This window comes from Sminthopsis crassicaudata, chromosome 2, assembly GCF_048593235.1.
Source record: "Sminthopsis crassicaudata isolate SCR6 chromosome 2, ASM4859323v1, whole genome shotgun sequence".
Classification (NCBI taxonomy): domain Eukaryota; kingdom Metazoa; phylum Chordata; class Mammalia; order Dasyuromorphia; family Dasyuridae; genus Sminthopsis; species Sminthopsis crassicaudata.
In genome coordinates, this window is record NC_133618.1 from 365,177,253 (window position 1) to 365,313,655 (window position 136,403).

At 39.1% G+C, this 136,403-nt stretch overlaps 1 protein-coding gene and 1 pseudogene across 6 annotated transcripts; both read right to left on the minus strand.

The window, feature by feature from the left end:
* Positions 1-12,775: 12,775 nt before the first annotated feature.
* INF2 (inverted formin 2) lies at positions 12,776-97,077 on the minus strand. Of its 6 annotated transcripts, none has more exons than XM_074291046.1 (23): positions 96,942-97,073; positions 58,932-59,331; positions 55,301-55,416; positions 54,564-54,723; positions 53,750-53,783; positions 48,063-48,204; positions 46,207-46,348; positions 38,987-39,697; positions 33,585-33,730; positions 33,267-33,328; positions 31,638-31,740; positions 31,119-31,204; positions 27,978-28,078; positions 26,491-26,561; positions 26,290-26,397; positions 24,701-24,771; positions 23,725-23,845; positions 22,264-22,428; positions 20,403-20,505; positions 19,899-20,060; positions 16,162-16,701; positions 15,005-15,064; positions 13,385-14,092 (listed from the first exon to the last, which is right to left on the minus strand). In XM_074291046.1, the coding sequence occupies exons 2-22, from the start codon at positions 59,320-59,322 to the stop codon at positions 15,006-15,008; spliced, it is 3,594 nt and encodes a 1,197-aa protein (XP_074147147.1). In that variant the 5' UTR covers positions 59,323-59,331; positions 96,942-97,073; the 3' UTR covers positions 13,385-14,092; position 15,005. The 6 variants fall into 6 exon arrangements, with proteins under 6 accessions (XP_074147148.1, XP_074147149.1, XP_074147147.1 ...); XM_074291045.1 differs by having other exon boundaries at positions 15,005-15,061; positions 16,162-16,704; XM_074291044.1 differs by having other exon boundaries at positions 16,162-16,704.
* A 22,977-nt stretch (positions 97,078-120,054) lies between these two features.
* On the minus strand, positions 120,055-122,324 carry LOC141556626 (mRNA export factor GLE1 pseudogene; annotated as a pseudogene).
* Positions 122,325-136,403: the final 14,079 nt, after the last annotated feature.

The following is a 136,403-nucleotide window of genomic DNA, read 5'->3' on the forward strand; positions in this document are numbered from 1 at the left end:
TTTTGAGTATAGGAGTAATGTGGGAACAGAACATTAAGAATATAAATCAAGTAACATGTAGATTATTAATTGGAGAGAGTGAGACTGGAGGCTAGAACACCAATTAGAAAATTGTTAACAATCTTAGTGAGAGACTGAAGGAGGATCTATACTGGGGTGGCTACAATGAGAGGAAGGGAAGGGAGAGATGTATAAAATAATGATGTGAAGGAAGAATCCAGAGAATTTGCTTATTGATTGTGTGTACGGGTGAGGGAGGAGGAAACAAAGATAATTCTAGCTTGGATGCTGGAGAGGATTGTAGTGCCTTCCAAAAGAAGAGTTGGGAGAAAAGGCAGTTTTGGAGAAGGAAGAAGATTAGTTTTTGACTTTTTGAATTTGATGCCAATGGGAGTCTGAGGTGGTCATAAAGAAGTGGGACTGGAGATAATGATTTGGGAATTGAGATCACCAAGGGAGAGAGTATAGAGACAAAAAAAAAAAAGACTAAGGACAGAACCTGGAAAGACAGCAAAAACAAGAGAAAGAAGTTGAGTCAACTCAAACTGGTTCAGGAAAAATGGTTATTAAATTTTCAGAGTGAACATTTATACCTCAAAAATTGGCAAATGCTACAAATTAGGGTTTGATTTAGTGTTTAATGGATTGTCTAGATTTAAAAAAAATTACCAAAAAAAAAAAAATCTGAGATTATCTAACAAAGCAATGTAGAAAATTCAGATTAAATTTTAAAATGTATTTTACATGTATATATTTTTGCAGAGCAAATTGTTAAGCCTTTACCTGCACACACCTGAGGAGAACAATGAATGTGCAGCTACATTGTAAGCCAAGAAATAGTGCTGATGGTGAAAGCTCATATCTGTATAGCATTTTAATGTTTACAAAGTACTTTACCTCTCAATAATCCTATGAAAGGGATAATGGAAGGATTATCCATATTTTACAAATGAGGAGACTAAAAAGAGGAAGGGATTCACTCAGGATCACATTAAGTGCCTTCAAGCCACAGTTGCTGACTCTTAGTTAAGTGCTTTTTATATACAACCAAGTGGTCCAGCTCCTTTATGCCTTCCTTCAGTTCATAAGATGACAAACTCCCAGATTCACAGCTGAACAACTGGCTACTCCAACCCCTTCTTTTACAGGTTAGGAAACTGAGGCCCATAGAACTCAGAGTTGTAAGTAGCAGAGCCAATGTTTGAACCTAGTTGCTATGGTTTTCAAATCTAGCTCTCTTTCTCATAGCATATGGGCCTCCTAAATTTTAAGAGCTAATTGCAACCTTTAATTCAATTCAACAATGGGTAAAGCTAAGTATTATGCTAAGAACTAGGAATTTTAAAAATAGAGATGATCTGGGGAGTACCCTGATCAACCTGATTAACTTATAAGGTGGTGAACTTTTATTTGGGACCTGGATTTTCTCCCATGAATTGGGGATGAATCAGTTGGACTGTTTGAGTCAGAGCTATTGCTATATGCAAGCCCTATATAAAGGATCTTCCATTGAAGAGTTGGCAATTTTCCCCCTTTTTGGAAAGTTTAGGAGAAAGCTGAGAGTAGATTTTGGTCTTAAAGACTCTCCCTTCTCACCTACTGAGATGAGGCTCTCTCAACACAAGAGATGGTGGCAACTGTGGTAATGTTAAGTTCCTAGAGAGTTTTGGGATCCAGCCTTCAGGAATGAAAACAGAAGATTCCTAAGCAGCACTAGCATTTTGTGGAAAGGATAATGCACATGGCCCTGCAGCTGGGAAAGCAACAGGGGGTTGAGCCATGATGACACAAGGAAGTAAAGGATCTAAACTTTACCCTCCCATAACTCCTGTAAGTCACCCAGACTGTGTAGATCCCAGGGGAAGTACTTTTAATAGCAACCCTGGCTTTGTCTTCCTTTAGGAAGGAACCCTTCCTTCTTTTAGGGAGGCGATCAAATCTTAGGATACCATAACTAGAAATCTATGCACTTGTAAGAGTTGTGGGGTTGCCTCTCTACCAACATCAAGTTCTTCATTCAAGGAGTTTCCAAACCACTGGGGAGTGTTCAAAGTCTGAAAGACTATATAAGGTTCAAGGTGAGAAGTCAGGGGAAAGACAGGACTTAACAGACATAGAAGAGAATTATACCGATTGTTTATGGGCTGCTGTGAGTCCTAATTGTGACATTCCTGATTACACTGATCCTTTTTTATACATTTCTGGAGATCAAGACATGATCTAGATGTGTATGTGTGTGCATATTACATATATATACATGCATTATACACACTTTACATAATATATATCTGTGTATATAAAAATACACATTATACGTATACATATATATATAATATATATATACATACCGAGTATATATGTATGCATATGTGTATATGTACTTGGAAATTTCTTGGAGATTGTAGATGCCAAAGAGTGATTTGGGGGAAAACTCCTAATATTTAACCAAATTTATGAAAATGCAGAGTTTAGAATATCTGGGTCACTGGGCTACACTATTACAGGCAGAAGAAGTCCCTACCCTTAAGGACCTTATATTTTGTTGGGACATACAATCTGTACATGGATATGTAAATGGAAATTAATTTGAGAAAGGAAAAAACACGAGGCAGCTAGGTGGCACAGTGGATAAAGCACCAGCCTGAAGTCAGGAAGACCTGAGTTCAAATCTGGTCTTCGACATTTAACACTTCCTAGCTGTGTGACCCTGGGCAAGTCACTTAACCCCAAATACCTCAGCAAAAAAAAAAAAAAAAAGGGAAGAAACAGAAAGAAAAAAAGAAAGAAAAAGAAAGAAAGAAAGAAAGAAAGAAAGAAAGAAAGAAAGAAAGAAAGAAAGAAAGAAAGAAAGAAAGAAAGAAAGAAAGAAAGAAAGAAAGAAAGAAAGAAAGAAAGAAAGAAAGAAAGAAAGAAAGAAAGAAAGGAAGGAGAAAACATTAGCACCTGAACTGAACCTTGAACAAAACTAGAAATTCTTGTAGAGGTGAAGAGAAAGTAAAGTACAGCATGGAGGATACTGTAAAAGAGTGGAGGCAGGAGATAGAATGCTGAGTTGAGAAACCAATAAACATATTTAGCTAGAATATAGATTACATACAAGGGAATAATATAAAATGAGTCTGAAAGATCATTGGGATTATAAAAGGCTCTAAAAAAAAGTTTTGTTTTTAATTCTAGAGGCAATAGGGAGCTACTGAAGGTTTCTGAGCAGAGAAGTGTGCTCAAACACACATATATATGCATACATATATACATGATATATAAGTATTAGTAATGTATATATAATATGCATAGATGTATATAAGATGTGTATAATACACATGACATACACACATACATATACACATACATGTTATATATACATGTATTATACACACACACACACACACATCCCAATTTTATTGTTTTTAGCATTCTTTTTTATTGGGAGGGAATTAGGATTAAGTGACTTGCCCAGGATCACACAGTTAATAAATGTCTAAGACTACATTTGAACGCAGATCCTCCTGACTCCAAAATTCTATCTACTATACCACCTAGTGGCTCCTTGGCAGTCATTTTCATAGAGATGATAATTGAACCTTAGGAAACTAGTGAGATCCACAAGAAAGTACAAAGATAGAAGGAGAGAGGACTCAGATAGGGACACTAAGATTTATGGGTCAAAAGAGAGACAGCAAAGGAAGTTGAAGAGGAGCCATATAAGTAGAAAAAGAACCAAGAGAGAATAAAATCATGGAAACAGGGGAAGAGAGAATATATAGGGAGACAGAGTAATCAGCAGTGTTCAAAGCTGCAGAGAGCTCACTTGATTAAATTCAATTAAATATTAACGAAGCATTTAGTAGGTGCAATGCCAAAAATTAAATAAGTACACATAAAATACAATCTCTACCTTTAAGGAACTTAATATCTAATAGTGACCATATGACATAAACAAATATGTATAATTAAAAGTAGAAAGGGCAAAAGGAAAGACCCAAAGATCTCTAGGAAAATTGGAAGGAGAAATCATTTTCAACTGGGAGGATCAGGAAAAATTTCATGAAGGAGTTAACAACTGAGATGGGTCTTGGTAGGAAAGAGGGATTTTAGTAGACAGAGATGCAAACAGTATGTTCTAAGCATGAGGCAAAGGCATTTAAGAAAGTAACAGTAGGCAGCTTATAGTATAGTGGATAGAGAGCATTGACTCTGCTGTCATGAAGATCTGAGTTCAGATTCTGCCTCAGACATTTGACATTTATTAGCTGTGTGACCCTGACAAGACCCTATGTTTTTAAGCTTAAAAGTAATGTATTGGTTAGAAATGTCTTCATGTTGAGTCTATCTGATCCCTTGAAACTTCCACCTACTATCCCTAATCCTGTTTTCTGGAGCCAAGCAGCTCCAAGCAGGACAAATCTAATCCCCCTCTCTTACAGGATAATGCTATAAATACTTGAAGAGAACACAATCTATCTTCTTCTTTCTCTCCTTTTCCTGTCATTCACCAATGACCAAGTGTTCTTTTTCCCTGCAGTACATCTCTAGTTCCTTCAATTAATTCTTCTATATTTTAATAATCATAATAGTAAAAATAATAACTAGGATTTATATAGCACTTTAATGTTTGCAGAGTGCTTTGTAATGATTTCATTTAATCCTCAAAACAATGCTATAAGGTAGGTGCTATTATTACTCCCAGTTGATTGAGAAGGAAACTGAGGCTAAGAGCTTGTGATTTCCCCAAGTCAGTAGGTATCCAAGAGGTAAAATTTGAGCTCTGATCTTCGTAAGTTCAAGTGCAAAGCTCTAACCATTCTGCCACCTGGTTTCTGTCTCTTTACTCACCTAGATGACTTTCTGCAGATATCCTTTTATTTGATGATATTCTTTCTAAAAAGGGCTCTATGGAGCCTAGGTGGTGCAGTGGATAGAGCACTGGCCCTAGAATCAGGACCCAAATTCAAATATAGTCTCAGATATTTACTGCAAGACATTTAATGCAGATGACCTCCAAAAGTAAATGTAGTCCCGTAACTGAACTCAAGATTTCATATGGCTTATCAAGGCTACGTCTAGAACTGGAAACAATGATAAAATGATTCTAGGAGACAATGAGAGCCATAGGTCATCAGTTAAGCCATTAACTTCATCACAGATATTTCCTTGGTCACAAGAGGGACTGTCTCTTTGCATTTGCATAAGACTGAGAAACTTAAAAATTGATCCTGTATAATTTTCTTATTGGTCCTATTTATAATTAATCAATTTTGTCCCATAACTGCTTAAGTTATGGCTATTTATATCTGAACTTGTTTCAGAAATTCAACTGGCCTGTAACAAATTGAAAGGAGTAGATATTGATTTAACATTTTATATTCAATTCTGTTATTTCTATTCTGCATTTTATATGTTATTCCACTCTGTAAGTGATGCCATTTTATAAATATATTATATATTCCATGTAACAAACTTAATCCTTTTTTTGCTCTCTAATTAAAATAGCTTCCAAGTTCAAAAACTCAATCTCCCTCTCTGAGGTTGGATGTATAAGCTGTAACTCTCCCATGAACACTGCTAATTAAAGAGAATTTCTCCTGGGAAACGTTATCTTAAGACATACCTGAAAATCAAAGCTGTCAAGAGAAGTTTGTTGATATAACTTTAGTCTGTGAGAAGTTGAGTGATGTCTGCGTGCCATCCTAAGACTAGAAGAAGTTGACCTTGTCCCACCCTAAGTCCTAGGCCTTTTAAATTTCAAGGGGCTTTATCTCAAGCTCAGAGGCTTCTGAGACTGGTCTTCCTGTCCAGTATCCCTGACCTCAAGATGCAGCTGCACCCCACAAATTCACAAAGTAGCCCTTAGACAGAGAGAGGTGAGCCTGATTTCTCACATGTGCTTGTGCCCTCTCTTTAATGTAACCATAATTTCCTAAATACATGATATTACCAATCCTATAACCAATGATGTTATTTTTTGCTCTGTTCTTGGTTTTAATGCTTTATCAAAGTGTGACACCTCCAATTTGGGTTTTTTTGGCTATTTGAGGGGTCAAGAGATCTACTTTTTTGATGGGAGTGCTGTCATTAATAAAATATAACTTGCTCAGAGAAAGCCTCCCTTGATTTACCCTTTTGTTAAATTCCAACTGAAACTAGGCATTCTTCATATCTTTAAAGTACTTCTTTTTATATCTATCTTTCAGATTCCCTTCCTTCTGAGCTCCACTCAGGTAGTATTTTCTATGTGAAGCCTTCTCTTGACCATAGACATGCTCCTATGCAAGTATTCTTTTCCTCTTCACTTCAAATGTTTCTAGAGTTCATTGTTTAATCTTTCTTTTACCCCTTTGACTTCCTACCTTGTAAAAAATATATAGATACAGATATATAAAACATATGATATCTATATACAAATATTTATACATATATATGATATACATCTATTTATCCCATTGTTTTGTGTGTGTGTGTGTGTGTGTGTGTGTGTGTGTGTGTGCGCGCGCGCGCGCGCGCTTAGGCAATTGGAGTTAAGTGACTTGCCCAGGGTCACACAGCTAAGGAAGTGTTAAGAGTCTGAGGTCACATTTGAACCCAGGTCCTTGTGACTTCAGGGCTGGTGCTCTATTCACTGAACCACTTAGCTGCCCCTAGTTATCCTATTATTGATACTCTTTCCCTACAGAATATAAAGTAGAATGTAAACTCAGGATTTATTTTCTCTCTGTGTTTCTCTGTCTCTGTCTCTCCCTCTCTCTTATTTAATGATAATTTCTAAGCAGATGTCAAAGATATATATATATATATGTATATACAAATATATTATATATAATATACACACACACACATATATGTATGTATGTATCCAGTTCCTACTCTACCTGAGCTCCATTCTCCCATCACTAACTGTCCACATTCTACAGTCTCTCTGTTCTTTGCCCACAGCATCCCATCTCTGACCATCTCCTATATTTAGAATGGATTTCCTCCTCATCTCTCCTTTAATTAAGACCTCACTTCAAGATAGCACTCAAACATTATCTCCTCTGTATTTATATATGAGGAAACTGAGGCATTTTGAGAAGTATAGGATATGAGAAGTATAGAGCATTTTGGGAGATAAGAGCTCAGAGAGACAGATAACATCAGGGAAATCATGGATTGTTAGGATATATGAAGTATTAGGGAAGATAAGGATATTAGAAGAAGTACAGGAAGGGGAGCACAAGGTATGAAGGATTCATCTGTCATTAAAGAAAAGTGTTTGTCAATTTAGCATGAGGTAAAGTGCAAGGTGTTAGGGAAACACGGAATATTATAGGAGGAATTCACAAAACATGACAGGAAATAGGAGAAATCATAAGAGACAAAGAATAATCTACCAAAAATGGGTGATTAGGGACATTAGCATGTGGCATTAGGGAAGGTGTAGAAAATTATGGCAAACTTGGATTACTAGAGGAAACATAAAGCATCATGGGTGGAACATAATAATAGTGGTAAAAATCATCAGATCATAGATTCAGGGTTAAAGTCTTCTAGTCTAATCCCTCTTGTTCTACAGCTAAAGAAATTGAGGTTAAGGAATTAGATGACAGATTGAATTCACCTCTCTACATCTGGGGCTTTTTCTTCAATGCTGCCCAAAAGGCACCAGGAAAGATCTGGATCAGTAAGGGAGACATGGGGTGCTTGTGGAGACACAAGGTATTAGGGGAGACAGTGTATTAGGGGAGCCCATAGGATGTTAGAGGAGCAGAGAGTATGAGGGGAAACAGAGGAAAAATAGGATATAAGTTCCTCAAGGACACCTGATCCTTATATTTTTGTTTCATGATCCCCAGCATCTAGAACAAAATTTTTGCATACAGTAGATTTTTAACAAGCATTTGTTGCCTACATAAATTAGGGAAAGCCTAAGAAGTTTGGGGAAGCAGAAGATAATAGAAGAGGCATGGGGTAATTGGGGAAACAAAAGAATGGGGGACCATAATTAAATTTAATTCTACAAATATTTATTAAGCTTTTATTATGTATAAGACACTGTGCTAAATCTTGAGGATATAAAGGCAAACAATCCTGTCCTCAAGAAAATTATATTCGCCTGGGGGATACAACATTTACACAGGTAAATAATTTGAGGAGGAAGGGAACACTCATGGGGGAAGGATGGTATTCAGGGTTTACTAGAGAAAGTGGGACCTCAGTGGAATTGGATGGAATTCTTTCAGGCTAAGGTGAAAGGGATAGAGTGGAGAGGGGAGAATACATTCTAAGGATAAAAAAATGAAAAAAGTATGGATGTATGTGATGTATGTGATGGAGGGAAATGCCAAATGAGCCAGAAAAAGAAGGGAGGAGTCCGATTGTGGGGGTGTGGGTGTTACCTGAAAAATTCTTATTTTATTTTAGGGGCAATGAGGAACCACAGAAATTTTTAACAAGGAATTTTTTTAAAAATTTAACAAAAATTTTAAAATATAGTCTCTTGTATGCTTTATTTAGGAAGATCATTTTGGCCGTTATATGGAGGATAGATTTAGGAAGGGGGAAAGTTAGAAATTGGGAAATCAATTATAATAGACTAGGTAATAGAGGGCTGAAATGGGGTTGACCTAAGGGAAGAGAACTGGATGGACATAGCTACTTTTGGACATGGGGATCATGGAAGCAGGAAGAGTCAAGGATGACTCTGAGATGGCAAACCTGGGTAATTGGAAGGACTGGGGTGCCCTCAACAGAAATCAGGAAAATTGGGTCTGAAGGATGCTGAATTTGTGTTGGGGTACCTCGCAGATGCAGGCAAAGCTGGACTAGAGTTCTAAACTAGGGGATAGTTTTGGATGAGACACATGGACTAGAGAGATAATTGGAACTGGAAACAGATGAGCTCATCAAGGAGAAGAGTTTAAAGGGACAAAAGATGATTAGGGCAGAATATTTTTCTTGGATCTTTGCAAGTATTTCTCCTCTTTTATATCCAAAACCACAAGGCCCATAGATATTAAATGACTTGTCCAAGATCATACAGATAATACATAAATATATGTATCTGATATATATATATATAGATACACACACACACACACACACACACACACACACACACACACACACACACACATATATATATGTACATATATATAATACAATATATATCTCAGAGGCAGGCTTTGGATCCAGGTCTCTGGGTCTGACATTCTACCTACTATTACCCAAGGCAATGTAGAAGACAAAAGGCTGGGTGGAGTCAAGATGTCATAGGTAGCCTAGAACATCAGTGGAGGCTCAAAGTACTTAAAGAGGCAGGTGTGTGTATGTGGAGGGAGGGAGGATGGAAGTTAGAGGAGTTAAGAGTGGCCCAGACATGAGGAACATACAGGGTATAACAGAAAGCACAATGTCAGGGAGAAGTAATAGAGTTTTGTAGGAAGCTCAGGTAAGCAGGTAAGGAAGAAAGTCCTAAGGAGGCTTAGAGCGTGGTTCACTAGAAGGACTGCCATGGGAAGCAGAGGGCTATAGGAACCAGGAGACAGTTGATGAAGCAGTTAATATTATAGGAGGCACAAGTTGTAGGGTAGCAACACGTGCTAGGAAAGACAATGTGTTCTAGGAGGTACAAAGGGTTTGTGGAGACATCAGAGAATGACATGATAATGACTTAGTGCCAGTGCAGACCATCAGCAAAGTCACAAACAAGACTTTATTTAAACACAAAAAGCTAGAAATAAAAAGAGGAGCTACAGGGACCCAAAAACAGAATTCAGAACAGGCAAATGCATAAATAAACCTTGTAGCTCAAATCTGGGGCCAAAAGGACCCTGTGCTAGGCCATCAGGCCCAATCCTCTGCTTCAGGCAGACTTAGGGCACCCCAGCATGGTCTCAAATAGCTGCCAGGCTGAGCCAATGAGGAGGAAGGAGCTTTTCTAAAAATGGCCAAGCCAGGCCCAGCAGCTGGGGCTCAGGCTGTCACATGCAGGTCTAGAATTAGAATCACCCTCCTCTCTCCAGCAGACCCAAATCTGAGCAGAAGTGAAGGCAACATTGGGGATACATGAACCTGCCTCTATAGGTAGCCTTAATCCCAAAAAAGAATTTGAAGATGTTAATAAAATTCTCAACTCCCCTTTTGCCATTTTCAACACAGGTGACTGCAAACCTAACTTCCTTTTCCTGTTTCCTCAAATGTAAAATGAGGGGAGAGCAAAACGGGAGTAAAAAGGGACCAGATGGTCCTGTCTAGTTCTATGTAAGGGTACAGATAGCACACAGCGCTCATAGGGAGCAGTGAATACTAGAAAGAGCCTTGATTTTAAATGTCAGAGACCTAAGTCCCCAGATGCTATTTCTGTAACTGTGACTTTAGGCAAATTAGTTTCCCCTCTCTGGGTCTCTGATTACTCATCTGTAGATTGGAGGTAATTTCCATTTCCTCCCTTAGAAAACTGTAGAAGAAAGTACTTGATAAGCTACAAAGCACTATAGAAAAGGGAACCTCAATCCTTCCCCCCCATTTGCCATTGTAGCATTGGGTATCTTTTCCAATCATCTGCTAAGATAATTTTGACTTAAATTTACTGTGTGGCTAGAACATCCTGTCTCTGGGCCTAAGTTTTTTCATTCCCTTATTTCTAAGATCCTATTTAGTTCTGACACTGAGTTTATGAAGACACAATTAGAAAGTTCTCTCATGGAACACTACAGAGTAACAAGATTGTGTGATAATCAACTGGAATGTACTTGTCTTTTTTTAACAATGAGGTGATTCAGACCAATTCCAATAGACTTGGGATGGAAAGTGTCAGCCACATCCAGAGAGAGAACTATGGAAACTGAATGTGGATCAAAGCATAGTATTCCCTCCCCCTTTGTTGGTGAGCTTTGATGTAGAGGGATGAAACTCTGAAAAGATGTACTTGAATCTGAGACCTCAGAGCCCTTAAGGCTAATTACCATGTGAAATAATGATTCTATATTCATATATATTTAGATGAGATGGTGATGTTGATGTGGGTTAAGACTCCTTTCTAATTCCCAACCCCCATGGGAGATATCGGGCCCTCCCAGCCCCCATTCTAATGATCTGCTCAGGTTTCCCAATCCTCACCCCAAGCACAAACAGTTCCTTATCTAAAAAACCATTGAATTCTATTCAGATTCTAACCCTGGCTAAAATCCAGCCAGGAGCCCCTTCAGATAAAAAGGGAACCCTGGAGTCCACTCTTTGCAGGAGTCCTGAACATGGCATTCTTACACTGCCATGTCAAGGGTTCCTGCCTACCCGTGCCAGCCCTGGCACCTACCTTTTAATCTTACCTCCAAGCCCCACAATAAACCTCTTTTATCAATCTAGGTTTTCGGGTCTGTAAATTCCTTTGCAGAGGACTCTTGCACCACTACTAGACCTCATTTAACTCCCTAACCTTGCACTGAATCCAAAGGGGTTGCAGGGGAGCTCTGTTTGACTCTCTGTACCCCAAACCTGCCACTAGACCTCAGTTAAACCTAATTTCACTTAGATACCCCTTACCTAATTCTCATCAATGTGATATGATGTGATGGCTCTCCTCACCACTGGTGCTTGCTGAATGTGTGGTGAGGGATCCTAGGCAAGGATCCAAGTGTAAGTTAAGAGGGATGAGTTCTTTTTTTACAGGACTCTCTCTGTGTGAGGGACTTCCAGAGTGAGAAGTCTCTCCAGGGATGCAAGTCTCTATTTGGTCTGCTTCTTAAACTGTGTTTTCTTATCCTGTATGGGGTGTCTCATAACTGAATGTAGGGATTGCAGAAATTATGACTGATCAGCAAGCATTTGATCAGTATACTTATTTTATATATCTACATGCCTGAGGCCACATAAGATTTTCTTCTTCAAAAAGGGATCAGGAGTCGAAAAAATTTAAGCAGCACCATACATACCCACACCCACCCAGGGTCATACAGCCATGTTCCGGCCCTGCCAGGTCTTCCTGGATCCAAAGTCGGCTCTCCATGGGCTTTGCCACAATGCCAAAGAGACAGAAAGACAACCAACACCCAAAGGAGAGACGAAGAAAAGCATGAATTTTAAGTGGAAAAGGACAACTAGGTCCTTGCCTGTGCTTTCAAAAAAACCCCAAACCCCAAAACCAAAACCAAAAAACAACAGGTCTGGCTAGACACACTTTGATATCTCTAAAAAATCAGAACTTAGCATTAGAAGGAAGTTCTGAAACACAAACCAGCAAAGAATAGTGGATAGCTGTTACATGGTCCTGGGCAAATCCATTTTTATTGGGGTTGGGGAGGAGCATCAGCTTCAGTGCCTAACCCATGCAGTGCAGCTGTTTGGGGGAGGAGACAGCTGGGCTTATTCAAGGCGGTGGGTTACCTGGAACTCCACAGTGATAACCGATCTGCCCCTATCCCCGCACTAGTTAGGCCTCTGTGATGAGAACTTCCTTAGGTGAGAAGGATCACTCCCCGGTCTTCAGGGGAAGGGGAATATGCCTATTACTTTCACTAACACCTCCCCTCCGGGTAATCCTCAGACATCCCCATAGAAGCAGGATATGAAAGGGAGTTAGACTTTTCTCTTGGAGGAAGAAAAGGTGTATGACAGGGATTTTTAAGCCATCAGCCTCCACAGTCAAGGCCATGAGAATACACGCCTCCCCCTTCCTCACTATCTGCAGGTGTCCCTGCACCAGGGGCGGATGATGTGCTGCTAGGAAAGGGAGGTGTCCAAGGAGGCCAGACGGACAGGCTTACTTTGCCTTAGTGAGATTTGACACTTATTCCAATGAATAAAGGAAACTGTAAACATTTTATTTCTTAAAACAATTTTGGAAGATTGTGTGGCCAGCCTGGTTTCTCAGACTCTGTTTCCCCTGCCGGCCTCTTCCCCAATCCAACAGACTCATCCCCATATATACTGGAGGCTTTCCTGTGGTTGGCCTCTATCCACCCCTAATTAACTAAGAAGCCAGTTCTTTTGAGTTAAAAAAAAAAAAAAAAAAAAAAAAAGAAGTTTGCTTTTCAGTCTCAGCTGTGCTGATGGGGAGAGATGAAAGCCTTAGTTCTGACGGATTAGGTGGAATTCAGCAAGACTGGAGAGCAGCTGCTCTGCTCTCTAATTCCATCTCCTTACCCCTTCAGCCTCCCCACCTCACCCCATTGTCTTTTAATCATACAGTTAAAAAGAACAACGGCCATCAGACTTGGGTGGCACCCAGGTTGGTCAATGATCCAAGATGATGAAGGGAATCAACTCCCCATCAAAACCCACCTCTCATTTAGCATAGTCTTCCACAAGTCAAATGCTCTCAGAGCTCAATTTCCTCATCTGACAAATGGGAATAATACTTCACTAAACCCCTCACAAGGCTGTTGTGAAAAGTGCTCTGTAAACTGTAATGCACTATAAACAAGGGACTTGTGTTATTTTTATTCCAAAGGAATGACTATTTACAAAGTGATACATGCCAGGGGGTAAAAGCTAGGATAGTTAACCAGGAAGATCAGAAATGATAACTTTTTTAACTGCCCCATTGCCGATGCACCCGGAAACTCACTGGAAGCTCATCACCATCAAATATCAACAGCAGTCATCCCATCAATCCCCAAAGCCTTTGTCCCCAGGTACTTAAAAAAAAGAGCTATTGGGAGCGACGGGGAAGGATGAGGCTTTGGTCTGGGGGTGTGGGTAGGCTTGCTAGTTTAATTGAGCAGTAGGTCTGGGACTGGGCCAAACAAGGAGAAGGCTAGAGCACTCCTCTCTCGCTGCTATCCAAATGGGAAAGAAGTTGCCAGGAGTCATCCTGGGGATGCAAGACAAGCTCTATCCACTGCCTTCTATCCCAAGCCTGGATGCCACTGTTCAGCAAGCTCGGCAGACGCCACTGCAGGGTCCCATTGATGTAAGGCACTGAGTTCTAGGGGCTCTAGTTCCCAGTCCAGAACTCCGAAGGAATAGGAGTATCTGTCCCTGAAATTCTCCCTGTGCTCTCCCATCTCTTTCCCTTTGTGGTAAAAGTGTCCTCAGTCCCAGGATGCAGTAGAGTGCATGATGAAGTCAGCCTCTGTCCCCAACCTTCCTTATTTGGCTGTGGTCTTGGGCCTGATACCTGTAGAGAAGGAGAAAGAATAAAGAGTTTTGTTAAGAGGGACCCTTCTCTTCTTTCCATCCTCATCATGCTGCCCATTTCCTAGAAGGGGCACAGCACAGCCTGCAGTGGGGAAAGACCCCCTTGTTAGTGGGGAAGTTAGCCGAGGAGACAGGTACACAAGGACGCTGCAATTCTGACTCTGCTTTAGCCTGAACAAATGGCTTCACAATTTTTCAGCAAAAATCTGAGTGTAATTTCATTCAGTCTTAGATCATTTTGCTTCCTATTCTTAGAATGATAGGAAAAGAACTTAGAGATCACCCAGTCCTGCTTCCATATTTCAGTGAGGAGACTTTCCCGATGGCACAGCTAGTATCAGAGTTGAGATTCAAACCCAGATATTTAGTAGACAGTGGAAAAGACCACTGGGATTGGATTTTAGAGGATCTAGATTAAAATCTTAGCCTTGCCACTTACTGGTTCTGTGACCCTAAGCAAAGCATGACCCCTAAGGACCTTACTTTCCACTTAGTGAATCCATTCAATAAAGCTTAGCAGTGATAGGCCAGGACAGAAAGAACTAGCCTTCTGGTAGACCTGGAGTTGCATTTGAATCAGTGCAGGAGAGGAACAGCAGAAGAGAGACCAGTGGTTACCTTAACATGGAAATGTTGGCATTTAAAATAACCAGCAATCTTTCCTCATCTAGGGAATGAGAGAAGGGAGAAGATGAGGAAGGAGGAAGACGAGAGGAAGTAGAGTCCAATGGGCTACCAAGAGCCCACGTTTGGCACCCACAGAGAAGCCCGACACCTTCCAGGGAGAAGCACCACGTTAGCAGAGTCATCAACACAGGACTGGGGAGAGCACGTCCCACCATCGCCACCCAGGTTAGTCTACAAGAAGAAGCGTCCTTGTCCATTTACCTACCTCACTGGACCACACAATGCCATTTTGTTTTATCATCTCCAGAATCAGAATCAACCTCTGCTTTTGAATAAAAGACACATGAAATAGCTTGTCACACAGAGCCAAAAAAAAAAGAAAAACCCACAACAGAACAAAAAAAGGGTATCTATCGCTCTGAGAAGACGAACTCCTTGGGGACAGAAAGACGAGGGAGAAAAAGTGGGGCTCTCTTATCTTCTCTCAGTTTAAAACGGAGTGGGGCCACTGATTCAGCCATATCCTGGCCACATACTGAGCTAACTTTCATTTGTAATGTTTGTTTTATTTTATTTTAATTTAGTTTATTACTTATTTCCCAGTCACATTTTAATCTGGCTTTGGCAACATTGGAAGTGCTCTACACTATTCAATAATAATTCAATAATCAATGACTTCTATGGTAGAGCCTAATTCTTGGTCCAGTGGATGGCTCAAGTGTTTTTTCCATGCCAGGTCTGGAGAGCGAGAAGAACTGATAAGTACAGAGATCGCTGAGTGAATGAGTCCTGAATAAATATTGAGATTTGTAAAGCACTTTACTGTCACCTGAACCTTTTAACAATCCTGGAGAGAGTCTTAGCCATAAATCCCTGTCTGAAAGACAACAGGAAAGTGAATGAGAGTTTAATTAGTATTAGACATGGCGTCTTTCACATATGAAAATGAAATGGATAATGAAATGAAATGAAGCTGGCACATTTTAAGAGCACGTCAAGGCTTGCAAAACACTTCATACAGGCTATCTGGAATAATATATGTTATACTGGGACGTAGATGTTGTGATTAGCCCCATTTTGCAGGTGAGGAAACTGAGGCTGAGAAAGGTTATATGACTTGCCCAGGATCATGCTGCTAGTGTCTGAGGTAGGACAAGGATAGCTTAGTGCTCCTTAGCTGACTCACTGGGGGAGGAGTTGTACTCTCTAGTCAGGCCTCTCTAGTGGCCAAAGATGTGTAGTTATGAGTGGGCCGGAGGAGGTCTGGGCTCAGAATTAGGGGTTAGATGGGTTCTGAGAATTGAGTTCTAGCTGGTATCCCCAGAAACCCCAGGAAGAGCTGGTACCACCTGACCTTGCAAGAAACACCATCAGCTGCTCTGACTCAGTGGACAGGGCCTGGGACCGGACAAAGGAAGTTACCTTCGTGGCTCCTAGGATGCCGCTTCTTCCTGCGCTTCCCAGATCCCTTCTTGGTCCGCTCCTGGGATCGAGGGAGAGTCCCAGAACCTGAGGAATCAGTGATGGCCCCTTCAGAGAAAGACCTATCCAAAGATGTGTCTAGCACCGAGTCTGGTGCTGTGTCCTCCTCCTCCTCATCCAGCTCTCGAGGAGTTGGCTCTGCGTCCTCTGACCTCCGACAGCCATCCTTGGGTCCCTCGGCCGTTCTGCCAGCTTGGTGCTCTGCACCTCGATCCTCTGCCCCAACGGCATCAACTTCGCTGCCCACATCTGTGCCCCAAGGGGGAGGGCCACTGGAAAACTTGATGGGATTCGGAGACTTGGAGTCATCAAGCCGCACTAGACGGGGGTCCTCGGAAAAGCTGGGCATGGGGGTGGAAGCTTTGTTGCCGTCTGAGCTCGGGCGGCCATGGCCACTGGCTCCTTCGGTCTCTCCCACAGTGGCAGCAGCAAGGTCAAAGCCCTGCCCCGGCTTGGGGCCGTTGCCAGCTTCCTTTATGGCTGCTGAGAATAAACACAGGAATGTCAGCAAGGTAGGACCACTCTGGAGGGGGCCATGGTTTGCCCCTTCACTTGTTTTATTCTGGAGAGCCATGTCCACCCCACCACATCAGATCATTCCTATCAGCCTTCGCGTGTGTCACTGCTGTGTGCTGGATGTCTCTTCCCCCTTGTCCCCTCCACCCCACAAGACCTGACGTGAACGCTGCTTTCTCTAGGAAACGCACCTCAACTACCTTCCCTCCTCACTAAACTCTCCCTTCAGGGACCTGTTAGCCCTTAAGTCTGAGTCACCCAGTCTTACAGTGACCTCATTTTATATGTGTCACGGTTCCCAACTAGGAGAACTTCCCCAGATCAGGGATTGTTTGTATTTGGACAGAAACAGGTAAGGGCACTCCGAGCATCTCCTAAAAGAATAAGCCATTAGGAGCTCTCTTAGTTCTTAACCCCGCTTCACTTAGTCTCCATGAAGCATGCAGTCACTGGCATCAGAATATCCCCTGTCTACAGAAGTCTATATAGGAATCAGAAGAGGATTATAAATGGACCTTTAAGATCATCCAGTTAATGAGTATGAATACTAAAAGAGATTTGGAAAAAGCAAAAAAGAAAAAAGAAAATGGCCTCTATGTACAAAAAATATTCATAGCAGCTTTCTAGGGCAAAAATATTAGAAAGTGAGGGGATGCTCATGAATTGGGGAATGGCTCAGTAAACTGTGGAATGTGTTTGTGATGGAATATTATTGTTCTCTGGGATGATGAGCAAGGGAAATGTTCCTCCGTGAACAAAGAGAAATGTAAATAAAGTAATAGCAATGTTCTGGGATGACCAGCTGTAAATGACTTTGCTATTCTCAATAGTATTATCATTCACAATTATTCTGAAGAATTTAGGATAAAAAATCCTATCCATACCTAGAGAAGAAATTAATTTTGTCTCAATATAGATTGAAGCACTCTCAGACTTTATCTCTTTTTAACTTAATTTTTCTTGAGGATTTTTATTTTAATTTTTAAATTTTATTTATTTATTTATTTGTTTTTATTATAGCTTTTTATTTACAAGATATATGCATGGGTAATTTTTCAGCATTGACAATTGCAAAGCCTTTTGTTCCAATTTTTCCCTTCCTTCCCCCCACCCCTTCCCCCAGATGCCAGATTGACCAACGTTAAAATATGTTAAAGTATAAGTTAAATATAATATATGTGTACATGTCCAATAGTTACTTTATTGTACAAAAAGAATCGGACCCTGAAATAGTGTACAATTAACTTTTGAAGGAAATCAGAAATGCAGGCGGACAAAAATAGAGGGACTGGGAATTCTATGGAGTGGTTCATAGTCATCTCCCAGAGTTCTTTCGCTGGGTGTAGCTGGTTCAGTTCATTACTGATCTATTGGAACTGATTTGGTTCATCTCATTGTTGGAGAGGGCCACATCCATCAGAATACATCTTCATACAGTATCGTTGTTGAAGTATATAATGATCTCCTGGTCCTGCTCATTTCACTCAGCATCAGTTCATGTGAGTCTCAAGGATTTTTATTTTTATTAGAGTGAGAGATCTATGTTTTCTTTCACAGCTTGACTTTTATGGAAATGTTTTGCTTAACTTCCCGTGTGGTTTCTTTATTGTGAGTGGAGATAAAGAAGAGAACCTAGAACTCAAAAACCTCAAACACAAAATTGTAGAAAAAATTGTTTTGAATGTAACTGGTGGAAAATGTTAAATAAAACAAGATCACCCAGTTGAATCCCCCCATTTTACAGTGAGAACATTAAGGCTCCAAAAGACTAGATAATTGGCCCCACATCAGACAAGTAAGTTAGCGGCAGAATCAGGATCTAAATCTTAAATCCATAATTCTTTCCACTATGCCACATGACCCAAAGTTAATTTTCATAGAGTTTGCAGTTAGAAAAAAATATACATATATATGTAAAATCATTCCTCACTTACTTCTTTTTATTTATTTATTTATTTATTTTGATACAGGCAGAGTATCTTCCTTCATAGTTCTTTTGTAAATAATATGGATAGGACCTTAAAATAATGACAATGATATAGCATTTATGCAGCTTTAGAGTTTATAAAGTGCTTTACATGTTATCTCATTTGATCTTCATGAGGTAGGTGCTATTATTATCTGTTTTTACAGCTGAGGAAACTAAGGCAGAGTTGGAGGTAGGATTTTTACCCAGATCATCCTAATTCCAAATCCAAAGCTTTCTCCATTCTGCCATCCAGCTGCCCATATTAATGGATTAAAAATAACTGGCAGATCCAGGGTCAGTGTCAGGCAAGCCCCTGGTTTTAGTGAAAAACTATCAGTGAAAAGATAGGAATCCAAGGTCATGGTTAAAGTGGCACATATACCAGTCTGGAGTGGTCTGTTGGAAATTAATTATGTCACCTAGGGGTAATTATGGACAAAATTTCAGCGACAACATGAGCAGGCTGCTGACACCTGTGAGCTTGGCAGCTCTGTAGAGACAGAATGCAGGTGAGATCATCCTTCTGGTGCTGTAAAAGGGAAATGAGTTGGATTCCACCAAGGACCTGGGTTTCAGACCAAAGGGGTTCCATTCCCTACTTGCTTTTCTGAGTGAACTGTCTGGTTCCTTGAAGACTCAGAAGCCTACGGGGATGAATCCCATCTGGCCATATTTAACAGAGAGCTAGGAAATTTGGGAATCCCCAAGCCTGATGGAGGCTCCCTGTAAGGCTTGTCCTCCTGACTATAAGTTGGGAGAAAGAGAACGTGCTAGCATTTGATTCACCTCACTTGGACAAATGTTGCCTTTGATGATATCCTTATCTCAGGTATGAATCTGAAATTACTGCTTGCTAAATTTCAATTGAGATGTTTTCCTATCTCCTGGTGAAATTAGTTAAAATAATAGGGAATAAGAGATGGGGGGCAGATATGACTTCTTTCTTGTTCACTCTCTCTCTGTGCTCCCTTCCTTGTAATGAAAGGGCAACCCCAGAGCTCAGAGAGTATATTCATATACTTATAATATACTGTGTGGCCCCCACTCTGTCTTGTACAAGTGCAGAAAAGGAGATCACCAAGGTTGGGTATGAGCAGGGAAGACTTCATGGAGGAGGTGAGATTTCAGCCCTGAAGGATGATAAGGTTTAGAAGAGGAGAGCCATCAAGAGAATAAGGGAGCCATAGCTTACCAGCTTCTTTTTCCTTGCAGGTTTCAGACGATACCCCTTTTAAGCCATTCTCCGCATCCCCTTTGCCCTTGGCAGTCTTCCTCAGCTGGAAACCTTTCCTGATATCAGCCAGGAGGGCATCAATGACACACACTTCCTCCTGTTTCACGGTTCCCTTCCGAACTATAGAAATAAGAGGTCCCCCAGTCACCCTACAGATAGAAGCAGCACAGGCCTATGCTCTCTGGGACCAAAAGAACAGGAGACACAACTTCTGCTCTAGATATGAAGGGGAGGAAGGAAATCTAAAAAGGATGTAAGGGTATTTAGAAAGAAAATAGTTTCCAGAGGGTAAAGTTGTATAGGATTAAGGGGCTGGCTGCTGGAATCTCTGGCAGAATTAACCAGGGAGGTCCTCCTGTGGTAGGTTGGTTGCAGGGAATGGCTAGGTATTGGGTTGGAAAAACTGGGCTTGGAGGAGCTCTTTTGACCCAAATACCCCCTGGCTTTAGTCCCCCAGCTTACTGATCTTTCCATCTTCCCCACGGGGCCTTTTGGCCTCTTCAGCCTCCAGCTGCTTCTTCCTTTTCTCTGCCTTCACAGCCTGCTCCTTCCAGTCTTTGTTCTCCTAATAACGAGAGAGGAGAGAGGAGAGCATGTCGTGAGTCCTTGCTCCCAGTCCTGCTCTTTTCTCAATCATTCTACTATGTTTCTGTTCAGGTGTCCTTGTGTCCCATATGTGTATGTGCTCCTCTGGGAGGAGGAGCTCCATGAGGGCAGGAGTCATCTATCTATTCGTAGTTCTCCTGTGTCACTGTGGCCCTGAGACACAGTAAGTGCTTAATAATTACTGACTGAGTGGAAAGGGATTTCATTTACAGATTTATCTGTCAGATGGCAATTTCTCCAAACACAGGGCAGAGACCAATGTTTAAATCCTTCTGTCTGTCTGTCCAAGGTGGGCAAGGAACTCGTTTTCATAGCTGACTGACTCAGGCAAGGGGAGTCCCCCAGTACGAGATAAGCAGGCACCCAGACTGACATCTCAGATTATAGCTAAAATGTCCCGATGATGAGTACCCTAACTTCCTGGGTGCAGAAAAGTAGCAGGGTGATACTGCTCAAGGCAATCCCTTGGGTAAGGGAAAAAGTTAGATGCAAATTGTCAGACTAAATAAAGAATTCACCGTAACCTCACAGGTCTTCAATTTTATTATCACAAGTACCCCAGGATGACAGCTTTGGAGTGGAATGGGAAAGATTTTCTTGGTGTAGGAAATTCCAAGTATGGAGTCTCCCTCTACTGACAAAGACGGGGAATGCATCTGTAAGTCAGCCTGGGAAGGCTGTCCAAGCCTTAGAGGGTTGTCCATAGACCCTGAGAGGTCAAGGAAGATTTGCCCACAGATAGAATTCGTTGGAGGCAGCAGTTAAATCTGTATCTTTGGGGCCACCCTCTATCTGTTATGTCACAGCGCCATTCAAAAATTAGAATCCATTTCTATGAGAAATGAACAGCTATTCACATTTCCATGGTGCTTTACAGTTAAGAAATTCTTTCCTTCACAATCTCGTGAGGCGGGCGGTATAAACATTACTCCCGTTTTGCAGAAAAGCCTTTGAGAGGGGAAATGATTTGCCTGAGCTAACTTGGCTCCTGAGCAAGTATCAACCAGCATTCCAACCAAAATCCTGGTACACAATGCAAGCTTCTGGAATAATTCTGCCACTAGCTCCCTGGGAAACTAAGCTGTCCCTTTGTGTGTCTCAGTCTCTTCAGCTGTAAACATGGGGTTCAGCATTTCTTCTTTCACAACAGGGGGCCATGTGAAGCTGAAATGGTAAAAGAGATATGAAAGCGCTTGAGGAAGTTATAAGGAGCCTGTGGGTGTCAGGGATCTTTACTATGGTGTGTCTCACTTGTTTTTGTATCCTCAGCACTTAGCCCAGTGCTTGACATGTTACTGCTGTTCAGTCACAGAAGACCCTTCTGACCCCATTTGGAGTTTTCTTAGTGGTTTGCTATTTCCTTCTCCAGCTCTTTTTACAGATGAGGAAACTGAGGCATCAGGGGTAAGTAACATGCCCAGGATCATAGAACTAGTGTCGAGGCCACATTTGAACTCAGGAAGATGAGTCTTCCTGACATAAAGCCTGGCACTCTACCCATTGTGTCGCCCAGTTGCTCCAAGTCAGTGCATACAGTTATTGCTTAATCAATGCTTGGTCTTTCTAATATCCAGTTACCTTTATTGGAAGTGGAGGGTTTCAAACGTGTCCCATAAATGTCCTTTGTACCCAGTAAGTGCCAAGTGGACGTCTGTGCAATCTGAATTTGTGTTTGTAGCACTGAATGAAAGTGTTCCCTTGTTCACAGGACACTTACCTTCAAGGCTCGGATGAAAAGTTCTCTAAATGTCTTCATGGTGCTGAAGGTGTCCTCCAGGGAGAGCTTGTGGGCATCCTCACAGAGGTAATCAGCCAGCTCCACTTTCTTCCTCTCAATGACCTTAAACTCTTCCTCTAACTCCCTGGAGGCTGAGATGCTATCCTGGGGAGAAGCATTCATTCACAGTATGTGAATCCCATGTGTGAATCACAGGACCTCTGGTGGATCTGCTGTTTTCAGTACTAAGGAAAGCTTTTTCCACATTGGCCCCAAATTAACCTTTCTGCAGTTTATGAGCCCATACATGTGCTGGAGCTGGCTTGAACCAGCTTGAGAGAGGTGATAATTACATTTCCGCTGTGAACATCTGCTGAGTGCTACAAATCAGGAATTGATTATTTTATTATTTGTCTATAGACTTAATAAGATGACAGACAAATTGCTAATAATGTAGAATAAACTTAAAAGTGTGTTTTCTATGAACTTTTTTCCCTTTGGAGAGTCAGTTGTTAGACATTTACAAGTATATCAATGGGTAGAAAATGCAGGTTGGAGAAGGTCTTAGAAGGCATCTGATATTCTCTCCTCCCAGCACAAGAATCTTTTTGATGGTATCCCCAACAATTCAGCTTGAATACTTCCCATGAGGAGAAGCCTGCAGATCTCCCAAACTGCCTAGTCTGCTTTTGCATAGCCTGAATGTAAAGAAAATTCTGCCTAACAGGATCTTTCTGCAGTTTCTGTCTTGTGCCTGGTTCTTTCTTCTGGGATCAAGCACAGACAGGATCCAGATGTAGTCATTGATGCTTATTTAATTACCCAAGAAGCTGCGTCTAAGAACAAATAGTTTAAAAAAAAGCCCTCCCCTAGGATAGCAACTAATGCTAAAACCTATTCTCTACTTGCTAAACATACAGATCAAAAGCCACCATGTCTGCAAAGGCCAGACAAGTGGGGCTCAGAAAGAGAACTCCCTGGTCTTCTACCCGCTGCCAGAACAACTCACTGAGGGTCTGGTTCTTCCCCACTTTCAGTCTCACCTTTGGGGCCTTGGTTCTGCTGCGGACAGGCCCAGATCTGCTTCCTTTGTCTCCCACACACTGTGAGATCCCTTAAGCAGGGCCCAAGCCTGTCCCTTCCAGGGCCAGTCCCCACTAGGGCTCAATACTGGCCTGGGCCCTCAGGAGAACGGAAGCACTGGTGGGTGGAGTTCAGGAAAAACCTGCTGAATAACTTGTGTCTTAGCACTCAGAACCCCTTTTCTTTTTCCGTTACTCAGTTTCTCTCTCTGTTTTTCCACATTCTTCCTCCGTTTCCACCCACCTCTCATCCTCTCCAGAAGCTGCTTCCCCAGTACAACACACACTGGCTTTTGCCTCATTTTGACTGTGTCCAGCAGCCGTGAGTTTACACCCATCTCCCCCATTCAACCTGCAGCTTCAGCTGGTGGTCACTTGCCTGGAGGGGCTTTTCATACTGCTCCTGAACTTCAGGAATTCCTGAAGATACCTTCCGTTTCATCTCCAGCAACTGCTTCAGGTTGGTACTGGCTTCCGAGTGGATGATGTCAATATTGATCCTGAGAGTTAGCGAAAGGGGTGGGGTGGAAAAAGGACCTGACTGTGAGATCAGAGGTCACCTGGTATCAAGACTAGAAATACCTATTTCCTCTCTCCTGATGTCCATGTTCCCCTCTCCTCCTCCCATATTACAGATGAAGAAACTAAGGGCCACAGAGAGCTGTGATAAGAATCACAAAATGTAATAGTTAAAGATCATTAATTATCATATACCGCAATTTCCTCCTCACTGTCAATTGTACAGAGAGGAAAATGGACCATTTTGAGAATCAAAACATAATAATGTAATAATAATAGTGAGTGCATGAAAGTAGAAGGGGACATCCTTAGCCATTACAAAATGTCATCTGGAGATGATCTTAGGAAATTTAGTTTAACCCACTCATTTTAAAGAGGAGAAAACTGAGGACTACAAAAGAAGAGGCTTGTTCCATCAAAGCCACATAGTTGGTCATTAGCAGCACCAAGATTAGAAGCCAGGTCTTCTGTCGAGGGGTAGGGGTGGGAGAAAAGGAGGAAAAAAAATCTGGAACACAGGTTTTGCAAGGGTGAATGTTGAAAATTATCTATCCATGTGTTTTGAAAATAAAAAAGCTTTAATAAATTTTTAAAAAGACTCTAGGTCTTACAACTCTCCCTAGAAGGATCTTTCTAAAGCTGCAAGTTCTCTCATTTGTGAAGATTCTAATTAATTAAAGCCCTTCCCAAGATCTAAAGAGAAATCGTTTGTTTAAGACTCAAATGCAGGATCAATACATGAGTTAAAAATGCATCTCTTCTGCCTGATACCAAGATACCCGTGTTCTCTTCCTCTCACCTACTGAGCCACAGCAATGACCTGGGAAGTTTCTTACCCGGCTGCCTGGGAGATGTGCTGCAGGTCACTGGGGAGCTGAAGGAGATCAGGGTAATTTTTCTCCACTTCCTGGAAAAGAACAGGAACATTTCAGCTTTCAGTGAAGGTGAGGACGGCATCTTCTCTATAACAAAAATCACCCCCAGCCCCCAATACAGCGCTCTACCCAATAAACATCTAACAAATATTTTTAATTGAATTTCAGCCAAAGTATCCTTTCCTTTAATGTCTCCAAACTCCAGTTTCTCTCTGAGGCCTCACTAGATTGGCCACTAAAGAGAAAACTGCTATATTCCCTGAGGCTGTCTGGACTTGAACTGCCTTTCATGGAGCTTCACCCTGTAGTGTGAACCCAACATCCACTCATCTGTGGAAAAATTTTATTTTCAGTTCCACTGCCTTTCACCGTTGTCCTTACAATAGCTCTAGCCCCATGTCCCCCCAAAGTACTTCCCTTAGCCTATTTGTAGAGGGGCGGTCTAGCTGGATGTCTGTTAACTGTGGCTAGTTCATCTATTTGGTCTTTCCTGGTTATAATCAGCTCAGCTTTGAGCTCCAGATACTGATGTCATGGAATTCAGAGGACACTCCTTACGGAGCATCTAGCACAGTTAGCTCGGGCCCTCACAGAGCTTTCTGATGGCTGCTCATGGATGTTAGAGCTGAAAGAGAAGGACGCTGGAGACTGCCTAGTCCAACCTCCTTGCTGTACAAAAAGGGAAACAGAACCTGAGAGGAGGAGAATCTTTTTCAAGGTCATAATTAGCCAAGTACCAAGACACTGATTTACAGGGGCGAGTCTGGGCTTTAAATTCAGGGAATGAACCAGATGATATTGAAAAAATCAAATATTTTATCAATATCAATTGTCCTTGTTTTAGTTATTTCCCAGCCCCCTTTTAGATGAAACTTTCCTTGTGACACTATGGGAGGGAGAAAAAAAAAATCAGACCCATTCCATATCATGACCCTGGTCTGAATGTGCATAACAGCCTGTCCTGGCCCAGCGGGCCTTGAAGGTCTCCTCCACCTCTAACATGCTGAGATGCTGTGAAGTGAGTTCCCAGAAGCTGGGAAGTTAGGATATTTTGGCAATAAGACAGCAAAAAAACAGAGACCTTATGCCTTCTTGGTTCAAATTCTGTAGGAGAACAGTGTGGCCCTGTGGATAAAGTGCGTCCTACAATTTGAAGAACTGGATTTAGGCCCTGTCTCTGACACATACTGGCTATGTGACCTTGAACGTCACTTCGCTTCTTAGGCAAATCTCTAAGACCATAGAAAGTGCCAGTCTACTTTGGATGAGGAGCCTCTTGGGAAGACTCTACACCAATCCAAATCACAGATCTGATTAAACATACCACACACACATTCTCTTTGTGTGTGTGTCTCTTTTTTCTTCTCCCGCTCCCCTCCCTCCCTCCCCTTTCCTCTCTTTCCTTCCCTCCCTCTCTCTCTCCCTCCCTCCATCCCTTCCTCTTTCCCTCTCCCGCTCCCCCCCCCCCTCTCTCAATGGGTTGTGAATGTGGAGAAGCAGGCTCCCACTGGAGCCAAGGAATGATTGGCAAAGGCCTCCAGGATCCCTACCTCCAGGATGTGATGCAGTAGGGTCACACGGCTCTGGTTGGCCTTAGTTTCTGTGAGTTTGAGTAGGGTACTAATCTTAAAACCATCAGCATCTCCTGTATGACTCCCCTGGAAGAGATAGGAACCATTACTAAGATTCCCATAGGCAGGGAGGAGATAAGACAGTCCCTGTGGGCTGTAGGGGGCTAGCAGGCAACTTACATAGTTGAGGAAATTTCCAATTTTGAGAATCAGCTGGCAGAAAACTGGCAAACGCTGACTGGTGAGGAGACCTACAGAGCAAGGGATGCTTTTAATGAGTCAGTTCTATGAACAAATCTGGTTTCCACGTGCCCAAAAAAGTCACTAAGGGTCTGCTCAGGATCTCTGCCAGAATAGGCTGGGGGAGGATGTAGTTGACCTCATGGGTCCCAAATAACAAATATCCTTTAATAGTTTCTTACTGCTTTGGGCTCAAGAGTCTATCAAAACCCTTCTAGAACTGGCAGATATTCCTATCGTGATAGGATTTTAAGATCAGTTTAATTTATAGATGTCATAAACTCAAAGTTAGAGAGCCTGAATAGGTAGCTCAGTATTTCCCAATTGCTGGGCCTAGAGTCAAGAAGACCTGAATTCAAAAGCAGCCTCAGACTCTGGCCAAACCACTTAACCTATATTTGCCTCCATCCACTGGAGATTTTACCTCAGTTCCCCATATGTAAAATGGGCATACATTAGAAGAGGTAATAGCAAATCACTCCAGCATGTTTACTCAGAAAACCCCATGGGAGTCACAAAGAGTTGTAAATGACTGAACAACTAAACAATAAGAAGCAGCTATAAATTCAATCTTTCGTTCCTTCCTTCTTTCCTTCCCTCTAATCATCCCTCCCTCCTTCCTGCTTTCTTTCTTTCTTCCTTTCTCTCTTTTTTTCTTCCTCTCTACCTCCCTACCTTCCTTTCTTCCTTTCCCCCTATCTTCCTTCCTCCTTCTTTCCCTCCCTCCTTCCCCTTCTTACTTTCTCCTTCCCTCCCGCCCTCCTTCCTTTCTTTTGTAATAATAGAACAGAGGTCTCATGAATCTAAAACCAATGCTTTTTCATTAATGTATCAAAAGATAAAAAAGAGAGAAAGAATGAACACCCCAAACCCTATCACTGGGGGTTAACATGCTAGTTCATGTTTCCTCCTGGAGTGGGCCTTTATGTGAAATAGAATGTTATGTTCTCTCATTTGCTCTCAAAATATTTATTTTAAATCTTGACATTTCTTGTGTAATCTTGGACAAATATCTTAATCTCCCTGAGGCTCAGTTCTCTCATCTATAAAATGAGGGGGTTGAACTAGAAGACCTTTGAGGTTCTTTTCAATTTTAAATCTATGGTGCTATGGGAGAAGGAAAATGGAAAAGAGATTTCTGAGTTTTAGTAATCATATATAATATTATATTATATATCTATACACACATATACTATGATATACAACCATATATTACATAATATTCATAAACAGTAATCACATCATAGTATAATATTATACTATGCATATTATATGATTTCTTGATCTTTTCCCTTATAGATTTTACTTCTGTTCTTTCTCTATTTCTATTTTTCAGAATGAAGAAGTAATAGCTTTTGAGCTTATAGCCATACATTTGGGATCCACTTAAAAGTCCCACCCTCTGCGGCCCCTGTGGTTCCACTTACTCTCACAGGCCTTACGGATGACCTCAGCTTTGGGTCGGATCATGTCCAGCATGATGACTGTCTCTTCATAGAGCAGCATGCACTCAATTCGCAGCTGGTAGCTAAAATGGGTAATTAGTGGAGAGACAGGTAACAGGTCCATATAGGAAATAGGTATTTGGTTCCCTATAATGGGCTCAGCTCCACTGGGAGTCACAGAATCTCAGAGCTAGAAAAGATCTTAGAAGTTATGTAGTCTAGTCTACACTTGAACAAAAACTCCCACAATTTCTCTAATATGTGAAAGATCTTTATTGATGAAGAGTTCACCATTTCCAAGAGAGATCATTTCACTCTGGCATAGTTCTGATTTTTTTTTTTTTTTTACATTAAGTCAAATTCATCCTTTCTGCAACACTTTCCCTTCCTTCTCTCCTTTCTATTGCTTTGGATTTTCCCTCTGGGGCCAAGAAAAACAAATCTAACTCCTTTTCCAAATGATAGACTTTTGAATATTTTAAGATAGTGAGAATATCACTCCCCAGTCGTTTCTTTTCTTGTCTCCCTTGGGATACACTCACCACCTACCTAGTCTGTGTTCTGACAGACACTATGTGTCAAGTAGATTTCCAGCCTTTTTGAATATACTTTGTACTTCTTTGATAGGGGGAAGATATAAGTGAATTTAAGTATTTTGACTACAAACCTAATCTTTCCCACAGCTCTCCCAGTATTTTAGAAAACATTCAGATTGGCTAAAAGTAAGGCTGGGATTAGGAGGTGGATGAATTTCATATTTAGCTGGGGATGAGACCATTTTAGTCTGGGACCATGAAGGGAACAGACATCTAGATAGTTCCAGGTCAAGGAAGAATCAAGGCTGGTCTAGAAAACTTTATTTAAAGATTATGCCAGAAATCATAATACCATTTAATATCAAACTAGGGAATTATCTACATCTAATGACTTTCCCCTCATGTATTATTTCTGAATCTGTATATCATTTTGTCCTTTGTGAACAAGCTCTAGAAAATTTACTTGTGATGTCTAGAATATGTGAGAAAGGAGGAAAAGGGAAAAGCAAAGGGTAGAAAGAGGCACCCAAAGGTGGTAGCAGCAACATATGAAAGGGGAAGGTAGTCAGAATTTGGATGCTACTAATTTCAGAGCCCATAGGACCAAGCTGGCTCAAGGCTCTGGAGTCAAGAATCTGAACTCTCTGATGACACATAGGTTCAAAAACTGTGAAAGGCTGAAGATAAAGTCCTCCAGATCAGCTCTGAGAGAACCATGTGGTCAGCAAATCCTAGGCCCAAATTTGTTAATAGCTAAATGTAATGCACACAATTATAGAATTTTAAGAGTGTCAGATCTGGAAGAGAACTGACAACAAAGTGAAAGGGCCATTATAAATCATTATGGAGGAAGAAGTAGAGGCTCAAACAGGAAAGGTGGCTTAGTCAAATTCCTAGAGCAAAGGAATTAAAATCCAGGTATTTCTATCTACCTGCCTATCTAGGATGCTGTATACCACACTCTGAAGTAGGGAGTGATGGGAAATTCCAGAATTCCTCAGCATCAATGCTTGATGGCTAACCTTATACAAGTCTCAGGTCTAAAATCATTCTTTTGACAATTCTTACCCTCTTCCCTCTGAGGCCAAGAAAAACAAATCTAACTCATTTCCCAAATGACAGGCCTTTGATTATTTTAAGGTAGTGAGAATATCACTCCCAAATAACTTCTGTTCCCTCTTTCCCTTTGGAGGAGTTATGGTACTTTAGAAATGGATCTAACTTAATATAATAACAATGTTCTTGGAAAAAAAGAGTACAAAACATTAAAAAAACCAAATCGAATTATAAACGTAAGAGGAGTTATTTTAAGCCCGTGGAAAATTCCATTCATTTATTTTATCTGCTTTGCAAGTTTGGATTTTCACACACAAACATAAGTTTACCATGAATACCCAGACCATGATTAAAGACTTAATGACTGTTTTCTTGACCAGGGTCATCAACCATAATCCTTCTCCTCTCTGGGTCATGTCACTGTTCTCTTTTAGTTCTTCTCTTTAGCTGTTCTTTTTGTTGCCTCTGAAGGATTATCATCTATGATGGAACTATGGATATCCCTCAAGGTTCTATCTTGGACACTCTTCTCTTCTTCCACAATACATTCTCTCTAAGTGATCTCTTCAGTTCTCAAAGATTTGTTATTATCTCTATGAAGATGACTCCCAGTTGTAAACTGCCTTGAAGACAAAACCCACTAGATGTGTTGTAGACATTTTAAAGGCAATATGTCCTACAGATAACGTAACTCTTTCCTTCTCAGTCCACCTCCCCCACTTTTCTAACTTTCCTCTTTTTTATGGAGGGCACATTTCAAAACCTCAGTTACCCATGACTTTACCATTCTTCACCTCTCAAAACAGAATCAGTATTCTTTATTTTGAATTTCCAACATTTCTCTCATATATATACTCATCCACCCACCCACCACAGATCAGGGCCTCCTGACTATTCTGCCCATCTCGAGTTTCTCCAATTCATTCTTCACACAGCTGTCAAGGCATAGATTCCTAAAGCAAAGCTCTGACCATTGCTCAGAAGCTCCAGTAGCTTCCAATTCCCCTAGGATCAAATACATACTTTTCTATTTAGCATTTAAAGCCCTTCATCATCCGGCTTCAGCCCATTTTTTCCTGGGTGCATTACATATTACTCTCTTCCCACACACTGTTTATATTTCAGCCAATGGGTCCTAGCATATAACATTCCATCTTTGCAGAGTCAGTCTTTCATATGCCCAACTCTGACTCTTGGAATCTCTACTCTCTCCTCAGCTCCAGAATGCTACCCTCCTATGAGAGGGTTTTTGCTGATCACACCCTCCCACCTACCAGGACATCTCTGAAGTTATTTGGGACCTTCCTCATATAAAAAAACATATTATATGTATTTTTAGAATATAGGATGCCTGAGAACAAGGATCCTTTTCTCTCTATCTTTCTCTTCCTAGTACAGAACGGGTGCTTAATAAATGCTGGTTGATCCCCATTTGGAATTGTTCTCCTTCTGGGAGTCAGGACCCACAAGCTCAGTGCTACTGTGTTATATAGAAGTAAGGGGGTGTGGCTTAGTATCTTGAAGCACTTACCTGGGAACGCCGAGGAGGAGGAGATAGAACTGGTCAGCATTGGCTAACTTGGCTTTCTCCTCTTGGAATGATTTCAGATTTTCTATCTGGTAAGAACAGAAATCACAAAGGCATGAAGGCTCCTCATCCAATGGAAGACCCAGGCCCTGGTAAGCTCAAACTGCCTTCAGTAGCCTGCCTCCCCACAACATCTCTATACTTCTATCTTGCTCTAGGAAGTGTCCCCTAGACCTCTCCCCAGCCTTTCTCTGACTCCTTCAACTCTTCAGGCTAAATGGCATACCCTGGTTCGGAATCACATTTTGCCCCTATTAATGACTGATCTCTATGTGTATCTCATTTTCCTCTTAGAGGGCAGAGCTCCTTGTCTTCTTCTGACCATGAAGCCTTAGCTCTTGATCAGGGTCTCTTCCTTTTTGTTTGCCCCAGTAGTCTGTCAAGCATAGGACTGAACGGAGGATTTGATAATTTTATTAGACATCTTCTTATTGAAAAGATAAAGTCAATAGCACAACTTACTTCATGCTTCTCGGGGAGCAGTTTGAGAAGCTGCTTCAGAACTTCCACATCAAACCTGGTCCTATCCCCTCTTCGGATCATGTCTGTGATCTCCTCATTGGAGCTGAAGAAAGGGCAGTTAGGTGTGAGCTCAACACTCTATTCAACAAAATCAGGACTGGCCCCTTACATGCCTCACTATGAAGAAATAGTCAAGGGCAGAGAATATCTCATAGTCACAGAGACAGTCATAGCCTCTAAGTGGGAGGAGACCTCAGAATCCATCTGGACCTAGAGTTGACTAGTTCAACCATAGATTATCCTCTCCCCTCATATCCCTTGCCTTCTTGTCCCATTGTCCTTCAAACACTGTCTACCAAACGAGTTCGTGCATCAAAGCTCCCATTGCTCCTAAAGCCATATCATTATATACTGCTGTTGTGGAAAGTAATTTGGATTTATGATCTCAAACTTGCTAAACTTTGCATATCTTTGGATGCAATTATACTCCAATTAGGCCTATGCCCTGAAGAGATCAAAGAAAGAGGGAAAAGACCTATAGGTACACAAATTTTATACTATCACTGTGTGTGTGCATATGTATGTGTGATGGCAAAGAACTTGAAATTACAGGGATTCTTATCAATTGGGGATCAATAAATTATGCCACATATAATTGTGCTATAAGAAATAATGAAGGGGATGATTTCAGAGAAACTTGGGAAGACTTACATGAATTGATATAAAATGAAGTGAGTAGAATCAGAAAAACAATTTATTGAAAGTCTTAAGAACTATGATTTCTACAATAACCAAGCAATTTCCAGAGGACTCATAGTAAAACGTGCTACTCAGCCTAAAAGAGAAGTGCTGAATTCTGGAAATGGATTAAGACATATATTTTGTGCACATGACCAACGTGGGAATTTGTTTTGCTTGAGTATGTATGTTTATTACAATGATTCTTCTTTTCTTTTTTATGTTGGGGAGTGGGGAATGGGGAGAGAAACGTTTTTTATTTATCAGAAAAAATAGATTAATTTTTTTAAAAACATTATATACTGCTAGATGAAATTACAGAACTGTGTCTCTTTTCTCTCAGCAGATGTCCTTTCCTCATATTTAATTGAGAAAACTGAGGCCATCTGCTATGAACTCTTTCCTTCCCTATTTCCCTCCTCAAACCCAGTGACATTCTTCATTTTCTTTTCCTTAGATCTGGTATCTAAGAAAGATATGAAAAACTCATAGGATCATAGATTTTTGCCTTGAAAGGGACTTTAGAGTTGATTTAGTCTAGGGGTTCTCAAACTATGGCCCGCAGGCTAGATGCAGCCCACTGAGGACATTTATGCTGCCCACCGGGTTATGGGACTAAGGGGCAGAGACAGAGTATGAGCTTTTGTTTTTACTATAGTCTGGCTCTCCAACAGTCTGAGGGACAGTGAACTGGCCCCTGTTTAAAAAGTTAGAGGACAATGTCTAATGTTCCTCATTTTACAGTAGAAGAAACTGAGGCAAAAAGAGGTCATAGCAAATATCTGAAACTGGACTGAACCTCAGATGCAGTGATAGTGCTATGGTGGAGACTTTCCACGTGGATGCTTTCTGTAACAAAATTTGTCCTGCTCTTCTTATTTCAATACTTACCATTTGAATTGCTTCAGAAAAATGTTCAGATTGAGACTTTTCTTGCCATCTAGAAATGTAATCTGGAAAAAGAAAACAAAGTCCAACCCCCAAACGAAGGATCTCAATGAGAAGCAGCATGAGGCAATGAAAAAAGTCCTGATTTGCAAAATCATAGGCAAAGTCCCTTCCCTCTTCTGACCCTCAATTTTTTCTTCTGTAAAATGGAAATAATAACCTATTATTGAAGGACTATTGAAAAGAAATCACTCTGTAAACCCTGACGTGCTTTCCATCCCCAGGTAGTACATCCTCAGCCAATGCACCCAGCCAGACTACCTCTTTTGGCTCCTTCTTGATTGGGGCTGTGTTCTTCTCCTTGGCCTTCATAGTTGGGAAACAGAAGAGCTGTTCGATGCTGGTATAATCAGGCTCCATGCCCTCGCTGCTCAGGCTACTCACTGATGCCCACATTGAGTGACTGTCTGGAGGACATGAGAGGAAGCAGAGTATCAGTTCAAAACAGTAGTGCGAGGTGTGGGGAAGCAGGAGGGGAGTTCTCCTTCAAAGTTTCAAAAACATTAAAATTTGTTTTCTATGTAACTGGGAAAAATAAAATATCAAATAAAAACAAAGCAAGCTACATGTAGGATAAATAGAGAATAATTAAAAGAAAATAAGTGTTGGGAAAAGAAGGAATTTTGGAATGCTTTATTCAATTTTGAATAAAACATTTAGTGAAATGAAAGAGAAATAGTCTTCACCTAATATTTGGTAGAATTAATATGTGGACCATATAATTTCAGAGATTAAAAATGGCTATCTAATTCAACTCATAAATTTAAAAGAAGCTCACTAATATATCTAACAAGTAAGTATCTAGACTCTATTTGAATTCCTCTAGTGGACAGAAGTAATGATGTGCTTGAAACAGCTAGAACAGCACTTAAATTTTCAATGCTCAATTATGCCTTGGAAATTTGCAAACTCTACAAATCAAGGCTTTATTTATGTTTTATGGTCTGTCTAGACTTAAGAAATTGATGAGAAAAAATGTTAATAAAGCAGATTAAATTTAAGAGTGTATCCTACAAACATTACCACTCTTCCTTGGAGAATTGCTAGTTAAACATATTTCAGCACATGAAGCAGCTTATTTCCAGTGCCCTCCCTGTTAATTAGTTGTGTTTTATTCTGTATATAGCTTGCTTGTATATATTTGTTTGCATGTTGCATGTTTGCATGCCCTCCTTAAGGGCAGGGACTGTCTTTTGCTCCTTTTTGTATTCCTGATGCTTAGCACAGTGCCTGGTACATAATATATTCTTAATTCTTCCTCCCTCTCTTCCTTCCTTATTTTCTTCATTAGTTCTAAACAAAAATGTAGTTCTAAAAGACTCCAAGCTGGATCCTTTACAGTAGTGAAGAAAGAGAGTATATAAGGATCTCTGTAGTTTACATACTGACTTACTTATTACTTATTTTGTTAATTTTTTTTATTACATTTTTAATCTAGTTCAGGCCATACTCGGGGAGTGTTATGGGCCGCATAATTACAAGGAAGTCTATCAGAATGAGTTGGTTGCCCCAGAAAGCTGGTGCTGGAGCCAGGTTAGTGCAGCGTAGGATTGGGTTCCTTGAACTCTGTAACTCAATAATCTTGACCTCATGGTTTGCTCTGTTTAATCTCTTGGTTCCCTAAGCTCTGGTAAAAATCTCATATAAGCTAAGACAAAAGAAAGGTATGCAGATGCTTAGGCTAGGCACAGATGGGGGACATGCTGATCCATACAGCAGAAAGACAAATACTGGACAGAAAGGGTGAGTTAGCAAACATAGTCAGAAAGCAAAAAAGTAAGCCTGGCTCTAGATGTCCTTTCAGCCTAGAGTCTCATGTCCTCACATGTGATACTTAGTCATGGAGCTAAAATTTCTGGACTGACCCATCAGGGAGTCAGTGATCAAGATCTATGCAATGGAGGGGAAATTTGCATGTTCCAAAAGGAGTAGGACAAGATGGATGGATGGAGAAGTAAGCTGAAAAAATCTAGAAGTGGAAGGGCAGAAAGTTATAGAAATGTCCAGTCTATGAGAGTTATGCTGAATAATGGGGACAACTCTGGTTTTAGAGTCATAATGTAATCACAATCGCTATGTGACTATGAGACAAGTCACTCTTCTTCTTTGAGATTGTTTCCTCTGTAAAGACTTGCACTACATTTATGTTACTTTCCAATCACTTAGGGGACGGTGGTAGCTATGGCGAAGATTTATGTCTCACCTACAACTCAGGACATTTCCAGCTGCTGGCCCAGGAAGTATGGTTATAGATACCTCCTAAACAAGGTGGGGGAGGGGAGCACTAGCACGGATACAGAAAATGCATAGGTAGATAGGGCTTCTGGGCAAGTTTGGAAAGTGAGAGAATGGGGCACATCAAGCCAAATGGTCCACATTGGAGGCCTGCTGGATCTGAAAGGCTGCATTTGCAACCAGAGGTCTGGCCTGGGAAACTGGAAAAAAAACCAACTGATTTTAGTTTAATAAAATAATGGGAGAGGTTTGGGACTAACCAGTATGCACCTGCATGTTTTTTTTTTTTTTTAATCTCCATCTCTAATGACATTCCTACAGTTTGTTATTACTAAATCTCTTTTCTCTTGTCAATAAACCCTAGAAAATACACAATTGTGGATTGTATGTAGAAAAGGAAAAATGGAGAAACTATCAAATGAGGGTGTCTAATTATCATTAAAATGTTAAGGGAAGGGAAAAAGATTACTGGGAAATAGAACTGAACATCTTTAAATCTAGTGTACTAAACAAGCAGGCTAAAGGGCCAAGAGAATCAGGGAGTTTCAGGACTGCCTAGGAATGATGGTTGGAAAAAAAAACTGTAAAAAAAGAAAAGATGAAAAGGTGAAAATCCTAAGGTGAAAGACAAAGGACCTCTAGATGAATTCAAAGGAAAAAGTTATTCTTAGGAAGTTGACGAGCCATTTGAGGCCAGGAAACCATCCCAACCACCCAAGGCAGTCCCTTTAGTCAAATTCTCAAAGAAAGTTTCAATACCTCTAAAGGAAAAAAATCTATTAATGAAATCTTCACGGGACATAGGATCTTAAAAAAAGATAGCTTGGCCTATATGCTACAGCCCTACGAAATATTGCTTCTAACACAGGTGCAATGCAGAGATTTTTTTTAACCAATTCTTTACATTGTTCCTTAAGTCCAGACTCTCAAGAATATAATCCTTCTGTAACTTTTGTTGGAAGCATTTCAATTTGCCATCAGCTTTCCATTTGTACAAACGAATTCATATGTTTCAGTCATTTGTTGGTTGAATTCATGCAGTGTTATTTGTGGGTTGTTTTTTTTTTTTATTATTCCATTCTGGGATCTTAACCATGTCACAAGCAACCATCTTGAAGTAAACTACTTTCAGTTACATTCAACTAATTTATTGGTAGGTACCAGTTAGCAGCCTTTTCTTTTGTTTAGTCAAGCGATTCCTATGGGTCTCAAAAACATTTCTGAAGGCTTATGATCTGGTTGTTATGTGCTCTAAGAATGTCTATAAGTCTTACTTCTCTTTTTTGTCAAGGGAGCCTCTTTAGAACAATGGGCTTTGAGTTTCATTAATGGGGTTTTGGGTTAGTATATTTGTCAAATCTCTTGTGGACAATTTTACTGGAGATTGAGAACAGGATTTAGAGTCAGAAAATCCAGAAAATCTTACCTTCTGTGTGAATGGGAGCAAATCATTTCCTCTCTTTTCAGTTTTTATTTCCTGATCTCTAAGGACAATAAAACCTCTAGTACTTATCCCACAGAGTTGTTGTGAAGCTTTAATGATTGTTCACATCTTTGCAAGCTTTTATATCTTTGTAAACCTTAAGGTGCTGTGTAAATGTCAGCTAATACTCACCATAATAACAGTAATAATTTGTGCACCATTAACATAATGAACTTACTCAGGGGAAGTTGCCAAAGTTGCTAGTAAATTCATGGACCATTGAGAAGTTCTTTATTACAGCTTTTATCTGGCCCTTCTGCTTTCCAGTTCTGCAGAGAATCAACAATCACCTTCCCCAGTGTAACTGTCCTCTTACTCATTGAATATAGGCTTGTTCCGTCACAAAGTAACTGTACAAAGTGGGATCTGAACCCAGACCTTCTTGATTCCAAACCCAATATCCAATTCAATGGGTCTTATTACTATGAATCATGTAGTTTGGTGACATGCTGTGTGGCTCCTGTCCAAGAACAAGCCTTAGGGCAGAAAGATTCATCTCCAGGGATTGATTTGAGAGGAGAAATTTTTTTAATCACAGTCCACTCATGAAGTCATTTGCTATTGTTAAATCAAGAGTTCTTAACCTAAGATCCATGAGCTTTTTTTAAAAAAAAGTATCTTGTTAACTATTTCAATAAAGAGTTTCCCTTTTAATCTTATGTGTTAGAAAGGAATCCATAGGTTTTATTAGATTGCGAAAGGTACTCATGGAACAGGAAAAGTTAAGAATCCCAGGACTAAAACATAGTGGGTTCCAGATCAATATTGGTGAAAGGAGGACTCCTATTAATGAAAACAATGGATCTTAAATGTGAAGTAAGTGTTGTAAATTAAAAAGGCTTTTGGGTAAATCCTTCCCTGGGGAGGGTGAATGGTTGCAATCTGAGGAAGCAGGTGCAACCTTACAGAGATGTGACTGGAATGGCAGCCTGCTTCCCAGCAGCTCCAAAGCAAATTTTATGCTATAAAATTGTGCGTGCTGGGTCTGTATCCAAGAGAACATAAAAGAGGAAACCTTTTTTCCTCACATGTGCAAAAATGTTTGTAGCAGTTCTATTTGTAGTGACAAAGAATTGGAAATAGACTGAATGCCTATCATTTGGGGAGCAGGTGAATAATTTATGGTATATGAATGCAATGGGAATATTATAATTCTATAAGAAATGATGAGCAGGCTAATTTCAAAAAAAGACTTGGAAAGACATGAACTAATGCCAAATGAAGGGAGCAGAACCAAAAGAACATTGTAAATAGTAATAACAAAATTATGGCATAGACTTGGGACTTTTCAACAATGCGGTGATTCAAGGCAATCCTAATAGACTTGTGATGGAAAGTGCTATCTGCATCCAGAGAGAGAACTAAGAGGACTGAATGTGGATCAAAGCATAATATTTTCATCTTTTTTGTTGTTTGTTTGCTTGTTTTTTTCCCTTCTTAATCTGATTTTTCTTGGACAATATGACGAATATCGGAATATGTTTAGAAAAATTGCACATGTTTAACCTGTATCGGATTGTTTGCTGTCTTGGGGAGAGAGGACAAAAAATTTGGAACACAGGGTTTTGCAAAGGTGAATGTTGAAAACTATTTTTGTACTACTAAAATACTACTTTAAAAAAAAGAAAAAAGAAGGGGTTTTTCATCTCTATCCCCAACTTCTGCAGCTAATGGGAACTAGCTAGGGACAGATCAAATCAGGCTCAGGAAAAAAGGGGAAAATTATCGATGATATGGATCTGTGGAGTATCTTTTCTCCCTTCCTTCCCCTTGCCTGAATCACAGGTGCATGAGATGTAAGAGTCAAAAAAGACCTAAAATGGGGAAACTGAGGCCCAGGTCATAGGGAGGATTCTCTAGGCCATAGTGCATCTTTGCAACATCTGGTTTCTCTCATGACTTGCTCCTATTACCTAGAAAGAAACTGCCCCAGTACTAGACATACCTCTTACCACATTGGAAGGAAGCTTCTGCCAGTTCAGCTTTTTCATCCTCAGAGTAGGAGGGTTCACTTTCCTGTGGTTTGGAACTCTTGCAAAACCCAGACCATGGTCCACTTGAGCAACCACTATTTCTTCAATGCCATTCATTGGAGGGGGAGGAATGCCACCCAAGCCAGGCAGAGGGGGAGGGAGTGGGATGCCACCCAGGCCAGGCAGAGGGGGAGGAGGTGGGATGCCACTCAGGCCAGGCAGAGGGGGAGGGGGTGGGATGCCACCCAGGCTAGGCAGAGGGGAAGTCTTTGGTATTCTAGGCAAAGGAGGTGGAGGTGGAGGAGGAGGAGCAGGAGGAGGGGCACAAGCTTTACAGAACATAGGAGTAGCTGGAGGCGGGGCCCATGCAAAGTTGGGCAGAGGAGGAGGGGGAGGGGGTGGGGGAAGGTTGGCTGTGTCAGTTTGGGGGGCTGCAGCAAGGGCTGGGCCAGAGGCTGCCTGAAGGCGAACAACTTTAACAATCTCTGCACTGTCACTGGCTGCCGATGGCCCAGAGGCATTTTTCTTGGGGCTGCCCTTCAGGGAGGGTTCCACTATTTCCAGGCTGGTTTGGATACACTTGTGGGCTGTCTTGACCAGGTTATGGCTCTTGGGGCTCTGCTGAGGACGCATCTTCATGGATAGGAGTCTCTCTACTATTTCTTCAATGCTGCTCTCTTGGACTGCAAAGAAGGGACAAAGAGAGAATAAAGTTAGGGAGAGAGATATGATGAGAGAGAGAGGGGCTGAATGGAGAGAAGCACAAGGAATCCCAGAAAGGATGGACAAGAGCTAGACTGGGGAGGTGGGGAGCAAGTGGTGTCTTTTTTGCAAACAGGAACTCAAAGAGGAATGAAATTCTGAAGTCTACCTACCATAGAAAAGGAAAGACTTGTGTGGACCGACAGGCTCATAAATTTAGAACTAGATAGTATTTCCACCTTTTTTGTTGTTTTTTCACTCTTGTGTTTTTCCCCTTTTGATCTGATTTTACTTGCACAACATGACGAATATGGAAATATGTTTAGAAGAATTGTACATGTTTAACCTATAATCGATTGCTTGCTATCTTAGGGAGGGGGAAGCCAGGGGGAGAGGGAGAAAAATTTGGAACACAAGGTTTTTGCAAAGGTGAATGTTAGAAGCTATCTTTGCATGTATTTGGGAAAATAAAATATTAAAAATAAATTTAGAGCTGAGAGGAATAATAAGAGCATTTTTAGTTCAGACTCCCTCATTTTGAGAGAGGAAGGAAACTTGAAGTACATAAGTGACATGATCTGTCCAAGGCCACACAGTTAAGAAATGGCAGAGCTGGCATGTGAATCTAAGTCTTTTGATTCCAGATTCAGAATTTTTTTCACTAAGTTATGATTAAAAACCATTCTCTAGGGGCAGCTAGGTGGTGCAGTAGATAGAGCACCAGCCCTGAAGTGAGGAGGACCTGAGTTCAAATTTGACCTCAGACAGTTAATACCTCCTAGCTGTGTGACCCTGGACAAGTCACTTTTAACCCCAAATGCCTCAACAAAAATAAACAACCCCCCCAAAAAAAAGCCCCCAAAAGCAACCCTTCCCTTTATCACCTTTAATTATTATCTAAGGATGAAAGGAATGTCATATAGGTGGGCTTAGATTTGCCCTATGTGTCCCAGAAATCAGAACTAAGGATTGAAATTAAATTTTGGAAAAATGTTTCTAACAAAACTTCTTAATTTATTAGAACTATAAAAAAGAATAATTTCCCCATCATTGGAAGGGTATAAGCAGGAGTCAGGGAGAGACCGTAGATGACTTCTTGATGTGGATAGGTAGGGTTGAATAGTTCGACTAGAAATTTCTGAAGTTTTTTCCAAATCTGAGATTCTGATTCTGTTTAAATGAAATGGAAGGGAGACTATAAATAGACAGAGAGGCTGAGTGGAAAAATGGGATTTCACTGAAAAAAAAGGGCCTCCTTCATCCTAAACTGAGACAAGGCTAAGATTAAAGTCTCTAAGACCAAACAGAGATAGAATTAGGGGAAATCAAAGTGAACACTATTAGAGTATCAGTGTGGCTGAATAAGGCTATGGAATTAGTCAAATGAGGATCTGAGTCCTATTTGGCCACTTGCTACCCTTTTGACTTAGGAATATTCCTTCTTCTCCCTTTCTAGATCTCAAATTTCTTCTGTAAAATGATGGGTCAAGAAAGATTTAAAAAACAGGAAAAGGGTCCATCTATACTAAATATTTATAGAAGCTCTGTCTTGGCAAGGAACTAAGGAACTATCCATCAATAGAGGATGGTCTTAACAAATTATGAGATATTAATATCTTCTTCAGTTGATTTTATTGATTAATTATTGATTCCTAATTGATATTATTGCACCCTAAGAAGGGATGTACTTCCATATTGGAAGGTAACTGAGGGTAAAGGAGGGAAGGATTATTAAAACATGGTATAGTGGAAAGAATACAGAATTTGGAGTTGAAAGACTTGGATTCAAATCCCAGCTCTGCCAATTCTTAACTGTGTGACTTTGAACAGATCATATCATCTCTATACTTCAAGTGCCTTCATCTGTAAAATGAGGAGGTCTGGACTAAATACTCTTATGATCCTTCTCAGCTCTAAACAAGAGAGAAAGAGCAACAAGCATTTATAAAATGCTTACTAGGTACTGTTTCAAAAGAACAGAGGAGAGATTGCTACAAATTAACACAGAATGAAGTGAGCAGAAGCTATCTGATTTATTCAGAAATAACACTATCAAGATAAACAACAATGAAAGACTCGAGAATATCAGTCAATGCAATGACCAAATGCAATTCTAGCCTGGAGAGCACAGCTTCTGAGACACAGGTGACCTGCTCAAGCTACAGCATAAGACGTACATTTTCAGATGTAGTCAATATAGGAATTTGCTTTGATTGATTATGCAAGAGCTTTGTTTGTCCTTTTTTTCTTTTTTTCCAAAGAGTGGGAGAGAATAAGTGTTTGTTAATTGAAATAAATGTAACTTTAAGACTAAGACTAGCTGATCAGCTCTAAAATCCTATGACCCTGGTTGTGTGTTCTGTCTGCACATTCTCTCTCTCTCTCTCTCTCTCTCTCTCTCTCTCTCTCTCTTTCTCTTTCTCTTTCTCTTTCTCTTTCTCTTTCTCTTTCTCTTTCTCTTTCTCTCTCTCTCTCTCTCTCTCTCTCTCTCTCTCTCTCTCTCTCTCTCTCTCTCTCTCTCTCTCTCTCTCTCTCTCTCTCTCTCTCTCTCTCTCTCTCTCTCTCTCTCTCTCTCTCTCTCTCTCTCTCTCTCTCTCTCTCTCTCTCTCTCTCTCTTTTTTTTGTCTGCACATTCTCAAGGCTTCCCAAGCTTCTGTCAGCAGGGAGCTCCATACCCTTTGGCCCATGAGTCTTCTCAGCTGAGAGTCCTTAAGACTTTTGATCTTAGAAGCCTGAATCACCAGAATGGAATGTTCTAGAATGGATACTGGACTCCCAAAGGCTGGCCTATGACTCTGGGGGAGTCCCTTTCCTCCTCTGACACTCATCTTTCTTTGTAAAGTGAGACAGTTGGACCAGATGATCTCTAAAAACCCATAAAATTTTTGGTTTTGACTTCTGTTCTTACAGTGCCTGGATATCCTCAATTTTCTAGGGCCTCATTTTTACGGTCATGGTCTTTTCCAGCTCTAAATGTTGTTCCTTTAAGGCAGACTCATCCACTAAATCCTGGAAAACAGAACAAAGTCTCATCCTGTCTCACCTAGCAAGAACTAAATCTCAGGGACTAATTTCCCAAGGTAAGATCAAAAAGTGGATCTGTGATTGGCAAAAACAAGTAGGACTACCAGTAGGACCACTGATGGGAGTTTGGGGATCTTTACCTGGCTTTCTTCTCCCATTCTCTTCCAAAGGAATTATTTAAAGGCTGGACTTTAGCTGATATAACATGTCACTGCCATAACATGGCATAACATGGCACTGATATGTGACCCTGCAAGCTGAAGTTCTGACTCTGAGAATTAGGAAATCTGTCTGGAGTCCTGGCTTTCTGATTTACTAGGTAGGTGACTGGGCAAGTCCTGCCTCTCTGAGTCTCAGTTTCCCTTATCAATACAATAAAGGATGAAAACTTCATCAGCTTCCTTTCAACTTTAAAAAACTCAGATCTATAGGTAGCAAGTGACCTAGTGAGACAGATGGGGGAAGGACTTTGTCATTTACTGGATGAACCACTTGTTCTCTTAAGGGCTTGACATATATTTTAATCTTTTTTGTTGTCATTGTTTGTTTGCATGCTTTTTTTCCCTTTGTTGATCTGATTTTTCTTGGCAACATGATGAATATGGAAATATGTTTAGAAAAATTGCACATGTTTAACCCACATTGGATTGTTTGCTGTCTAGGGGATGGAGGGAAAAAAAGGAAGAAAATTTGGAACACGAGGTTTTGCAAAGGTGAATGATGAAAACTATTTTTGTATGTATTTGGAAAAAATAAAAAGTTATTTTAAAAATAATAAATCACAAAGAAATTTTTAAAAAATAAGGGCTTAGAACCATAAAATCTCTTGGAATGCTAACATGTGGGCATGTACTCTGCGAACCCCTTTAGTCCAGATCCAGTAAATCTGTGGGGAGGGTCCTGGATAGCAACAAGGCAGGCTAGCAAGGGTGAGAGAACTCTGTAAATATGTCAAGCCATGCCTTGTTCCAAAGGTCATGTTTGTCACTCCCCCAAAGACCTGAACTCCCAAAGGGCAAGGACCATGTTTTCCTCATTTAAACAGATTATAAATAATAAATAAATAGATTTATTAAATAAAGTTTTTGACTCAGTCTAAAAAGCCAACTCCACAAGTACAGTGTGTACTTCACAGAATACCTGTGAAAAAGAGCTGGAGGTTTTAGTGAACTGTAAGCTCTATGAGTCAACACTATACCAACAGTACACAGGAATTTAGGTTTGTATTAAGTGAGGCAATGTGCCTAAATACAGAAGAGTCATCAATGTGGTGTCCTCCAGCTCTGGTCAGGGCACATATGGAGGACTGTATTCAGCTAAGTGGTGTAGTGTATACAGTGCTGGCCTGGAGTCAGGAAGCCCTGAGTGAAAAATGTAATCTCAGAGCAGCAAGATGATACAGTGCATAGAGTGCTGGCCCTCAAGTCAGGAGGACCTGAGTTCAAATCCAGCCTCAATCACTTAATACATCTCAGCAGTGTGACCCTGGCCAAGTCACTTAACCCCAATTGCCTCAGCAAAATAAAAAAGTAATCTCAGTCACTTACTACCTGTGAGACCTTGGACAAGCCCCTTTACCCTGTCTGTTTCAGTTTTCTCATCTGTAAAATGAGCTGGAAAAGGAAAAGGCAGACTACCTCAATATCTCTGCCAAGAAAACTCCAAATAAAGCATCAGAAAGGACTAAAAATGACTGAAAATCTCTCTGTCTCTAACACTCCTCTGTTCAGTTCCTGTGTCACATCCTCCTATGTCCACAGGAGGGCAACTGGGAGAATAAGGTGACTGGAGCATATGCCACGGCCTCCCTCCAAGCAGTAGTAGACAGAGGACTGAACATGTTTTGCTTGACCCAAGAAAACAGAAGTTGCCAAAAGACAGATTCCAGATCAGTCTAGGTAAAAAGTTCCTAGAAGAGTGGACTACCTTAGGAAAATGTGATGAGTAGGGGACCAATTCTGGGGGATACTAAAAATAGGATTTCTATTCAGGTCTGGGCTAGACTCGAAACTCCCTGAATAAGCTTAGGACTCTTACAAGTTTGGGAGCCATGGGTAGGGGGTGGGATAGTAATAGGAAAGCTTTAGGACTGAGATCTCTCCTCTCCTTTCTTGGACCCAGAATGAGACTAGAATGAGTTAGAAGGAAGCTTATTTCACCCCATTCCCTCAGCCTCTCCTGTGAACTTTCCTTTTCCTCTCAGAAACATTACAATATGTACCTTGATATCTCCTAGAGACAGGTCAGAACCTCAAGGGAGTACTCAGGGGCTAATGAGTTTATGAATGGGTGCTAAGGAGGAGTAAGTACTGGGATAAAGGACTGGCTCTATAGGAAGTCAGAGCAGTGAAAGAACATCAAAGCTGGAAAGGTATAATAAAGTAATAAGGATATGGAATTGGAAAAATATTTGTGATTGTGTCTCAGATCTGCCACTTATCAGCCTTACAATTCTGGGAAAGTCACTCTCACAATTATCAGTTTCCTCAATTATAAAATAGAAGTAATATATGGCTTCTCTAATCCCACAGAGTTGTGAGGAAAGTACTTTTTAACCCTACAAAAAGAGTCAGATAGTTCCAAAAATGACTGAAAATCTCTCTGTCTCTAACACTCCTCTGTTCAATTCCTGTGCCACATCCTCCTATGTCCACAGGAGGGCAACTGAGAGAATGAGGGGAATGAAGAATATGCTCCGAGGGGCAGATGAAGAAACTGAAAATGTTTAGCCTGGAGAATAGAAGGGATGGGACACAATCACTGCCTCCAAGCAGTAGTAGACAGAGGACTAGACATGTTTTGCTTGACCCAAGAAAACAGAAGTGACTGGAAATTGTATGTGTGTACACATAAATACATATATAAACATACACATACATACAGATGTGTATGAGTTATTATTGCTATCATTTTTATTATCTGATCCAATCTTCTCATCTTACTAAGGAGGTAAGTAAATACCAGGAAGATGGCTTGGCCTGGTCAGAGAGAAAGTTAGTGCCAGAATGGGATTTTAGAGTCCAAATAGCTTCAAGACTTGTCCTGTATGAGTATAGGTTGCCTGTCATCAGAGTGGTCCCTGAGTCAAAGAGTTCCTTACCTAGAAAAATGAATTAAAATCTCCATTAGAGAATCACAGAAGCTCAGGAGTTGGGAATGATCTTGGAAGTCATTTTTCCTATGGGTTTAGACTTGCCCTCTCAACCTGTTCCCTTCAGAGAAATTTCCTAGAGTAAACATTTGCCAGTCATTTATATTTTAGTGCACCTGAAATGATCAGATCTCTTCTGAAACAGAGTTTAAAACAGTCAGTATGAGTTGGAAGAGGGCTAGTAGAACAGGCCTGGTTGTCTGTGTCCCTGGCAGTTCCTCAAAAAAGTAAAAGCTGGGAGGAAGGCCCCTTTGTACGATGATATTTGAGACAGAACATGGAGGATGGAGATGGCAAGCTGGGATCAAACCTTACCATCACTGGCTAAAAGCACAGCTCTATTCACCAGAATTTCCAGAGCTTCCCATAGCAGCAGGCTCGACTGGTGAGTGGGTTCCAGGTGCAGGAGACCTTGCAGGATAGAGAGCAACTGGACTGAGATGGGGGAACAGCTCACCTGGAAGAGAAGGAGCCATGGTCAGAATCATTCTCCTTCCTCTTCTCATCCTCCCCACAGTGAGAAGGAGACTTCTGCTCCAGCCTGGGTCAATCAGGTTCATTCCTCAGACCATGTCCAAAGCTAATGGTTCAAGGGTTCAGATGACCATGTTCTACCTTTGTCCCAGTGTCTCCCCAACTTAAGTCCTTGCTGATGCCATAAAATCCCCAAATCTCAAAGCTTAAAGGGTTCTTATTCAACCTCTCCCCTAAGAGTGTTCCTGAAAGGATCATTTAATTTCTACTTCCCATGGCAAAAAAGCCATTACCTTACTGAACAGTCTAAACATCTATAAATATGAGAAAGATTTCCCCGTCATTCTGAGTTTAAATTTGTCTCCTTTGAATTTCCCCATTTACTCCTAGGTCTGCCTTCTAAGGCTGACTAAAACAAGTTTACTTTTTCTTGCAAATGTCAGTTCTTCAAATCTGAAGGCCTTTCTTTGTAACCCTAGCACTTAACAACGAGACTAGAATATAGTACATATTTATCAAATTATTGAATAATTTTGATGAACAATGTGGTTTAGTAGAACATATGCTGCATTAGGTAACTGGAGGAGAGTTGAATTTGATTCCCAGACCTGCCATTAAATGAGGTAGTTGGTCTAAAATTTTTTAAAATTATTTTCATTTATTCCATTAAATATTTCTCAAATACATATAAAATGTATTTTAATTTGAGTTCTAAATCCTCTCCTTCCTCTCACACCTCCCTTTTACTTGAAAAGATAAGAAATTGGATTTTGATCATACATGTGAGGGCATATCAAATATATTTCCACATTGGATTAAATAATCTTTAAGATCCCTCTTAGTCTTAACATTTATCCCATGTTCAATGAATCTTTCATCTCCTGAAAGCCTTATATCCCTAGCTGATTATCTTTTGCCTTCATATTTTCTCTCTTCCCATAGTAGCTGTTCTCCTGTAAGACACATTTGTCTGAGGCCTTCTTAAAATGTACTAACCAGAACTGGTTGCCATTTACACATAGTGCCCATTTCCATTTATGGCCTGATCAAAACAGAAGGCACTGGGAATATTATCTCCTTTATTCTGGATGATAAATTTGAACCAATTCAGTCTTTTTCCACATTTTTACCATCAACTCGTTCAAAGGCTATTCTCTTATAAGTCATCAACATTTAGAGCTAGAAGGGATCTTAGATTATTTCATTCTGTCTTCATTTCCCCTTTCCCCCCCACTTCCAGCTTTATAAATGAGGTCCTTGCAACCCAGAGAGAATGATCTGCCCAAAGCCATACAAACATCAGAGTTGGGATTTGTATAGCAGTTCTCTCTAATTTTGGGGTACTAAGTTCTGGCTAAGGAAAGAGTACCAAGAAAAGACTATTCTCCCTGAGTTCAAATCTGACCCCAGGTACTTAGTAGCTGTGTGACTCTGGGCAAATTGCTTATCTCTATTTGCCTCAGTTTATTCATCTGTAAAATGAACTGGGGAAGGAAATGGCAAACCCCTCTAGTATCTCTGCCCAGAAAATCCCAAATGGAGTCAAGAAGCAATGGACTGACTTAAAGATGACTGAATCTCTAATTCTACAGGAAGTCTTTCTTCCCTTTACCCTACACTAATTCCCCTTTAACCTAAAGGCTACTTCCTTTTCTTCTTCCCTTGGATTTCCCACACCCAGCTGCCCCTCCCCTGACCTTATTAAACAACGTGGAGAAGACCTCCTGGTGATTGCTCATGTCAATCCCATCGAAGATTCTGAGCAGCTCTTCATCATCCTCAGACTTGGCTTCCTCAAAAGTGTCGCATTGGATCAGGAGGTCGGCATCTTCAATGTCTCTGCAGCAGGATGGAGAGTGGGAAGCAGAACTGAGAGGCCAGGTGGTAGGAAAGAGCAAAGGGAGAGATCTCCGCTCTAACCCACCCACTCAGCGACAGGATCTTGGCATTCCTCTCCAGTGACCAAGAAGGCCCAGTAATTCCACACAAGCATCATAAAGAGGTGAGGAAAAAGTCTGGGCTTCTCCCGGGCTGCTCCAGGTTAGGACTATTACAGATCAGCCTGCCTTGGCACTCAGCAGCCACTGAGTTCTTACTGGGTCAACCAGATCCATTCCTTAGACCATGTCCAAGGCTAAGGGTTCAAGGGTTCAGATGACCATGTTCTACCTTTGTCCCAATGTCTCCCAACTTAAGTCCTCACTGAGGCCATAGAATCCCAAATCTCAAAGCTGAAAGGGGTCTTATTCAACCTCTCCCCTAAAAGTGTTCCTGAAAGAATCATTTAATTTCTATTTTCCATGGCAAAAGTCATTACCTTGCTAAACAGTTTAAACATTTATAAATATGATCAGTTCTCATATATAGGAGCTCAGGGAATGGGGCCACTTTCGTGGAGCTCTGGAAACAAGGTCACATAAAACCTCAAAGTTTACAAAGATCCACGTGTGATGTCTAGGTCCTCTCAGGGTTGAAGGACATTTGTATGATCGTTTGTGCACATTGTCTCCATGTGGGGATTTATACATTCCTACTTTTTGAATTCCCAGACCTGTACATGGAGGAAGGGGGGTCTTATATAAATGTTTATTTAATCAAATTGTATTCCTATTATATTTCCAGCAGAGGTCAAACCCTGGAGGACTAAATCTGTGTGTCTTCCCCTCTCTTCCCCTTGCTTCTAGACCTCTGCATAAAGCAAGTCATATTCAAGTAACAACCGACTGGCCTCTAGGATTGTTTCGGGTTGGATTCTTATCTTTTTCAAACACGTTAGCCAACATGGGTTTATCAAGCACAGGTTATATCAAAGTAATCTCACTGCCTTTTCTGACTTGATTGCCAGACTGATAGACTAGGGAACACTCTAGGTATCTCTGTATCTTGGCAAGGCCATTTGCCAAAATCTCTCATTCTAAGGAAACAAAATTAAGAGATATCAACTAGATGATAATATACTCATATGGATCTGAACCTGGTTGATCAATAAGACCCAATGAGTTATTATTAATAATATGACATTAAACTGGAAAGGTGTCAGGAAGGCAGTCAGCCAGTCTCTTGGTCCTATGTTATGTGATGCTGTTATTAGTTTCCTGGATCTAAGACATTCTCCAATTACACAAAGGAGGGAGAGAGATTTCCAACATGTTGAATGATAGCATCAAACCATAAAGCTATAAATGATGGGTCAAATCTAGTAAGATTATTTTTACTAAGGAAAAATGTCAATAAATTCCTATACCTGGATTAAAAAAATCAGAACTAATCATAGTACAAACAATACATATTTGTATAAAAATAATATATATTTGTATGAAAAAAAAGATCTGGGAGTTTTACTGGACTGCAAGCTTAGCAGTTTGACATATTTATTTTAGTCTGTGTGAATAGAGAAACAGTGCGTCCACAACAGGAGGGGTGAGTTTTTTTTGTCATACCCTACTCTTATCATACATATCTGGATTCCTGAGTTTAATCAGAATGAAGACAAACTAAAGTGGGTAGATCAGAATGAAGGTGACCAGAATAAGGAAGAAAATAGACCCAAACAGACTGGGGAAGAGAAGACCCAAACAGGACAGGAGAGCTGTCTTTAAGTTCTGAAAGGCCGGCTAGTCCAAAAGGATTTCAAGTAATTCTGATTGACACCAGAGGGCACAACTAAGAAATTACAGATAGACAAAAGCTGCACTGGGAAGCAAGTTTCAGTTTGATAGAAGGAAAAATGTCCTATGAGTAAGAGCCACTCAGAGAGTGCCTTGGGCTATAAAACTAAGTTTCAAGGAGCAGCTGGATCACAGGATTACAGATTCAGAGCTGTGAAGGACCTTAAGGAAAGGAGTCCAATTTCTTTAATTATAAATGAGGAAACTAAGACTCAGAGATATTAAATGACTTGCCCAGAGTTGCACCTGAGGCAGGCTTCTAACTCCGTTTTCTTTACTGATTCCTTCTCTCTGGTGATCACTCCCAACCTATCCCGTTTGCATCTTATTTGTACATACTAATTTGTATGCTGTCTTTCTCATTAGACTGTAAGCTCCCTAAGGGCAGGGAGTACTCTCCCTTTTTTTGTACCCCCAGAATTTCGCATAGTTCTGGGAACATAATAGGTATTTATTTGAAAGATGTTGGTTGATTCCAGTCTTCAAAAGTAAGGCTTGCCTACTTCCTTCGGGTCAGTGCACCATAGGCACTCTGCCTTGTGGTGTCTTTCCCCTTCCCCCATGCCACAGAGTATCTAGCTCCACCATGCTTCCCAGCCCCACTTCTCTTCCTTACAGCTAACTAACTCTTCTAGGGAGCTGAGACCCTTTCAAGAACTCGGGTGTTAGCCAGGGGCCCAACCTCATGGGGTGCTCCCTTTCTACTAAGTAACTGTGAGTAAATATCTTCCATATACTCTCCCAACTCTAATTCATATTTGCCATTCCCAGTGTCTACTATATCCTTTCATTTTGTCTCTTCCCTAAATAAATCTATCTTTTGCCAAAGGGAAAAAATAAGGCTCCATCTATTGAACCATTTACCAGCCTAGGAAAACATGGGCATTAAGTGGCACTGTTAAATCTGGATATGATATAGACATCACCAGAAGCTCTTCTATCCTTAAGAGGAGTACTAATTTTCTTTCCTTTTATGCGTGACTACTTGTAGGCAGGAGCCAATTCTAAATGGCTCAAGAGACCCAACTGTTAAGTTACTGGTTTGAGCATTTACAGCTTGGAAACTGGCAAAAGCTGTAAATCAAGATTTTGATTTATTGTTTTGTTGATTGTCTAGACATAAGAAAGTGATGGTTAAATGTTACTAATACAGATTAAGCTTTAAAAGTGTGCCATAGGATACAGGCCCAGTACAGACATTGCTGGGTCAAAGGGTATGCACAGTTTTATAGCCCTTTGGGCATAGTTCCAGATTGCTCTCCAGAATGGTTGGATCATTTCACAGCTCCAGCAATATATTAGTGACCCAGTTTTCCCACATTCCCTCCAACATTTATCATTATCTTTTCCTGTCATCTTAGCCAATCTGACAGGCATGAGGTAGTACCTTAGAGTTGTTTAAATTTGCATTTCTCTAATCAATAGTGATATAGAGCATTTTTTATATGACTACAGATGGCTTTAATTTCATCTGAAAATTGTCTGTTCATATTCTTTGACAATTTATCAGTTGGGGAATGACTTGTATTCTTATAAATTTGACATAGTTTTTACAAATGAGACCTTTATCAAAAACACTGGCCGTAAAGGTTTTTTCCCCAGGTTTGTACTTCCTCTTTAATTTTGTTTCTGTTGGTTTTGTTTCTGCAAAAACTTTTTAATGTAATATAATCAAAGTTGTCCATTTTACCTTTTATAATGTTCTCTAGTTGTTCTTTGTTCATAATTTTCTACCTTCTCCAAAGATCTGATAGGTAAATTATCCCTTGCTCTCTTAATTGGTTTATGGGCATAAAGGCATCCTTTATGCCCAAATTATATACCCATTTTGATTTTTTTTTTGACATAGGATGTGAGATGTAGGTTTATGTTATAGAGTTTCTGGACATATTATTTTCCAGCAATTTTTGTCAAATAGTGAGTTCTTATTCCAGAAGCAGACATTTGGGGGTTTATCAAAAACTAGATTACTATAGGCTTTGATTACTGTGTCATGTGTGTCTAATTTATTCCACCGATCCACTACTCTTATTTCTTAGCTAGCATCAAATAGTTTTGATGACCGCTGCTTTATAAGTTTTAGGTTTAACTTAACCTAAGTTAAGTACATTCCCTCTTCTGCCTAAGTTGAGTAGTTAAATATTTACTACCACAATTTTGCTTGAAGAGGATAATGTAGATGGATTTCATGAGATGGCAAAGAAATTTCTGAAGCTATTTCTAAGAGATTCTGACTACTCCAGTGGAGTTGAGTGAGGATTAATCTATAATTAAGTGATCTAATATTGTATGACTAATTCAAACAATAGCTCAATTCAGATGGGAAGTCTGCACTGTCATGACATTGAGACTGATTCATCACTAAGTTTATTGGCAGAAAATGGACAGGCATGGATGGGTTGTGAACCCACATGGCTGGAGAGAACATTCATCATGATGAAATCACAGATCCTTCTGAGATGACATTTAATCTTCCAATCCTCATCCTAGTAAGTTTAACAAATAAAAATGGGCTTGAGTTACAGAACAAACAGGGATGCATTGAAGACTACTCCTATCAGCTCTCAGAGCCAACTCTTATATGTTGAAAAATAAGCAAATGTTATAAATCAGTATTTGATTTTTCAAGGCAGCTAAGTGGATAGTGAATAAAGTTCTGGGCCCAAAACCTAAGTTTGAATTGGGCCTCAGATCCTTACAAGCCATGAGTCTTTGGGCTAGTCATTTTTACTGCTTTTTGCCTTAATTCCTTTAATTGTAATGTGGATAATAATAGCACTTATGTACTAAGGATCAAATAAGGTAATATTTATAAAGCGCTTACACAATGATTGGCACGTAATAAATGTTATATAAATGTTAATTTTTCTTATTTTTGTTGTTTGTTGATGATCTAGACTTAAGAAAGTGATGGAGAAAATGTTAATATTGTGAATTAAAATTAAAACCATGTTGAAGAGCTAGTTGTCAAACATTTACCAGCAAACTCTTAGTAAGGAATTTTATTTATTTTCTTATTTATTGAGTTTGAAGGATTCCATATATAATTAAAAAATATGTCCTGGGGCAGCTAGATGGAGCGTTGATAGAGAACCATCCCTGAAGTTAGGAGGATCAGAGTTCAAATCCTAGCTGTGTGACCTGCAAATCACTTAACCTCAGCTGCCTTGCCAAAAAAAGAAAAAGGAAGAAAAAGAAAAAAAGGAAAAAAGAAAAGAAAATACTTCCTAACAGCAAAGATTGTGTTAAATGATAACCAGAGGCAACATAGTACTGTAGAAAGAAGACTGGACTTTACAATCTGAGGACCTGGGTTCAAATCCAAGTTCTGTTACTTATTAGCATATGTATCACCTCACTTTCTTCCCTAGATCCTCATTTGTAAAACGAGGGAGTTGGAGTTAATCTCTAAGATCCTTTTCTTCATATTTCCATTCTAAATTTGTGATGCTATTATTCCTGATGGGAATACATGGCACAGAGTGCCAGGATACCCCCTGCTGGAGAGGCAAGGAAGAGCTGTCCAAAGACTCCTCCGTAGCCAATCTGTCTGATAGAAATTTTGCATTGCCAGCTGTTTTGGAAGGGTATCAGTGGGAAGGGGATGGGGTAGGAAGGAAGCCTGAAGGGGTTTTGGGGGCAGACTCTTAAATTTGAAAGTGAATTGGGTTGAAGTCAGGAAGAGGGATGAAGGATCAGGAAAGTAGGAACCTTACCTTAGTTTGGATAAAATATCCAGCAATTGGAGACCTGGGGAAATCAAAGCAAAAACAATTATTATATTTGTTACCTGAGATAGATCAGTGACTCCCACGTTAAGGAGTATGTTATCTTGCCTTGGCAGAGCAACAACAATAGATGAATATTGATCTATCTTCATTTAATTGCTAGGAGAGGTTTTTGACAGATGAGGAAAGTGTTACCCAAAAAAGGGAAGGAATTGTAGCAAGCTAAGTTATATATGTATGTATGTATATATGTATGTATATGTATATATACCCACACTTATTTGTGTCTGTTGGTGACCATCTCTAGGGCTGGGTGAGAGGAAGGAATTTAAAAAAGGAAAAAAAAATTTACTTGATAATTTTGCTGTATATTTGAAAAGAATAGCAAATTGTGCATAATATTGCAGTTTCACATGCAATCATATTTTATTGTATTATTGTTATGGAAATGCTTGTTTTATTCCATAAATTAAAAATAAAATAAATTAAAAAAAAAAACCAATGGGTCCAAAGAACTGAGTGCAAGCCAAGCTGAATCATTTACTAGCCATGTGGGCTTGGGCAAATCTCTTTCCTTCTCTGGCCTCCTATTTCCTCATCTGTAAAATATCTGCACTTCCTTTTTTCCCTTCCAGGGATGTTATGGTTCAAGTGCTTTGTAGACTTTGGGAGACTACAGAAATGGGGATGAACTGTTTTTATCATTGGATAAATGCCTAATTTCTCACTGAAGTTGGGTCAGGGTTCCTTCCTGCCTTCAGCTTTTCTTCAGGAAGGGAGGGGAAGGAGCAGAGCTGGTTACCGATGAACTCATTCCGGAGCTGAGTTCGGGCCCTGAGTTCCTCTGTGCCCAAGATGATGGCGTTGATGACACTCAACAGCGTGATGATGTAGGGAACGTTGTCTGTATTGGAGAGCTCATTCATGATTACACTGAAGCGGTACTGCTGACTCTTGACCATCTAGGGATAATGGATATAAGGGATATAAGAGAGGGAGATCAAAGGGTTTGGCTGGGACCCATTCCCTCCCATGCCCAGATAGCCCTATTGGATGTGGCTTCATGGAGTGACAGCTGCTGTTCCTTAGGGTTTGGCCAAGGCTTCCAGTTCTAAGCCTTACAGTAAGAATGACCACTGTAGAAGAGCTGGAGCTACAAACCTAGGCTCCAACCTCAAGAAGTCTCTATAGAAGACTCTATTGACATTGTTAGGGGATCTTCAACTACATCCATCCCATTTTTCCTCTTAGATTAGGGTTTATTGGGGACAAAGCTGTGTCTCCATCTCATATAGGACAGAGTTCTGACTATTGTCAGATTCTCCAATGGAAGGACAGTAGCTGCTTCTTCTCTGGCTCTTCCCCCTCCTCTACTCCTTGTCCTGGGCTCTTTACATAAGGCTGCCCAACAGTGGGATGTGTTTGTGAGTGATTGGGGATGGTGATGTCTTCTCCTGTTAGCACAGAATTCTAGGGAAGAGGTTCCCTCGGGTCCCATATGTTCACCAGGATTCCTCTGGGAATTTGTCTCAATTTTACCTTATAGTGGTCCAGGGCATCCAGAGTTTGCTTGTGACCTTCAGGGGAGTAGATAGAGAGAGCAGCTAACAGCTCAAATACTTGCTTTTTGACCATCACATTAGAAGTGTCCAGAGCTGCAGAGAGAAAGGAAATGAGGATGTGAAAGGTATTTTTTCTTCCCCAAATGCCATATTCACTGTCCCTCCAAACAATGAAACTTTCCTGGACTACCCCAATCTATAATAACCTTTGTCTGACTGGAACTTTTATAACATCTATAGTTATAGAGAATCTGAGAAGGCTGTGGTTGGAGGGACTTTTAGAGATCACTGGGTATGATGTCTTATTTAATAGATGAGGAACCACAGTCCAAGAAAAGGGTAGTGATTGACCCAGTTCACCATACAAGCCACATGATACTCTGTATTACTTTCTAATTCTCTTCCGTGTTTTCTCTTCCTAAACCTCAAGTTCTTTGAGGATAGGGCTGGGTTGGGCAGAGGGAGGGGTTGCTCTTCCTGTCTCTTTGAACTCTGAGTTCCCTGAGTGTGGGGCCTAGGTTTGTTTCTCCAGTTCCTCTTCCACAGTTGGGTCGTCACAAAGTTGTTCTCACTGCAAGGCTTAGAACTGAAAGCTTTGGGTTTGGAATGGATCTTCAGGTCTGTCTATTCTGTGCTCCTTCTTGAGGAACCAGCTTGCTCTGGCCTGGCGCGCTCTCTCTCTTGCTGATCCAGGGTTTTAAATCCCAGTCATCCAAGAGGCTTGACTCCAGAAGTTACAGTGCAGATCTGGGGACTTAGCACCTTCACCCTCAGTCTGTTAGCTCAGATTCCCTGGCTGTCAATACCAAGCCCACTCTAAGGATTTTTCTGTGAAAATTTTTCTCTTTTGACTGGCACATGTAATATGTCTGGTTCTTTTTTCCCCCTTCAAACTCAGCACCAACTGTTATTTTGATAGATGCAGGCTGGATACCCGGTTTTATCTTTCCCCATCCCCATTGGTTGCAGGCACTTCAAATGTATGTGGGTCTTTTTTCCCCCACCTGACCTGCTTTCTGAAGCACTTAGGTGGAAAGAACAAATCCTGAATAGAAGTTAATGGAACCAGGATACACCCACGGGCACTTGGGGTGCTTTCTCTGTGTTACTTGCTATCTAGCAACTTAGAGGAAGACATTCAGGGCCTTGGGGGGCATCTAGAATGGGACTCTCTTTCCCTCAAGTTCCCCTAAAACAGTGCTAGGGACCCAAATTTCATCAACATTTTGCATCTTTGATTTGGCTGTGAAAACTGACACGACTGAGAAGCCTCCCTGAGTCTTGGTTTTCCTGTCTACAAAATGATGGAATTGGGCTGAATAATTCCTAAGATCTGAAATTTTACATTCTACTGTTTTTTTCTGACTAATATGCTATATTCTATGTCCTAAGATTCTTCCTTTTCTCAGTGGCAGCTAGGCAGCACAGTGGGTATAATGCTGGGTCTGGAGTTGGGAACAGCTGAATTTGAGTCCAGCTTCAGAAACTTATTAACTGTATGACCCTTGGCAATTCACATAACCCCTGTTTCCTAAACTGTCAAATGGGGATAAAGAATAGCACCTACCTCTCAGAGTTGTTGGGAAGCTAATAAGATAATAACTGCAAAGCATTTAGCACAGTGCCTGGCACACAGCAAACAATATATAAATGTTTGCTATTATTATCATCACCAGATGTGGGATTGGGACACATCTGAATTCGAATCTGGTCTCAGATACTTAGTTATGTGTTCTTGGGCAAATTACGCTGCTCCTGTTTGCTTTGGTTTTCTCATCTGAAAAATGGGAATGATAATAATACTCCTCTCCCAGGACAGATGTGAGGATAAGATGACATATTTGTAAAGTATTTTGCAAAACTTAAAGGACTATGTAAATGTTAATATTATACAACCCGGAACCTGCTCTCCAAATGTTTAAATTCTTGTGAGGAAAAAGACTAAAACTGTGAAGCAGTTTGTAAACCTTAAAGCTAAAATGCTAGCTATTAGTACTTTCTAGATCTGATATGGCTAACCTCAAAGTCAGAGAAAACACAGAGCAATTTAGATATAAAGTCTTCTGACTGTGTACTTGATTCTGCATTGCCTGTGACCATACATTACTAATGTTGACAAAGTGTGATCTATTTGAAGAACTGACTGATTGTGAAAAGCCTGGTTCTAATCATGTTCCTCTCCTGCCCAAAAATCTTTTCTTAGCTCCCTATTGCTATGGAACAGAGTTATGCCTGTGGAATAAAGCCATAGCTCCTTGGCTTTGTACTTGACACCTTCATAACAAGGTCCCAAACCAAGTCTGTATTCCACTGTTTCTGTCTATACAACATTGCACAAGACACTAATCCTCTCTGGGTTCTTCATGTATAAGATAAATACCAGTGGATCACCAAAGTTTTTTTCCAATTCCAAAATGTGATGATCCTATTATAACCCATGTGTACTCTCTATCCAATTTAAGTTGGGTGACTTGTTATTGAACACATTCCATTTCCCACTTCTGGACTTGACTGGAGCCATTCCCTTGGCCTGGAGCACTCCTTCTACACAACCCTTCATTTAACTTCACTTGTCAAAATCCTGTCAGTTCTTCCTGGCCCAGTTTAAGTGCTGCTTTCTCCAGGAAGTCTTCCCTGATCTCCACCAACTGGAGATGATTTCTTCCCTAAGCCCACCTAACTTTGGGTCTAACTTTAAGGTAGAATGGCTATTATAGCTTGACTGGTAGTGCAGGATAGAGGAAGGAGCTCCAGACAGACTTAGGAGTTTGAGGTTCTTATCTTCATCTGCACTTTTTTAGATCTAGGAAAATCACTTACCCTCTTTCAGATCATTTCTTCCTCTGTAAAATTAGGAACTGAACCTGATGCTCTCTGTGTTCCCCTCAATCCCTCATAGTCTGTGCTTCTTCAATTACTGGGTTTATCTCTTATTCTGCCCCGCTAGATTATCAGCTCCATTGGGGGGGGCTAATTTTTCTATCTCCCACAGATTCACAGATCCTCATAACTGGAATGGAGCATCTAGTCTCATTTGTAACTGAAAAAGATTCTTCTTCAGCTCTCTCTTCCTCCCCAATGATAGGAAACTCACCATATCCCAAGAGTGCATTCCCTTGGGTAGCAGCTCTTAGATTTATCTTACATTTAGAGCTGTCTAGAATTTTAGGGACATTGGATAACAACGGGGGCTGAGCCCAGATGTTGAGAGTGGAACAGAGATTATGACATTTAGAATCAGGAGCCATTTCAAATGTCAAGTCTCAATCCTTTTTATGTTGAAGAGGAAGGTGAAAGACAAGTAACTCATTTATATAGTGTTCTAACTTCTCCAGAGGGCTTTCTTTAAGGAAACTGAGGTCTGCCTAGATCAAGACCAAGGCTGTGTGTGTGTATGTGTGCATATATGCCTTTGGTCATATGTCTAGTTAGTGGCAGAGTGAGAATGTGAACTCACAACCCGTGAACGTGAAGAAAACCATCCTTTTTTCCTCAACCACTACCATACTCTTCCCTCCCATGTTTAGCCCATTTGATTGCCTAGTTCCTCCCTTGCCCCTGCTCCTCTCTGCCTGGCCAGCCCCCCACTGGCAGCAGCCAGCTCTTACCCTCTGAGAGCTTGCACACATAGCCCTGGTTACTCAGGATGTACTCTATTCCCTGGTGGGCATTCATGATGGCCCTCACACAGCTGATGCATGTGAGCTGCAGCAAGGCATCCGCGATTCTCGCCACACCCCGGCCAGACAGCCGGGCCAGGGCCTCCAGCAGCAGATCGAGACCACTCTGCTCCAGGAACTGCACCAGCCAGCCATCATCACTGCTCTCCAGCCGCTTGCGCAATCCAGAGTAGTTGACCACAGAGGGCATCTGCAGGAGGCGGATGCAGAGCTCGGGCTCGGCATTCTCCAGGTTGGCCTCTGTGGGGTCCCCATCCTGGGGCCCCAGCTTTTCCTTCAGGGCAGCCCATTTCTTCTGCACACCCTCCTTCCCCGACATCTTGCCAACCTAGATAAGAAGGAAAACAAAAGGAAAACAAATATGTTAACCCAGCACAGGTCCTTGGATCATTAATCCAAAGGCGGGAAAAATGGATCCTATCCCATGAGAAAATAGACCCAGATTCTGGTTCCATTTTCTACCACTAGCTTTGCAGTGTCATTATGGGCAAATCACTTGACATCTGTGAATAACTGATTTTCATAACAGGATGGATCCTTAGAGATCATCTAATTCGAACTCTTGATTTTACTGAGGTCCAGATATGAAAGGAAAGAAGGAAACAAGCCTTTACTTAGCACTCGTTGTATGCCAATCACTGTGTTAAATGTTCTTGAAACAGTATTTCTTTGAGATGCACAATCCTGGGAATTAGATGCTATTATTACCCCAATTTTACAATTGAGTCAACTGAGACAAGCAAAAGTTAAGTGACTAGGCCGGGGTGACACAGCTAAAAATGTCTGAAGCCTTCAAGTCTTCCTTGGGTTCAAGAGTCTTGAATGTGATATCTAATGTTAAAACTGAATCAATAGAAAGTGATACCATCTCCCATCTCTAATCCTGGGCATAGGGATTATAACTCTCACTTTCCTATCAAGCTACTGTGTGACTTTGGGCAAATTCCTTTCCTTTGCTGGAGTTTTATTTCTTAAAATGAAAGCAATGGAGTAAACCATCTCTAAAATATCATCCAGCTCTCCAGATACTTGACTCCATGAATATAGATTCATAGTGAACACCCATGGGAGGAATCTGACTGTTGTCCCTTAGAGTTCAGCTGTCCCCTAATTGCTTTTAGAAACTGTTCATGGTGCTGCCATTATACATTATCAAAGACTTCATAAGATAACAAAGTGCCTAATACATGAGGGGAAATTTTCATGTATCTATAACAGCATAAAAGTGGGGAAAAGGTTTAATATAATTTAGGGAATGGGAATGAAGTTGTTTTCCTAGACAGAAGAACATCAGTGTCTGGGGAAAGGGAATACATACTTGCTTTTGTGTCCTTAGAATGTAGAACAATTCTTAGCACATAGTAGGCACTTAACAAATGCTTGCTGAGTGACTATAGTTTTTAGATAAACTAGACTTAAATACTCATCATCCTGCTCCGACTCATTATTCTAGCTACCCATTTTTAGCATACCACTTTTTTAACAGGGGCACATATACAATGACAATGCCAGTAAATCCAGGGAAAGAATAATTAATGATTCCTTTACAATTCCCTTCCTATGTATGTCCCCTTCAATAAACATTAAGTGCTTATTTTGGGCAGAGGAACTGACATAGTCCCTATCTTCAAAGTGAATTCAAAGATCACTGCAGATGGTGATTGTGACCATGAAATTAAAAGATGCATGCTGTACTTTTTAAATATTATTTTTCTTATTTTGTTTTTTCTTTGTAAATCTGTTTTCTTTGGCAACGTGGCTAATTTGAAGATATGTTTCCCATGACTTCACATGTATAATCTATATCAAATTGTTTGCCTTTTTAAAGAAGGGAAAGAGAAATATTTTTTTAAAAAAATTAATGTTATATTTAATGTTTATATTTGGTCAATCTGCCATCTGGGAGAAGGGGTGGGGGGAAGGAGAGGAAAAATTGGAACAAAAGGTTTTGCAATTGTCAATGCTGAAAAATTACCCATGCATATATCTTGTAAATAAAAACTATAATAAAAAAATAAAAATTAATGTTAAAATTGTTCATATATGTAATTTGAAAAATATTAAAAATTTCAAAAAATGCATGCTTCTTTGGATGGAAAGCTATGGAAAATCTGAAAAAGCAGAAATATCATCTTACCAACAAAGGTCTACATATTTAAAGTTATGGCTTTTCCAGTAGCAATGCATGGCTGTGAGAATTGTACTATAAAGAAAGTAGATCTGCAGAATCGATGTTTTCAAATCATGGTGCTGGAGAAGACTTTTGAAAATTCCTTGGGCTGCAATAAGATCAAATCAGGAAATTCTTAAAGAAACTGATTTAGATTATTCATTGGAAGGTCAAATACTGAAGCTTAAATACTTTGGCACATAATGAGAAAACGAGACTGATTGGAAAAGTGAAAGATTGAAGGTTAAAGGAAAAGGGGATGACGGATGATGACATCAATGGTGTCGCAGAAACAACGAATATGAAGTTGGAGAGACTTTGAAAAATAATGGTGGTTAAAAGGGCCTCAGATATTATGGGTCAGAGGGTCACAAAGAGTGAGTTACAATTGAATGACCAAACAATTAACTTCGAGTATCTCACAATGTAATTGTGAGGATTCAATATATCTTCAAATAAATTTAAAATAAGGTAAAATAAGGTAAAAAAAAAAAAAAAAAAGGTAAAATAAAATTAACAGGGTCAAAGGAGGGATCTAGATAAAATATTCTAGGAAAATGGGAAGGGAAAGTGATTGAAGAGTGGGTCAGGAGGAGGTAGCTCATGAGTGAAACCTGGAAGGAAGAACCTTGTTTTAACAGGTAGAAATAAGGACAGACTGCACATTCCAGGACTAGGCAATGGCTAGCCTGTGCAAACAGAAGAAATAGAAGAAGGCAAACTGAAATTGGGAGTAATCTGAAACTAGTGAAAGGTATGTTGGGGCCAGAATGTGGAAGGCCTTCTGGAATGCTGGGCTGATAAGCTTGTATTGTTCCTATAAGCCACAAGGCACTGCTGAAAGGGCCTGTATATACTAAGGCACATATACCATGTGGGGCTGTCACTGAGCTTCCATATATCCTCAGGGAACCACTATAATTCATAGATCATTTTCCTGATCTGGGGTTTCTTTTATATTCTGGATTGTGAAAATGAATATTCACAAGCAAGGGTGCACACCCATGAATGGAAAATCTGAAAAAGTCAGTAGAGTCTGGTGGAAAGAATATGGAACATAGAGTCAATAAGATGGATTAGAATGTTGGCTTTAAGGTGAAGGTTACTACTCATTTGCCTTTTCTGGGACTCAGTTTCTTTAACCGTAATATAAGAAGGTAAGACTAAACTGTCCCTGAGGTCTTTTCTAAGTGTGAATCAGTCACACCTTGATTGTAGACTGATGACTGGTATGAGCCACATTGTCCCTTCTTCATTGTGGAGGATCATTCCTATTATGACCTGGCTCTCTCTGGGTCCATTTTGTCTCTAACCCCATGGCCCCTCAGTAGCACCTGGCTCACGTGACTGATGGACTTGAGTCACCAACAAGGAATGTCCTCATTCCTTGGAGGAGCTTGGCTCGGGCTGAGGCCCAGGTGTTCTCATTGAAACTGGCCCTTCCCAGGGCTCTATTGCTAGAAGCCATGAGAGGCCAGAGTTTTAAGCAGGAAGATTTTTGTATCATACAATATGTTACTGATCAGAGCACTGTGTTTACCCAAAATAAGATTCTGGATCCAACCAGAGGCTTCTTTTCAAATCCCAGAAGGGAGGAGCTCCTTGGGCAAGGCCCAAGCATGAAGACAAAACCTGAAATAGTGCTCCTTATCCACAGGTTCCTGTGGGTAGAGTCCAAAGGTAGGGATGAGGAAAAAACATAAAACCAATTTCCTGATCATTACCTCCTTTCCCAAATTTTTAGAAGAGTTTAGAAGGATGGGGAGAAGGCCAAGGGGGAAAATTGCCTCCTTTTTTCCAGGCCTTGGAAATCATCCCTAACATGATCCTTAAAGTTCCTTCTAAATTTAAAATCTCTTGCTTCTGCAAGTTTTTGCAGAGGTGAATGTTGAAAGCTGTCTTTGCATGTATTTGGAAAAATAAAAAGCTATTTTTAAAAAATTTTTGGGTTCTATGAAAACTCTACCTCCTCCATAAAAGCTTCCTAGAGTGACCCTACTTGAGTCACTTTAACAAAATCCCTTGCCTCAACCCCTAAAGATTTGTGTGTGTAACCACAAGAAATAAAGTAGAATAATAGTTTAGCTAATATTTATTTATTTATTCTTCCTACCCTGTGAGGGTGGGCCAGTCACATTGCCACAATATGACAGCAGCTGGACAGTTACAATTACAGTTACACTAAAAAGGGCGGTGTCTGGGACACTGAATAGAATCCGGAGTCAGGAATGGAGAAGCTATGAGTACAGGTGGACTGTTTACCTAAGGGAGATCATGGTGTCATCAAGGACACAAAATCCACAAGGCTGGGGGGAGGGAGGGCAACATAAGGGGAAAAGCTGTTTTCTTTCTTTGCTGACCCCAAGATTCCTGGGGAGTCGAGTTCTGTCTCATCTCAGTCAGCTGGCCCCTTAGTGTGGTCTTTCTGCCTGGGCAGGGAGTTAAGGATTGTTACTCAAGACAATTCATATAGTCCACTTGTTCTCCTCCCACTAAGTCTTCTATGACGAGTTTCAGAGTCCTCTTGTTAGTTCTTCCAAACCAGCCCCCCCATTAATGTTCTTTTTTTGAGAAACTTTTGATTCCTGTATTTTCCCCCTACCCCCTCCATCAGCCTCCAAACTATCTGAACATGGGTACCAGGCTGCCTTCTCCATCTGCCCCAGCTTTCTTTGGTCACGAACATTCCTGACTCACAGGAAGTCTTTCCCCATCCTAGGCAACTGTGGGAGTAATTGGAGGACAAAAGCCTACAGGTTCTGATTCCAGCAAAAAGTCACTATGCGACCTAATTCAAATCCTTTCCCCTTCCCAGGTTTGAATCAGTAAAATGAGAGCAGCTGGACTAGACAGCCCTTTACTGGCCCCAAGACTGGTCTTTACTCTCTTAGGGAACTCTTAGGGAATTCTAAAGTCCAGGTGGGTATCTTGCCTCTCCAATCATAATATGAGCTTTCCAAGGGGAAGATCCAGAATCTTCTTCCACGTCACAGTGAAGCAGCTGGACAAACAAGTGGGACAGGGAGGATGGGATTCAGCCCATCGAGATTGGGTAATGGCATAGCCTCTGTGCAGGTGTGGAAGGAACACTCCAGTGAGCCTTCACATACTGCCTAAGGCTCCCAGCTAGCATCTGATTGGTCTTTAGTACAGGCATGGGAGGGGAGGAGAAGTCCAAATCTGGTTTATGTTTGTATATTTTTTTAAAAGTTCCTTAGAGCAATTCAGGTCAAAGAATTTTTCCTATGGCTTCTATTTAGAATCTGATGTCTTGCTGCCAGTCCAATTTGATCCCCCTGATTATTTCAGGAAAATCCTGTCTAGTCTGCCTTCAATGCTCAGTGTTTTGCTGCAAGCAAAATGGTGACATCAGCAAAGGTCCTTTTTTTTTGTTGTTTTAATAAAACAAATAGCTAAGCAAAATACAACATGAAAAAAATCAACTGTAAACAACATGACAAGGTTTATTAAAAGAAAGGAAAGCTGAGTATTTTAAGAATACAAGGCGGGATCAAATACTGGGAACACAAAGAGACCTCTGGACTTCTATGATCCAAGTCATCTGAAGAGTTGGTCCCTTATATAGTGTCACCTTAATATTTATTGAATTAGAAATTAAAGCATCTTGATATTATTATAAAAAGTTTTGACTTTGTGAGCTACTCTCTAAAACTGTCTTGGTGACTCCCATGAGTACCAGTCCTCTCCAAACTGAGAACCACCCGCTTTAGTTTACTCTTCCCTTCCCTGAGATGGGTGGAGAGAGTGGATGGAGTACAGGGCATAAAGTCAGGAAGACATTACTTTGTCCAAATATAGCTAGTGTATGACTCCATGCAAGCTATTTAACCTCTGTCTACATCAGCTTCCTCAGCTATGAAGAAAGGATAACAGTAGCCTGTGCTTTCCAAGAGTCTTGTGAGAAACAAATGAGATGATATTTATAAACACTTAGTACATTGCCTGGCACACAACAGGCACTTACTAATTGCTTATTCCCTCCTTTCTTTCCCATTGCAGGGATTTCTTGCACAGTATCTCTGATAGGAGCTATCGCTTGGTTTTAAAACAACTGTGCTGATTGGGGGTGGTGGTGGGAAGGGTGAGAGAAGCAGAATCTCCTCAATTCACTCTTCTACCAAGCCAAAAAGATCAGGAGTTTCCGGAACTTCCAAGGTGGGATTATAAGGTATTTTTATCTCCTCTATGAGCTCAAAATTTTGGCTGCCTAGCAACAAGCAAGGAGCAAAAAACACGTTGGAGATTTTCAAGACAGCCTTCCCATCCTTAAAGGTGGCAGTGATGACAATGATGGCAGCAGCAGCCCCAGAGTGACAGGAATGACAGTAAATGCTTTAACACTTGGAGGAAGCAAGTGAAGGAGGAAAGCTCTGGAGACAGACCAGTACATATGGCTGAACTGAGACAGAGAATCAGGAGGAAACTTTAGAAAGTCTGTAAGAGCTGCCTTTAAATAACCAAGAACCAGGTTCAATGGAGAAAGCTTACATGGAGATAGATTTTGGTTTAATATAAAGAAAATCTTTCTAATAATCATAGATGTATAAAACTGGAATGGGCTGCTCAGGAAGCTGCTGGAGGGCTCAAGAGGAGACCATCCAATTAACATATGCTGGGGATTATAGGCTCATATTATGAATGTAGACTTGGATAGGACCCTCAGACACCATCTAATCTGCCTCTCTAGTTTTACAAATGCAGATGTCCAGGGAAAGTTCAGAGAAGTCAATGCATTTGCCTAATGTCGTGCAGGTAAGCAAGTAGCAGGGGTAGGAATGATCTCAAGTCCTTTGACTTGTAGCTGTGGAAAAGGAATTTCTCAGTAACAGTTTGAACTAGATAACCTCAAGGAATGGGGAGAAAGGAAGAAGGAGGGTGGAGGGCATCCCATCTAAGGTAAAAAAAAAAACTACACTAGACAAGAAGAGGCAAAGCTCATTCTGAAAATTCTCTCTCCTCTCTAGTGCCCTTTATAACAAAGTACCTATCAACTTTCATTCCACTAAGTGTCCTTTCAGGAGGCATCCCAAGCATCAGAAAATCAGGCAGAAAGTTGCTGCTTGATGAACAAAGGAAGAGCTCTGGAGAATTCTGGGATCAATCTGAACAATATTCTCTCTTCCTTTTGAAAGTTCCCTCAGCAGTTACTAGCTTCCTAAGGGGAATGTCCTTTCATAATTATGGCATGAATGTGGGTTCTAGTCCTGGCTAGCATCCTACCATTCTCTGGACCTCAGTAAATCTGTAAAATCTGTAAAAAATTAGATGTCCTTCTAGCTTTGATGTTCTCTGTGTTATGGTTCCAACTGGGGCCAGGAGAACGGGTGGGGAGATTTGTGGAGCAATGACAAAGTGTTTATTTCCAGATCTTAAGCCCATGACAAATTCTGCTCAGGTTCAGCCCCTTAGGTATTGACTGGCGAGTCAGAAGCACCCTGATTAGTAACCTTACCATGGACTGTGGGAACAAACATCCGATTCATGGCCATCAGTACGGGAGCATTCTTGGCTCTGTGACAATGCTTTCAGAAAAACAGCTGCCCTGGCTCAGAGCCTGGCGCTCGCCTCTCCTTAACTGTTTGTGTCACTGTTGCAAGATTCCCTGAGTTTGAGTAAACCCTGTAGTCTCCTCGGTATCCTGTGGTTCATGTGTTACTCCACCTAGGAAGTTAATCTTTCCAATCTGACCCCATCTGCTGGAATCAGCTCCAAACTGGGACAGCCAAATGTGCCCCAAAAAAGGGAAAATGAGGCTCAATAAATATGCTGAGAGCTTTCTGGATATTGGGGAAAGAACACTTATTTGAAAAACAGGAGCTCTGCTTTCCAATCAGAGACACAGTGAACAGAACACTGAAGGTGTGAGTTCAAATCCTCACTATTATTTGCTTAATTTTTTTTAATTAGCAGAATTCTATTTTTTTCTTCCTTCCATTCTATTAAAAAAGAAACAAAAGGTGGTGAAATGGATAAAATGCGGGAGAGAGAATCTGGAAAGTCTGAGGTCAAATCTAGCCCCACACACTCTGGCTTGGAGCAAGCCACTTTAATAATCCTGGGCTGCCTCAGTTTTTCTATCTGTAAAAGGGGAATAATAAAACCTACTTCTTGCTAATAACTCCCCTGTTAATAAAAGGGGTAATAATACCTGTTGTGACAATCAATCAAGAATAATAGTAAAGTGCAAATCTGAAAGCTTGCTATATAAATGCTAATTATTATTACTGTTAAGACTTTCAAAAATATTTGTATTATGTTAGATAATTCACCTCTCTCTAAAACAAAGAATAATAACTCTTCCACTGACTCTTTCACAAAAGAAGTGCTTTGTAATCTAGTAGGAGAACAAAAATGGTGGCTGGTAGGATGATGATATCTCAGTAATACTTGTTTTTCTGAAATAATTTCCAGGATCTTGTTTCTACAGAGGCGCAGATTGATTCTGCCAACACTTTTTGTCTGTCCCAAAACTGAACAGTATGCTAAGTGAACTGAATAAAGGGAGAGGGCTTAAATACACCCAAACTGCTCAGATCCTGGGTAAGATGTGCACATTTAGGAAAGTTGTTATTGTCTTCCATCTTGATGCCCCATCCCACACTCCCCCAGAGATGAAGCCTTGCTTTCTGTGGAGCTGACTCTGCCCCATGGGTAGCCAAGAGGAGCCATCTGCATAAGCACTGAGGTTTTAAGTGAGGATGATCATTTATGAAAGAAAAGGGGGAATCAGAGCTTACTTGGCTTTTGGACCTCTAATAATATTAAGTCTCACATCTGCACAGAGCTTTTCCATCTGTTCTTTTATCACAATCTCACAAGAGCACCAGGAAAGAGGCAGAACTTGAGTTTGCTTCCCCTTTATAGGGAGGAAGGTGAAGTTCATGAAGGGGCAGGGACTCATTAGGCCTTCTCCTTCCCCTAAGTCTTATAATCCTTGGTGGTTCCTTCCCCCACCTTTGTTCCTGATCACATCCTTCCACTGACAACTCTTCTTCCTTGACCCCTATCCTCACCAAACATAAGAAACAAAATTCCCTCATTTTTCCTATCCCCAATCTTCTCTCTGACAAGCTAGATGCTTCTTGCACTAGTTCAATATATGTGTAGGGGGGAAAACATATATTTATATCTATATCTATACAGATATGAAGATATATGTGTGTGTGATCTTATTAATTACTCAACTCTCAGTGCTCATGAACCCACCCTAAGAGAGTTCTGGAGGAGACAGAAGATGGGGACCAGGGCCCAAGCTGGGCAATGCATCCAATCTAGAACTGATCTAGAACTGGCAAAGGCAACAAGCCCTGAAAAAAACATTTATTTAGCATTCACTATGTGCTCTGCACTGTGATAAATGCTGGTTCCCACAAATACCGACAAATAAAACAAAACAAAAAGATAGTGTCTGCCTCTAAGAAACTTTCAATCTAACTGGAGAAAACAACTTAGAAAAAGGAGCTGGAAATGAAGAGAAAGGTTAGTATCCAAGTCCAGGAAGTCCAAAATGCACCTGGGAGGAGAGTGAACCTTACAGATCACCCAGTCCAAATCCCGTTTTTTGACAAAGGAGGTAAAAGAGACCTAGAGAATACAAATCCCATTGATTCTACAAATGTTAAGAGCTTACCATATTGTGAAATGTGCTAGGGTCAGAAAGATAAGAATAAAATATAGTTCCTAACCTCAAAGAGCTGAGGAATACATGAAAACAGATAAGTAAACTCAGGATAATGGGAGGTGGGAAAGTACTAATAAGTAGGAGGAATCAAGAAAATTTCCCTTCTGATCAAGTGCAGCACTTGGGAAGAATTTATATCTTATCCTAGTGGAAATAGAGAAATGCTGAAAATTCTTAAGGAAATGACTGGACAGACCTGCACTTTAGGAAGATTATTTTGGCAGCTGTATAGAAGGAAATAGAAGGAAAGTAGGGAGAGTAAACAGAAACCTACTATTCTAACTCAGGTGAGAAGAGATCAGTATCTGAAAGAAAGAGAATGGGGGAAAGATAGTAGATGCATCAGTAAAGAAAAAAGAGAATGGATGTAAAATGTTGTGGAGTAGAATTGACCAAACTTGGCAATTAACTATATAAGTGAGGAATAGGGGAAGGGAAAGTGAAGTCAAGACTGATTGCTGCGGTTGGTAACTTGAGTGACTGAAAGAATGTAGTGCCCTTAACAGATATAGGGATGCAGGAAGAGTGGGTGAGATATGTGTGTATATTATTTTTGTTTCAGACACTTGAGTATGATTATGCTGAAGGACCATCTAGGAGATGTTCAGCAGTCAGGTGGTAAGATGAGACTGCAAGACAGGTGAGAGACAAAATCTGCATGGTAGAAATTTGGAAGCGATCATAGAAATGATCCCTGAACCTGAGAAAGAAGGTTGAAAAGGATGCTGGATTTGGTGACAGAGGATCTGAGTCTGAAATTCTGCTGAATTTTAAACATATGTGGTGTAAAAATGTTTGTGGCAGCCCTTTTTGTAGCGGCAAGAAACTGAGAACTGAGGGGATGCCCATCAGTTGGAGAATGGCTGAGTAAGTTGTGGTATATGAATGTTATGGAATATTATTGTTCTATAAGAAACGATCAGGAGGAGGATTTTAGAAAGACCTGGAGAGACCTATGCGAACTGATGCTCAATGAAATGAGCAGAACCAGGAGATCATTGTACATGACAAGATTATATGATGATCAATTCTGATGGACATAACATAATGTAAGGGTGCATTCTGAAAATTATCCATGCCTACGTTTTGAAAATCAAAAGCTTAATAAAAAAGTTTATAAATTTATAGCTGAAAAAATAAAACTTATGTGATCACTTCCTTCTCTGGGCCTTATCTTCCTCACTTTGAAATTGAGGGGATTTGAATATATTCCTTTCAAGGTCCTTCTTAACTTTAGGGTTGTTATTCCACAAGCAATGTATCCAGGATTGAACCCACAGATAATGAATGCCTTAATCATCCAGCAATGAAGATACAGATAGGAGAACCAGGAAAGAATATCCATGAGAAAAAGGTAGTTCAAACTGTCAAAAGCTCCACAAAGATAAAAAAAAAAAAAAAAAAAGGATGAGGACTGAGAAAATGTCATAGCACTTAAAAAGAACATCAACAGTGATACTATAAATCTGAGACAACAGAAAACTAAGAAGAGGAAAAGGATCCATTTGTATAAAAAACTATAGAAGTTCTCTAAAACTAGGGAATGACTGAATGACTGAACAAATTATGGGATATGAATGTGCTAGAATACCACTAGGTAAGAAATGATGAAAAGGATGGTTTCAGAGAAACTGAGAAGGATCAGTTTTGAACAAATATAAAATAGAATAGAACCAGGAGAATAATTTGTACAATAACAATATTGCAAAGATAAACAATTCTGAAAGTCTTAAAAACTCCAATCAATACAATGACCAATCATAATTCCAAAGAACTCATGATGAAAAATGAAAAAGGATACCCATTTCCTGACTGAGAGGTGATAGAGTCAGAGTATAAACTAAGACATTATTTTTGGATATGTCTACTGTGGTTATTTGTTTTGCTTGGCAATACATGTTTATAACAGGGAAATTTTGTTTGTCTTGTTTTCTTGTTGAAAGAAGGGAAGAAGTCAGATGTCATTTAAATTTTTTTTAAAACAAATTTTTTAAAAAGAGGAATACTGATAACCTTAGAAATAGTAGTTTCTATAATTGGAAGTAACACTGCAAGAGAAGTGAGTAGGGAGGTGAAAAAGCAAAAGTAATCAGTGCAGTTTACTGCAAAAGGGAGGAGTTATAGGACTATTGCTGGAAAAGACTAGAGCAGATGGAATTTTTTTTTTTTTTAAGAATTAGTCAATCAATCAGCAGGCAGTTATTGAGTACCTACAATGTGCCAAGAGATTGTGCTAGAAGCTGGAGATCCAAATATAAAGAATGAAACAATCTTTACAGAGAAGGAACTTAAATTCTAATGTGAGATTTTGGCATGTTTGTAGGTAAGGAAGGAACCAGTAGTTATGGATGGGCTAAGGATGATAGAAATGTGTGTGGAAAATCAATGAGATTATAATCTGAATGTAGGATGGGAGGAGACCAAATGTCCCTGTAAAAGGGGTGGTCTTTGCAAGGAAAATGTTGACTCTTTATCAAAAATTGGGGATAGGGATGAAAAATTGAATGGAGAATGATGGGAAGAGGTCTGGGATGAAGAAAATGAGAAAAGAGGAGCTTTTCTAAAACGTGCTCAACTTTCTCAGCTAATAAGAGGCAAGATCCTTAGCTGAGGAGTGGAGGTTTGGGAGACCTGATGAGGGAAGAGCAAGTTTTGAAAAGGTTTTATGAGGGGTGATATTAGAAACCAATTAGGGAGAAATAAAAGAACTGCCTTGCTTCAATGAGATCCAATGGAAGCTGGATAACATAAATTTATAATGAATTTGGTAAATAAGGTTATGAAATTTCTTCCAGCTTACTAAGCCACCCTTGAATTACAGGAGTCAATGAGCTGGATGGTGGGGGTAATGCAGAAATAAGATTTGCTAAGAGATGAACAGTGATATGAACAGGAGGAAAAGGGATTTGAGAGCAGAAGTCAGTGTAATTAAACTGATTAAATACTGGATCAAGACTGGAAGTGAAGGAAGGGAAGGAAAGCCAGAGCAGTGATAACAGGAAATAGTAAGGGGCAGATAGATTGGAAATCTCCAGGAGTGAAGAGGTTTAAGAAGGGTGAGATATGGGAAGAGGTGAAATGTTAATGGGAAACTGGAGTTCTAACGAAGGAAGAGTATTTTGGGACAATGAGTTCTAGTGTAAGATCACCCCTTAATGTGACAATGCAGAATGAAGCAGTAGGTCATAGAATTTGAGGAAGCTAAGGAATTAGAAGGATAGGGATTTTGAAGGAGAATCAAAATGAATGTTGATAGTTTCCTAGAATAAGGATTAAGGAGTGAGGTAGGAAAGGAGGATAGAGGAAGAGGGAGAGAGGGAGAGAAGAGAAAGAGAGAGTGAAAGAAACAGAGAATGAATGAGAGAAGGAGAGAGAGAAAGAGAGAGAAAAAAAGAGAGAGAATGAATGAGAATATGAATATTTGGGATAGGAGAGGGGGTAAGAAAAATAATAAGTAGATTTTTCTGCTTAAGAATATTTAATTAGAGATTGTTTTTATTTTTCTTGTTGACCAAGGAGGAAAGTCATCTTGGGTTTGGTAGCCTGGTTCCAAGATGATTTCTCTAACAGTATTAACACCCACTCATGGAGTGAGCCTCAGTTGGCCTCTTGTTGCAGTTGATATTTCTTTGGCTTATAAAAACCATGTTGGGTCCAGGATTGACAACTAACATATGTGATCCATTCTGTGGAAAGTTCTATGAAGAAGCTCCCCAAAATTGCAATATCATGGGGAGAAGAGTTAAGTGTAGTGGAGTTAAAAGACTCATGACTCAAGTTTTGTCTTGTCTGCTGTTTAATTACAGTATGACTTGGGTCAAGTCATTTTCCCTTTATTTCCAATGTTCTCATCTGTAAAATGAGAATGTTGGGTTAGATGAATTCTAAAGTATTTTCCAGCTCTAAAAACCTGTCATTTTGTGAGAATTGTGAAAAGTGTACATGATTAGGAAATGGAAGCCCAGTGGGGCTGCTATCTTTCTTCAAGGATTCCCTGATCACTTTGTTTCCAATCTCTACTCTACATTACTTACTGTTATATAAAGGTACCCTTTCCCATAGAATTTATGTTTCTTGAGAGTAGGGACTTTCATTTTTATCTTTAGAGCCCTAGCCCCTAGCACACAGAATGCCTTATACACAGTATTCATTTAATGTGTGATGAATTGAATTTTTTTGTTGAATTGGAATTGTAGAAGGGGAATTATTTTAATACAATTTTTAAAAAGCATTTTACTTTTCCAAATACATTCAAAGGTAGTTTTCAACATTATCTTCGCAAAACCTTGTGTTCAATTTTTTTACCCTCTTTCCTTACTACCTCCCCTAGACAGCAAACAGTGTACTATAGGTTAAACATGTGCAATTCTTCTAATCATATTTCCATATTCATTATGCTGCACAAGAAAAAATAAGATCAAAGGGGAACGAAGAAAGCACGAGAAAGAAAAAAAAACAAGCAAATACACACTACTGCCACCAAAAAAAAAAAAAAAAGTGAAAATACTATGCTTTGATCTATATTCAGTCTCCATAGATCTCCCTCTGGATGTGGATGGTCCAGAAGGGACATTCTAAATGTTAAATTGCAAATTGGGAGAGCATAGTGCTCTGCCCACATTCCCACAGAATCATTACCTCCCCAAGAGACCAAGATAAAACAAGAAGGCTCAAACAGTGTTTCCCACCTCAAAAAATATTCACTACCCTTTTGAAGAGTACATTCTGTCCTCACTCCCACACTTTCTTTGCCCCATTAATGCAAAGGGCAGATAATGGGCAAAACCAGTTTCTTAGCTGGGTCCCCCAGGCTTTCCATCCAATTGGGTATCTGGTACATTTTATCTGCCCTCTTTCCTTGCTCTCACATATATTTCCATGAAAGTAGAAATTTCTTACAGGATTTTCTCCCACCCTCTCTTTTGTACTCATAAACTCACCCTGTCTTGCATCACATTTACCCATATATGTATGTCTTTTCCCCTAGCTCCTTGAGAACAAGGGCAATGCATTCCCAGTGCCTGTGAAACTCTTTATATAGCTGGTGCTTTGTTTAAGTACTTGTTGAACTGGATTAGTGGTATCCCTTGAAGGGATGGGAGCAGGACCCAGTTCTGCCATTGTAACCTTTCATTCCCCTGTTCTATGCCTCAATTTTTTCACTGGTAAAGGGCTGGTCTAAATGGTCTAAAATTTTATATTTCCATGCAATTGTTTCTGTAAAGCTGTTCTGTTCTGAAGCAACCTTCTCTTCCCCCTGATTTTTTGATGTCCCTATTACTTTCCCCCTCCCTCGCCTTCCATGTGTTCTATGTTCAGCTCCAAGTACATTTTAGCACCACTGTTTGCCGATGTCAGGAAAGTTAACATCTGTCTCCCCAGAATCCCTAGGAGGCAGCACATACTTGGGAGGATGTTTGTTAGATTATCTGTCTGGATGCTCTCAGTATGGGCTTCTTGGGCAACTGGAGACATGTATACACATACATCCAGGTGAGCATCTCAGACCCATGACTTGATTTGTTTGTTCAATGTTCCTGAGTTGTTTTTCTCATAGCTTCATTTCTTTCTGTCTTTGCTTTTTAGGGTTGGAGCTGCTGTGGGTCCAACCACTGAATATCAATATCTATTTGTCAGTTGACAATCCTTCTCCCCCTTAATTCTCAACTCATTGGAAGATCTGGCAGCTCCTGCCCTATCCATACCCACTGTTTCTCTCCTAGCATCAAAGATTCTTAGAATCTGAGTCTTTTTTTTTTTTTTTAATTATATTTTTTATTTACCAGATATATGCATGGGTAATTTTAAACAACATTGACAATTACCATACCTTTTGTTCCAGTTTTCCCCCTCTTTCCTTCCGCCCCCCCCAGATGGCAGGTTGACCAATACATGTTAAATATGTTCGATGTGGGTTAAGACTCCTTTCATTCTCAATCCCCATGAATTCTAATGGGAGATATCCAGGCTCTCCCAGCCCCCATTCTAATGATCTGCTCAGGTTTCCCAACCCCCACCCCAAACACAAACAGTTCCTTATCTAAAAACCCATTAAATTCTATTCAAATTCTAACTCTGGCTGAACCCCAAGCCAGAGGCCAATCTGGGACTCCACCCTTGAGTCCCTTCAGATTAAAAGGGGGAAACTGGAGTCCACTCTTTGCAGAAGTCCCAAACATGGTATCCTTGCACCAAGCCATGTCAAGGATTTCTGCCCACCGGTGACAGCCCTGGCCCTGGTGTCTTTCTACCTTTCAACCTTACTTCCAAACCCCACAATAAACCTCTTTTATCAATCTAGGTTTTCGGGTCTGTAAATTCCTCTTGCGCCACTACTAGATGTCATTTAACTCTGTATCCTTGTGCCGAATCCAAAGGGGTTGCAGGGGAGCTCTATTTGACTCCCTGTACCCTGAACCTGACACAGACCTCAATTAAACCTAATTTCATTTAGGTACCCCTTATCTAATTCTCGTCATGTTAAAGTATAAAATAAATACAATATATATATACATGTCCAGTTATTTTGCTGTACAAAAAGAATAGAACTTTGAAATAGTGTACATTTAGCCTGTGAAGAAAATCAAAAATGCAGGTGGACAAAAATAGAGGGATTGGGAATTCTATGTAGTGGTTCATAGTCATCTCCCAGAGTTCTTTCGCTGGGTGTAGCTGGTTCAGTTCAGAATCTGAGTCTTAAGAAATCTTTGTGGTCACAAAATGCTGTGTCCAATCTAGACATTCACCTCTAGATTGGTATTTATTAGTTTCAATCCAGAAAATGGATTGCATACACTTGCATTCACAGCTTTACTTGAAAGGAAGGAAAAAGGAAATAAGTATTTATTAAAGATTTACAAAGAAATGGGTCACTTTTTACATATACTTTGCATTCATTCACTTGGTCTTCATTTGGTCAACTGTTTTAACTGTTTTCCCTTTCAATATCTTTGGCTCAACAATACAGACCTGTATGGGCTATGTGTATTCTTTGAGCATATCTCAGACTGAAGCAGGTTGTGGTCCCTTTAAGAAACTGATTTGTGATCCTTTCAATTCTTTGATTTGTGATTCAGATTATTCCCAACCCTTCCTGGCTGGTGCATTATCAATTCAAGAAGCTAGAACCTTTGATTCACAAATCCTGGTCAAAAGCACCCCTTTGAATTCCAATAGGAGATTCAGGCTAGTCCCAGCCCTCACAAGACCAGAGCCAATTAGGGCTCTCAAAGCCCCCATCAGATCTCTCTACCCTCACCTATTTTCTTAACTAGACTTAAACCTTATTCCAATCCCTATAATAAATCTCTTTTATCAATCTAGGTTTTCAGGTCTGTAAATTTCTTTACAGAGAACTGCTGATGTTGCCACTAGACCTCATTTAACTTTGTATCCTTGCACCAAATCCTGAGGGATTGCAGGGGAGCTCCATTTGACTCCCTGAACCCTGAACCTGCCACTAGACCAATAACCCTAATTTCATTTGGGTACCCCAAATCTAAACCTCATTATTTTGTATCCCTTTATACCTCATCAAGACCAAATGACAAGTCTAAACAATTTTGGGTGTCAGACACATAGATTTGAATAATCTGAAACAACCTGGTTTTGAGTGACCTAGAACAAGTATATTCCTGTTTCTGGAACTATATCCTCATTTGCAAAATAGAGGAGCTGGATTCCTAGCTGTTTAAAGTTCTTCCAGCTCTGGCATCTTAATATTTACAGTACTAGTCCACCCATCAACTAGATAAATTTCCTGATCATCTTCTGTGTATAATGATGTGGGGGAGGCAGAGGAAGAGCAGAGTTAAGTCTTCCCTTTAGGGAGCTCCCAGCTGGGAGCTGGTATAGAGAAGGAACTTGATGGGGATTGAGATCCCTTTAAGATTCCTTTCTGATTCCCTGACCCCCATGGCTGACCTTTGATTCACAAAAGCACCCTTTTGAATTCCAATGATATCTGGGCCCAGCCCCTACCAGATCTGAGCTGGCTTGGGTCTTCCCAGCCCCCACTATCTCCTCAGGTTCCCCCAACCCCCATAAACAGTTTCTTTCTTATCTGAAAACCTGCCCAGGAGCTTGGGACTCCACCCACAAGCCCCCCTTTTAGGTATAAAAGAGCCAAGCTGGAGCTCTCTCTTTGCAGGAGCCCTTCCCCCAAACATGGTATCTTTCCGGCCATGTAAGGGTTCCTGCCCACCCAGCGACCACCTCTGGCCCTGGCATCTTTTTACCTTCAACTTTACTTCTAAATCCCTACAATAAATCTTTTTTTTTAAAATCAATCTAGGTTTTTGGGCCTGTAAATTCACTTACAGGGGACACTGCGTTGTCATGAGCTGACCAAATGGGGCTTTCCCCTTTCCTAGCTCTCATCAAACTGATCTAGGACATGTCCTGTTAGAGCTCACAGTCCCATATGGAAGACAAGATTATCACACCCAATGTAATGATTAGACAATTATATTATACAGTATATGACTGGTCTAGACAGTGACCTGGGTAGAGCTTGTGGATCTTTTTCCCTAGCCATAACTAGTTAATAAAGTATAAGATAACATTAGCTTCTTTGATTGCCATTAAAACCCTGTTTTTTTTTTCCTCTAGTGTCTCCTCCAACTGTTTCCACATATTTAGACTTGTCTTTCCCATCTTGTACTCAAAAACTTGATATCTTTGATGCTCCTTTCCCCCAATATAAGAGTACATTTATCTTTACTCATCTTTGAGCCATCATCTTAATCTGTCTGTATATTTGTAAGTTGATTCTACCACGCAACATAATAGATTACTTATCTTTATTATCTCAAATCTCATATGTCTTGTCATATATGCCTATAATTATCTAAGTCTTTGACTAAACCAATAACAACTCAAAATCAAAAATAAAAACCCAATGAGTTCTGATCACATCCCCCAGGGATGTGCTGGAGATGTTTTTCTAAGATAACATCAACATTATCAACATTAGAGACACTCCTTAGGTTCAATTATTGGTCATCAAATTAGGTAAATTTTATCTTCCCAGTGTCTCTATCTCTCCAATCTATTTTGTACAGAATTAACTCCTAGCTGTGAGCAAACCATTTGCTTTCCCTGTTTAAAAACTACTCCTGGCTACTCTTTACTTTTGGGAGATGATCTAAACTCCTCAGCCTACTTTTATCTTCTATTTCCCTACACAAATGTATTCTGCCTAAGCTATATCAATCTTTCCTATCTCTAGTGGTTCCCAATATTTACTTAGCTAATTCTCCCCTCCCTTTATCATGGGGACTAAAGGCCCAGGGTAACAGAAGTACTCAATTAACTATAGCTCTACTGACCCTAAGAGAGAAAAGACTATACACCAACTTATTAGAGTAATGTTTACATTTCTATTAGCATCCCTAATTATCTGTTGCCTCTCAGATCTTTCCTATCCATCAGCTCATTCAGTAAATGATTAACTGTGAATTTCAGAGGTATTTGTGAATTTTCACTGGCTCCTTCCATCCAGAACTTTCATATAAATGGGGTTATATTCAAAGCACAATTAGGCTAACAAATCCATCCTGACTAATGGATCTAAAAATCCTCCCACTCTTAGTCCCCTCAGTAAGGGAAGAACCAGTATTTAAAAGAGATAGGGACCTAAATAAAGTCAGAAAAACTCATAAAATCTCAAAACTGGAAATGATCTTGAAGAGGAAACCCCAAAACTCTGAAAAATCCTTAAAAGAGAAAACCTCCTTGGACTCTGCTTCAGAGAGGGGACTCCACTCTAAGCACAAACAGTTTCAACTTTGTTATCTGGCTCAGTCAGGAAACCCACTGAATTCAATTCAAATTCTAACCCTGGCTAAAACCCAGCCTGAAGCCAACCTGGTACTCCACCCACAAGCCTCCCTCAGCTTGTAGCCAAAACCCCCTATTAAAAAAGAGCCAAGCTGGAGTCTGACTCTGAATTCCAAAGTATATCATGGAACGTGTAATGTATAAGAAAACTGGAAAGGTTGCTGTTGGGGAAAATTATGAAGGACTTGAATGCCAGAGAGGATTTTACATTTGATCTTAGAGGTAATCAGGAGCCCCTGGAGGTTATTAAAATAGGATGTGGTATGTGTGTGTGGATGTGTGACAAATTTAGACTTGTACTTTGGCAGCTGAATAGGAGATGCACTGGATAAGAGGACTTTTCACAGGGAGACCCACCAGTCCGATATTTCAATAATCCAGGTGTGGAGAACTGAAGGACTGTACCAGGGGGTAGCGGTGTCAGAGGACAGAAGGGCTATATTTCAGAGATTCTATGAAGGCAATATTGATGGGTCTTGACAACAGGATATGGGAAAGAGTGAGGGATTAAAGATGACACCTAGGTTTTAAGTGTGGATGACTGGAAGGATTGTGGTGCTCCTGACAGTAACGAAGTTGGGAAGAGGTGCATGTTTGGGAAGAAATATTAATAAATTCAGGTTTGGAAAAGTTGAATTTAAGATATCAGTGAGTCATCTAATTCAAGTGTTCAATAGGCAGTCAGGGATACAATATGGAGATCAGCAGTGAGATAATAGATTTGAGAATCATGATCAAATAAATAATAATTGAACCCATGGGAGCTGATGAAATCACCAAACCAAATAGTACAGAGGGGGGAGAGGGCCCAAGTCTCAGAATGGAGTTATCTCAGGATGTGGATAATTAAAGCAACAAACCAGCTAGGAATACTATTCCTTTCTTATTCCTGCAGGCCAGTGTGGCTAAAAGATAGCTAGAACAGGAAAAAAGGAATGCTGTCTGTTCCTTGCAGTCAGGAAAAGTCTCCTGGAAGTGAGAACAGGTCAACCTAGAAGATTCTAATAATATAGCATAGTTCTCTTTCCATGCTGGCAGGAAAAGGTAAACTGAAGAGACTAGAATGCAATATAATGACGTCTTATGAATAAGAAGCTCAGACATGTTCTCCGTTCTCCAACAATGATGCCCATTCTACTTCTGGATAAGTATGATTATATTAAGCCAAGATCTACTTCTCTGCAACTCCACCTCCCCATCCATTGCCCCTAATTTCTGTCCTCAAGGGCTAAGAACAAAGCTAATCCCTGACATCACTTCTATATGAAAATGACTGTCAAAAAAAAAAAAAAAAAAAGGAAAAGAAAAGAAAAGAAAAAAGCTTTAATTAAAAAAAGTAGAAAAGAAAATGACTGTCATATCTTCCCTCATTCTTGAGGCCCACCAACCCTCACCAATTCCTTCAATGGGTTCTTGGTTGGCATGGTGGCCAGGCTCTACTATCTTGGTCGCATTTTCCAGAAATGCTTCTGCTTGCCAATGTCCTTATCAGTTTTGTGACTTCAGGAAAGCCATCACCTCTCTAGGCCTTAGTTCCTTATCTGTAAAAAGAGGGGAATTGAATTAAGTGGCCTCCAAAGTCCCTCCTACTTCTAGAAATGTGATCTATGACCAAACAGGATAAATTCAGTTCAGAGAGGCTATCACCAATTTAATTTTTCAGCTTTAACATTTCTTAAAATCAAAGAGAAGCTGACCTTGCTGCTAGTGTGGGAAGGCCAACACCCACAGTATCATAGACTCTTACGGTGTTGAAATAAGTAAAAAGGTTGTTACAGTGGGATATCCTAGCTGGGAAGGGTGATAAGTACTTAAGTTATTTTCTGTCATTCTACTAGCTGCTGGCTGGTCTCAATTTATCTTCTGGGTGGAAATGTTGCCTTTATGATCTTGAATTTCAAGTCTAATGGATCAGTCCATTAGATTTACAATTCCTTGAAAGGGAAGGAAGAGGCTAGGAACACAAGGCTAAAGTTCCTGGTCTATTATTTGACTTTAAATGTTCAGTCCACTTTACCCTCTGAGTGCAGGGATATTGAAAGGAAGGTGTTCTTGACATGGTTGTAGCAAAGAAGGTCTCTCTTCCTTCCCACTTCTGCAAAGTTAAAGTAGGAATACTAACCCTACCTTGGCCATTTGTTGGGAGGCATTGTAGATTCTGGATCTGACATGTAATAGCTGTGTGATTTAAGTCAACCTCTGTTTCAATATTTTCAACTAAAATGAAGACAGCAATTGCACCTATCTTCCAAGGTTGTGGTAAGGAACAAATGAGTTGACAATTGGAAAGGGCCTAGCACATAGCAGGGCTTAATAAATACTTGTTTCCTTCTTCTCTTCATCAAAATCCCTGAACAAAATCCTACTTAAAGCTGATAAGGATCAATTGGAATATTGTGTATAAATCTTTTGTGAATTTTAACTAGAGGTGACAGTAGGTGGGTATGTTCTGATTCATATTTTTATTCCTTTTTACCAGTAATTCCCAATTTGATCTACTACAGTTTCTTCAAATGATATTTGAACTTCAGTCTAACACCTTCTATTTATTCTTCCTCCTTCTCTCCTTTTCCTATTCCTTTGCTTTCCTTTTTTTCCTTCCATCTTTCTTTCCAGACAATGAATGTTTTAAGATGCTCTTATGACCTTACAATTAAGATTAATGTGAAGATATTTTTGAAAGCATACCATTCTTCTAAACAGATGTAGAGAACCTGTGCTACTCTGTCTGGCAAGCAAAACTTCTTTTCCTCCTACGCTCCTGTCAGACATATGCTGACATTGGCCTCTGACTTCCTGCCATCCCTACAACTGGGAATACTAAGTTTCTCTCTGCCAGCTCAGTATAACTAACTACAGAGAAAAATAGGAACCACAGGGGAGGAGATATGTGTCTGGATTCCTGGTTCTAACAATAGTTGAGAGATTGAAAAGAGCTGTTCTTCTCAACCTTAAATAACATCTCAGAAGAGAGAGACTAATCATGAAAATTTCAGAGGCAGAGAATCGAATGTCTATATTCAAAATATATAGGGAGAACATCTTATTCTATCTTTAAATTTTATTTCTGTAGACAATTCAACTTGTACAAAATTAAATTTTGCAGGAACAAAATCAGAGTTTGCATAATGAAATAAGAAATTGATGATTAGGGGAGAATCTGCATTACATACCTGATTAAAGTCTCATATCAAAGTCAAAGGATTTGACACAAATGTATAAGATCAGGAACCATTCCCTAATAGCTAAGTGGTCAAGGAACATGAATCAGCAATTTTCAGAAGAAAAGCAAATGGCCAGCAATCATATGAAAAGTTATTCCAAATCACTAACAAAAGGAATAATATGCAGATTAAAATAGTGAGGTTTCACATCACAGCATGCTGTCAGAGGTGATAATCAATGTTGGAAGAGCTGTGGGAAATCAGGCGCACTATTACGTTGTTGGTGGAACTGTGAATTGGTTCTCCCATTCTAGGAATTAAATTGAAATAATGTGAGAGCACTCCTACATATACAATAATAGAAAGGTTACATATATATAGATAAATATAGACATATACATACACACATAACACAGAGACATATATACATATATTACACATATGCACACATATGTAATATTCATATTTTTGTATATTATCTTATTTTTGTAGTAGTAACCGGAATACATAATTTGTCTTCATCAATTGGAGAATGAAAAAACAAATTATATACCATATTATTGTACCATATGAAGTGATGACTAATAAGAAATTCACAGAAATCCTGAAAGATTTGCATGAAGTCAGTATCAGTGACATGGAGTGATGTTCACTCTGATCTAAGACATTTACAAAGGACTCATGAAGGAAACTGATATCTATAATCAGAAAAAGAACTGGAATCTGAATGCAGATTAAAGTATATTTTTTTCACTTGCTCCTCTCCCATTGATTTGCTTCTACTTTTACAACCATGAATAATATGAAATATGTCTTACATGATAGTATATGTATAAACTGTATTAAACTGCCTACCTTTTTTGGAAGAGAAGAGGGGAGAGGGAAAAGAAAAAAAATTTGAATTCAAAATCTTGTAAAATGAATCCTAAAAATTTTCTTGAAATGTATCTGAGGAAAAAAATTACCATTAAAAATGAAAAAAAAAAAAAAAAAGACTTGTGTGAGGTAAGGCAGAGTATGGAAAATAGAACTAATAATTGGGAAACAGAATAGGGCAGCAAAAAGAATGCTGGATTTGAAGACATAAGGTCTGGATTAAAATTCTAGCTCTGTTACTTCCTATCTACAACATTTTGGACATGTATCTAATCTTTCTGGCCTTTGATTTCCTCATCTATAAAATGAAAAGATCAAATTATTTTCTAAAGTTCCTTTCAGATTAAAATATAAATATGAACAATAACTCTAATAATATAAAATATAACCATTTAAATGAACCATCTTGTTTTTGAGAGCTGATAAGGAAATTATCAATTTCTCTCTATCCAGAAGTGAAACTAAGGTTATTTAATTCCATATAGCAATGTCAGACAAAGAGAAGGGAAAGGATGAGTGAAAATCACTTTTCTATAAGAAAAATTACACAATAAAACTTAAAATGCAGTAGTGATTAGTTTGAAAATAAGTTATACAAAAGATGAAAATCAATCTTTTCAAACAATAAAGTACCCTGCAAACTTTTTTTTCCCCCCCTGAGGCTGGGATTAAGTGACTTGCCCAGGGTCACATAGCTAGGAAGTGTTAAGTGTCTGAGACCAGATGTGAACTCTGGTCCTCCTGAATTCAGGGCTGGTACTCTATCCACTGCGCCATCTAGCTACCCCCAGTACCCTGCAAACTTAAAAAAAATCCTATTTATTCTTCAAATCACTTTCTCTAAATTGATAAAATGGCAACTTGTCTGTGTATAGGACTTTGTGTGCAGCCTATATTTTTCCACTCCATGCTAGATACTTCTCTTAACTTTCGATAGTTTTCTTGCTGCTAGTCTACCTTGTATTCTACTCATCTGTACATATGCCATATCTCTTCAGTATACTTTAAGCTCTGTGAGAGTTGAAACAGTATCATTTTTGTTCTTGTGTCCATAGTAGTAAGCCCTATAATCAAACAATGAATAGTAATTAAGTTCCTCCTATGTGAAAAGCACTGTGCTATGGATACAAATAGAAAGAATGAAACAATCCCTACTCATATATATTCTAATAAGCACATATAACATGGCAAAAATACAAATATAAACAAAGTCTTTAAATAAAAGATAGTTTTTTTTTTTTTTTTTTAATAAAAGATAGTTTGGAAGAGAGGATACTAGAAATTGAGGGAGGAAAAGGGATATGGGGAGCAGGGATGGTCCATTAGCAAATGCTCCAAGCAGAAGATAATTCTTGAGCTGAATCTTAAAGAGAGGGACTCTTTAAGGCAAAGAAACATAAGGAACAAGTGCATTCCAGGCATGGAATGATGTGAGTAATAAACTGTCATGTGCAGAAAAGATGAGTTTGGATCACAGAGAGTAAGAGTGAAAGTGAGGATCAATGAGACTGGAAGGGCAGGACAAAGCTAGATTGAAGAATTTAAAAAACTAAACAAAGGAATTCATATTTTATCCTAGAGGCGTGGGGAACTACTGGTGATGATTGAGTAGGGAGTGATACTGTTAAATTTATAGGAAAGAATTATTTAGACAGCTTCTAAAATTGAGAGGGCCTTTAAGCAAGTCAGTCAATTAGGAGGCTGTAAAGGGGATAGTTGTATAGGTGGAGAGAAGGGGCCTGGGGATGCCAGAGGTATTTTGAAAGTAAAAAAACAACAAGATCTGACACCAAATTAGTTTGTTGGATTGCCAGGAATATCATGTGTGGAACCCTGTAAAAAGCCTGTCTGTGTCTAATAGCAAACAGCAAGGTACTCAAACATCACTTGCCAATTAGGGGGTATTTTTGCAAACAGCAGAAACAGAACAAGATGATTACATTCATAGAGGTTGCCCAGCTATGGGAAATGAGGTATAAAACGTGAAGAGGAATAAGGCCTGGACTTGGATTCAGAAGGAAAGAAGTCAAAAGACAGCAGTTTCCTGTCCTAGTCAACAACAGTAAACTTTATCAGGATAAGTAAGAGTGAAAATAAGAATCACAATAAGGTAGAGACTGGGGAAGAACCAATGGCCAATGGATTGCAGATAGAGCTGGAAGGGACCTTTGATGTCATTTATTCTATTCATTTCATAGATGAGACAGTTGAGGACAATGGTCAAACCACAACTTGGCAGCAGAAATTTATTTTTAAAAAAAGCTTAGGTTATTATGGATTAAAGATGGTATTAATTGACATGCCCTGTTTTTTAATATTGAAAAAAATTAAGTTCAATAAATTAAATTAATAAAAATCCTCCATTTCTCTTTATTTATGGAGGTTTGGGAGAATAGGAGTGAGAAAAATCACTTAAAATAAATTTTTTAAGGTAAAACATCAAACTGAAGACCATGAAAGATGCCAACCACATACCAGTCACTTTGTAAAGTTCACTGTAGGTAAAGCTCTTTTAAATTCATTATTTAATTTATACTTATTTGAACAATGCTATGAAGGGAGATGCTATTTGTCTTGTTATTTGCAGTTGAGGAAACTGAGGCTAAGTGATCGGCCCATTATAAAACAGTTAAGAAGTGACCAAAGCTCAAAGGATATGAACAGACAATTTTCAGATGAGAAATTGAAACTATTTCTAGATATATGAAAAGGTGCTCTAAATTAGTATTGATTAGAGAAATGCAAATTAAGACATCTCTGAAATACCACTTTACACCTCTCAGAATGGCTAAAATGATAGGAAAAGATAATGACAAATGTTGGAGGGAATGGGGGAAAACTGGTACATTGATACATTTTTGGTGGAGCTGTGAACAGATCCAAGAATGGAAAGCAATTTGGAGCTATGCTCAAAAAGTTATCAAACTGTGCATACTCTGATCCAGCAATGTTTCTTTCTACTGGGCTTATATCCCAAAGAGATTTTAAAGGAGGGAAAAGGACCCACATGCAAAAATGTTTGTGGCAGCTCTTTTTGTAGTAGCAAGAAACTGGAAACTGAATGGATGCCCATCAATTGGAAAATAGTTGAATAAATTATAGTATATGAATGTTACGGAATACTATTGTTCTGTAAGAAATGACCAACAGGATGATTTCAGAGAGGCCTGGAGACACTTAGATGAACTGTTGCTGAGTGAAATGAGCAGAACCAGATCATTATATACGGCAATAACAAGATATGATGATCAATTCTGATGGACGTGGCTCTCTTCAGCAATGATTCAAACCAGTTCAGTGATGAAGAGAGCCATCTACACCCAGAGAGAGCACTGTGGGAACTGAGTGTGGTTCACAACATAGCATTTTTACTCTTTTTGTTGTTGTTTGCTTTCATTTTGTTTTGCTTCTCTCTTTTTTTTTCTTGTGCAGCATATATTGGATTTAATATATATTTCTACCATATTTAACATATAATGATGAACTATTTGCCATCTAGGGGAGGGTGTGGGGGAAGGAGGAAAAATTGGAACACAGAGTTTTGCAAGGAATAATGTTGAAGAATTGTCCACGCATATGTTTTGAAAAAGAAAAAGCTAAAAAAAAAAAAAAAAAAAAAAAAAAAAAAAAAAAAGAAAAAACTTTAAAAAAGTGACCAAAGCTGGAACTGAATAAGCAATCTCATACTTGTATGTTATTTAACACAAGTTGGGATGGAAGATCTCCTAACAAGTTTAACCAGAGTGCCTAGTTTAGGAACCAACTATGAAAATACATACAGAGAGAACGAAATCTCAATGTAGCACCACAACTGTACATTAAGGAGATTTCTGCTACTTCCCCTCTCAAATCGCTCCCTCCTGAAACCCTATCTCCACTTGACTTACAGGAATGCTGTGAGGATCAATCAACCAACGTGCCAATAACTAATGAGATATTTGTAAAATTTCCAGCACAATACTAGGGGAAAAGTAATCACTTGGTAAACCTTTCTTTTTCCTCCCTTCCTCCCTTTTCTTCTTCCTGCTCTTTCTCCCTCCTCTCTTCTCTCTCCCCTACCCAAGCTCCACTGCCAATTGCAGAAATATTTGGAGCATCCTTCCTTATATCTAAGCTGATCATGGAAGATCTCAAAACATTGGGATTATGTATTACATTACAAAGTATTAATAATTCTTATTTTTCTCCATTGGTTGATTGTTGCTCCCTGAAGAAAGGTCTAGATGATTTAGCCAAGTATTCTACATGGCATATGGCTCAAGCTTCCCACCATAGATTTAAGCCCCAATCTTTCCTCTAGTCTACAGTTAAGTTGCCTTTCTTTCACTAAAGCTGATTATCAGACTGTCAAATTGCCTCCATTTCCTCACAAGTTAAAGGGGGATGGTGATAACTTCCTCCCAACTCTCTCTTAAATATTTTATTTTTTCTAAAAACATGCAAACATCCATTTTTCCTTTCACCTCATCTTCCCTCATAAGTCTCAAGAAACCTCCTGATAAAGTGTTTGTTTTTGCTCTGATCATCTTTGATCTAAAAGAGATGGCCAAATGACCATCCCTTTTAATTTAATAACCTGTGTGTCTTGTTAACAAAATGACTAAATTGCTCCTCCCTCCAAAACACTTGCAAAGGTAGTTTTCAACATTCACCTTTGTAAAACCTTCCAAATTCTTCTCCATCTCTCCCCAACTTCCCCTTTCCCAAGACAGCAAGCAATCTGATCTAGGTGTAATTCTTCATTCATCATGTTGGGCAAGAAAAATCAGATCAAAAGAAAAAAACCACAAGAAAGAAAACAAACAAGCAAACAAAGAATAGCAACTAAAAAGGTGAAAACACTATACTTTAATCCACATTCAGTCTCCAAGTTCTGTCTCTGGATGGGAAGTCTATTGGACATGTCTTGAATCACCTCATTGTTGAAAAGAGCCAAGTCCGTCACAGTTGATTACCATATAATCTTGTCACTGTGTAAAACGTTCTCTTGGTTCTATTCATTTCACTCAGCATCAGTTCATATCAGTCTTTCCAGGCTTCTCTGAAATCAATCTGCTCATCATTTCTTACAAAAAAATAATTTTCCATTACTTTCATATACCATAACTTATTCAGCCATTCCCCAATTGATGGGCATCCACTCAGTTTCCAGTTCCTTGTCACTACAACTACTACAAACATTTTTGTACATATCTCCCAACTCTATTACAGGGTCATTATAAAGAAAACTTTCTAAAACCTTGAGTGTTATAGAAATGTAAATTATTCTCTAATACCACTTCCTCAGGGGAAGCAGAGAACCAAAGCGAGACAGAGATTGATCCAAGGTCACCCAAGTATGAAGTAGCAGAACTGGGAAATAAATTCTCTTTGTAGGTTTTTCACTACTAATCCAGGGATGTGGAAGAGGCCTCAAGGTCCCTGTACATTTCTTATATATTAGATTTTAGCAGAGAAGAAATGGGATATATGCTCAAGGTCACACAAAGGGTTTACAATTTTATAGATCATCAAGTCATATTAATTTGCCAAAGTTTCCCCTAAACTGCTCATTAAATTACTCAATATAATAAATAAACAAATATATCTTTAGTATAAATCTTGGGTGTTCAAGAATGATCATTTTTTCTCAATGGTATTTTATTTTCCAAAATACAAGTAATGTATGATCATTATTCAAGTGTACATGATTGATAAAATTTCATTTAAAAACACTATCAAATTCAAAGTATTGTCATGACTTCTCAACCAATAATTAATAATTGCTAGATGATCAGAGGTAATATTTATATAATGCTTATATGTGCCAGTCCCTGTGTTAAGCACTGCACAATTATTATTTTGGGGAAATACCTGGGAGATAGTTGCTATTATCCCCATTTTACAGATGAGGAAACTGAGGCAAATTGAAGACCAGGCCCTGAAGAAATTAAGGTAAACTGAAGTTAAGTGACTTGCACAGGATGACACAGTTCATGTTTGACAATGTTGAAGTCAGATCTTCTCAACTCTAGATCTGGTGCTAATTCTTTGAGCTAATTCTTGATCAATTATATTCAGTTCTTTGTGATCCTGAATGAGTGGTTTGCTATTTCTTTCTCCAGTAAATTAAGACACTTATGCAGGGACACACAACTAGTAATATTTGAAGCTGGATTTGAACTCAAGTCTTCCTAATGCTAAGCCCAGTGGCTCTATCCTAACGCCTAGCTATTTCCTGCCTCCTAGCTATCTTCTCTAATCAAGAGATAACAGTACAGTGACTACCACCGAGTTGTAGTATGTGACTTTTTTTTTTTTTCTTATATTAACAAAGGAGTCTTCCTACTGGAGAACTTCTAGAATCACTGTTCTAGGCAAGGGATGTCCCTCATTGTTAACCAGCAGGAGACAAAGAGCCATAAAGTGATTTGGATGATTTTAATTAGAACCCAACTGCTTGAATTCCTTCCAGCTGTTCCAAGATGTTAAGAATTCTGGGGTTAAATCTTTTTCTGATATATTATTTTTGTACTAGGGGACTCAGTCTAGGCTTTATCCTCTTCCCTCTAGTAAATAGATGGCTGGAAAGTAGAAAATGGGTAAGCAGAACTGGAAAGATTTTAAAATTTCATCTGAGCAGTCCTGATGTCAGTTCTGACTCTCTGGTGAAGAAATTAATAACTAAAATGAAAGATGGAGCTTTTGGGATAAGGTTAGCATAAAACTTAACTAAAGTTCCAGTTCCTCCAACTAACTTTCATTCTGTTACCAGTATAGCCCACAGTGATCTTCAATCTAAACCATACTGTTTAGAAATTATTTGAGGGAAGCCAGTTACATAGAATCAAGTTGATGTATCCCAGGGAGAGATGGAAGCAAGAATTAGTGACAGAGATTTTTGTTTGTTAAAAAGTAAAAAAATGAAAAGGAATTGCAGATATAATCAGAACAGAAGAGAACTGCAATACCATTCCTTTCCCTGTGACAGAAAGCTCAGCTCTCAGGCCAGAAAGACTTGCATGAACTGATGCTTTATGAAGTGAGAAGAACAAGGAAAACATTTTAACAAAGTATCAACAAGATTACATGATGATCAACTGTGATGGACTTAGCTCTTCTCAATAAAGTGGTGATTCAAGGTAATTCCAATAGACTTGGAATGGAAAATGCCATGGACATTTAGAAAGAGAGAACTATGGAGACTGAATGTGGATAGAAGCATAGTATTTTCACATTTTTTTTTTCTTTCTCATGTTTTTTTTTTCCTTTTTGGTATATTTTTCTTGCACAACATGACAAATAAGGAAATATGTTTAAAAGAATTGCAGATATTTAACCTATATCAGATTTCTGGTTATCTTGGGGAGATAAGGGAGGAGGGGAGAAAAATTTGGACCACAAAGTCTTACAAAAATGAATGTTGAAAACTATCATTACATGTATTTGAAAAAATAAAATACTATTGAAGGGAAAAAAGAAAGATCAGCTCTCTCAAAGTAGCTAATTTTCTTTTTGAACATCCTTGTTAGAGGAAGAATCTTTGATTCTGCCCTCCCCACCCTCTCACTGCTGCTTAGGTTTGCTTAGGTTTGCTCTGTGTGGGACCAAATAGAACAAATATAATCTCTCTCCTACAGGAGACATCTCCATATCCTTGAGGCAGTTTGCATGTCCCCTTTGACCCTTCTACTCTTCAGTTTAAACACAGCCAATTCCTTCAGTCATCTTCACATATTGCATGGCTGTCAGCCCCTACCTTACCCTAGGTGCCCTCCCCCTCTGGAGGCCTGCAGACTGTCTACTCGCATGCATAATCCAGCCTAGCTATGTACAATCTATCCTAGATATGTTACCCCCAGCAAGACTATTGCCTTCTGTACTTCCAGAGACGAGACAAGATTTCTGTGCTTCGTTTCATCATATACCCAAAGAGCACAAACTTACTTAATATTAATCATGTCGCCAGATTGTTTCTCTGGGTAGTAGAGCTCTTAGGAAGCTTATGGTTTGGCTGATGAAACATGACAGACAGAACAAAATAAATAAAATAGCATTTACTCAGGACCATGAGCAATCACTCACTCCAGGTCAGAGGCCACTTTTGGTTGGGCCAAACTTTCAGTCTTTCTAATGAGAATGGGAGAACTCCTGAAGGTCTTGGCATCTCATTTCCCCTACAGTTAGACCAAGCTATAGGGAAGGCAAAGTTGTGGAACCAGATAAGGCCTTAGAGGTAGGAGACCAGTTTTCCAGGGATTCACAAAATTTAAAAATAGAGAAGATCAGCTCTAATCCAACCCCCTCATTTTTCAAAGGAAGAATCTGAAGCAGAGGGGAAACAATTTGCTCAGGCTACAATAGTGATAGAGTTGAAATCCAAAAATCAAGTCATTAGAAGAGATATTACAAGCCAGATAGTTGAACTGACAGATGAGGAAACTGAGGCTAAATGAGGTGACATGACTTACCTGATGTTACACAGTTGGTATAATCACCTGAAGCAGAATTCCAATTTGGATCTTCCTAACTTTAGGCACAAGGCTGTACCACATAGCTACCCTGAGCTGATAAACTTAATTTGCACAAAATATTAAAAGGTATTAATTGTTTCTTTCCCTATGTCATTTGTACTTTTAAAAAACAGCAACACATCTTAATAGAAAGAGTTCTCTGCTTTGTGAAGACTTTGTAGCTTTGGGCAAAAATCATTTTTCTTCCAGTCCTTAGTTTTCATCAGTTCTCAAAGCATAATATTCCCTGAGACTTTTTAATGATGTCTTTGAGGTCAAAACTATTTTCATAATACTAAGATTTATATTTTCCTATTAAAATGCTTCTCTCTTTTTCCAACTGGATAGCTGTGAGTCCGGATATTCTACATAGACTTCAACCAAAACAACCTATTGCAACAGATTGAATGCAAAAGTAAATAGGAGACTCCAGCTGTCCTCTGTAAAGTCAGACATAAAGAGAATTGCAAAGATATGTAAAACAATGTCAATTTTGTCATTAAATTTTGTTTTGGAAAATAGTAATGTTTCATAAAAATGTTATGACATGGAATAAACTTATTTTAAATGAATTAATAAATACTTCAAAAAGTTATCAAATTTAATTTCTAATACAATTAAATTTGAGAGATGTAAGCTACATAAACAAAAGAGTTCTTCAATAATTTTTGAGAGTAAAGGGGTTCTGATAGTAAAATGTTTTGAGAGCCATTAGCCTGGATGATCTCAAAGTTGAACATCTCTCTAAACTTACAAATTTCTATTTCTTTGTGTTATACCAGATTGCTCTCAGTTTCCTCTTCTGTAAAATGGGTTTCTGGGACACTACTCACTCCTGGTTCTCTTCCTACTTATCTGATCACTCTTTTGTCTCCTTTTCTGGATTGACTTCAAGATCATTCCCTGTAACCCTAAGATTATGTCTTGGGCCCTTTTCTCTTCTCCCTTTATATATTACTTCACTTTTGCAACATCTGTTAATTATACCTTCTCTCCTCTGACACTTTCATTATTCTAGAGCAGGCCCTCATCCCCTCATCCCCTCATCTCTGGATTACTGCTATATCTTGCTGGTAGATCTGCTTACCTCAGTCTCTCCCCCCTTCCAATCCATTTTCCATTCAGCCACTAAGGGGATTTTTCTAAAATTTTTTTTTTAATTTCCCTCCCTCCCCAACAATAAACTCCAGGGGCTTCCTATTGCCTCTAGAGTCAAATACAAAATAATTTGTATCTAGTTTGACATTCAAAGCCCTTCAAAAACTATCTCCTTCCTATTTTTTTCATTTTTCTTACACCTTACTTCCCAATACTCTTGAATCCAGTGTCAATGATCTTCGGGATCTACACTCCATCTCCAGGCATTTTCTTAGGGCTGTTTCCCATTCCTGGATCATTTTCCTTCTTCCATCCCAACAACTGATCTGCCTGGTTTCCTTTAAGTCCCAACTAAAATCCTACCTTCCACAGGAAGTCTTCTGCAAACTTTAATTGCAGTGACTCCCCTGTAAATTATTTCCATTTATCTTGTATACAGCTTGCTTTGTATATATTAGTTTGTGTGTTGTCTCACCGGTTGGATAATATATTCCCTAAGGGTAGGGTCTCTTTTGCCTCTTTTTATATCCTCATTGCTTAATATGTACCTGACACTTGGGAGGTACTTAATAAATATTTATTTATTGATTGATTACAATACTGATGAGAATACTCGTATTGAGGTTCAAATGAGATAATGTAACTACTAAAGCCTTTTGCAAACTGTAACATTCTATGTGTTTTATTTATTATTATTATCATCATCATTATCACCATCTATGTTGTGAAAGGAGAAAAAGTGTTTTGAGTAGTGGAGCAATTTTCTTTCCTCAGTGGTAGAAAAAGGAAAGGCTCTCCCTTAGTCCATCAGAGTCATGATGAACAGTCTAAAGTTCTAAAGTATTCACAGAGGAAGTCAGTGAAGTTCACTGGTTGCTGTGACATTGTCTTAGCAGCCTTCAAGAATTAGCTAACAATTCCAACCCACTAAAAAATAATTGCACTTTGATCGGAGAAGAAAAGAAGCTATTTAAGGTATTAGCTTAAAAGGTCTTATGTAGGAGCACAGGCAATTAAGGTTGACATCTACATCAGCATCCTACACAAAGCCTGGGAAATACTTCATGTCACTTGTTAACTCCAGGTTACTCCTAAAGACCTTTTTTGTGCTGTATTATTCCTAGACTACCTCTTCCTGGAACACTTCCTGATTTACCAGGAGCTTGGCGATTTCTCATCTACTTTCTCACCTACTACCACCCCAAAAGGTCATCTCTTCTTCCTGGTAAATGACACCATCTTCCTGGAGGAAAACTCGTAGAAACAATGCTGGACTTGGGAGTTAGCAGGCCTGGCTTCCCCACCTCAATCATTTACCTGCTATAAATATCTCCCCACCTCTCAAAGCCTCAGTTCTTTCATCTGTAACATGAGTGTAATGATTCTAGAATTATCGATCCCACAAAGTTATGAAAAAAGCACTTTGCAAACCTTAAAGATTATAAAGATCGGCATTATTATTCACGTATAGCCCACAATACTGGCTCAAATCTTCCATCTTCCCTTGGCAAGTGAATCTGTGTCATTACCTAAAAAAATTGAGCTTCAAACTCCACAACTCTAAAAATGGGGGAGAAAAACTTTTGTTATAAAATATCCTCTTTTTATGAGGATGTTATGTAGAAAATGCTTTATAAACCTTTAAAAAAAAGGGGGCAAAACAAAACCCAGCAACTAACTACTATTGTGATTGTTGTGTTAAACTGTGCGTTCTGGAGTAAGGGACTGTTCTTTTGGAACAGTGCCCAGGATAGAATCTCTAAAACTGGGAATTTACCCAAGCTTTTGGACAATAAGGACAACAATGAACAGAGAATATAGTCTTATCAAATGGAATCAAAGGGAAGGCATGATGGCATAGCAAAGAGTTCAAATTTCCCCAAATGACATTATCTGGGCAATCCTGGAAAAGTCACTTGGTGAATGTCAATTTCCTTAACTGCAGAGTGGCACAGTGGATGACCATGAGGACGATAGCTACCATTTATATGCTTATTAGATAGGATAGTGCTTATAAGATAAGATAGAAAACTTGATCTCAAGTCAGAAAAACCTGAATTCAAATTTGACCTAAATACATTTAATAGCAGTGTGATCCTGGGCAAGTCATTCAAACTCAGTTTGCCTCAGTTTTCTCAACTAAAAATGGAGATAATAGTATTTACTTCTCAGGATTATTGTGAGAATCAAATGAGACAATAACTGCACAGGGCTTAATGAAGTGCTTGGCACATGATAGGTGCCATGAATACTAGCTATTACTACAGGCGTGGCACTTTTCTCACTGGGCTGTTCTGAGGCTCAAGTGAAGTAATAGGTATGTAAAGTGTTTTGCAAACTTTAAAGCAAAAGTCAGCTGTTTTTATTCCATTCTCACTTATAATAGGTACTTCATTGCTAAAACACAAGGCTTATAGGGTTATTCTACATGTTTGCCAGTTGATTAATCGTAGCTTACATATAGTTCCAGGCAGATAGTCTGACAAAAATCATTGCCCAAAGTCATAAGGCAAACTTGTATGTGCCTCAAGGATGTGGGATGTCTGTGTCAGATGTTTTCCTTCAACACTGGGCAGGTACATCCCTTCTGAGCAACAATATGAACTTTCAAGATGCAATCTGCTGAAGCCAAACAAATGAGTTGGTATATCGTTTACTGGACTAGATTTCTTTCCCCTTCTATGCCGGATTTTTGTTTTTCCTCTATATTGGGAATAAAGAAATCAAGGGGCCACTGATTCCCTTTTCTCTTCCTGGAGACAAGTCTGGGGTCAGGAGCTGTCTCTCTTCCTTCCTATCTCCCCAGCAGTAACTTGCCAAATTACTTTGGTTGACAACTCAGGAAAGGGTTTAAGTAATAGTTAACTATTCCAGGCCATGATTCATCTAGAAGAGGAAAATTCATGACCTGAGCATTAAGCCAGATTTTTCTCCCCTTTTTAAGCTCAGAGAGACTGTTTTTGTTCATGTTTCTCATAAAATTCAGTGAAACTCTGAGTTTAAGCTGGCATTCTGACCTCAGAATTCCTTTCCCAGATCCTGCTCCACACATTTACTCCAAAAAGAACATGAAGGCATCAAATCTGAGGTCCCATAGGGCCTCTATTTGCCCTCCTGCCAAGTGAATTGGTGCCTCTCTGGTGGGTGGGCGGAACAGAGGCCTGAGATTCCAGTCCTCGGAACAGAGACTCCTCTTCCAGAACACCAGTTTTTCAACAAGCTGACTCTCTACCCACAGCATGGAAACCAGTAAAGTTCCTGCTGTTGAAGGCACTCCCCCTCCTTCCTTCCTACTTTCAAAGGGTCAGACTGCTGAAGGACTAGCTTTCCAACAGATATATAATTACATATACATATATTACAAAATGATTGTAAATAACTATAATTCTGTTCAAGTAATGCTTTGTCCCAGACTAATGGGGTGGAGGACTTTACCTCCCCTTATTCAGGAGGTAGCCTGAAGGCCCATCACAGTAGTATCCCTCCGGCAAACAATACCCCCTATACCCCAAGTCCTAAAAATCCCAAAGTGATGAAGAATACTTAGCAAAACCTATTGACAAAGTAGAACTCCCTTCCCGAGGAGACTGCAACCATATAGTTGGACCATCCTCTTTATCACTATCTTGTGCCCCCTCAAAACTATTTTTACCCTTTTCTTAGAATTTTGCTAACTAGGACTCTGCTTGGATAGGAAGAATGGGAATCGCCTTGTTCCCACTCCAGCTGCCTGCCTCCTGCCCTCCCCCCCCAACCTATCCAGCTTCCACCCTCTCTCCACTTCAAATCACTCACTGCTTCCCCACTTTCTCCCCTCCACCGCCCACCCAGCAGACTATCTCTATCGAATACATCCTATAGATTAAGATCAGTTTTACAATCCCCTACCCTCAGGGTCCGATAACCTCGGAGTCACCACGAAGGATATAAATACTAGAATACAAGTCTCACAATCCAGAACGTCCACACCAGAGAGTCTCCATCAGTACACCCAAACCCACTCTTTCCTCCAAACAGCGGAATTTAGAAATAAGAAGTTGTTTACTTCCCACTCATTTTCTCATTCATATTCTTTCAGAGAACGGAGATGGGGCAAATCTGAAAGCTGGATGCAAAGGGGTTCTAGAACTTAACTCCAGAGCAAAATCACCACTTCTCCCTGAACATGGGGGCAAAGTCTGCCTAAGCGGAGGAGACTACTGGCTGTTTAGTGGATGAAATAATTGAAGAGGCTTTGGCCACAACCGCCCGGGCGCCCCGGGTGGGGGTGGAAGTATTGATGGGGGAAGGAAGAGAAGGAAAAAGGGGGAGGCGCCCGAGAACCTGAGTCCTTCTCCCCGCCCCTAGTCCTTTTGGGCTCCGAAACCGGATTTGGGAGAAACCGAATTTGGAGGCAGCAGAAGCGGGATCGGACCATTAGCCCCCTTCAGCAAAGAAGCAGGCTTATAGGAAGGATATCTGCTTTTCCCGTCCCATCTTACCTCGCATGCAATGCACCCCAAGCTTGCCAGAGGAGTGGGGGGACAGTTCTACGCGGGCATCCCATCCCTCCCGCCACAGCCTGTTTCCCGTTTGCCTAAGTTTCTCCAGACTTACCGGGAGGGGAGGAGTGGCAACGCTGGGGAGTTCCTCCGTAGGTCTGACTTGCTTGTCTGGATCAAAGCAGCGTCTCTTCGGTCGGTCTTTCTGTGTCAATGCTTCTGCCAGACAGAACGCCGACTCCCAACGCCTAGCTGCTAGGCATTCCGCTCCGGGCGGGGCTCTAGAGCAGAAAAGTGGAAGCGCCGGGGAAGGTGCGGAGGCGGCGCCCAGCCCTGCCCAGCCCAACCGGACCAGCCCCGCCAGCCCCGCCCCTCGCGGCCCACGTGGAAGGGATCGCGCTGGGTAAGGGCAACGCCCAGGGGCTTCGGGAGAGCTGGGGGTGGAGCAGGGAGTGGGCGGAGGGGCTGCCGAGGTCTCTGAGGCAGCCACAGGTTTAAGGGGAGAGAATTCTGGCTCTTCTAATCCAAACTCTAATCTACACTCCCTGGGTGATGGGAAACGACACTTCTCTGAGTCTCAGTCCCCCCATCTGTCAAAGGAAGACAATCATCTCTTCCTATACTGATCCTAGATCAGAAGAAATAACATGTGAAAAAGAAACATCTGGCTGGTTGGAAAGAACCCTGGTTATGGATATCTGGGTTCAACTCAGCTCATATATGCTCAGTACCAAATATCAACAAAGGAGATGTTTTCTGGGTTGGACCTGTGATTTCTCTGGTAAAAGGAAACTCCCACTAGTAATACAAAATCAGCACTGGCGATAAAAGAGTCTAAAAGTTATTCGGGGTTCCTCAGAGTCACACAGCCAGTAAGGATCTGAGGTAGCACTTGAATCCAGCCCTTCTTGCCTCGGAGACCAGCTTTCTATCCTTTACACAGGTTACCTTCTTATCTAAAGAAGGAGTTTTTATTCTTCAGAGGGAAAGGGGAGGTGCTGAGTGGGAGGGGGAGACAAGTACACAAATATGCAAATGCACAGATAATATAATATTTATGTAAATATAATATAAATTTTTTCTGATGTTTGATAACCTTACACTCAAGTTACCAAGTCCTGTCATTTCTATTTTGATCAGAGCAGTGACATAACTCCTATTCAGTCAGATCCTCAATCTCTTTAGCCTGAGCCTTTTAATTGTCTCCACTCAAGTCTCTCCAACCCATACCCTCCACAGTCATCTAAGTGATTTTCCTAAGAGCTGATCTGACTCAAAAAATTCCTTTGAGTTCATAACTTCTCTAGGATCACTTGGCATTTAAAACTGTTTAAAACCTGGCCACTTCCTAGATAATGATAAATGTTGAAAGAGATGTGGGAAACAACACCCCCTATACCTTTGCATTGTTGGTGGAGTTGTGAATTGATTCAGCCATTTAAAACTGTGCCTACCCTTTTATCCAGCAGTGCCACTATTGGGTCTATACCCCAAGAGATCATAAAAGAAGGAAAAAGATCCACATGCGCAAAAAAATGTTTGTAGCTGCTCTTTTTGTAGTGGCAAGTAATTAGAAATTGAGTGTTTGCTCATAAGATGGGGGATAGCTGAATCGGTTATGGAATATTATAGATCTGTGAGAAGTGATTAGCAGACTGATTTCCAGAAAAGCCTGGAAAGACTTATATGAACTCATGCTGAGTGAAGTGAGTATAATCAGAACATTATACACAGTAACAGCAAGATTGTGGAAAGATCAACTATGACAGACAGGTTTTCTCAGCAATGCAATGATCTAAGGCAATTACAATAGACTTTGGATGAAAAATGCCATCTAATTCAATGAAAGAACTATGGAAATTGAATAGGGATTGAAGCTTACTGTTTTCACCGTTGTTTTTTTGCTGGGGCGGGAGGGGAATTGCCTTTTCTTTCTCATGGTTTTTCTCTTTTCTAATTTTTCTTTCACAACATAACAAATATGGAAATCTTTAAAATGATTGTACATATATATCAGGTTTCTTGCTGTGCTGAGGAGGGGGGACATAAGGGAGAGAGGAAGAAAAAATTTGGAACTCAAAATCTTACAAAGATTGGAAAAATAAAATACTCTTGAGAAAAACAAACAACTAATCTGGCCATTTTCTACCTTCCTAGGCTTCTTCCACATTCCTCCACTTGCTACAGTTTCTATATCATACTGAAATACCTGCTCTTTCTCACACTTGACATTTCTCTGTCTTTAGAAGCAACTAGTTGGCTCAGTTATAGAATTCTGATCCTGGAGTCAGGAAGCCCTCAATTCAAATCCAACCTCAAACACTTAATAACTGTGTGACCCTAGGCAAGCAGTTTAAACAATGTGTGACTGATTTCTAGATTGTCAAAGGGGATAGCAGCAGGACTTACCTCCCAGCTTTGTTGTTTGGAATCAAATAAAATAATATTTGCAAAGTGCTTAGCACAATGCCTGACACAGAGTAGAAACTTAATAAGTTCTTATTTCCTTGCTACCTTTGTTTATGTCCCTATCCCCTTCCCTTCCCAAGTCTGGAATGTCTTACATCTGCTTCTTGGAATTCCTGCTTTTCTTCTAGACTTGGTCTTAAGGATCTCTTTTTATTTAATACACATGAATTTTCCTGATCCCCAAGGCCCTGGACTTCTTCCCTTTATAAAGTAACCTGATATCTATTTTGCATTTATATATATATATATATATATATATATATATATATATATATATATATATATATATATATATATATATGCTCATACCATCTTTCCTATTAGAATGTAAATTTCCAGAGGGCAGAGACAGTTTTACTTTTATCTTGTTATTCCTGGGTGCTCAGCATTTTGTCTGACACTTGGGTGATTTAATAAATGTTTTTTGATGGATTAATGAATCACTAGTAAACAAACTTCAGCCCCAACTGAAGGTCAGAATTGACTTGAATCAGTTGAAATTAAGACACTTTCAAGGAAAAGCTTTCAGATGCAAAATAGACTTTCCCAACCCTAAGAGGAATTAATTGAACAGAAAGAGGAAGATCAGGAGGATGCTTTTAGAGAGGCCTGGTGAGGCTTATGTGAACTGATGCTAAGTGAAATGAGCAGAACCAAGAGATCTTGTATGTGGCAACATCAATATTATATGGCGACTAATTCTGATGAACGTGATCTTTCCAACAATGAGATGACACCAGTTCCAATGATCTTATGAGGAAGAGAGCCATCTACAGCCAGAAAGAGGACTGTGGGAATTGAATGTGGATCACAACATAATATTCTCACTCTTTGTTGTTGTTGATTTGCTTTTTGTTTTCTTACTCATTTACTTTTCTTTTTGATCTGATTTTTCTTGTGCAGCAAAAGAATTGTATAAATATGTTTATATATATTGGATTTGACATATATTTTAACATGTATAACATATATTGAACCACTTGCTATCTAGGAGAGGGGGTGGGGGGAGGAGGGGAAATCTGAAACACAAGGGTTTCAGAAATGCAAGGGTCAATGTTGACAAATTATCTGTGAATATGTTTTAAAAATAAAAAGTTTTTAAAATTAAAAAAACATATTATAATCAAATAAAACAAATTCCCCATTGACTATAAACACACACACACACACACAACAAATATAGGAAATAAATCTAAATAGTGTGAAAGTGTTAGAGTATTTGAGATTCACATAAAAAAAAGTTCCTCTATTTAAAACATACCACCAAATTTAATTTTAAAAATTTTAACAAACATTTATTAGACACCTAGTCTGTACCAGCCACTGGGATAAATGCTTTATGAATATTATTTCATCTGATCTTCACAACAACTATGTGAGGTAGGTTTTGTTATTTATCTCCATTTTACAGATGAGGAAACTGAGGTCAGTCACACTAGTGTCTAACGCTGTACTTGAACTCCGACCTCATATATTTGGCACCTAACTTGTACCATGTGCTGGGATAAATGCTTTATAAACATTAGTTCATCTGATCTTCATAACAACCCTGGGAGGTAGGTGCTGTTATCTCCATTTTACAGATGAGGAAATGGAGGTAAATAGCATTAGTGATTTGTGCAGAATCATATATCTAGTGTCTAAAGTTGTACTTCTTTGATTTAAATTCAGAGCTCTATCCATTGTCATCTAGCTACCATCAACATAATGTCAAGAAAAAATAATTTTAAAATTGAATTTTTTTTTTCTGGGAGGCCATTTGACTCTATTGTAGTTTTGCCTAACTTCAGATCCATTATTTTTTCTAAGTAGAACTAACTTAAACTGAGAGCTGAATTAACCATTCAGTATATGTAGATAAAAGCTACTGAACAATAAAGCAAACAGCTCCTTCATGGAATCATTCTTGGATGATGTTAGAATGGCATTTGGATTCAATAAATGTAATATTTCTAATGTATACCAATGAAGGAAGATCAATAAGCTTGAATTTAGAGCAAATTCAACCAATGGATGAAGGTTAACACTTAGGGAAAAAACTTGATCTCCCGGAAAGACATACCAAACATAGTGATATCAAGGACAAGGCTGTGGCTAAATATTTTGAGACTTGCTGACATCCTGAAATCAAAGCTGAGTGGGAAGGACACGGTTTAAAGCAGTTAACAACTGTACAGTACTATTCTTAATCTATACCTTTGGAATAAAGACCTTGGAGGGATTTGGAAAGTATTTTAATAATAAACCTGTATAATTTTTGGGGGGCAGTTTAAATTTAAAAATTTTAAAAATTAATAATAACCTTTTGTTTTTTAAAAAAAACATGCAAAGATAGCTTTCAACATTAATTCTTTTTTTCTATAAATGATGCTATTTTTTAGTATAGCTTTTTATATACAAAACATATGCATGGGTAATTTTTCAACATTTACCCTTGCAAAAACTTCTGTTTCAACTTTTTCCCTCTTTCCTTCCACCCCCTCCCCTAGATGGCAGGTAGTCCCATATGTTAAATACAATATATGTATACATATTTATAGAGATATCTTACTGCACAAGAAAGATCGGATTTAGAAAGAAGGTAAAAATAACCCGAGAAGAAAAAAAAACAAAAATGCAAGCAAACAATAACCAAAAGAGTGCAAATGTTATATTGTGATTCATACTCATTTCCCAGTGTTCTTTCTCTGGGTAGCTGATTCTGTTCATTACAGATCAATTGGAACGGATTTGGATCCTCTCATTGTTGAAGAGGGCCACGTCCATCAGAATATAACCTCGTATAGTATTGTTGTTGAAGTGTATAATGAGTTCTTTTCATTTCACTTAGCATCAGTTCATGTATATCTCTTTCCAAGCCTCTCTGTATTCATCCTGCTGGTCATTTCTTATAGAAAAATAATATTCCATAACATTCATATACCACAATTTATTCAGCCATTCTCCAGTTGGTGGGCATCCCTTCAATTTCCAGTTTCTAGCCATTATGAAAAAGGCTGCTACAAACATTTTTGCACATACAGGTCCCTTTCCCTTCTTTAAAATCTCTTTGGGATATAACCCAGTAGCAGCACTGCTGTATCAAAGGGTATGCACAGTTTGATAACTTTTTGAGTATAGTTTCAAATTGCTCTCCAGAATGGTTGGATCTATTCACAACTCCACCAACAATGCATCAGTGTCAGTTTTCCCATATCCCCTTCAATATTCTTCATTATTTTTTCCTGTCATTTTAGCCAATCTGACAGGTATGTAGTGGTATCGCAGAGTTGGCTTAATTTGCATTTCTCTGTAAACCTGTATAATATTAATGGTCTTCAGGGCTTTGATTTGCCACAAAGATGAACATTTCCTTAACCATTAAATTGTAAGCTCTTTGAGGCCTGGACTCCCTTATGTGTATTCTTAGTATTTAATTCAATGAATTGTATTCAGTAAATGCTTAGTAAATGTTTATTTTATAATGTTACCACAAAGGAGCAACTAGGTGGTACTGTGGACAGAGCACTGACTGGGATTCAAGAAGACCAGAGTTCTCACCCCTCACAAGTTGTGTGATCCTGGGCAAGTTGCTTAACCTTATTTGCCTCAGTTTCCTCATCTGTAAAATGAGCTGGAGAAGGAAAAAAGTAAATAGCTTCATGTAGAAGGTGGTTCTTGAGCTCTGACTTCAAGGTAGTGAGGGATTTGATGTGGTAGAGATGAGAGGGTATTAGGAGGAGTCAGTGTTAGGGACCAACCTAAACAAAGGCTGGAAATGGAGTGTTGTATATTAAGAATTAGAAGAAAGGAGGCTAGAAAGAGTTTGGGGCCAGATTGTGCTGGACTTTAAAAACAGAGGAGTTAATATCTTATCCTGGAAGTTATAGGGAACCATATCAGTTAATTTTGTAGGGGAATAACAGGGTCAGAACACCCTGAAGGAGATTAACTTCAGCAGGCACTAAGGTGGGGAAAGATTTGAAGTAAGGATTACCTATTAGGAGATGGTTGCAATAATTTAGAAGACATTGGATAAAGGGGATTAAACTAAAGTGGTAGCTGTATAAGAGGAGAGAAAAGGGGTCTAATGTTGATAAGTGCTGTGCAAATAGATATGGGAAGTTTTGGTCTTTAAATAGAATATGAGAGTGAGGAATAAAGGAGAATACCATAATTATAAATCCAGGAAATAAAGGATGGTTGGTACCTAAAAGAATTATAATAGGAAAGAAACATTTCTATTTAAACCTCATAAAAAATTGAGTAGGATAAAACAATAATGATAATAACAATCCTGATATCTATATAGTTCTTAAAAATTTATAAAAGTTTTTACTTTCATCATCTCATCTATTCCACATGATAGTCCTGTACAGACTTTGTATGTATCTTTGTATGTATGTATCTTTGTTGGATAAAGAGATGGACAAGACATGGACTGAGCAGAACTGCCCAGTTCTGTAAAGATTCAGCCTCCAAGGAGGTTAGTTTCCCAACCTAGGCAGATCCAAATCTTAGTGGAGAGATTCAGCCTTCCCCTGAGGTAGTCCTTAATGTAAACAGGAAAATAAGGATTTGGGAATCCTCCAGACTTACTCTGAATGGTAAATGTCTTGAACAGTATGTGGTTTTTACTGTTCTTTAATAACCAGAAGTCAGTCAGTCAACAAGTATTTATTAAGTACTTATATGTTTAAATGTTTAAATATATACTATGTTTAAATGCTAGTGATACATTTTTATAACAATAGCTTTTTATTTTTCAAAATACATGCAAAGATAGTTTTCAATATTCACTCTAACAAAACCTTGTGTTCCAAATTTTTTCCCTCCCTCTGTTTGTCCCCCTCCCCTAGACAGAGTAATCCAATATAGGTTAAACATATGCAATTCTTCTAAACATATTAGGGATACATTTTTTAAAATTGTATTTTAATGGCATATTCTTTTTCCAATTATATGCAAAGATGATTTTTAACATTCCTTTTTGTAAGATTTTGAATTACAATTTTTTTCTCCTCCTCCTCCTCCGAGACAGCAATCAGTCTGATATAGGTTATACATGTACAATATTTTTAAACATATTTCCATATGAGTCAGGTTGGGAAAGAGAAATCAGAACAAAGAACAGAAAGAATCTCATGGGAAAACCACAAGAAAGGAAAACAAAAACAAACAAAATAAAAAGGTGAAAATAATATGCTTTGATCTATATTCAGTTTCCATAGTTCTTTCTCTGTATGCAGATGCCATTTTACATCCGAAGTCTACTGGCATTATCTTGGATCACTGTATTACTGAGAAGAGCTAACTCTATCATAGTTGATCATCATATAATCTTGTTGTTACTGTGTACAATGTTCCTGATTCTTCTCATTTCACTCAGCAACAATTCATGTAAATATTTCCGGGCTTTTCTGAAATCAGCCTTCTCATGATTTCTTCTAGAACAAAAGTATTCCCTTACATTCATATGCCATAACTTATTTAGCCATACCCCAGTTGATGGGTATTCACTCAATTTGTAATTCCTTGCCATAGGAATACTTTTAAAAATGCAAAAATAACCCCTGCCCTTAAGTAGTTCACATGAGTAAGGAGGTACAACATGAAAATGACTATGTATAAAAAAGACATATCCAAGGATAAATTGGGGATAATCTTTGAGCAAAGGCATTAGCATTTAGGGGAACTAGGAAAAGCTTCTTGCATCATATAGTCTTTTAGCTGAGTGTGAATGGAAACCAGAGAGGCCAGGAGATGGAGTGGGAATTCTAAGGGTGAAAATGCAGTCATTGTTACTGGAGAGTTTAAAGGAGAAATATAAGATGACAACTAGTGGGGATAGATCAGATGAAGATGTTTTCAGGAAAGGGAAAATATGGAGACCATCTGGATGGGGAACATTTTTTTTCTTCTAGACTTCACCTCCATGATTCAGCTGCAACCTTCCCTATCTGCCTCTTCAGGCTATGCCAAACACTCAATAAATGCTTAGAGGAGACTTGACTAGACTTGACATGGGTGTGTTTACAGGCAGCCTGGAAGCAAAATGGAAGATTTGTGAGAAGTGAGGGGTTGAAGGGAGGAGGGGGGGAAATAACCTACTGGAGAAGATGGGATTGAATGGGATCATTTGCAGAAGGGTTTATCTTAGGGAAGAAAAGGGCCAGCTCTTTATGTGAGATAACATGTAGGAGGAGATAGTGGGGAAGGTATCTAAATGACTTGACATGAGGAGGAGGGAAAAGAGGGAGTTCTTAGTGAATGGCCTAGATTTTTTCAGTGGAGCAAATGGCAATATTATTAGCTAAGAGAGTGGAGGGAGGTGAAGCCATGGGAGATTTTAGGAGGGACAAAAAGGTCTAAAAAAAGGCACTCTTGTGAGTAGGATAGTGAATTAATTAGGAAGGTGGAAAAGGATTATTTTGCTATAAGGAGGACCCCATTGAGAGTATTTAGCATAAATCTGTTGCATATTTAGTTAGCATGGTTTCATGTTCTTCTCCAACCAGCTTAATTAATAGCACATATTGAAGCAAAAGACAGTGGATGGTGGGAATCCAAGGCTAGGGCTTAGCAGTCCAAGAGTGGAGAGAAAAGGGAGACAAAGGACCACAGAGTAGAGGATAATGTAAAGTCTAACTGGTTTACCAAGGGATCAAGGTGAGGAAAGGAGAAGAATGTAGTCAGAATAGGAGGACAAAGTTTGCTCTAGGAATTCCTACAAATGCATACATGTCTTGCTTCTCCCTCGACCTCTTACCCACAAATTTACCTCCAATATAAAAACTACTTCTGCTTAGCTGGGCAAGGGGAGGTGGATGTCATTGGGCCACTAGGACTTTTGCATCTCCTTTAGAGACAGCATTGGAGAAACCCTTTATCCTAGTCAAGATGATTGACATACTAAAGTAGGCAGAGATTGCTTAGGAAGTCGTTGTCATCATATCATCAAAAACCTTTTTCTCTGCCACTTAGGCAACACTTTCCTCAAAACACTGTGAAGTTGTTTTTTGTTTAGGAAATTGTAACTAATTTTCACTGTGGAAACTTCCTCCACCAATGTAGATTGGGAGCTCATTTTACAGATGAGGAAACTGTGAGGAACAGGGTTAATATAGCTAGTAAGTGTCTGAGGCTGGATTTGAAATTATAAAGATAATTCTATCTACTGTACTGATGAGGTTCGGTGCAGGGCAGAGAGTTGTGGGAACCCTTTCTGGTCAATGCAGGTACTTTGTAAAAGAATTTACAAACCTGAAAAGTTGGACTGGCAAAAAGATGTTTATTGGCACTGAGAAGTCAGCTTTTGCTAGGAGGCTGACTTCCTCAGTGGCAAGGTCCCAAAAGAAAAGTAAAGATCTAGTAGAAGAATCCTGACAGAAAGATAAACAAAGGGTGCAGAGAAATCCTGGAAGAAAGATAAAGAGGGATTAATGCTGAAAAGAGAATGACTTCTCAGAGGGAAGAGGGTCCTCGCAAGCAGCTAGTCAAAGAGAGAGAGAGGTTCCTTGGCATGGCATGTTGCCTCTGCAAGCAAGTGCCCCAAAATGGCCCTTTTTATAAAGAATTTGAAACTTATTATCTTGGCTAGGGGAACAGTTTGAGTTGAAATCAGACTGTGATCTTTGAATTGAATAGAAATTTTCCAATTGAATGAGTAGTTCTACATTAATCTCCAACTCAATAGAGGTGGATAGAAATCTAAATCTCCAGCTCAGGCTAAGTAGGAGTAGTCCTGGACTCAACTAGTCCCACCATGATAATAGAATAAAACCATTTAATCTTGATTCCCTGGGGCTGGTCTTTCCAGAGGCAAGGAAAATTTCTCAAGAGTTCTCTCCAAAATCAGAACAGTATCAGGGTTTCCCCATCAGTACCACCTAGCTTCTCTTAAATCTAGTCACTACACAGCTAGTGTAATCTTGAATTTATCTTTTGTGAATTAAGTAGGATGAGAATTATTGTCTCCTTTTTACAGAGGAGAAAATGAAGCCCTTGGGAGGTGAAATCACATTCTATCCTAGATTTTTGCTTCAGAAACTTGAGTTCTTTCCTTTCCATCATATTTCCACAAAAAAAGAGCTATACTTCACCTGGTAACAAAATACTTTTTTTCCATTAGATTATTAACACCTAGAGGGCAGGGATCCTCTTTCTTTGCTTATTAGTATTGCTTGTGCCTTGGTCCTGGATGTCTAGGTGGGAATTAGCAGAAAAAGCTTGAATCACTGTAAAAAATCCTGAAGTTTAGCTATTCCCTGAGGCAAGCAGGGAGAGAGTACTGGTAGGATCAGTCCAGCCTTAAGCTAGCTTTTCCTTCTTAAGCAGGCCTTTTTTATCTTGTATACACAAAATCATCATAACCCTACAATTTACTGTATCTAGTCAGAAAGCCAAGTTATGACATCATAACTTATATTTCCCCTTTAAAAAGGCTTAACTGTACCTCCCTAACTTACCAACTTCTTTTAGAGGTTAATCATCTTCCTAATAGCTAATACCTATAAGTACTTTAAACTCCTTTTAGCATTAGCCAATTAATCCCTCACTTAACACACTTTAATGGTGTCTTCCTCCTGCTTAATTGTGAGTTTTATTAGGAAACTTGTCATCCTCCTTGGTAACTGCTAAAACCCCTTTTCTTGCTAACTTTACTCAGAGCCACTTAGAAGTAGTTTAATAAAATCTTTGTCCCTTGCTTTGGAGGTCTATGACTGCAAATTCTTTTGAGATATTTCTCAACATTGGCCTATAACCCCAATATGCTTTTGAGTATCTGGGATATAAAGGTGATATACTCCATCACTCTGATGATATACCCCATCCCTGGTACAAGGAGAGTCTGACTGATGTAATATAGGGAAGACAGCAATAATTTTAAGTTTCTCTGACTTAGGGTGCTTCTATTCTAATAATCTGTCAATGATTATAAAATTCTTCTGGCCTAGGAATAATAACATTTTTTCCCTTAGACTTTAGGGAAAATATATTAACGATCCTAAGACTATCGTTATTTAAAAAAACTTTTTTAAGCTTTTTATTTTCTTTTTTTACTTTTTCTGAGGCTGGGGTTAAGTGGCTTGTCCAGGGTCACACAGCTAAGAAGTATTAAGTGTCTGAGACCAGATTTGAACTAGGTCCTCCTGAATTCAGGGCTGGTGCTCTATCCACTGCACCACCTAGCTGCCCCTTAAGCTTTTTATTTTCAAAACAGATATACAGATAATTTGCCAATATTGACCTTTGCATAGCCTTGTATTTCAGATTTTCCCTTCCTTCCCCCCCACCCTCTCCCCTAGATAGCAAGCAATCCAATATATGTTATACATGTTAAAATATATGTTAAATCAAATATGTGTAAACATATTTATACAATTCTCTTGCTGCACAAGAAATATCAGATAAAAAAGAAAAGTAAATGAATAAGAAAACAATGCAAGTGAACAATAACAAAAAGAGTGACAATTTTATGTTGTGATCCACATTCAGTTCCTACAGTTCTCTCTCTAGGTGTAGAAGGCTCTCTTCATCACAAGATCATTGGAACTGGCATCAGTCATCTCATTGTTGGAAATAAGTCATGTTCATCAGAATTGATCGTGGTATAATATTGATGCTGCCATGTACAATGATCTCCCAGTTCTGCTCATTTCACTTAGTATCAATTTGTCTGTTGTTCTGATAAATATTTGTTTAGAATTTATCAGAAATCTGATTGATGGAATCTGTTAGTGGAAATAAAATTTTCTTGAGCTTATAGTTAATTAATTAATGCTATTTAAGAGTTTTAAAGCTCCACCCTCTGACAGTTAGTGGGACAATTGATTGGAATGAAACTGGATTAAAAGCTATTTCATTCTGTATGTACTAAAGGTTGAGTTTTAACTGCTCATGTTATAATTATGTTCTTGCATTTTTTTCCTCCTGTAACTGATTTATATGATCAGAGCAATGGTCAATAGAATTGTTCATGAAATTCAATTATGTCATACCTTGCTGTTCTCAGTCTGATTATATGTAATCAATGCTTGGGCAAATAAGTTTTTTTTTTTGCCTGGTCATTTGTCTGCTACTGGATATTTGTGCTTTGTTACTTTAAGGCTTTCAAATGATAAGAGGACAATTAATAGAGGTCTGTGAAACCTAACTACTATTGAGACTTGAGATTACAGCCTGGACTATAAAGCAAATTCATTTCTTCACATAGTTTTGCAGCAGTTTTGGGGACTAGTCTTTCTATCACAGGCTGTTCTAACCTTTATTTGTTAGATTTATGTTTTTGCTGTAGATTTTGGTCAAATTACAGATATTGACTTGCTTCTGGGACCTAGATCAGCTGATCAAAGCTTTGATTGTCAGCACAGCAGACCCACCCTCTGCATGGAATGCAGACCAGTTCTCCAGAACCTCCAACCATATCTCAGCCTACTAGACCCTGCTTCTAGTGAAATTTGGACTGATGAGGAGGACTTTGGGAATGATTGATGAATGACTGTTAAACCTAGTCTGGGTATTACTGTGTATTTAAGATTTGGAATGGGAATTGTTAACGCTATGGCTATCACTTTTAGATCTCAACTCTCCCCTGCTCCTTTCCCCCCCCCCCCCCCACTTCAACACCCCTTTCTAGCAGGAAGCAGCTAGACGATCTTCAAAGCCCATTTTCCCTACCCCCAAAAGAATATGGATCCAATTATTTGAGGAGGGAGAAATGATAAGGTCTTTAAAAAGAGATAGCCCAAAATAAAAATAATTAACAGGAAATTCTTGTCTGAGGAGAGGTTAAAGGAGATAACTTGAGACACAAATGATTAAGAGAAATTCCTGTCTTATTTACAAATCTCTCCGGAACCTCTTGGATAACATCTCTGTGCAAACTTTGTTTTATGGCCCTGGTTATGTATAAAATGAATTTCTAAAAATGTATTCCTCGAACTCAGTTTATCCTTGCCTTGTGTCAGCCAACTGGTGTTCCCTTGCCAGGCAGCTTGGCCTTCCTAGAGACCAAATGCCTGTCTATCCCTTTAATATCAATAAAGACTTTGTTTAATACAGCATTGAGTAGTGAATTCATTCACTATCCGGACTTGTCCTTGGTTGCTTTGGGGAAGGAGAGAGAGGTAATCAGACAACCAGAAAAAGAGCTGATCCATCTCAGCTTAAAGCCTCAATTTCTCCTCATCACTTCTATCTGTCAGTGATTTCAAGTCTTCTGGCCTTAGAATAGTCCTAAAAACATTACTGTCTGTTGGTCAGTGATAATCAAATTCTTGAGATCATTCCTCTGTTCTATCCCAGGTCATAAAATTAGCATATCAATAACATGGAGAACTAGATAAATGTGTCTCTTTGCTTCTGTTTTTCTGTAAATTCTCTTGGAATTTAGACCACTTCAATTGGTATTACAATAAACTTTGCCCCTTGACTTGGATATGGGTTCAAGCCCAACAATTTTTTTTTTTTTTTTTTTTTTTTTTACATTTATATGGAGTTTTATGATGACAAAGACCTTTACATTACATCCATCCAACAGTAAAGCCTATTTCCCATTTCATATCACGCCATAGAAATGATAGTGAGTTCTCCCGGGCTGGGTTAGAGGAACTCTCTCAAGTCCTATTTATCTGGAAATGATTTGAATGTAAAGCCCAACAATTCTTTTGAGACACCTGGCGACACTGGTCTGTGACCCCCAAACCTTTGGGGTCCCTTCCCAACTTCAATATGACTGTATCCCTTAATTTCATCATCAGCACTTGGCCAAGTAAGTGGTAGGTGCTCTCAGGTTAGATTCCTGTGTGCCTGGAAATGAGCCTCACAAGATACTGAACTCAATTCTCTGTCCCCTGAATGAGCCTTGCTTTCTTTGCCTTTTGTTAAGGAGATGATAGATCTGTGTCCTTTCTAATCACCAAATTTATGCTTTCTTATCCAAAGATTCAGTAACTTTAAACAAAAATTCAAACTACAAATAAACTGAAAAGTGTGATTTTATTAGTGTGGGGGAATTCCTCATATGGAGTGAGGTCAGTGTTACTGGATCATAGAGTACTTAGATACAGATTGTAGATGGCATTTGGAGAAATATAAGATGACAGCTAGTCGGGATAGAGAGATCAAATTCAGAGGACAGACTTGAAACCTGGTTCTTCTTGGCCCTCAGGCTAGAACTTTCTTCACAGACAACAAGACTCAAGGAGCACTATCTAAAAGGATAGTCTTCAAGGGACTCCAGTCTACTCACTGGAACCTTCACTTTGGCTACCAGAGTATTCTTTTTTTTTTTTTTTTCTGTTAATCTTTACCTCATTTCCTCTTTAATGTCTTTAGTAATCTCATTTTAGGTCTTTATAATGGATGCTTCCTAGATCTTCCTATTTTAATCTGATTAGTTGAGGCAGGTCACACCAATAAGTGCTTACTATGTGCCAGGCATAGTGCTAAATTCTGAGGATACATGGGAAAGCAAACATATTCTCAGCTATCCAAGAGCTCACAGTTTAATGAGGTTAACAAAATACAAACAAGTAAACACAGATAATGAAGGATAAACTGGGGGGGGGGGGTAGTGTTCAAGGGAAGATCAAGGAGACCTCAGAAAAGCTTCCTGTGAGAGATGGAATTTCTGTTGAGACTTGAAGTCAGGAAAGCCATGGACAGAGGAAGAGTGAGACTATTTCAGGCCTAGTATCAGCCAGCCAGTGAAGATGACCAGTCAGGAGATGGAATGTCATATTCATGGAACATAAAGTTGGTATCATTGGATCATAGAGTATTGTAGATAGAGTATGTTGTCAAGTACAGCTGAGTGAAAATGACCCTAGACCCATTCCCAGAACTGCTTGAAGCTTCCAGATATTGTCATTCCCAGTTGGTTGGTTGTTGGGAACCAAAATGATAAGATATTAGTTATAATGTGCCCGACTGCCGCTATGAGTCTGCTATAGGTCGGATACAAATAGTTTCTATGACATTTGGACACAGCACTTTCTCTGATGAGGGCACACCATGCTGGGTGGATCCATGCCAGTATTTACCATGTCATATAATCAGTTTTAAACTCTTAAGACAGATCTTGTGAACATCTTTGTATCATTTTTCTGACCACTTTGTGAGCACTTGCCCTGTGTGAGTTCTCCATAAAATAATCTTTTTGGCAAGCATACATTTGGCATTGGAACATTGTGCCCAGTTCAGTGAAGTTGTGCTTTCTGCAGGAGAGTTTGAATTCTTTGATGTTTAGTTTGAGAAAGGACGTCAATATCTGGTGTTTTATCCTATGTTTTTATGATACACTGAAGATTACTGTTCATAGGCCTCCATTTTGTAAATATCTTAAACTCTTTCAAGTTTTCTCTTTGGGACTTTTAGTAATTATGCAAAACAATTTACCTTGTAAAACCATAGAATGTCCCTATCCTCTTATACCTGGAGCTCCTCTCTCTGGGTCCAAAAACTTTATAAGGATCCCGTGTTCAGCCCCTTCTTCAGCTTCCCCAGCACTTGCTGCTGAGAGGAACCTCAACTGTATCTCCTCACTTTGATTAAAGATAATAATTTTTGCTACCTTAGCCATCTTTTCATTAATTCACGTTGGCAATTAGAAAATTGGAAAGGCAAGAAAGAGATCAAGTTGCAAAGAGTTTAAAAGCTCTTTGACTCTGGGCAAGTCCCTTTAGGCTTTCTGAAACTTTTCTTCATTTGCATAATAGGGATAATAATAATTCATTTTCTATATCTCAAGTTGTCAGAACGAAAATGTTTGTGTGCTAAAATGCCACAGGAGTGAGAGCTGTTACAATAATTATTCTTATTCCTTCCTTCTTCTCTTTTCTTCCATCCAGCTATTTATCCACACAATTATCATTTAAAACCCACGTCAGACACTATCATCTTTGGTGAGCTTTCCCTGATTTTATTTAGTTATTTGTTTGTATATCATTAATTCAATGATTTTGTGTTTTATGTTTGTAGCTTTTCCCCAATTAATAATAACTTATGTAGAATATAGAATGTTTTCAGGTTTGCAAAACACCATTCTTCATAACAAACTCGTGAGTTAGGTAAATGCAGGTATCTTCTCCAATTCACAAACGGGAAAACTGAATCTCAAAGTGATTGTGAAAGCCAGTAAAGGTCAAGTGGTCTCCTGACCACAAAGTTTGAAGCTTTGGCTGTTGTGCTGCTCTGAGACCCATGGATGCATATCCTCTGTTATATAAAATTTTGTACCTTCTTCCTCAGCACTGACATTGACTTAGACATTGACTAAAACAGATTGAGTTTGTGACTAAAGTAGGTTCTTCTTGGGCTTTCTGGAGGACCCCAGCAGCAAGGTTTGTGTGAAGATTAATAAAGCCTGGATAGCCTGAGGACCTCAAGGCCTTAAAAATAAAGCCTGGGTTCCCAGAGGGAGACAATGGGGCTCTCCTGAGCTGTTTTAATGCTGCTCCCTAGGGGAGCCATTTCATACTGGGCTGAAGGAAAGCCTGTGGGGGAAGGAGGGACAGGAAGTGGTGACTGAAGAATGAACCTTTCTGAAGGGTACCTTGTTTTGAAATATAGAGAAAAACTCTTACCACTGAGCTTTTCAAGATAGTTACAACTATAAACACTGATCTGCTCAAAAATCTTCTGTAACTTTCCAATCTCTTGTAGGATGAAGCAGGAATTCCTTAGCCTGACATTCAAGGCTTTCTATACTCTGATCCCAACATATCTTTTCAGCTTTTCCCCTATTATACCTTAGAATGACCATTTCTTGCTATTTTTGCCTTTTTTTCATGCTCATTACATTTGTAAAGAGACAAAGAGACAGTATGGGGGTAGGTGGAAAGACTAACAATCTGTACTCAAAGGACCTGGCTTTGTAAGTCAATTCCCCTCTCTAGGTTCAGTTTCCTCTTCTGTAATATAAGAACTTGAGAACAAATGATGCCTAAGATCTGGACCTGCTTTAAATTCTGCCCCTAGCTTCTTGGTACTAAACATAATCTCTTTCTCTGTCCTCTGTATGTCTGTCTCTTTCCTTCTCTCTTTCTCTTTCCCTTTCCCTTTCCCCTCTCTCTTTTTTCAATTCTTCATGAATTATTCCTGATTTTTATACCATAGGCACTTGTCAATAATGACAGCCCACATCCCAATGGAAACCTCTGTTTTAAAACATTCATTCAACATAAATTGTCAAAGCACCTGTGATAGACCTGGGAGTCAGGAGGTCTTATTTTTTTGCTCATGGCTGCCAGCATCTAACCACAACACAAGCCAGCAAATTGCGTTAACAAGTACCTTCTCCTTAGAATGTTTTTTTGAAGTTGGGAAGGGACCTCAAAAGGTTGGGGGTCATAGACTGGTGTTGCAAGGTGTTTCAAAAGAATCTGCAGGCTTGAACCCATATCCAAGTCAAGGGGCAAAGTTTATTGTAATTGTAATGCCAATTGAAGTGGTCTAAATTCCAAGAGAATTTAGTAGATCTATCCTAAAGCCATAAGACTTGAGAATCATTGATAGACAAGATGGTCAGAGCAATAGTTAGAGAGTCTCAGGATCACTAGTATATCTTTCCTAAAGTTTAAGGGAAGAAATATTATTATATTCCTAGGCCAGAAGACTTTTACAATCATTGACAGAACAATAGCATTCTTAGATCAGAGGGCCTCAGGATCACAAATTCCAAAGCCAGAAGATTTAGAATCAGTGACAGATTGTTAGAACAGAAGCATTGTAAAGTCAGGGGACCTTAAAATTATTGCTGTCTCCCCTAGAAGCTATATTACATCACTTTAACTCAACATTCCATGGATGCTGCCAAGTGAATGAGAAAAATAAATGAGAACTCTCTGGGCTGTGCCTCATTCTATCCCAATTGTGAAGAAAGATCATCATTTTATTCACACAAAGCCAGAGGACATGGAAGGAACACTACATGTCATCTAATATAATTGATGATAATGATGATGGTACTTCAATGGTTCAGGGATCCATGAATTAATTAGTACAGGTGGCTCTTGCAGAGGGAAAGATTATGATCTCTCCATGCCTTAGCAGACAGCCTCGGGGTGCTGAGCCTCCCTGGCCCTGTTATGAGTGACACAGGTACTGAGTCTCCACTCAAAGTTGGTGCTCTTTTGGTATCACTTTGGTCCCTTCCTTATCACAATGAAGCATTGAAGGAAGGGGAGTGAAAATAGAGAAATGATAATAATATGATGATGTTTAAAATTTGTATAGTCCTTTATAGTTTTCAGACTGCTTTTGTGTGTATTATATTGTCTTATTTGATTTCCCCACAACAGCCCTTTGAGGTTGGTAGTGTAGCTATCATGCTCCTTCTTTTACAGAGGGTGCCCTGAGGCTTATAAAAATGAAAGTATTTACCTACAGGTCACACACTGAAGAAGTGGGTAGAAATAGAATACTAGCCTAGGTCTTTTAACTCTATATCTGATGTCCCTTTCACTGTACCCTTGCTATCTGACCCTAGTAAATAAATTGATTCCTTATATAAATATTTTTTTTTCAAATTAAATCACATTCAACAAATATTTTAAAAACTAAGTTTTTATTGATTTAATTTGATTCTAAAACATCACCACAATTTTCTGTAGCATTCTTCTTCTCCAGAGAGGCATTTCATAAAACAAATAATATTTTTAAAAAACAAGAAAAAGAATAAGAAAAAAAATCAGCATAGTTAATCAGTATATCAAGATAAAGTAAAAAATATGTGTAATGTACCATATTTAATGAAAAGACAAAAGTGGGAAATCTTTTGTAAAAGAATAGAGTAGGGAATCTCTTTTCATAATTTGGTCCTTTTCATATTTGTTCTTTATAATTTCTAAACATTCACCTTTTTGGTGATTGTTTTTTCATTTACATTGTTACAGTGATTGTATATTGTAATAGTCAGAATTCTGGAGAAATGTACTTGAAACAAGAATTCTTACAAGGTCTTAACTCAGTGGAATTGATAACACAATGATTATCTAGTTTAGCATGGTGATTAATAGTTCTCTAGTTCAGTATGATTGATTTAGTCCTACAACAAGGTGTTAACTTGATTGATACAATTGATAACACAATGGCTGTCTACTTTTACATATACTTAGTACTTAATATAGTTCTACAAGATTGACACATCTATTCTACAAGATTGATACCTACGATGATGTAATTATAATAAAATATATAAGAGCTAACAAAGACTGGATGAGGGACAGAGGGGCATTCCATTTTTGATCAAGCTCCTGGTGGCTCTCCTTCATTTTCCCTCTGAAACCAAGTCCCGCCTGAAGGACTTCCAGAAAACTAGCCGAGCCCCAGGTGAAGGAGACAGATTGTGAAGGAGATAATAAAGAATTTGGACTTTATCCCTGGCTATTCTTGTAGTAATTATTCAGCTGAAACGAAGTCTGGTCCTAAGACCTCCAGAAAAATAACCAGAACATTACAGTATATATTGTTTTATTGCCTCTGCTTAGTTCACTTTGTATTAGTTGATGCAGAGATTTTTGCACTTCTCTATATTCATTTTATTTATCATTTTTAATAACACTAATTTTTTTTATCATATTCATCTTCCATTACTTGTTTTAGTAGATAGGTATCTACTTTGTTTCTAGTTTTTTGCAATCACAAAAAATGCTGCTACAAATATATTATTATATAGGGAGACTTAGTTCTGATTATCAGTGGCTTCATGGGATTATAAGCCTGGTTATAGAATTTCCAGTTCAAAGATATGTGTAGTTTAATTACTTTATTTACATAATTTCAGATTGCTTTCCAAAATGTTTTTTTTTTGATTCACAACTCTACTGACAATGCACTAGTGCTTTATATATATATATAATTTCCCTCACCTAATAGTATTTTATTGTTTCCAAGATAATTTTCAGCATTCACTTTTGTAAAATTTTGAGTTCCAAATTTTTCTCCCTTCTCCCTTCTTTCCACTTTCCCTAAAACAGCAAATAATCTTATAGAGTAAACATATTTTAAAACATCTTTCCATATTAGTTATCCAACTAATACTTTAATTTTTGGTGTCATTCTCAAATCTTCTTTTCCCCTTACTTTTCATATATAAATTATTTACTAAATTCTGTCAGTTCTAGCTCTACTATAGTTCAACATTCATTCCTTCTTTTCAATCCTGGTCATCATCCTCATTCATGCAATAATCACTTCTTACCTAGCTTCTTTATTCATAGCCATATTAATGAAGTTTCTCCTTGTTTTATTCTTGCTTGTGTTTCCAAACTTACTTCACATTTATTTCTCTTCATACATTCTAGGTTCCAGCTAAACTTTTCAGTGAACTTGCTGTTCCCTGAATTCAGCATTCTTGTTCCAGGCATCAATACTCCTGCCTCCAGGCTGCCCTCATCTTTTTTCATTCCTCTACCTTAAGAATGCTTCTCCTCTACCTCTTCCCTTCTGTTTTTCAGGATCTTGGAGTTCCTTGAGGTTCACCTCAGGTTCTATATTTGTGAGCCTCCTTTCCTGATTTCCTTGATTGTTAGTGCTTTCTTCCTCTTCAGATTATTTTGAAGATACTCATCTGCTTAACCGTGTAAATGTAGTTTTTTAGTAGGAAGTCAGCTCCTTGAGGGCAGGGACTATTTTTTTTAAACTATCTCCAGTGACTAGCCCAGTAATATCTTACATATAGCAGATATCTAATAGATGCTCATTGAATGAATATTTTTATCAATACCAAGGTGTTTCAGTCTAGAGATGCAGATAGATAATCAAGTACAGCCATAGAAAGAGCAGAAGGATGAAATAATCAGGAGTACTGGCCTTGTTTGCTTTCTTCTGAGAAGTGTGATATAGGAAAGTATACTGGATTGGGAGTTAGAAGAGTCAGATTTTAATCCAAGCTCAGTTACTTATTACCTGTGTAGTTTTAGAGAAATCATTTAACTTCTCTGATTCTTGGTCTCCTCATGTGCAGTGAGTGAGGGGATTAAAAAGTTGTGACTCTATGATCTTTGGATAAGATTCCTTAAGGGATCATTAAGACAAAGAAAAGGCAACTTTAATTTCAGATACCTATTCTCTGAAGTAAAAGAGTTTAGTTTGAGTTCGATTCCTATTTCTTTTCTTTTCTTTTTTAAATACTCAGTGTGATTATCCTCCAGATCCACTACCACCACTCCTCACTTGACTCTTCCTCTCCCTAGATACGGTGACTCAAGAAAACCTTTCATATCCTCAGGACCTCAGCTTCCTCAGGAAACAGAAGTCATCTGTTTGTTACCACAATAACTTGTTGGGCACTAAGCCAGGGATATTCCCCCTCTTTCACTCTGCCTATCTTCCCCTGAGTACCCCTCCTTCAGCCCAAAAGCCCCGCAGTACATGAATAGAAGATCAAGCAAGTTGCTTTAGGAACAGGAAACCTCAGAGTTTTACTCTTCCACAGAAAGCACCAACAGATCTGCTGGGCCAGCTTAGGCCAGGCCAGATATAATCACATTGTTCTGGGTGGAGCCAAGGGCTGGGGTTACAGTGTGTGGATTATATAATTAGCAATTGTGAGCTTCTGAGCAGAACTGTTTCTCTGAGACTTTATAATCAAAAGTAAGCAAGCTTCCTGAAGGGAGGGACCAAGTTCTTACTTAGCATTTTCGTGGGATCATAGAATTACAATTAAAAAGGATAGTATAATAGACAGAACATTCACTCTGGAAACTGAGAATCTGTTTTTGTTTGTTTGTTTGTTTGTTTGTTTGTTTGTTTTGTTTTAACTTTAGGTTAAACATATGCAATTCTTCTGAACATGTTTCTATATTAATCATGCTGCTCAAGAAAAATCAGATCAAAGTGAAAAAAGAAAACATGAAAAAGAAAGAAAAAAAAAAACAAGCAAACAAATAACAACCACCAAATAAAGATGAAAATACTATACTTTGATCTGCATTCAGTCTCCATACTTCTCTCTTTGGATGCAGATTAATTACTCTTTCTATCCCAAGTCTATTGGAATTGGCTTGAATCACTTCATTGCTGAAAAGATTCAAGTCCATCATAATTGATCATCACAAAATCTTGTTAGTATGTACATTGTTCTCCTGGTTCTGCTCACTTCACTTAGCATGAGTTCATGTAAGTCTTTCCAGGCTTTTCTGAAACTAGACTGCTCAACATTTCTTATAGAACAATGATATTCCATTACATTCATATATGCCAACTTATTCAGCCATTCACTTTCCAGTTCCTTGGCACTACAAAAAGGGCTGCTACAAACATTTTTGCACATGTGGGTCCTTTCTCCTCTTTGGGATTTCTTTGGGATACAGACCCAGTAGAGACACTGTTGGATCAAAGAGGGTACACAGTTTTACTTTATTGTATTTTTTATTTTTAATAATAGCTTTTTATTTTCAAAGTTCATGCAAAGATAGTTTTCAATATTCACCCCTTGTGTTGCAAAGTTTTGTCCCTTCTTTCCTCCCATCCCACTTCTAACCATATTTCCACATTTATCATGCTACACAAGAAAAATCAGATCAAAAAGGAAAGGAAATGAGAAAAGAGACCCTGGGCAAGTCACTTAACCCCAGCCTCAAGGGAAAAAAAAAAAAGAATAAAACTGTTAAATTCCTTTTACTATTCCATGGTTATCAAAGCTCATCCTCTTCTTGGTTACTATGTCAACAAAGTGAAGATCCTTGAGGTAATTCATGATCAAGTTTGAGAAGACATTAAAACTGTGAAAATAACCTCCCTGAGACAACTTCCCCCAAAACTCTGCTGTTTTCTGTTGCTTTATTTCTTTCCTTCTAAGAAAGGAACCAGCACCCAAGTCACCATCAGGAACGCCAGAAAGAAGAAGGCAGAGAACCCTTTGGGATGGGAATCTTCCTGCGTTGTAGACATTTCTCCAGGAATTGTTTGAGACGTATGAAAGATCCCATTTGTCCTGAGCTGGTGATGGCTTCAATTTTGGGGAAATATTCTTTTTTTATGAGTAGCATCATCTTCCAGAATTGAACTTTGTCCTGTTTCATGAGTGCATTCCCACATACCTCTAAGAAGTCAAACAAAAGAGTGGCAGTCACATCTGAGAGAGGCTCCATATTCAAGATCTGTGCCAACCATCGCCAGCCATGATTTAAACCATGAGGGTGAGCCCCTTGCCTATTTCCATAAGGCCAACGGAGTTGAATGATGGCAGCATAGAGACGAATCATCCCAGACATGCGTTTCAGGAAATTATCCTGTTGTTCAACTTTGGAATCCTTTACTAGGTAGCCAAGGAGCTTCTGATATTCTTCCAAGGCCATTCCCTCCTTAAAGGCTGGGTAGAAAGGCACAGAGTAAGGGCACTTTTTATGAAGATGAGCAAGGATGAGGTCCCCCACTCTGGGATGGAGTTCCCAGATTCCTGATGCTACAACAGCAATGGGGAATGCTGCTTCATGGTGAGAAGCCACTTCTTCTTCTGCTTGTTTCACAAATTTCTCTGCCAACTTGTAATGGACAAAGTCCAGTCCTTGTTCATGGCTCATCACTGACACAGCCCGACCTCCACAGTGAACAGCCTTTCCCAAAAGTAGACTGTTGATCTTATCAAATATTTCCTTTAGCTGGGAGCCTCCTATAGTAGAGATCTGACTGACAGGAATGATGGCAGCTTTCTGCAGGTCCATCTTAATCTTTTTAGTATGATGATCTTTGCTGTTGGTTAACCCATCAAAGGCCAAAACACATTGACTGGCAGCATCCTGCAGCTGTTGGTACCACTGCATTGTTCTGTCTACTGCTTTCACCTGGAGGCCTTTTCTCTGCTTTCCTCCTGGGAAATGGGTAGGAACCGGGGTCTCCTTCTCTGCTTTTGGCTGCTGCTGTAATTCCCTCTGCTTCTGCTTGGCCTCTTCTTCATCTTGTCTCCTCTTTCCTTCAATAGCTTTGAAAATCTCCTGTTGCAAGCTGGTAAGCACCTGCCGCATCTCTTGCAAGGCGCTCTCTGCCATGGCTTCATCCTCTGGGATAGGAAAACCTCTCTCACTGGTGGTCTGAATGATACCTGAGATAAGCTCACATAAATGGTTTCCTTTGCTTCCATAACTAGACAGGTCTATTCTCAGAAGGTCGTTGTGCTGATAATTAAGATAGAGCTGTTGGTTGAGCTGCAACACCTCCTCTTGAAGGGCATAGAGATGCCGCAAACGATCCTGACCTTCTTCCTTTCTAAGCCGCTCTTGTTCTATTTGCCTCAACCGCTGTTGTTCCACTTCACGTAGCTTCAGGTTGAGAATCTTGGCTCTCTGACGGTGTTCTTCTTTTAACTTCTCCTGCTGAACTTGTACTTCTTTGAAACTTTTCTCTATCACCTCACGAAGGTCCTGATATTCCTTGTGCTGTTCCAATGACTTTCGCTCATCAAACTGCTTCAGCTGCTCTGATGCCATTTCAGAGAGGACCCATACCTTCCTTTCATGCTCCTCTTGCCATTGCCTTAATCCATTAGTTCCTTTCATCCTATATACCTCCTCATACATTCGAATGCATCCCTCCACTTCCATTCCCTGGGAAGGATGAAGTACCACAGATTTTGCTTGATGGTATTCATCCTGACTCTGAGTTCCACTTGGTGCTCTAGGGGAAACTGGTGAGGATACCTCTGCATGTCTAACAGGAGATTTGGGAATAAATAATACTTGGCCAGGAGCAGAAGATAGTTCTGGATTCTCAGAGAGAAGTTGATTCTGGTGAGAGTGAGGCAAGATGTGGTCTACTACCCATCCAGAGTAAGTAGACAATTCTGGAAGGGACATACATTCTTCCAAAATCTCTTTGTCCCTCAGCAGCCAGTCACGATGGTAGGACAAGCGCCCTTTATCAGTACTCCTCAGAGCCTGCAGGGTCTCGCAACAGTGGCCCTCTGACGACATCACACCTCCACACCGGCCGCAGGCCCCACGTCCACTCCGACTAGCAGCTCACAGAAGAACCAAATTGTAGTGGTCTGTCCTCTCTATTGTAATCCTTCTCTGGGAGGAGGTTTTTTTTTCTGTAAAATCTTTTACTCTGTGAGCAGGTTTCTTGGGAGACTCCTGGAGCCTCCAGACAGAGTGAAGGTAGAATTTAGAATTCTCTTCTTCCTGAATCCTGGCTCTGAATCTCCTCCAGCTTCCCTGAAGTTCTCCAGGGAAGTCTTGTCCTTGATCCAATCCAGACTGCTTCCTTCCTGACTGCCCTCCTCTTTTATCCTCCCAGAGAATGGGCTTCTGTGATCTCCAGGGGCTTGTGGGAACTATTTCCAACCAATGAACTTGCTCCTTTTAAAGGTGTGAACTCCTTTAAATGGGTAAACTCCTTTTCAGAAATCTAAAGGTGTAAATTCCTGTTAAAGGTGTGAACTCCTTTAAATGTGTAAACTCCCTTTCAGAAGTCTAAAGGTGTAAACTCCTTTTAAAGGTGTGAACTAAAGGTGTGAACCCTGAGCTAGAGAATTGTTAAGTACTGACTTAGCACCTAGTAAGAACCTAACACATTAATGTTAACATTTTAATATTAGCCATGCAAAAAAAAAAAAGTAAAGTGAAAAAACTGTTTCAATCTGCACTCAGAGTTCATCAGTTTCTCTCTGAAGATAGATAGCATTTTTTATCATGAGTCCTTTGGAATTTTATTTGATTATTGTATTGATCAGAATAGTTCAGTTATTTGCAGTTAATCATTGTTTAATATAGCTGTTGCATGTGCAGTGTTCTGGTTCTGCTCACTTCATTTTGCCTTAGTTCACATAAGTCTTTTTAGGTTTTTCTGAAATAAGCTTGCTTATCATTTATAGCAAATACAATAAAATTGTATCACAACCATACACCATGACTTGTTCAGTCATTCCCAGATTAATGGGTATGATACACACTCTTTTATTGAGATGAAACAGAAACCTTGTAAAGGATGGAGGTCAGAGATTATTGTATTTGTTTTATATATGGGAAACTTGAGGAGGAAAGTATGGCAAGGTGACAGTTCCCTTAATGAGTCAGTGATGGGGCATAGAACAAGAATCTAGATCTTCCAACCTCTTTCCATAGTATATATTCCCCCTTTCCGTGGTATAAGTGTATTCTAAGCCATTCACCTCTTTGAACTAATTGTGAATTATAGTCTATGATTACCAGGTTATTTTTTCTTTATTTTGAAAAACAAAACAATAATATCTTTTATTTTTACATCATCTTCATTTTTCTGCATATTTCTTCTGCTCCCCCAACCAGAAAGTCTTTTCTTATACAAAATGCAGAAATATTATACAGAATACAAAAGAAAGGAAAAAAAACCCCATGAAATCCAACACATTGTATAAGCTACAGTCAGTAGCTTATACAGCATTTCATAGTCATCTTGCAAAAACCAGGAAATGAATTCTTTTCTTCAGGACCAGAGAAAAAATTCTCTAGATTATTTTAAATGCAAAACTGTTTTTTTCTGTTTTTAGAGGGAACTCTGAGTCACAGGAATAACAAGTGCCCGCCTGGTGGAACCAATTTCTAGTTTGGGTTAAGACTTACAACACTCATCAGGCTGAAGATTACTGGTCATCTGACAATGACAAGACAGAAGTACCTCTGGATCAGTAGGATTCAGAAGAAAATTGAATCTTTAGGCTTCCAATTACATTTTCACTGCCAGCTTTCCCACTTTCCAGACTTACATACACAGAGAAGAAGACCTGGTATTTATGGGAAAAACAATAGAATGTGAAATCCAGAAACCTGAATTAGACTTCTTGCTCAGGCATTTCAAAATTATATGATATTGTTGAAGCTTCAACTTGTATAAACCTTAATTCCCTCATCTGCTAAATGATTAAAAGTCCTCTATCTATTTTTCCCATCTGATATGTATGTGCAAAACTTTTTTAGTTTAATGTAATCAAAATTATTTATTTTTCATTTCATAATGTTCTATAATTCTTTGTTCATAAATTCTTCCCTTCTATCTGAAGGGATCTGAAAGATAGACTATTTTTTGTGCTCCTAATTTCTTTATGTTTAAATCCTAACTCCATTTCAATCTTATAGGGTGCTAGATGTGGGTCAATGCCTAGTTTCTGCCATACTATTTTCTAGTTGATATGTGAGAGAAAACCATAGCTATAGAAATGGGATTTGTTTTTCTTCGTTGAAGACAGATTGAAAAGGAGGAGTGCAGAGTTCACCCTGGAAATTCAACAATTCAGCAAAAATTGATAAGAAGGTGAACAAACCAGATGTTCTGAGAGACAGATTTATTGACTCCATCTCACACCACCGTGGTGGCAGGCTCTCCTCCTTCACTTCTCCACTGAAACCAAGTCCCCTCAGAAGGCCAGGAGAAAGCAGCTGAGCACCAGGGGAAGGAGACAATAAAGACTTTTGGACTTTAACACCTGGATATCCTTGTGGTGATTACTGAACTGAAATGAAGGTTGCCCCAAAGACCTCCAGAAAACCCAGCAAGAACATCACACTCACCTGTCTCAGATCCAGTCCTTATGCATTTTCAGTAGCAATATTCTTTAACGTCCTACCCAGGGCCTTTCTCCTAGATCTGCTGGTTTCTCCCCTGAAAGTTCTATTTCTCAGCCAGGATTCAATTGTGGGTTTGTGATCCCTTATGGGGTCTCATAATTGAATGTTATGAGGGGTTGTGAAATTATGATTTCTTGTCAATAAATGTTTGATTTATATATCTATTATATATACATATATATTATATATACATATATACAACTAGACCTATTTTATTCTTTAAATAAATATTTTTTAAAAATCATTTTACTTTTCTTGGACTTTGTTTCTTCACTTCTAAGATCCTAGGATCATTTAGTGAAGCATCACTTATCTCCTACCTTGAGGTGAATGCTATTTCCTTCCTTCCTCCCAACTTATAGATTTTAAGTGATCTTAGATGATAGTGTGAGTGGAATTGAGAACCTTATTAAAAAAACAAAATAGCATAGAAGAATGTCTTTCCCTTGATCTGATAAAGTAAAGATCAGAGGGCCTGGCTTTGATTCCTGGATCTGCCATATACCAGCTATGTGACCCTGGGCAATTCTCTCAGGGTCTCATTTTCTTCTAGAAATGGCTTCTTGAGATTCCTTCCTGCTCTAAAATGATGAATCTATGGGCTGGCTTCTTTGCTTAGTAGCTCATCTCTGTGCTTTTTTTTTTTATAAACCTGTTTCCCTGTTTACCTACTGAACACTATCATAGAACTTTATGGTTTCCAGCCCTCAGGAACTTCTTCAACAAACACAGTGTCTGGCTCCTGCCTCATGTTATTCATTGCCACTCCATTCTAGCAACCCATTGCTTTCTTTCCTTCCTTTTAACAACCCTGTGAGGTTAGTACAGGTATTACTGTATTATTATTTTCATTTTACAGATGAGAAGACTGAAACCTGAAACAATTTGTACCCAAGGTGACAGAGATAGTAAATTCTCTGTTTTCAGAACAGAATTTACAGAAAATTTACTGAAACTCTGTTCTCAGAGGTCTTTTTTTTCTCTTTTTTTTTTTCTGAGGTAATTGGAGTTAAGTGACTTGCCCAGGTCACACAGCCAGGAAGTGTTAAGTATCTGGTAACCAGTAGTCAGATCCTTGCTTATGCAACAGTCTGCTTAACAATTGCTATTTGCAGCAAATGAAAGACTGGGCCCTTGCCTTTCCTGTGATATGATAGAAATTAGTTTGTCAATCAAAAACAAATTTATTCAAAATTTTTGTGGGCCAAGCATTTCACTCCAGATCCACTGTGGGGGAGACAGGGAACAGGCAAACTCAGGCTCTGCCCTCCAGAACCTTGAAGACCAAGGAAGAAAGTAGACGGTGCTACATAGGACTGCATGCTATTCATACCAGTGAGCCTGTAGGAGGGAAGAGGTCTCTGATGGCTAGGATGATCAGGGAAGATTTCATGAAGAGAGTTCTTAAGGTGAACAATGTGACTGCCCCAAGTCAGACATTCTTAGTTATATACCCTGCCCCTACCTACCAACATGGTGAAGATTCAAAGTAAGCTTTATACATTCTTTTAACTGGTTCCCCAGGTCTGTTGGCCAGCTGAATCAATCACTCAACAATCAAACATCTATTTTACAAAGCACAAGAGAGAAACTGTGTTATGAATTGAGAATGCAGACACAGAGTGAGACAATTCCTGACTTCAAAGAATGTTTATTCTATTAGAAGACATGTTTACAGGTACAGTGATGAATATGGGGGGATATTAGCAAATTGGGCAGGGGGGGAGGGGGGAAGGTCAGGAAAGGCCTTTTGAAGGAAGTGGCACTTGAGATGAACCTTGAAGATTATCCCAGTTTGGGGGGGAGGAGGAAGGTGAGTCCTAGAAGTGAAGAGGGAGAGCATTCAAAGTACAAAAGTATAGAGGCTGGAGATGGAATGTCACATAAAGGTAATAAAAATCCAATCAGTTTGGCTAGAACAGTGTGGGGATTAATGTGCAATTAGACCAAAAGATAAGCTAGACCAAGGTTGGGAAGGATTTTAAATGTTGAACAGAGGAGATGGCATTTTAATGGAAAAGTAATAGAGAGCCATTAAAATTTCCTGAAGAGGGAGTTGCAAGGTCAGACCTGGATTGTGGAGGAGACAGGATTCATGACAGCTAGTGAGGAGACTACTGCAGTCATCTAGATGAAAGGGGATGAGGGTCTGGAGTATTGTAGTATAAATAGAGAGAATAGGGATATATGGGATAGTTGTTGCTGAGGTGGGATTGATGAGATCTGGCAATTAATCGTCAAGAACTTGACTCCTTAGAAATAAATTGCAAATAAACCAAACCAAAAACCAAAAACCTGAGCACCTTGTACATTCCCCTTCTCCTTCCCACCCCAACCTGACCTACTGCAAGAAAAGAAGACAGTACTAGAATGTTTGCTTGCTAGCAAAAATCCATATAATTTACAATATTTAAAAATAGGGAAATGAAAATGACCATTATCCTTCCCATTACAGGAAGCTCTAAAAATATGATCTTTATTCTCCCATGGAAAACCTGACTCATGAAGTAATAATATCTGCAGGAGCAAGATGTTAAAGAGAAGTTACATGCCATTTTAAATGCCCTCTGAGGGTCTGCGACCCAATCGTACATTAGGCTAAAATGTTTCCATGTGGAAAGAGGTCTGAATTTGGAACCATAAGACCAGAGTTTGAATCTCATCTCTCGTCATTTGCTAGCTGTGAGTCTGTGTCTTAGTTGCCCTATCAATAAAATGGAATGGTTTACTCTCAACGGACCTGGATTCAAATCTTGTTTCCCACTTTCTGCCTATGTGACATTGGGCAAGTAATTTAAATACATTCAGTCTCAGCTTCCTTATCTATAAAATGAAGATTTTGAATTCAAATTTTCTGTTTTGAACTTATAATATACATGCTAGCTCTCAAATTTTATGTACTTCTTACTGCTATACTGTGTTGCCTGAATTACCATTATTTTTGTCACTTAAATTTTATTTTTAATTTAGACTTTATTTTTATTTTTGAGTTATATTTTTTCCAATTACATATAAAAATATTTAACATTAACTAAAAACTTTGAATTCCAATTTTTTCCCCTTTCTTCCTTTTCTTTCCCTTTCCCGAGATGGTAAACAATTTGATATAGGTTATATGTGAATCAACATCATTTAAAAATATTATTTTTAATTATTCTATAATATAATGTACTATAATACAATACATTATATTATTTTATGTTTTATATTTATATATTAAATTTACTACTCCTTATATACTATAACATATTGTATAATATATAATCATACCAGTGTTAAAGAATAGAAACTTACACTCCTGTATATAAGTCTTGTCTACCATCAAAGTAGGAGTTTCCACAGATCAGGGATCATCTTTGTTCTTCTAGACTTCTTCAGACTGTGAGCTCCTTGAGGGTAGGACCCAGTTTTTGTTCTCTCTCCTTTGGAGGCTCAGCAAATATTTCTCTCTTTCTCTCTTTTTTTTTTGTTTTTGCTTTTTTTGCACTTAATAGTATTTTTTTCCCCCAATTACATATAAAGTTTTCAACATTCTTTGTTTAAAAAGTGGAATGTAAAACTTATTTAGTTAGAAAAAGAGTAATCACCAACTGCTAATAAAATGAGAAAACAGACTTTTTAGTAAGCTTGTCTTTTGTAATACTCCTGTGAGGAGACATTTTCTGCCTCAATTTGCCCCTGTAAATATAGATAAGTGGTAACAGAATGTTCCAAGTGTTAGGCATGTAGTTGCCACTTAATACATGCTTATTGATGAATCAGGACTACTACCTGGTGAATACTACTACATCCTGTTGAAAGAAAAAATTGTTAAATATTTTTCTTCAATGTTCCAACTCTTTTATTCTTATTCTTCTCTTACATTGTTGGGGATAGTTACATTTAAAAACAGCAATTATATCTTAGTTAAATTTTGTCTAATTTCACTTCAAATTTCTCCATACAGATGTATAAAGTGTTTTGCAAAATTTAGTTCTGTAAATATCAGTTATTTTTGAGAAGCAATATGTCCATAAATAGAGAAATACTGAAAGTGGGGTCAAGGAGACCTAGGTTTGAACTCTGACTTTTAATGACCTGGGAATATTGGGGGAACCCTTTTGGAAGCTCGTGGTACGATTTCAACATTCATTTTTGCAAGATTTTAAGTTCAAAATTTTTCTTTCTCCCTTTCCTCTTCCCCTCCTCAAAATAGCAAGCAATCTGAAAAAGGTTATACATGAGCACATGTACACATATTTCCATGTTACTTATGTTGTAAAAGAAGCAATAGAACAAAAAGGAAAAATCATGAGAAGGAAAAATTCAATAACCAAAAAAAAGTGAAAATAGGAGGATTCTGGGAAGATGGTGTAAGAAATTCTGAGAAGTTCAGTTTCCACAGTGTTGCAAAAGCTTTGAGGTAGTGCGGCATAGTGGGTACCACTGACCTAGAAGTATTCAGAATGTGAGAGGTTAAGGAAGGTTAAGATTCCACAGAACAATTAAGTGATCAATAGAAGTCTTGAGTAAACAAGAGATTGAGAGGCTAGGAAGGCACAAGATGATTCAGTCCATCAGAAAGAGTCTTATGGTTTTAAGAAAACCACACATTTAAGATAATAACTGATCCAGCCCAAACTAGTTGGGGTCAATGACCTGACTTGACCAAATTACTACTGCTCCTGCATAATAGACTAATTGAATATTAAACAATACATCCAAAGGAAGAGTTTTCTGCCATTTTTGAACATGGGATGTATAATAAAGGGGGGGACATGTTTTATACATATTAAGGGGAAACTGGGAAGAAACGGACCAATCTGTTCTCTGAAAGGAGAGACTGTGCCAAATTAGCAAGAATAAAGGTTCTTCCACTTCTGTGCTCAGAAGAGTAGGACCTGCTTCTGACCAGAAACGTTAAGATGATTCCTTAAGATTCTTTTTTGATAAATTTTCCTCAATATCTGATTTTCAGTGTCAAAAGTGCATTTCTAACAATGGCGGAGTAGGTTGATAAATTTCAAATGTCTCCCGATTTCTCCCACAAATAGAAAAAAGTTTCACCTGAGAACAAACATAGAGTAGTGAAAAATCAAGAAGACTTGGGGCAGAACTGGGGTCCTCTTGATACAACCTGAGAAGATCTGAAGACCCTGGGCTAGGAATTAACCTGTCTGAAGTGCAAATACTTCCACTCGAGTTCCCAAGAAATGCCACGTGGGAGCCTCAGTAGTAACCACAGAGACTTTCACCTCGGGACAGTTTGTTGAGTTGGGATCTGAGTCTCAGAAGACTGAGTGAACCTCGGTTGATTAGGAACTAGGCCCAGCTGTGCTGTTGAGGCATTGCCCTAGGTGAGAAGGCGCAGCACCAGTTGAGTGCAGAGGCAGTGGGGCAGGGATGCTATTGGCTTCAGGCACTTGCCGGAGGGTGGAGCTCTTAGTTTGGGGTTCCTGGTCAGAGGGAAGAGCTGAAGGGAAGCTTGATGCACCATCCCCCCATCCCATCTGAACAGGAAAGAAGAAAGAACTTCACCATTGAAACATGGGAGCAGGGAAGACCAGCGTTCGTCTTCAGAGGAGGATACTGAAGTAAAAAGAGTTTCTACTCCAAAAAATAAGGTGAAATGGCTTCCGGCCCAAAGAGAATTTATAGAAGAACTCAAAATCAAATGAGAGACATTGAGGAAAAACTTTTTAAAAATCCAAGAAAAACAAGAAGATTATGAAGACAAAAACAAAAACAAAAACTAGAGGTACAGAGTCTCAAAGATGAAAATAATGGATTGAAAATTAGAATCAGGCAAGAGGAAGCCAGTGAAAGTATGAGAGACCAAGAAATAACAAAACAGATTATAAGGAATGAGAAAATAGAACAGAATATGAAGCCCAACCATTCTCCAGCTGAAGGGCAGTTTCCAGTTTCTTGCCACCACAAAAAGGGCTGCCACAAACATTTTTGCACACGTGGGTCCATTTCCCTCCTTTAAGACCTAAAAGACATCCTTTGTGGAGAACATGGGAATATTACTGCCAAGTTACTGCCAGAAATTTTTGCAAGAGAAAATTTTGTAAGAAACAAGGAAAAGAAAACAAAAACATTTTAAGTACACTGGAGCTACAATTAGAATTGTACAAGACTTAACAACAGCCACAATAAAGAACTACAGGTATTGGAACCATATTTACCAACAATCAAAAGAACTGGGCCTGTAGCCAAAAATATCATATCCAGCAAAATTATAATTTTGAATGAGAAAAAATGGACATTCAACAAACTTGCAGATTTTCAGGACTTTCTATCAACCAAATCCAAACTTAACAGAAAATTTTACAAATAGGAGCCAATATCAAAGACCAATTTTAAAGAACTCAACATGGACAAACTCTTTAAACATGGACAAATTGCTAACTTTTAAAAAGGAAATGTATACTATATGTTTAAGATTCACACCAACAATAGGGTAGCTCAAAAGAAAGATTGGGGCAGAGTTAAGGTAAAAATAGTAATCATGCTAAACAAATGAGGGGCAGAGGAAGAATAGTCACAGAAACAGCAGAGGGGGGAGGAGGACTCATAGTTCTAAAAACATACTCACATCTGGAATGGGTTCATAAGGCAACATTACACATATCATGAAGGGTATAGCACCCTTCAAAAGCTATAAAGAGATAAAGGAGAAGGGATGGACAGATGGGGAAGAAAAGGATGAGGGAAGAAGATAAAGGAGTGATGGTGAGGGGGATGTTAAGTAACAGCACAACAACTTATGGAGCAAAATTTAATTAAAGAGTCATCAGGGATAGGAAATATATGTGTGGATATGTGGGGTGTGTGTATACATGTTTTTATTTACAAATGTAAACATAAATATATTTTTCCTTAACATTAGCTTATTTGCTGGTGGTAGGATGAAAGGGGGAAAGAATAAAGTAAATAAGGTGCAGCAGAGAACCAAAGAACAATTTACAAGGAAGTAAATAAAAATGGACATTTATGAGTATAATTTCTCCTGTTAATATATATTATATATATACATACTTGATCTGGTAATTTGTTTTTATATATTTTGAATCTTCTCTGATGTTCTGCTGGGCACATGACAGTGTTCTCTTTTGTTTCATTTCATTTTGTTTTATATTTCTTTTCTGTTTTTCTTTTTTTCTTACTCTTTTTTTTTCAAATAAAATAATTTTTTTTTGAAAAGTGAAAATAGAATGTTTCTATTTGCATTTAGAATTCATAGTTCTCTGGATGTGGATAGCATTTTCCATCATGAGTCTTTTTGGAATTATCTTAAAACTTTGTATTGCTGAGAAGGGCCAAGTCTGTCATAGTTGATCATTATACAATCTTGTTTACTGTGTACAATGTTTTCCTGGTTTTGCTCACTTAACTCAGCATCAGTTCATATAAGTATTTCCAGGTTTTTCTGAAACCTGCCTGCTCATCATTCCTTACAGTGTTCCATTATATTTCCATACCACAGCTTGTCCAGCCATTTCTCAATTGATGGGTATCCCCTCAATTTCAAATTCTTTGTCATCACACACAAAAAAGCTGCTATAAATATTTTTACACATGTAGGACCTTTTTACTTGTTAATGATTTCTTTGGGATACAGATCTAGTAGTAGTATTCAACAAGTATTTCTTACTATGTAGATTGGTGAGCAAAATAAAGGAATCAGCTCTTGGGGAAAATCAGATTCCAGGCTTGGGGAAAATCAAGTCAGGAAGCATTTTTCTTTTTTCTTTGTTTTAAAAAGCTTTTTATTTTCAAAACATATGCATAGATAATTTTCAATATTCACCCTTAGAAAACTTTGTGTTTTTTTCTCCCTCCTTTCCCCTTCCCTCCTCCCCTAGATGTTAAATAATTCCAATATATATTAAACATGTGAAATTCTTCTATATATAGTTCCACAATTATCATGCTGCACCAAAAAATCAGATGAAAAAGAAAAAAATGATGGCAGGCACCAAAAATTCACCCTAACTTTGTGAAGAATTCACAATGGCCATTCTCATTAGGAAAGACAAAATGAAAAGAAACATAGACACCAGAAATGGTAAATATGAAATAGAGGGGGAGAGCATATGGAAAAACAAGTTTCTCAGAGGAACTCACAATTACCCTATAGTAAGGGAGCTCCCCATGAGGTTGGGGCAGGCCCTTAGCTGGCAGGTTAAATCCTGAAAGAGATTGAGTATCCTGAAAGAGTTAATTAGCTGTAAGGAGGGGAAGTAGGATTGAGAATCATAGCCGAATTAGGGGAGATACCATATGGTATGGGGGAAGGGGAAGGGAGAAGATACCATAAAGCTGAGTGTCATGGCAAGCTGACCCAAAGAAGATAGCCACCATGCGATGACCCACAAGTAGGTTTTGTGGGGGAAATTTAAACTTAGGAATATGACTGGGATTTTTGACAGGGATGGCTAAGGTGAGACTGCTAGAGATCTCTACAGAGGATGGGTCTCAGGAGTTTGATATAACTTGGCTTTTTAAATTGGACCAACTCCCCAAAGGGTGGGACCATGAAGCTATTTCTATCAGAACCTTCTGCCTGCTTGCTTCAGGGATCAATTCCTTAGTTTCTATTGGTCCAAAATGATATTTAGTATCTCATCAGTTATCTTATACAATCTGGCAGCTAAGCTATAGATATCAACCAGGATCACCAGCTGACTTACTGAAGTGCACAATTAGCCTACTTAGTTTATCTTGCACTGACTTTTTCTCATGAAAAGTCTAATCTCTCCCCTGGTTAATTGCAAGTACATTAGGTATTTTGCCTGCTTGTTTAAGCATCACAATAAAGCTTTGTCTCTTGACCTGGAGATGGTTGAGTCTATGAATTCATTCTGGATGATTTCCCACCTTGGATCTCATCAAGAAAATAATGCGATCAAGACTTGTGCTTTAGAAAGATCACTTGGCAGTTGAGTGAAAAATGGACTGGAATGAATAAGAGACTTGGGGAAGGGAGACCAAATAGGAGATCATTGAAATAGAGCAGTTGTGAGGTGATGAGGGCATGTTTCAAGGTGGTGGCAGTGTCAGAAGAGAGGAGCTGGTATATAAAGGAGATGCTGTAAAGTAGAATTAATAGATTTTCACTATATGAGTGTTCCAAATCACTGTTGATCAGAGAAATGCAAATTAAGACAACTCTGAGATACCACTACACACCTGTCAGATTGGCTAAGATGACAGGAACAAATAATGATGAATGTTGGAGGGGATGCGGGAAAACTGGGTCATTGATGCATTGTTAGTGGAGTTGTGAACGAATCCAACCATTCTGGAGAGCAATTAGGAACTATGCCCAAAAAGTTATCAAACTGTGCATACCCTTTGATACAGCAGGGCTACTACTGGGCTTATATCCCAAGGAGATTTTAAAGAAGGGAAAGGGACCTGTATGTGCCAAAATGTTTGTGGCAGCCCTCTTTGTGGTGGCCAGAAACTGGAAACTGAGTAGATGCCCATCAATTGGAGAATAGTTGAATAAGTTATGGTATATGAAGGTTATGGAATATTATTGCTCTGTAAGAAATGACCAACAGGATGAATACAGAGAGGCTTGGAGAGACTTACATCAACTGATGCTGAGTGAAATGAGCAGAACCAGGAGATCATTATATACTTCAATAACAATACTGTATGAGGATGTATTCTGATGGAAATGGATATCTTTGACAAAGAGAAGATCTAATTCAGTTCCAATTGATCAATGATGGACAGAATCAGCTACATCCAGAGAACACTGGGAAATGAGTGTAAACTGTTTGCATTTTTTTGTTTTTCTTCCCAGGTTATTTTTACCTTCTAATCCAATTTTCCTTGTGCAACAAGAGAACTGTATGGATCTGCACACATATATTGTATCTAGGATATACTATAACATATTTAACATGCATGGGACTACCTGACATCTAGGGGAGGAGGTGGAGGAAAGGAAGGGAAAAATCTGATCAGAAGTGAGTGCAAGGGATAATGTTGTAAAAAATTACCCATGCATATGTGCTGTCAATAAAAATTATAATTATAAAATAAAAAACTAAAATAAAAATTAAAACAAAAGCTACCTAGATTAAAAAAAAGTAGAATTAGTAGAACATGGCAACTGACTTAATATGGGCAGGAGGGGTTGAGAAAGAAAAGTGGAGGATGATACAGCAGAGTGAGTCTCCACTAAAAAACCCTCATGACCTTCCCTCCCCTCCCCCATTACTTCAGTTCAACAGGGAGCAATGCTCAAACAATGCAAATGATTACAACTAAGGGAAAAGAGCACTCGCTATTCTAAATGATCCTCATGGAAGTCTTTAAAAGTAATAACTAACTGAGGAAGATGGGAAGTTTTTGGAAATCTAAATGAATCCCTAAATGAATGTGGACAGAGTCTGATGGACAACTCTTAGGAAAAGTCTAATTCCTTTTGCAAGTTATAACAACTCTCATTTTTATGGTGCTTTATAGTTTTTTAAAGTTTACCTCACTATAGCCCTGGGAAAGAAGAAAGGGAAACCAAGAACTTTTAAGTGTCTCCTTTGGGACTACACAGTTAAGTGTCAGAGCTGGAATTTAATCTCAAGTCTGCCCTGAGGATAATTTAGAAAAGCAGTTGCTCTTTCCACTCAGTTGTGGTCATTTGTGCAGTTCATCCTAGAACATTGCTCTCTTTTGACTCATCTGAACTGAAGTGATGGGGGAAGGGAGGAAGGATCCAGGGGTTTTCTAGCGAGGACTGTTTTCAGTATGACTGTGGGAAGAACCTTTTTTTTTGGTAAGAATATTTATTTATTTATATTTAGTATTTCATTTCCCCTAGTTACATGCAGAAACAATTTTTAACATTCATTTAAAAAAACTTTGAGTTCCAAATTCTCTTCCTTTTTCCTTCTTTCCCTCCCCTCCCCCATCGAGAAGGCAAGCAGTTTGATATAGGTTATACTTGTGTAGTCATGCAAAACATTTCCATATTAGTCATGTTGTGAAAGAAAATATAGCACCAGAAAAAGCTCCCAAGAAAAATAAAGCTATAAAAAAAGTATTCAGATATTATCAGTTCTTTTCTGGGGATGGATTGAGCTTTTTCATAAGTCTGAGGAAAGAAACCTTTTGAGACCTTCTGGGACCTCTTGAGACCTGTTTTCATCTGGGAGTGTGATGAGGAAAATAATAAAAGGCAAATATGGCTTAGATTTCTTTCCCAGGGAGATGAAAGAATGCTGCCTAGATTTGGGAGAATTCTGCATTAGTTCTGTTCTTGGTCCACTGAAATGCATGAAAATAGCTTGGATATTGTACTGTGGACTATCAGAACTTTTCCCTTCCTCCTCCTTATACCATTTCCCCAAATACACATACAGATGATTAACTTGAATTAATGAGAAAGTAGTCAATACGGCAATTTAGTAGGGGCAAGGAGTTGCCATTGGGGTTCCACTCAGCAGCAAGTTCTAAGGAGTCTAAAGATGGGGCTAGACACTAGATTCTTATAAAATATATGATGTAATAAGGACTCTGTGTCTCCCTGATATTTGTGGAGGATGACCCCTAGCATCCCTTAAGTGATGGTACTAATGTCT

What these genes read in the sequence shown, in the direction of transcription:
- INF2 (XM_074291044.1), bottom strand. Translation starts at nt 59,322, where the DNA reads ATGTCGGGGAAGGAGGGTGTGCAGAAGAAATGGGCTGCCCTGAAGGAA. An exon ending in ATGCCCTGGACCACTATAAG is followed by an intron (nt 54,724 to 55,300) that starts GTAAAATTGAGA and finishes CATTATCCCTAG; the next exon opens with ATGGTCAAGAGTCAGCAGTA. An exon ending in CATCCGTAAGGCCTGTGAGA is followed by an intron (nt 26,562 to 27,977) that starts GTAAGTGGAACC and finishes CTTGCTCTGTAG; the next exon opens with GTCTCCTCACCAGTCAGCGT.